At 40.7% G+C, this 125374-nt stretch overlaps 4 protein-coding genes and 1 long non-coding RNA gene across 18 annotated transcripts; 3 read left to right on the top strand and 2 right to left on the bottom strand.

Annotated features, from left to right (window-relative positions):
* The first annotated feature begins 16651 nt into the window (after positions 1-16651).
* On the top strand, positions 16652-42190 carry LOC130533938 (kinesin light chain 1-like). 8 transcript variants are annotated; one of them, XM_057047743.1, is made up of 18 exons: positions 16652-16800; positions 20814-21084; positions 21338-21403; positions 21464-21568; positions 23955-24036; positions 25984-26212; positions 26293-26380; positions 27114-27215; positions 29472-29645; positions 30398-30497; positions 33166-33218; positions 33372-33439; positions 33507-33615; positions 33733-33741; positions 33925-34068; positions 40645-40769; positions 40863-40920; positions 41015-42190. In XM_057047743.1, exons 2-18 carry the CDS (start codon positions 20836-20838, stop codon positions 41081-41083), a joined length of 1830 nt encoding a protein of 609 aa, XP_056903723.1. In that variant the 5' UTR covers positions 16652-16800; positions 20814-20835; the 3' UTR covers positions 41084-42190. The 8 variants fall into 8 exon arrangements, with proteins under 8 accessions (XP_056903723.1, XP_056903721.1, XP_056903722.1 ...); XM_057047741.1 differs by having other exon boundaries at positions 21338-21568; XM_057047742.1 differs by lacking the exon at positions 33733-33741 and having other exon boundaries at positions 21338-21568.
* Positions 19600-20444, bottom strand: LOC130533986 (uncharacterized). Its single transcript, XR_008952759.1, has 2 exons — positions 19902-20444; positions 19600-19717 (listed from the first exon to the last, which is right to left on the bottom strand). It is a non-coding gene; the product is annotated as an uncharacterized LOC130533986 (long non-coding RNA).
* A 511-nt stretch (positions 42191-42701) lies between the features above and the next one.
* On the top strand, positions 42702-90098 carry LOC130533919 (inactive tyrosine-protein kinase 7-like). Of its 2 annotated transcripts, XM_057047660.1 has the most exons (21): positions 42702-43010; positions 43094-43267; positions 72010-72306; positions 76739-76841; positions 77188-77372; positions 79034-79181; positions 80693-80823; positions 83204-83470; positions 83626-83762; positions 83897-84032; positions 84352-84471; positions 84615-84764; positions 84959-85106; positions 85449-85576; positions 86074-86271; positions 86484-86633; positions 86779-87011; positions 87096-87176; positions 87563-87714; positions 87798-87976; positions 88430-90098. In XM_057047660.1, the coding sequence occupies exons 2-21, from the start codon at positions 43117-43119 to the stop codon at positions 88588-88590; spliced, it is 3255 nt and encodes a 1084-aa protein (XP_056903640.1). In that variant the 5' UTR covers positions 42702-43010; positions 43094-43116; the 3' UTR covers positions 88591-90098. The 2 variants fall into 2 exon arrangements, with proteins under 2 accessions (XP_056903640.1, XP_056903639.1); XM_057047659.1 differs by having other exon boundaries at positions 42703-43267.
* Positions 90099-91285: 1187 nt separating this feature from the next.
* Positions 91286-112155, top strand: LOC130533949 (serum response factor-like). Of its 4 annotated transcripts, none has more exons than XM_057047785.1 (7): positions 91286-92122; positions 94912-95178; positions 105920-106163; positions 108936-109037; positions 109198-109392; positions 109483-109559; positions 110486-112155. In XM_057047785.1, exons 1-7 carry the CDS (start codon positions 91727-91729, stop codon positions 110588-110590), a joined length of 1386 nt encoding a protein of 461 aa, XP_056903765.1. In that variant the 5' UTR covers positions 91286-91726; the 3' UTR covers positions 110591-112155. The 4 variants fall into 4 exon arrangements, with proteins under 4 accessions (XP_056903765.1, XP_056903763.1, XP_056903762.1 ...); XM_057047783.1 differs by having other exon boundaries at positions 91291-92362; positions 105923-106163; XM_057047782.1 differs by having other exon boundaries at positions 91291-92362.
* A 3-nt stretch (positions 112156-112158) lies between these two features.
* On the bottom strand, positions 112159-122443 carry fhip2a (FHF complex subunit HOOK interacting protein 2). Of its 3 annotated transcripts, XM_057047720.1 has the most exons (18): positions 122112-122433; positions 121230-121308; positions 120934-121055; positions 120183-120352; positions 119897-120001; positions 119689-119811; positions 119354-119575; positions 119078-119274; positions 118811-118925; positions 118611-118687; positions 118335-118527; positions 117614-117777; positions 117010-117156; positions 116848-116938; positions 116604-116747; positions 116309-116449; positions 114237-114340; positions 112159-114155 (listed from the first exon to the last, which is right to left on the bottom strand). In XM_057047720.1, exons 4-18 carry the CDS (start codon positions 120300-120302, stop codon positions 114044-114046), a joined length of 2055 nt encoding a protein of 684 aa, XP_056903700.1. In that variant the 5' UTR covers positions 120303-120352; positions 120934-121055; positions 121230-121308; positions 122112-122433; the 3' UTR covers positions 112159-114043. The 3 variants fall into 3 exon arrangements, with proteins under 3 accessions (XP_056903700.1, XP_056903698.1, XP_056903699.1); XM_057047718.1 differs by lacking the exon at positions 120934-121055 and having other exon boundaries at positions 122112-122442; XM_057047719.1 differs by lacking the exons at positions 117010-117156; positions 120934-121055 and having other exon boundaries at positions 122112-122443.
* Between the last annotated feature and the right edge of the window lie 2931 nt (positions 122444-125374).

Here is a 125374-nt window from a genome sequence, read left to right as displayed (position 1 = left end):
TTTCTCGTGGGGAAACCATCATTTTTGTCAGGAGATACATTTATTTCAAACAGAGGAGAATGCAACATGATCATCTGAAAACTCATGCTGCGGTCACATTATGACGTTTCTGACGTTTCTCCAGTGGAAACCATCACTTTGGTCAGGACATACATTATTTCAAAACAGAGGTGAATGCAACATGATCATCTGAAAACTCATGCTGCGTCACATTATGACGTTTTTTGACGGTTTCTCCAGTGGGGAAACCATCACTTTTGGTCAGGAATACTTTATTTCAAACAGAGGTGAATGCAACATGATCATCTGAAAACTCATGCTGCGGTCACATTATGACGTTTTTGACGTTTTCTCGTGGGAAACCATCACTTTTGGTCAGGACATACATTTATTTCAAAACAGAGGTGAATGCAACATGATCATCTGAAAACTCATGCTGCGGTCACATTATGACGTTTCTGACGTTTTTCTCCAGGGAAACCATCACTTTTGGTCAGGAGATACATTATTTCAAACAGAGGTGAATGCAACATGATCATCTGAAAACTCATGCTGCGGTCACATTATGACGTTTTTGACGTTTTCTCGTGGGAAAACCATCACTTTTGGTCAGGAGATACATTATTTCAAAACAAGGTGAATGCAACATGATCACCTGAAAACTCATGCTGCGGTCACATTATGACGTTTTTGACGTTTTCTCGTGGGGAACCATCACTTTGGTCAGGAATACATTTATTTCAAAACAGAGGTGAATGCAACATGATCTCTGAAAACTCATGCTGCGCTCACATTATGACGTTTTTGACGTGTTCTCGTGGGAAACCATCACTTTTGGTCAGGACATACATTTATTTCAAAACAGAGGTGAATGCAACATGATCACATGAAAACTCATGCTGCGGTCACATTATGACGTTTTTGACATGTTCTCCATGGGGAACCATCACTTTTGGTCAGGACATACATTTATTTCAAAACAAAGGTGAATGCAACATGATCATCTGAAAACTCATGCTGCGGTCACATTATGACGTTTTTGACGTTTTCTCGTGGGGAAACCACCACTTTTGGTCAGGAGATACATTTATTTCAAAACAGAGGTGAATGCAACATGATCATCTGAAAACTCATGCTGCGGTCACATTATGACGTTTTTGACGTTTTCTCGTGGGGAAACCATCACTTTTGGTCAGGAGATACATTTATTTCAAAACAGAGGTGAATGCAATATGATCACCTGAAAACTCATGCTGCGCTCACATTATGACGTTTTGGATGACGTTTTTACTTTTTCTCGTGGGGAAACCATCACTTTTGGTCAGGACATACATTTATTTCAAAACAGAGGTGAATGCAACATGATCATCTGAAAACTCATGCTGCGCTCACATTATGACGTTTCTGACGTTTTCTCGAGGGGAAACCATCACTTTTGGTCAGGAGATACATTTATTTCAAAACAGAGGTGAATGCAACATGATCATCTGAAAACTCATGCTGCGGTCACATTATGACGTTTTTGACGTTTCTCGTGGGAAACCATCACTTTTGGTCAGGAGATACATTTATTTCAAAACAAAGGTGAATGCAACATGATCACCTGAAAACTCATGCTGCGCTCACATTATGACGTTTTTGACGTTTTCTCGTGGGGAAACCATCACTTTTTTGGTCAGGACATACATTTATTTCAAAACAGAGGTGAATGCAACATGATCATCTGAAAACTCATGCTGCGCTCACATTATGACGTTTTTGACGTGTTCTCGTGGGGAAACCATCACTTTTGGTCAGGACATACATTTATTTCAAAACAGAGGTGAATGCAACATGATCACATGAAAACTCATGCTGCGGTCACATTATGACGTTTTGACGTGTGCTCCAGGGGAAACCATCACTTTTGGTCAGGAGACACATTTATTTCAAAACAAGGTGAATGCAACATGATCACTGAAAACTCATGCTGCGGTCACATTATGACGTTTTTGAAGTTTCTCGTGGGAAACCATCACTTTTGGTCAGGAGATACATTTATTTCAAAACAGAGGTGAATGCAACATGATCATCTGAAAACTCATGCTGCGCTCACATTATGACGTTTTTGACGTGTTCTCGTGGGGAAACCATCCACTTTGGTCAGGAGATACATTTATTTCAAAACAAAGGGTGAATGCAACATGATCATCTGAAAACTCATGCTGCGGTCACATTATGACGTTTTTGACATTTTCTCGTGGGGAAACCATCACTTTGGTCAGGACATACATTTATTTCAAATCAGAGGTGAATGCAACATGATCATCTGAAAACTCATGCTGCGGTCACATTATGACGTTTTTGACGTGTTCTCCAGGGGAAACCATCACTTTTGGTCAGGACATACATTATTTCAAAACAGAGGTGAATGCAACATGATCATCTGAAAACTCATGCTGCGGTCACATTATGACGTTTTTGACGTTTTCTCCAGGGGAAACCATCACTTTTGGTCAGGAGATACATTTATTTCAAAACAGAGGTGAATGCAACATGATCATCTGAAAACTCATGCTGCGGTCACATTATGACTTTTTTGACGTTTTCTCCTTGGGGAAACCATCACTTTTGGTCAGGAGATACGTTTATTTCAAAACAGAGGTGAATGCAACATGATCACCTGAAAACTCATGCTACGCGTCACATTATGACGTTTTTGACGTTTTCTCGTGTGGAAACCATCATTTTTGGTCAGGAGACACATTTATTTCAAAACAGAGGTGAATGCAACATGATCATCTGAAAACTCATGCTGCGGTCACATTATGACGTTTCTGACGTTTTCTCGTGGGGAAACCATCACTTTTGGTCAGGAGATACAAGTTTATTTCAAAACAGAGGTAGGCATGCAACATGATCACCTGAAAACTCATGCTGCGGTCACATTATGACGTTTTTGACGTTTTCTCGTGGGGAAACCATCACTTTTGGTCAGGAGATACATTTATTTCAAAACAGAGGTGAATGCAACATGATCATCTGAAAACTCATGCTGCGGTCACATTATGACGTTTTTGACGTTTTCTCGTGGGGAAACCATCACTTTTGGTCAGGAGATACATTTTTTCAAAACAAAGGTGAATGCAACATGATCACCTGAAAACTCATGCTGCGCTCACATTATGACGTTTTTGACGTTTTCTCGTGTGGAAACCATCACTTTTGGTCAGGACATACATTTATTTCAAAACAGAGGTGAATGCAACATGATCACCTGAAAACTCATGCTGCGCTCACATTATGACGTTTTTGACGTTTTCTCGTGGGGAAACCATCATTTTTGGTCAGGAGACACATGTTTCTCAAAACAGAGGTGAATGCAACATGATCATCTGAAAACCCATGCTGCGGTCACATTATGACGTTTTTGACGTCTTCTCGTGGGGAAACCATCACTTTTGGTCAGGAGACACAAGTTTCTCAAAACAGAGGTGAATGCAACATGATCATCTGAAAACCCATGCTGCGGTCACATTATGACGTTTTTGACGTCTTCTCGTGGGGAAACCATCACTTTTGGTCAGGAGACACAAGTTTCTTAAAACAGAGGTGAATGCAACATGATCATCTGAAAACCCATGCTGCGGTCACATTATGACGTTTTTGACGTCTTCTCGTGGGGAAACCATCACTTTTGGTCAGGAGACACAAGTTTCTCAAAACAGAGGTGAACGCAACATGATCATCTGAAAACCCATGCTGCGGTCACATTATGACGTTTTTGACGTCTTCTCGTGGGGAAACCATCACTTTTGGTCAGGAGACACAAGTTTCTCAAAACAGAGGTGAATGCAACATGATCATCTGAAAACCCATGCTGCGCTCACATTATGACGTTTTTGACGTCTTCTCGTGGGGAAACCATCACTTTTGGTCAGGAGACACAAGTTTTTCAAAACAGAGGTGAATGCAACATGATCATCTGAAAACCCATGCTGCGGTCACATTATGACGTTTTTGACGTCTTCTCGTGGGGAAACCATCACTTTTGGTCAGGATATACAAGTTTCTCAAAACAGAGGTGAATGCAACATGATCATCTGAAAACCCATGCTGCGGTCACATTATGACGTTTTTGACGTCTGCTCATCAAGACAACGTCACTTTGGGTCAGGAGACACATTTTCCTCAAAACAGAGGTGAATGCAACATGATCATCTGAAAACATATGCTCCAATCACATTATGACTTAATTGACGTTTGCTCGTGGAGAAAACATCACGTTGGCTCAGGAGACACATTTTCCTCAAAACAGAGGTGAATGCTACATGATCATATGAAAACTTATGCTCCAATCACATTATGACTTTTTTAACGCTTGCTCGTAGAAAAAAACGTCACTTTGGCTCAGGAGACACTCTTTCCTCAAAACAAAAGTGAATGCAACATGATCATATGAAAAATGCTGCTGCAATTACATGACTTTTTTGACGTTTACTCTTGGAGAAAACATCACTTTGGGTTATATTATCATTTGAAAAACAATGTCGCAATCACATTTTGACTTCATTGACGTCTGGTCATCGAGAAAACGTCAGGAGACACATTTTTCTCAAAACAAAGGTACACTATTCAAAGGTTGCATTAACAGAGAATATTCTGTAATTTCCAGATTTTGTTTATTGCATACCAAAACCACATCAAGAATAGTTATAAACATCCAACAAACCCTATTATGCTTCTTGTAATACAGAACAAAACTCTGGGTATCAAAATTTAATCCATTCGCAAACATTAACATATGCACATACAAAATAGAAATGCTGATGAATAGGTAAAGAACAGCTTTATTTAAATGCATACATTTATAGAACCTTTCAACAACAATAAATGCAACCAACACATGCAGGCTTGCGGCCAATTTAAAATAATAATGAACCAATAATAAGTTCTACCTTAAACAACGTAAGTGTCTTCTGCTTGTTTAGAGAGCTGCTGTGACCAGCAGATTTCTCCACTAAGATTAATTTTAAACAAATATGAAATTGCCTCAAAAGGCTAAACAAACAACAAAATTTCTATTTCCAAAATATATCCGTAATTTCAAATAATTTTGTACGCTAACTGTGTGCTTTCCAACGACGTCCAACCCAGGGCTTCGGCTTAATGTTTCCCTTAGATAGATTGATGGATGGAATCGATCTGCAATGTCTTTACTCTGTTAAACGTCCCAAGCATTGACATGTCATCCTCAAGGGTCATTTTGATAATAGACTGAAACATTTCAGTTGGTAGGACAGGCTGAACAAGGGGTGTAGTCAGAACAGGATCCTCAGGCTCATCAGTCTGGATAGGTGGGTCAGACTCATCTGGCGAGGCAGGCTGGATAGGTGGGTCAGACTCATCTGGTGAGGCAGGCTGCAGTGGTGAAAGTGTGTTGTTGTCATATAACTGTCCTGCTTGAGCCTCCAAAACATGCTCTATAAATGGTGTGACTGGTCCCTCCAAACTCAGATAATGTTCTCCATGCCCCTCTGCCACATTTCCAGAGAGGAAATTACAAGAACCTGGACCTGAAAATTTCAGATGCTCTTTGCAATGTAATGTGGTCACCATAGGTGGTTTGGGCCATTCTTTCCAAGTATCCATGCCAGTCATTGCCCTCGACAAAGTTGAACAAGAATGTTCCATTTCCATTGTATGGATAATTCCTGAGGTCTTGGACAATTTCATCTCTTAAGCTTTCTGGTGATCTAAATATTCCAAGGGTGGATAGCTGGTCAGCCATGGCTGCAAACTGACAATTTCCATCTGGGTCAGGGTTATAGGGAATGCTTAACTCCATGGACATAAATTCCTCTAGTCTGTCTGTGTGAGTGTACTGAAACAAAAGTGGGCTTAGGCCTCTCTTTGATGGTGCTGTCTTGGGTTTTTTAGAGTGTGTCTTTTTTCGCAGCCGGGTCGCACTAGTTCTATCCGACATGAAGAACCATTTTGTGTTTGTCGGAGGGCCTTTGTGTCCCTAAAACTCACTTTGTATTTTGAGAGCTTTCGAATTTTTTTCACAATTGTACCACGCCTTACGTGATACTTTTTGGAGACTCGATTCTGACCAAAACAGCATCCTTAACATTGTAGTGTTGTGATAGGTTTTGTTTGAATGCACACTTGATTATTAGTTTAGCACAGGGCTCAGAGGCCTTCTGTGCCATTCTTCTCACCCTTTTTCGTTTAGTATCAAAATTTTCTCGATGTCTCAAGGATGGTAAAGTTGAATGTTGATTCCTCACAGACTCCTTATGAACAGAAGATGGAGAACCACATAAAGGATGCTTTATGCTGTTTTTCTTCCATAGTATACTTCAAATGAAGACCTCCAGCCTAAAACTTCTTTAAGATCCTCATTTAGCACTCTTGAATATACAGGTAGGTGCTTGACCCAGTTAACTCCGTTCCCTTGAAATTTCACCAGATCATACATGATCTTCTTTCTTAGCCACCTATGTGTCTTCTCAACCTTTCCTTGGCTTTTTGGATGATATGCTGAATTTTTAATTATTTTCACTTGCAGAGATGTCATTAGAATTTTCACCGCCCCTTTAAACTCAGTCCCTTTGTCATGTTGTAACACTTTGGGTGGTCCATGTTCACGATAAATCTTGGTAAGGTGTTTGGCAATTTCAACACTACTTTTTCTTTTCAATGGTTTCAGCCACATGTAATGACTGAACACATCCATCACTGTGAGAATGTAACGGTATAAAGCCTGACCATAACTAATTTTCATTTTTCCCATGTCCAATAGGTCAATTTGGTGTCGATCTTGCACTTCTTTGGCTTGAATGGTCATCATAGGGGGCTTATTCAGAAACCTTGCATTTTGAAGTTGGTACCACTCAGTTTTGTTCAAGATTTCCTGCACCTTTCTTTCACTTATGCCACTATGATGCATTTTCAGTCGTTTGCTCAACTTTCTTGCTCCAGAACCCTTGGTATCATCTAGAGCAGGGGTGTCAAACATCCGGATCCGGCCCGCCTGGGGGTTCGGTAGGGCCCGGGGAATAAATCTGCATTATTAAAAAAAAAGTTTCTTGAAAATGTGTGATTCATATATTCTCCGCTAGGTGGCGCAGCATTTTAGACAACATAAAAGCAACACTGCGGCGGAACTAGGAGATGGTAGCATTGAACGTCTGTTCAGCGTCTGTCGGCGGCAATTGCATTATCCACTTTTCTGTTGGCCTCGCACCCTCATCAGCAAAATGTCTTTGTCAAAAATGAGAAAAGTGGACACAGAGTCTCGGATTTTTCGAGACAAATGGGCATATTCTTATATGTTCACGGAGGTGAATGGGAAACCCGTATGCCTAGTGTGCCAGCAGCAAGTTTCAGTGCTTAAAGAATACAATATTTGGCGCCATTGTGAAACTCAGCATGGTGAAAAATACAGCAGCTTGCATATAGAACTGAGAAAACATAAGGTAAATGAAATGATGGTGCATCTTAGGAAACAGCAATCTGTTTTCACCCGGAGTCGAGAAGCCTAGCTACCTAATTGCGAGCCAAATAGCATTAGCCATATAGCGATGGAGAATTCGTCAAAAACTGCATGCAGACGGCTGCCGAAATTGTGTGTCCTGAGAAGCGACATGCTTTTGCCAATATTAGCTTGACAAGAAATACCGTGGCAGACAGGATTTCGGAACTATCGGCAGATTTGGACCATCAAATGAAATGCAAAGTGGAGTCATTTCTGGCATTTTCTGTTGCGATTGAGAGTACTGATATTACGGACATCGCTCAACTGGCCATATTCATTCGTGGAGTTGACAAGATTTTGACTGTCAGCGAGGAGTTTCTCGAGCTGGTGCCTATGACCGACACCACGACAGCTGAGGACATTTTCCGCTCCGTAGTTGGAGCGCTGGACAGAATCGGGGCGGACTGGTCACGCGCCGTAAGCCTGGTGGTGCGCCGTCAATGATCGGTAAAAAGGCAGGTGTGACAAAGTTCAGAGATAAAGTACAAGCCACAAATGGAGGGGGTAATTTTTGGACATTTCATTGTATTTTGCATCAGGAGGCATTATGCAGCAAATTGCTAAAAAATGGATCACGTCATGGTGGTGGTTGTCCGAACTGTTAATTTCATCTGAGCCAGAGGTCTCAATCTTCGTCAGTTTGACAGCCTTCTCAGTGACTGCTTACCCATGGTGTGCCTTACCACACGGAAGTACGATGGTTAAGCAGAGGTGCTGTGCTGAAGCGCTTCTTTGATTTACGTGGCGAAATTGGTCAATTCATGGAGAAAAAAAGTAAACCTGTTAAGGAATTACAGCGCCATCTGTGGCTGCAGGACCTTGCGTTTATGGTTGACATCACTGAGCACTTAATAATCTCAACAAAATGTTGCAAGGACGCAAAAAAATCAGAACACAGTATTATGACAGCATACGTGCATTCAAGTTAAAGCTCAGTTTATGGGAGACGCAGATAGCAAGCGGTGAACCTGCTCATTTTCCCTGTTTAAAAGATATGTGTGCAGCAAGCGTTAATTTTGATGCAAAACGGTACAAAGACAAGATTTCACAGTTGTTGAGGGAGTTTGAGAAACGATTTCAGGTTTTTAGCGAACTTGAGACAGAATTTGTAGTTTTTCGCTCACCATTCACAGTCAGAGCTTCTGATTTGCCCGTTGACATGCCACTTGAAATCATTACATAAAACTTATAGTGAAGGGTGAAGCACAACTATCAAAGCTGTTTTTCACAATGAAGATCTACCCACGGAATAACACATGAGGGGGGTGAACAGAGAGGCAAGCTTTGAAACAGCTTGGAACTGTAAAGTTTAGCATTCATCTTAAACCATTTTAGAGCAAAACAGCAAGTTATTTGTTATCCAAATTGATTAAGATCTGCAAAGTACAGTTTATGTTCTTACAATGACAAAAAAAGTTCAACCCCAAATTTTATTGGCATTTAAAATATAGATGGTTCATAACTTTTCATTCCTTCTGTTAAAAAACCCTATAATGTACAATAGTCTACTCAAAATAATAAAAAAATGAAGGGTTCCACCCAGTGTGAGACCATATGCTGGTGCAGTGGGCCCTTCCTTCTGATGCACATAGTATTTTGTTTCCAACTCATTCCACTATGTAAATAATATACATTATTAACCAGAAGGCCTCATTCATTGTGATCTGGGATGTGTTGTTTAAATGTTCACTTTATTTTTTGAGCAGTGTACTATTGTGTGTGTGTGTGTGGTGTGTGTGTGTGTGGGGGGGGGGTGTAGTTTTTTTGCACATGCATAGTTTTCCTTCAAATGTGTCCTGCTTTAAGTTATTAACTTTTAATATGTACTTAGAGGCATAGATTTCAGTTTTACTTTACAAACTGTTTTTAATGCAGTGAGCATAACTTGGACAATGCAGGTTTAAATTCAGTCATATAATTTCTTATCAAGGGCAAAACATCTACATAACTTTAGATCAATTGCAAAATGTCTTTATACTTCCATATATTCAATTACACAGATAATATTTGGCACACTTTTTTCATACCTGGCATCATGTTGAACTCTGTTGGCTGTCTCAATTAAGCATGCAAGCAGCACATGATCTTTGTAGAACCGATTGAGCAGCCAATCAGATTACAGCCCGACCTCCCCATGGCTGAGTGACAGACCATGTAGCGCTTTGAATTTGGCCACAAGTGGCCAATTGGCCTGTATAATTTCACTCAACAAGGCAGAACAGGCACTGGTACGAGACAGCAAGATTCATCCTATAGATAAAAACATTCAAGGCAACGGCCCCACGCTAGATCCTCCACTGGAGGTCCCCGGTCCTTTTCCTCAGGGGCAGCTTGTACAGCACCCTCCAGCAGGGATGGGCTCCATCTCCTCCCAACCGGTCCACACAGTGGCCCTTCTGTTGGATAGTCCTCTCCTGTTCAGTACCTTCACGCAGTTCTGGTATAGGGTCTTCTTGTCCACTGCGTGCACCGTCTGGTTCGGTTCCCCAGCCATAGTACGCAATAAGCCGCCTTTCCCTTGCACTGAGCCTGTTCCTCTAATGTTGCAGCACATCCTCGGCTGCCTGGACAGAGCCGATGCCCAACAGAGACATGGCCTCTGAGCCCTTTAGGTCCAGCCCTGCCGCGGCCACTATGTGCTCCAGAACCACAGTCTGGGCCCGACACAGTGCTGCCATCAGTCTGGGTGTGGCGTCACTGGAGACATCAAGCCTGACTCTGTGAACCATGGGTCAGAGATGGCGCACATTTAAACAGGGCCCATGCCTTAACAACACTTTGACAGAGGTAGCCCATTTAATTTGACAAATAAGTCAGTAAAAAAATAGCATCATCCAGTACCAAGTTATTCAGTCGTCTGAAGACACACCTGGCCACATCTCTCCACATTAGATCCGCTGGACCTGTTATAAACTTTTGAACAAACTGATTTCTAAAAGTGGCGGCCCTGCTGGCCAGGTGGATGAGACCATGCCCTCCCTCCTCTCTAGGCAGGTTACCTTTGAGTGTGATTGTTACCATTACAATCACACCATCTGCGTAGGCACATAAAACTTTTTTTTTTGCTTAGGGTTAGGGTAAAAAGGTAAAGTAAGTCCATCAATGTTTGCACGAATCCTAGAGAGGAGGGGTTCGAAAGAGAGGGCAGAACATTCCAGACTGGGTTCCTGGTCTAGCAAAATGATACCAGTATTGATTCCTAATGAACCAGACACCTCCAGAATGTCCCGAATTAGGTGGACGTTGTCCACCATGGACCTGTCGGGTGCATATTAGGCTCCATAGTTTCCTTCAACCTGGTGGCCACAGTTTTGGGCAGAATCTTGTAATCCAAACACAGGAGAGACACAGGGTACCGATTTTTATGTCCTGCAAATTATCCTTTTTGGGCAGAAGAGTGACAACTGCTCTCCGACGGGACAATGGCAGGGAACCTGAGGCCAGGCTTTAGTTAAACACCTCCAGCATGTCGTGGGCCACAATGTCCCAGAAGGCTCTGTAAAACTCCACAGTGAGCTCTTCGACACCTGGAGCTCTCCAACATTGCATGCTGTGCAGGGCAGCGTGGAGCTCGTCCAGCTGCAGCGGCCTATCCAGCCATGAGTTCATTTCCTCAGAGACCTGAGGCAGCTCCCTTCAGAACTCGTCAAACAGAGCCTCATTCTCATGGTACCCGCTGGCATAGAGGGAGGAAAAGAACTCGAATGCACCCACTTATTTTCTAGCCCCCAAAAAAAGCTAGAGGGAGCATCCCTCTCATTGATGTTCTGAATCCGGGACCTGACCAGTTCACCCTGTACTTGACCATCCAGCAGGCTTGCTAAGGCCATTTTCTTGGACTTGAGGACTTCAATGTGTCCTCGCTCTCCTGTGGAGCTGCCAATCACCTCTAGATCCACTATCTCAGTCCCCAGGTCTTTAATTGATCTGCGTGTGTCTTGCGTGGCGTCGAGAGTATATTGCTGGCATAGGAGCTGTATATCCGTTTTGCTACTGTCCCACCACTGTCTGAGGCATGTAAAATCAGATTTACTACATTAAAAACAGACCATAAATAACGTAAAACCTTTGTCCAGTGCTAAACTGGAATTAAAATGCCAGTATGCACTCTAAGGTAGAATATTCTTAAGAGCAACTTCACTTAAAACCAAATAATGATCCGTTAAACCAACTGACATAATTTTACAGCCCCTAAAAACACTGAAGTGTTGTTTGAAGCAATAAAATCGGACGAGTCTGGCCGAGGAGATCTTCAATCGGGCGGCATCATGTGTACTGTCTGCTCTCTATGTGCATCCTCCTCCACACATCCACCAGGCCATGAGAATAGACCAGCTGCCTCAGACTGCGTTGAGAGGCTGGATAAGGCTCTGCATGATTGCGGTCTAAAAAGACTATGTGCAATTAAAATCTCCAGCCAGGAATAAAAACTCTTCCGACCTGCAACTATTGAATTTGGTGCTGACTTTTTCAAAAAAGCTCTTCCTCTCTGTGCCATGGGGGCATAAATATTACTAAAAACCAAGGAGGCATGCCTTCCCCCACAGACACATTCCCCTCACCACATGCTCCACCTCCAGGGACCATGGAGTGAAGCCCCTATAAAAGAGGAAGCCCACTCCACTCCAGGGTGGTGTTGTGGTTCACCGTCGCCTGTCTTTCCCACTCAGTTGCGTCCATCACTGTGGACTTCTTGCAAAAATAAAACATCAATATGTGCTGTGTCAAATGCTAGTGCCCATTTCCCTGCTTCTCTGGCTCTGTTCACATTTAATGTTCCCACTATAAAAACGTCCATGATGAGGGAAAAGTTAAAACCATAGACAGCAAAACAAGCAAATGGAAACAAAATGAGCAGTCTTATCATTTATATGTTGAGCTCTTTCCTCACTTTACCCATGTGTTTCTTTAGTCTAAAAATCTCTGGGTCAGTCAGATCTGATGCCGTTCGGTGTTTAATTAAGTGGCACGCTGATTGAATAAAAAGGAGCTTATCAGGGAAATATTTCTCCAAATCAAGGCCCTTCATGTCCTTGGTCTGTTGGAGAAAATATTTATACATTTTTGCAGGGTAAAGCTCTTTTTCTTGACTGTCAGAAATATGTGTGTGTGTGACACCTCACTACAGTCAAAGATGTTTTCACAGTCACTGGTATCCACAGTAGCAGCTGCATCCTCCAGCCGTCCAGCTTTACTCTTCCCCATGTCCCTAACATTTTTGCACTTGTTCCACCGCTTCATGGGAGCAAGCCACCACTCAGACATCCCAACACCACCCTCACTTGTACTCACCCCACCCTCACCCAGCTCACCAGTCACCATCCCCGGCACACCAAACTCACCTATCACTACACCTGTCTCACCCAGCTCAAGTACTGCTGCATCAAGTTCACCTGTCTGACCCATCGTGTCCCTTCACCTCTCCCGTCATCTCACTTGCCTTACCCAGTTCACTTATTTCACCCATCACCTTACCAGTCTTCCCCAGTTCACCCGCATCACCCAACACCTCACTCACCTCACCTGTTAACCCCATTGCCTTCGCCACTCTCACACACCCACTCACTCCATTTCCCCTCCGTCTGTGACTCCATCTCTACTGAAGCCGAGACAGCGGGGCCTCCCTCCGCACTGAACCACCGACTCGAGGGGCCCCGGGTGGCTTGGACAAACCCTGGCTAAATGTCCCTCGTCTCCACGGCTGAAACACTTCAAGGCAGAGGAGGTGGTGAACAAAGTGTAATTGAAATTGTCCATACGGACAATGAAACGATAATTGAACTCATCTGCCTTGTTGCTTAGGACCCTGTGGACCTGCCTGCGGTGAGACATACAGCAGCGACTTACAGCCCGACAAGATTTTCGTAATGGGGGACACCATCCTCCCATGTCGGACAGCTCTCTCACCAGGAACTCGTCACTGATGAACGTTTGACAGGTTGCTCCTCACCGCCTGTTGCATCAGTGGAGTTATCTGAACAAAATGCCTGTTTACGGTGATCCCCGTCTCCACCAACATGTTAACCTGTTCCACCTTCCCTAGGAACAGTACCACCGCCCTATTCATACGGGCAGCAGATTTTATAGAGCTGTGCCCGATTTTTTGGCCATCAGCCAGCGCCACCTCCTCCACACTGAGCACAGAGCCCGCCCCCACTTTCACCCTGTGTTTTCTGCTTAATCCAGCTAAGCTGTGTTGGCCGCCATGACAGCCGCATGTGGTTGGCCACCACACACACCCGCACATGCAATCACTAAACTAATACAAAAACCGCAAAACACCACACTAAATCAAACTATATTCACCAACAGTCACAAACACAAAGGATAGAATAAGGAAAAAAGTGCTTTTGCATGATCTCTCGCTTTCCGTCTTCCACTCACACACCTCCCATCTGAAGAAAAAGAAACCTGAGGGAGTTTTCCTGAGTGAAACAAAGTGTTGGCAAGAGTCGTCGGCAGGTTTTGGTCAAATGATCAAGGTGCATCAAAGCTTTTTTGAGTTTTTCAACGGAAAAAGACGGCCCCGGTTATCTGAGATTTTTGAGAAGGTTTTTGGCGAAGACTGTGGACTATATTCTTGACAAACCGGTCTCCTTGTGTGGCGCTAGTTTGTGGTTCTTAGTGCTCGTCTGACCCCGAGACAGACAAGGATTTTTCTGCGTGGAGTTCTGACGGGGTCAAGTGTCGAACAGAATGAAAGGAGGAGAGGCGGATGGGGAAAGTGTAGATTTGTGCGAGGAGGACGGACCACGAGAGAGCAAATGGGAGAATACTCAGAGAAGGAAGAAAGGGATAAAGGACTGCTCCTTTTAGTATGGGTGAGCTAGGATGGCCCTGGACCTGGATAAGACTGGACAAGCGGTGCCAGGGATAAGCTATGAGCTTGAGATAACCTATGTTATGATTAAACATTTGAGCGAGAGAGGTCTTTGTAAGTTGTTAAAACTGTGGAAAGAAGGGAAAATGCCAAAGAGATGTAAAGAAGTGGTTATTATACCTATAAGAAAACAAGGTAAAGATGCAAGCAAACCAGGTAGCTATCAACCAATTGCATTAACCTCACATTTGTAAACTGGTGGAAAGAATGATAAATGAAAGTTCACTTTATTTAGTAGAGAGTAAAAGCAAGCTGGCGGTGTATCAGAGTGACTTTAGGAAAGGAAGGCAAACCTTAAACCAAGTAGTGTGCTTAGAAGATGAAATAAGGAAGGCTCAAGCTAATAAAGAGGTTAGGTGCAGTTTTCTTTTTATGTGGAGAAAGCATATGACATGATGTGGAGGGAAGGGCTGCCATTAAATTTAAGTTAATGGGGATAGCAGGGAATGTATTTAACTGGGTAAGTAAAAAACAGGAGTGTCCGCAAGATATGATAACAGAGGATAGAAAATGTTTAGGGAAGGGGCTTAGTGTTGGGTTTTTGTGGACCGCAGCTAGCATGAGTATCTGGGGGAATGAGAGCGCAGACAAGGTGGCAAAAGAAGTGGTGAAGTGTCACACCTGTAGGTTAAGTTGGCTCTTTTTTGTCCTGTCTCCATTTTGGTTTTGTGACTTCCTGTTTTATTTTGAAACTAACTCTCCTCTCGTTTCAGGCCACTTGCTCTTCCTCATGTGTCACCAGTCCGATTGTCTTCCCTGATTCCTGATTGTTTCCAGCTGTTCCCCCCCCCCCCCCCCCCCATGCTTATAGTCTATGTCTCCCTTTGTCCTGTGCCAGTGTGTCAAGTCTTTCGTCCTGATCACCAGCCTGCACTTCATAGTCAGAGGATCTAGTCCTTGAAAAAATGCATTTACCGTGCAATTGTTTAGAAACTTTCATAGCCTTAGTTTTTCTAGTTCCTCGTAAGAGAGTGGTTTTTGTTGGCTTTGTTTGCCCCTTTTCTAGATTTCTTTTAGTTTAGTCGGTTTTTTGTTTCATCCCTCCTTGGAGGCGTCTTGAGTTTCAATAAAGACTGTTACTTTTTGAAACTCTGCGCTTGAGTCCTCTGATTGAGTTTTGTCATAGAGGAGCAGTGTTGAAAGGGAGGTCAGTTTGCCAAAGTCAGAAGGGAAGAGTATTGTATGGAGGAAAGCAATTGAGAGGTGGCAACAGAATTGGGAGGCAGAAGGCAAGGGGAGCCATCTTTTTTTCAATACAAAGGATGGTCAACTCATCAAAAAGAAGGGGAAATGACAGAAAGAAACTGATTACAAATAGGGCAAGGCAACTTAAATAGTATCTTATACATGGTGGGAAAATATTCAAATGGTTGTGTGAGAATTGTCATGAGCCTGAGACAACAGAACATGTGCTTTTGGTATGTGGGCGGTATGGTGAGGAGAGGAGGCTGATGAGGGAAGGACTGAGGAGGATGGGAATGGATGGTGGGGACAAGAGGGTGTAGTGTATTTTTTCCTTGGAAAGCTTAGAAAGTTTCTTATTTTTTAATTAGCTTTTAAGAATTTGAACAATGTAATGTGTTATATTAAGAGAAGACCTTGAGACATGAAGTCTGTGGGATAAGGAGAGTCTCTTCTCAAATAATGATCTGGTAAATGTCACAATGACTGATTGATGAAGCTCCTTATCTGTACACAACTGTCACAATGATGTATGAGATGTGATAATGAACATAAAACACTGTATGAAGTCATTAATGCCAGGGGGTGAGTGTTACGGAATCGCAAACGAATTCTGCTCTGTTGTTTTAAAAAAAAAAAAAAACAGAAGCATTCCTGACACCAATAAAATGAATGATGGGAAAGAGTAAATGCAAAGGGGGAAGACCACCATTTTTGACACCAATAGAAAAGGTTTATGATCAAGTCGCATCAAAGTAATCCACCAGTAGAAACAAAGAAAATCAAAGTATATAGACAAACTAGGGCTGGTCCCCTACACCCAGATTTTAGGGTATAAAAGATGTACACAAGACACTGGGTAGAGAGTTCTTCTGTGGAACTCCCTTCGGAACGCTCACATTTTTCTCTGTTGTATCATCTCTGTTTTGAGAATAAACTTTTTGGACTTGACTCTTCTAAGCTCCTGTGCTCATTTGGACTCAGTGCATTTTTTTCAGGAAGGACGTTTTTAGATTTCTAGCCAACACCGGAATATTGAAAAGGCCGTCGGGAAGAGTAAAGGATATAAACGTCGATAGGTGGCAGTAATGTAACAGCTTGGATGCAAACTGCCGTTAAAAGCAAGAAGAAGAAGAAGGAAAACGAATATGATTTTCTTGGAGCGGAGACATTTTGGATTTAAAAGCGCTGAGATATCCATAAATGGTAGCTGTCGGTAAGTAATTTAAAGTGTATTCTATGCCTACTTGATTCAAAGAGTTCGAATATTTTTGTGAATGTTTGCAGTACGAACACAAACTAGCGTATATTGAAGTGGGTTAATTGGGTCGTTTAAACTCGGTTAAACTGGTTACGAATAGGGAGTGGTGATGCTATCAAGATGGCTAATGCTAGCTATTGGCTGGTCGACAGTGTTAAATACAGCTAGCAACGCCACTGTGGGTTTAACTTATAAATGTTTAAGCAGATACCGTTCGGTGAACAGTTATGAGGATGCGAATTCTGAAATATAATCTTTGATTCGATTGCACCGTTTGAATTTACACCAAGGTGAACAACAAAAGTCCTAAAATGAAATGCGGAATCTAATTACGACCAATGAGGGAAAACTATTGACTGCAAGGTTTGTATTAGTTATTTATTAATATACTAAGGATAAAGGTATTCAAGACGGACTTTTTTTTTGCATAATAATTAACACGAGTCTGCAAGAATTTCTCACAAATATTTTAGTAGGTTCATTATGCTTTGCACTTTGAGGATCACAGACCACATTTTTCAAACAATCTGTCAGTGGTTTAATGGATGACTAATGTCAGTGCTGGTAATATTGCTTCCTCTTTCCTGCCACACCCTCCTTCTCCCTGTATTTTGTTGCTATATATGTGGATAGTATTTTGGATTTAATGAGATGAAAGATGAGTTTGATTTTTTTTTTGTTTGTAAACATATCAGTACAATGGAAAGTACATGCAAAAGGACAAAGATTGATGGCCCTCTGCTTTTTCCATTTTCCTTAATAATGCTGACACTAAATAATCACACCTTTGCTAATGATCTTTGTCCAACCTTCTAATTATTGTAATGTTAAATTGTAACTTTACAATTAGTATGCTGGATTGTCAAAACAAGTTATATTGTCACATGGGCAGTGCTAGCAAAGCATAAGATTTGATTTGTTCAGGAAAAAAACAATCCAAATCACATTATTTCAGAATCTTTAACCTTGTTTTTCATGTAGCACTCTCTCCCATAACACTTTACTCTTTAATTAGTACTGATTTCATGTTCAGAAAAGCATATCGTTAACCTGTGTTACTTGGAGTCTTGTTTAACATTTTGATGATATGACCCACAGGAGAGAAGGAGATTTTCTCATTTAAAGTACCACAGTTGTAGTACTGTATTAGTTTTATTTGCTCACACTCTGTAGCATGTGTAGTCAGTAAGTAATGTGCAGTTTTGCTTCCGTTGTGGCTTATTAGATCTACTGTTTGTGAGCAGAGTCTCATCAGGATGATTTCCTCCCTGTTCCTCCTGTGGGTGGGGCAGTCTCTGGATCTGCTTCCTGAAATGATGCTGTAATATTCAGCAAGAAGGTCATTTCAATGCTGTGAGCAGCAACATTCAATGCACTCATAGTTTTGTATTTGTTTCATTCCCATTTCCCCCAGTTCACTGTTTGCTGTTTTAGGTTAGGTCAGTGGTGTGGGTCAAGCAACTTTTTTGGGTTGCAAAACAGTGATTGATTCATGTCAGTATTTGGATTACAGTTGGGCCTTAAAGTATTTTAATGTGTTGGCTGTATTTTAACCCTATCTTGTGGTGCTTTGGGTTCTGTGCTTCTGATTTCTGTTAAATATTAATGAGGAAGCCTTCGAAAACTTATCTGCTAAACTTCATTTTGCATTTTGGGAAAATATTAACATTAGATAGAGAGTGGTGGTAGCTCAGTCTGTTAGGAACTGGGCTGAGAAGTGGAGGGTTCTTGGTTTGAGCCCCAGTGTAGACAAAACATGGAAGGTATTCTGTTAGTAGGGGAAGGTGCCAGAACACCTTCAGACCATTGCTAAGGTACCCGTGAGCAAGGTACTGAACTCAGAAATGTTCATATAGGGCCCTGCAATGAACTGGTGACCTATCCAGGGGTGGACCCATTGTGTACCCTCCCTGTGACCCTGAAAGGGCTAAAGCAGTTAATATTAGAGGAGAAGAGATTAACATTAGATATCTGGAGAAAACAAAAGGTGGTTGAACATTGTTGGAGCCTGAATAATATGACCTGAAAGTAGCCCTGTTGTTCATCACTTAGTGCTCTAACTGTCTAAGCTCATTCATCATCATTAGCACAAAGCTGAGGTTCTGTGCATCATATTTGTCACAAAAGATTAGAGAGACTTCATGGCACTGAGATAACTATACTTTGCAGTTTGTGTTGTCGAAAAATGCACTTTTCAAAAAGGGGACCATCAAAAAAATGAGTACGTCCACAGTGGTGTATTGTCACATGTCTTCTTGCCAGATAGCACTCAGCTTGTGGTGCTGCAAGCACTTTCATCCCTTATTTTTTTTTTTTTTGTTTTTTAAAAAAGATTTTCCAAACTGCAGTTCGTAAGCCTCAGAATTGTTCGCAGCTGTGTTCTTAGATTGATGAATGCCATCTACTCGTAAGTTGAGAGCCTGTGCCAGGTGAGTCTAATTAACATACGATTAGCATAAGTCACCGCCCACTAATGCCCATAAAAGGAACTGCAGCAGGACCCTGTAGACAAAGCAAAAAGCAGCAAAATGCCCAAAGCTTGCCTCTCCACGCCTGATTTCTGACGCCGTGTTGAACAATCAAGAAAGGATGGCTAACATGCTTGATAAAATTGCCTCAACCCTGATGACTATAGCCAACACGCTTAAAGAAATCAACGAGAATGTAAAAAAAAAAACGTGTAAAAGCTGTGCGCTGAAACCGGTCTCTCTTATTTTTTTCTTTTTGAAGTGAATCAAGACTGTGAGACTGAAATTGTGACAATAATGCATTTTATTCACAAACGGGCAATTAATTGCGCTCGAACGTGAACCGCGTGCCTGCAGTCTGGCCCCATCATTGCGTCAGGACGCACATCCTCACGGGGTTGTGGCTGAGGGGGAAGAGGGACACCACGCTTCATAGCGATGTTGTGCAGGACACAGCAGGCCATGATTATCCTACAGACCTATAATGGTGAGGGAGAGTCATAAGTTAGATGAATAAATGTAATCTAAGCAGATTTTATAACAAAAATAAATAATTATCTTCTCCGGTTTGTACAGCAATTTGCCAACTGCTGTGTCCAAACACATCCAGCGCCCCTTTAAAATGCCGATGGTGCGTTCAATGGTGGAGCGACTGCGCGCATGCATCTGATTGAATAAAGTTTCCTGTGGAGTCTGAGGGTTGGTCAGTGGTGTCAACAACCAGGGAGCCAGGGCATATCCTCGATCCCCTAATAAAATAAATCAAGATAAAATCAAATAAAAAGACAGTTTTGGCATGGTTTCCAATTTGGTTGATTAATGTTAAGTCATTGGCACATTTACGTAATTTTAAAATTCTCTGTAAATCACCAAAAATAGGAAATAAATAAATATGACAGAATTATCATTGTAATATTGAATTTTATTGAACTGCACAAGAGAAGAAAACAACCATGCCAACATGTCGGCACTGAAATGTGCGTAAGAGTACTCCTGAGTGTTCGTAGGATTTGTTCTTACCTATGCATAAATCCAGGATGAGAAGAAAATCGTGAATGCCACAATCTTCGTAAAATGTTTGTAAATGGGACTTAAGAACAAATTTGTTCGTAAGAACGGTTCGTGAATGAGGCCCACTGTCTGGACTCCATTGAGAAGGACAGGACAGACTTTGCTTTCACTGACATTTACATGATGTATTCAGTGTGTTACAACTGTCTTTGTATTTATGTCTTGTGGGAGTGTGCTGTCCAATCTGTTTTTTCTATCTGTGTATATACATTGGGGTGTGCTGTGCCCAATGCAAGATTGGCTTTTGTCTATAAGCAGTATGGGCAGGGCAGCAGTAGTAATTTTAAGTTTGCATTATGTCTGCTGGGTAAAAGGTTTAGCTATATAAAAAGCAAAACTATATATTTTCTGTGCTTGTGACTGTGATGTTCGATATTCGCTAGTTGTTAACAGTGTGCTGATATTAAGATTACTCCTCTTTACTCAAAGGTTGACCTGAGCTACAAAGAAGATGTCCACTATGGTATATCCAAGAGAAGAGAAGCTCGAAAAGCTCTCGCAAGAGGAGATCATCTCCAATACAAAGCTGGTGATACAGGGTCTGGAGGCACTAAAGAGTGAACATAATTCCATCCTCCACAGCCTCTTGGAGACCATTAAGTGCCTAAAGAAGGATGAAGAGGCCAACCTGGTTCACGAGAAGTCCAATTTGCTCCGCAAGTCAGTAGAGATGATTGAACTTGGCCTGGGTGAAGCCCAGGTAAGACTATTTCATAAGAGAATTAACAGATCATTTTATAGTATTACAGTTATCTATATCAGAAGAGGAGGAATGGTTCATAATTTTTTTTAAAAAGTGTATTTGGCCCATCTGTGCTGTGTGCTTCCTTTATTATATACTAAATTCTACACTAAGTTTTTTTTAGTGAACTTAATTCATTCAGTCAGACCTAGTTTAAAACAGTGTTGTCCTTGTTTAAAGCCATTATTCACCAATGCTGTCTCTGTTCCAGGTGATGATGGCCCTGTCTAACCATCTGAACGCAGTGGAGTCTGAGAAACAAAAGCTGCGAGCACAGGTGAGAAGACTTTGCCAGGAAAATCAGTGGTTAAGGGATGAACTAGCCAACACCCAACAGAAGCTGCAGAAGAGTGAGCAGAGTGTAGCCCAGCTGGAGGAGGAGAAGAAGCACCTCGAATTCATGAATCAGCTGAAAAAATATGACGAAGATGTATCTCCCACAGTAAGTACCTTGCACTGACAGCCCGACTGACTATACTAGCTTAATCTGTAACATTCAGCATAGTACCACAAGATTATTTTTTTATTTGTTTTAATTGTGGGGCATACTCTGTAGCAACAATGGGTAGTTTACAAAATAAGTTCCTTATTTGTCTCATATTGACCTAAATCAAATGTAAATCCTGTATCAACCATAAACAGAATAAACAGAATAATTTCCTAATGACACTCAATACAGCTGTTTGTAGCAGGAAGAGGGCTTTGGGTTGCCTTCCAGGAATAAGGAAAATCATCTCCTCATTGAGCTGATTGACTTACAGCATATTGTGACCACATTCTTAGCCAGAATTAGGTTGATTCAGTCGATACAGAGGCCTCTATTGACTGAACTGAATGCAGTCTGAAGGATCATTGGGCCAGATTCACCAATATGTTCTTAAGAATCTTCTTAGATTCTTTCTTAAGTTGTTCTTAAGAAGTTTCTTAAGAAAACCCTACGTCGGATTCATCAACGCGTTCGTAAGCCCCAGAATTGTTCGCAGCTGTGTTCTTAGATTGATGAATGCCATCTGTTCGTAAGTTGAAAGCGCGTGCCAGGTGAGTCTAATTAACATACGATTAGCATAAGTCACCGCCCACTAATGCCCATAAAAGGAACTACAGCAGGACCCTGTAGACAAAGCAAAAAGCAGCAAAATGCCCAAAGCTTGCCTCTCCACGCCTGATTTCTGACGCCGTGTTGAACAATCAAGAAAGGATGGCTAACATGCTTGATAAAATTGCCTCAACCCTGATGACTATAGCCAACACGCTTAAAGAAATCAACGAGAATGTAAAAAAAATAAAATAAGAATGTAAAAAAAAATAAACGTGTAAAAGCTGTGCTCGGATTGTGTCAATAATGCATTTTATTCACAAACGGGCAATTAATCGCGCTCGAACGTGAACCACGTGCCTGCAGTCAGGCCCCATCATTGCGTCAGGACGCACATCCTCACGGGGTTGTGGCTCTGTGTCCAAACACATCCAGCGCCCCTTTAAAATGCCGATGGTGCGTTCAATGGTTGAGCGACTGCGCGCATGCATCTGATTGAATAAAATTTCCTGTGGAGTCTGAGGGTTGGTCAGTGGTGTCAACAACCAGAGCATATCCTCGATCCCCTAATAAAATAAATCAAGATAAAATCAAATAAAAAGACAGTTTTGGCATGGTTTCCAATTTGGTTGATTAATGTTAAGTCATTGGCACATTTACGTAATTTTAAAATTCTCCGTAAATCACCAAAAATAGGAAATAAATAAATAAATATGACAGAATTATCATTGTAATATTGAATTTTACTGAACTGCACAAGAGAAGAAAACACAACCATGCCAACATGTCGGCACTGAAATGTGCGTAAGAGTACTCCTGAGTGTTCGTAGGATTTGTTCTTACCTACGCATAAATCCAGGATAAGAAGAAATTGGTGAATGCCACAATCTTCGTAAAATGTTCGTAAGTGGGACTTAAGAACAAATTTGTTCGTAAGAACGTTTCGTGAATCTGGCCCATTATTCTTTCTTCCATTTTCTTGAAGCAGACGGTTCAAGCTTCACTGAAATCACAACAAATATTTCTAAAATGGGTGTGTTATTAAACCCTTTTACATTGACAGGAGTATCAATAAGCCTTTTTGCTTTAAAATGCAACCAAATAATATAAATGGCATGATTTACATTTACAAAATATTCAACATGTATGTAATATCTAACATGTCCCAGTTTGCTTTTTTCCTTCCAAAGATAGTTTTGCATATATTCAATAAAAAGTGCTTGCATTAAAAAATATCATAACCTGACTTTGGGTGCTTTGTAGATTCTTTTTTTTTCACAACACTTTCTATATGAGAAGACACATCATGATGTTGTAAATATGCCATTTCTTCATGTAAAAGTGCAGAATAAGCTCTGGATGGGTATGGTATGTCTTAAAGGATTAACTTGTCAATACATGAATATTATGATGTGAAAAATATTAATGGTGGATGTTTATGCAAGTATAACTCTAGTTTTTCTATTAAATATTTGGCAGCTAATACCAATTTTGTATATCTTTCTGTATCTAGTTAAAAGTACAAGAGCTCATTATCTTTTTAGAGCTTTAAAAAAATGAGCTCTGTTTATTGTTTTTAAAATATGATTGTTATAATTTTGAACTGTAATTACTATAAATCTATTATGTTAATAGCTTTTTTCCCATGATATTAGTAAATGGCTATTAGATTGTGTTAAAAAGATAGAAGATAAAACGATAATGCTTCAGATTCCCACTGTAGGTGTTTTTATGTCTGCTTGTTTTATTACCTGTCATTGTAAACAAAATAGACCTGTGTTTGTAATCTTAGCAGGAGGAGAAGGATTGTGAAACACCAAAAGATTCCTTGGATGACCTCTTCCCCAATGATGAAGAGGATCATGGTCAAGGAAGTAAGACACATCAATTTTTGGAATTACAGAAGCTTTTTGTTTAAATTCAAGTCCATTCAACAATATATTTTATAAGTCTATTTAATTGGATGTGCCTCCCTAGAGGAGGCCACCCTTTGTTATCCTCTTTTTTTATTTTTTTTTGTGTCAAAAAGTTTGGCGGGTTTCTCCTCCTAGGTGCTTTGGTGTAGAGACACCAAACTTTCCCAGAACCTGGCTAAATTATGGGACTCAGTGGCTATGACTTTTCTTGGGGTGCAAAGATACTTGTTTTCAAGGCCTTGAAATCCTTGAAATTCCATTGTAACTAATAGGAGAGGCCTGGAAAAGTCCTGGAATTTAACCCCATGTTTGAGGGGCCGTAGCTCCAGCATACATTTGCTTAGAAAGGCTGTTCCAACTTTAAAACGTAGCCACAAAGGGCCTTAGTCACTATGTAAAAGATGAAAGTTGGAGAGGGCATTTCTTTGGCACCTGGAAATGCCCTCGCAACCATTTTCAGCTCAAGTTAGAGTGGGAGACCATGTAACCTAGAACAGAGCATCAGAAAAATTCAGATTGAAATCCTTCCAAACAAATCGCCTTAACTCTGTCTCGGGAAGTTCCTACAAGCATAAAAATTACATCATTTTGTAGCTACGAGCCTTGACTAACTCACAATCATAACTTGGAGGACATTAACTTAACCAGCGCCCCGTTAAACGAGCTAGAGTGCTGACTGGTCTGCTCAAATCTCCTATTAACTCAATGCAAAACAGAGCGGGCGAAAACGGCTCAGAACTGACAAAAGCTTCATGTTTAACTCGTTTCTCCGTTATCGGGTAAGCTAAAATTATGAAACTCTTGCAGTTCTAAAGAACCTGGCCTCGATAGAATTGGACGGTGTTAAGTGGTCCTAATTGGTGTTTGTTCTGATCACGAATCTGCGTGTGGGGGGGAAGTGGTGGAGCAGCTCACAGGCAGTGGGGACGGCATGGGCTGGAACGCTTCAAATTAAACAATGGAGTCAGGACGTCGATGGTTAGCGTTGGTATTTCATACTTTGCAATTTTTCCCCTTTTGCATTGTTTACAAACTCAGCGCAGACTCAACAATTGTAGTTAAGCTGGAATGATTGTATCAGACAACAATTTGTTGTATTTATTAATCCACTGATTAAGCTACTAAGTGAAGGAGTAACTCTCAGAAAATTCATCTAAAGTTTTTTTTAAAACATAAATTTATCTTAGCAAATAACGTGTCTATGTGAGATTTGAATTACTGACATTTGTGGAGGACACAGAGGACACTGGTGGCGCAGCTACCGAGCTTGAGATCCTCAAACGGTTTAGCCAGTGCCTAGTGGCTGTATATTAATTTGTAAAGTTCACACTGAGGCCACTGAGTGCATCTTAGGCTGACAATATTGCCATAAATAACTGTTACATCTCTTCTTCTGAGCAGTTTGTGGCTCTTGTTATTGTGTCTGCATGCTGCCAGGATTGATAAAATAGCTGTTTCATCAAGCAGTATATAAACATTGCATGATATAGTTAAAATGTTTACTAAATTTTAAGATCGTGCAGCGACACATCTCATTAGTTTGATTGGGGGGGGAACCTTCAGGGATCAGTCTCTGTTGAGAAAATGTCCAGTGAAGACAAAAAAAAAAAAAACAGACCGAAACAGGCAGGTACATCAAAGTCATTGGGTAATTTAGTGGGATGGATTGTTGCATGTTGCAGGTGACCCTCGTTGTTCCGCTGATTTCCCAGGTTGATTGCAGGGTCATTCAACCCGGAACGAAATGCTGCGACAACCCTTATACAGTGCCAAAACGGCCCACTTTGACTGGGGATGGCACGCTACTTTCATTCAGTGTGAAAGGGGCTTATCTCACCAACTTGGTATCATGTAACTCGCCAACTCGGTGCCCTCAATATCTGACATGTACATGTTACTCCACAGTCCAGCACCAACACAACAGTGCAGCTGTTGCTGCAGCTCAGCAAGGAGGCTATGAGATTCCAGCTCGCCTGAGAACCCTGCACAACCTTGTGATCCAGTATGCCTCCCAGGGCAGGTATGAGGTGGCTGTTCCCCTCTGCAAGCAGGCTTTAGAGGACCTGGAGAAGACCTCTGGACACGATCACCCGGATGTGGCCACAATGCTCAACATATTGGCATTAGTCTATAGGTCAGAAATTTATCTTGTTTCAGTCACTTCTGCATGCTCGAGTTTCATGTCATTATCTTGTCTGTCTTTGACTCATGTAGGGACCAGAACAAATACAAAGAGGCTGCCCATCTGCTTAATGATGCTCTGTCTATCCGAGAGAAAACGCTGGGAAAAGATCATCCAGCTGTAAGTGTGTGCTGTAATCTTGTGTTTTTTAGGAATTGGGAGTGTAAAGAGCAGTAGTGGTTTTTCTTGCATTGTGTCGATCATCATAATGTGACTTTTCCTTGCTTTTTTTAAAATTTAATTTAATTTTTTGCTTTATTAGCATATGTTTGCAGGCTGGCAAGTAATGGATTACAACTGCTGTGTCTGCTCCTTGATAAAGCATGAACTACATGAGGCCAAAGGCCACTGGAAAAACATTCAGATTTGTGGTTTGCACAGTCTTTTAAAGGGAAGGGTGAAAATGTACGTAGACCCTGGCACTCAAATATGCTGTAAAGGCTTTAAGAAGCTCTGCTAGGGTAAACCTTTGGAGTTGGCAGTTGCTGTTGGCTGAAATTGCTTTTATTTGTATATAGGACTATGTAAAATATAACTGTTGCCTTTCGATGCACCGTTCCAGAGTTAGTTATTAGTTCAGGGGTTTGCCTAATTTTTCCACGAGCACTGAAATTTTTACGGTTGTACTGAGAGATCAAATATTTTTGTTACTATTTTAGCCACATTGAATTTGTCGGTACCTTTTGGCTTAGAAGGTGATCAGAGCAAATTTTATGACAAATGAATGCAGAAAGCCATGAAATTCAAAAAGGTTTCTTTTTTTTTCCTTCTTATCACTATACACAATTTGTACATTTGCATATTGTGCCGTTTGGTGGCCTGAATCAGGATTTCTGTTTTTTTCCCTCTACAGGTTGCTGCAACTCTGAATAACTTGGCTGTGCTCTATGGCAAGAGGGGGAAGTACAAAGAAGCTGAGCCGCTGTGTAAGAGGGCTCTGGAGATTAGAGAAAAGGTAGGTGGTATCACAGAATTGTCACAGGAAGAGTTTTTACTGTCATGCAATTGAAGCCTCATCTCAAGCTGATTCTGTTAGTGATTAACAGTGATTATATTTAACAAAAAGGTCAGAATCAGATTTATTTATTGCCATTGTTCATGTATTACACAAGCTAGGAATTTGTGTTGGTGTGACGCTGCAACATTCAACATAGAGAAGACAACACTAGAATAATATAAATAAAATAACACATATATATATACACACACACACATATACATATACATATACATATATATATATATAGATATATATATATATAGATATATATATATATAGATATATATATATAGATATATATATATATATATCTATATATATATATATTATATATATATATATATATATAATATATATATATATATATAATATATATATATATATATATAATATATATATATATATATATATGCACGCCCATCCATCCATCCATAGTCTGTCCCTGACGGTGGCGCCAGCATACCACACGGTGATGGAGGAGGTGATGATGGACTCGATGATGGCCGTATAAAACTGCGCCAACATCCTGGGAGGCAGTTTGAGCTTCCTCAGCTGCCGTAGGAAGAACATCCTTTGCTGGGCCTTCTTGATGAGGGAGCTGATGGTTGGCTCCCACTTAAGGTCCCGGGTGATGGTGGTGCCCAGGAAGCGGAAGGAGTCCACAATGGTGATGGGGGAGTCCATGAGGGCAAGGGGGGGCAAAGGGGCTGTGACTTTCCTGAAGTCCACAATCTGACTTTTCTGAGCGTTCAGCTGCAGGTTGTTGTGTCCGCACCAGGACACCAGTTGAGCCACCTCCCTTCTGTAGGCAGTCTCGTCGCCATTGGAGATGAGCCCGATGAGGGTGGTGTCATCCGCAAACCTGATCAGCTTGACAGACTGGTGGCTTGAGGTGCAGCAGTTTGTGTACAGGGAGAAGAGCAGGGGGGAAAGTACACAGCCCTGGGGTGATCCAGTGCTGATGGAGATAGAGTCCGAGACAGTCTTCCCCAGCCGCACATACTGCCTCCGATCCGTCAGGAAGTGAGTGATCCACCTGCAGAGGGAGGCAGGCACACTAAGCTGGGACAGCTTGTCCTGTAGCAGAGCGGGGCGGATGGTGTTGAACGCGGAGCTGAAGTCCACGAACAGGATCCTCGCGTAGGTTCCCAGGGAGTCCAGATGCTGCAAGATGGAGTGAAGGGCCAGGTTGACCGCGTCGTCCACAGATCTGTTAGCTCTGTAGGAACTCTGTGGTTCTCAAACAAGACTCCTTTCAGCCCTTGGCTACGCCTAGAAATTCTGTCCATAAAGATTATGAACAGAACCCATGACAAAAGACAGCCCTGCCGGAGTCCAACATGCACAGGAGACAGGTATGACTTGCTGCCAGCAATGCGAACAAAGCTCTTGCTCCGGTGGTACAGAGACCGCAGTGGATCCAGGAGGGGGGTGGTGATGGACTTGAGGTGTGGCAGGATCAGGCGCTCTAAGGACTTCATGACTACAGAGGTGAGCGCAACAGGTCTGTAGTCGTTAAGCCCAGTGATCCATGGCTTCTTGGGGACAGGGACGATGATTGAAGTTTTGAGGCAGGCTGGCACCTGGCAGGGAGGAGTTGAAGATGTCTGTAAAGACAGGAGTCAGCTCCTCTGCGCAGTGCCTCAGGGTGGAAGTCCCCCGGGGGGGGGGGGGGGGGGGACGACTGCCTTTGATGGAGTGAGGTCCATGGGGGCAGTGACACGGGGGGGGAGGGGAGGTGTTGGGCATGGTTGACGAGGTGTCAAAGTGGGCATAGTGGAGGGACAGACTCTTACAAAGGGCTTTGTCGTCCTGACCCTTTGAAGCCTGAGGCCTGTAGTCGGTAATCTGCCTCAGGCCTCTCCACACAGAAGCAGAGTCGTTAGCAGTAAACTGCTGCTGAAGTCAGTTGGAGTTATGAAGACAGCAGTGATTATAAATAGCCATAAAAAGAAATTACATTCTTAAAATGACAGAACTTTCCATTGGGGACATTCCCATATCCACAGGGAATACTGTTTTTTTGAGAGCATTTACCAGAGGTACACATTTAAACCTGTGTTAATTTAGGTCAAAATTTTTTAGCAGTATGGTACTGCAGCACTAATGGGGAAGGATGTTGGGGGGGAAAAATGTACCACTATAAAAGTGGGGGCAGATAATGTGTAAATGTACTTACACCTAGAATCATTTGTTTCCCATTTCCACCAGGTTCTTGGGAAAGATCATCCAGATGTAGCCAAACAACTGAACAACTTGGCCCTGCTCTGCCAGAATCAGGGCAAATACGAGGAGGTGGAATACTACTACTGTCGGGCTCTGGAGATCTACGAGTCTAGGCTCGGCCCAGATGATCCTAATGTGGCCAAAACCAAGAACAACTTGGTGAGAAACAAGATCTCACTACATAGTTGTAGCAACCTCAGTGCGGGAATATTCAGCATATAGTTTTCCAAAGGCCATTCAGCTGATTGTATTATCATATTCACGCTACCTCAATAATAGACTTATATTAAGTCTAGTCTTTATAGTCTCACCTTTTAAAAATAAAATAAATTTTAGTCTTTTTGCTCAAGATGATAAAAATCCAAGGTAGTTTTCTATGTCAACTGGACTGTGTTTCTTCTCTTTGAAGACGTTTCGCCTTCTATCCAGAAGGCTTCTTCAGTTCTGAACTCGCTGAGAACAGAGCTTGAAAATATAGCCCCTGTGGACCATTGGCATGTTAATGATCTGAGTGGTCACCTGAAAGTCGTTGGCAGGGTCGTTGGTAGGGTCGTACACCTAATTTCACCTAGTTTCAACCGAAACTAAAAAATATAGCCCCTGTGGACCATTGGCATGTTAATGATCTGAGTGGTCACCTGAGAGTCGTTGGCAGGGCCTTTGGTAGGGTCGTTCACCTAGTCATTAACATGCCAATGGTTCACAGGGCATTTTCAAGCTCTGTTCCCAGCGAGTTCAGAACTGAAGAAGCCTTCTGCATAGAAAGCGAAACAACTTCAAAGAGAAGAAACACAGTCCAGTTGACAGAAAACTACCTTGGATACAATGACCTGGATGATTGAGAATCTACACAGATGATGAAAATGTTTTTTTTTTTGTTAAATTTAAAAATCTCAATTTTTCTTCTTCAGGCATCGTGCTTTTTGAAACAAGGGAAGTACAAGGAGGCTGAGATTTTGTACAAAGAGATTCTGACTCGTGCGCACGAGAAAGAGTTTGGATCTGTTGATGGTGAGGCTTTCATGCTGATTTCTGTGTTCTCTTTTCTCTACTGGACCTACTTCTTTCAATCAACCTTAAAGAATAACCTCTGCACAGGAAGATAATGGGTGAAGAATGCAGTTATTTACAGAGTGGGATTAGGTTTCTGACCAGGTTCATCTATCTTTTCACCAGTGAGTAGGGTTAAAGAGGTTAGAAATTGGAGTGTGATCTGAGCAGCCTTTGCCGGTTGGAGGACTCAAAGAGGTGAAATAAAGATTTTGCTGGTCAGAAATCTGAATGTCACTTTTTGGTTTAAGTACCTTTTCAGTTGCTTTTCCTCCAGAGATTAGATTGTGGCTTTGAAAGGAGAATAAATGGGCACATGGCACTCTAAGCTGATGTAATGCTCTTGCTCTATTGTGGTTTTCATCGGATACTTAATTTGACAAGACCGTTAGTGCATTCAATTGTAAATTTAATTGGAAATAGATTTCATGACATTGTCACTCAGTGTGTGGATTTCAGGGGCACTAAGCTTTGTTGTACAAAGTGCATAAAATACACTTCCTGGAGTTTTTTTGTTACAAGTATATAATTCAGTTGCAAGTGTATATGAATAAAATGAATATGAACAGCAAATATTACATTAGTCTGAGCCATTTAATCATTACTAAGCAGTATATTCCAAATATATTTTAAAGCAATCAAAAGCTAATAAATTGACATGCAGGACCATCTCATCTCAACCCACTTTATCCGGAACTGTGTCACAAGGGCAGTAGCCTAAGCCAAGATGTCCAGACTTCCATCTCCGCAGACATTTCCTCCAGCTCTTCGGGGAGAATTCTGAAGTGCTCCCAGACAAGACGAGAGGCATAGTCTATCAGCGTGTCCTGGATCTGTGCCTGGAACACCTCCCTAGGGAGGTGTGCAGGGAGCATCCGAAACAGATGCTCGAGCCACCGCACCTAACAGCTTTTGACATGAAGAAGCAGCAGCTCTACTCCGAGCTCTTCCCGAGTGACTGAGCTTCTCACCCTATCTCTAAGGGAGCGCCTAACCACCCTGCGGAAGAAACTAATTTCAGCCGCTTGTATCCGCTTGTTCTTTCGGTCACTACCCAAAATTCGTGACCATAGGTGAGAGTAGGAACGTAGACTGACCGGTAAATTGAGACCGTCATGGTGAAGAGAGCTTCACCCCTGTGACGGTCCGGTACACCGACTGCAGAAGCTGCACCAATCTGCCTGTCAATCTCATGTTCCATCCTTGACTCGCTCATGAACAAGATTACAGAGCTACCTGAACTGCTCCAGCTGAGGCAGAACTTCTCCACCAACCTGGAGTGGGCAAACCTCCCTTTTCCGGTCGAGAACCATGACCCTGGATTTGGAGGTGCTAATTTTCATCCCAACAGCTTTGCACTCAGCAGCAAAGCGCCCCAGTACATACTGGAGGCCCTTGTTTAAGGAGGCCAATGGGACAGCTTCCTCTGCAAAAAGCAAGGATGAAATCCTGTGGTTCTCAAACAAGACTCCTTTCAGCCCTTGGCTACGCCTAGAAATTCTGCCCATAAAGATTATGAACAGAACCCATGACAAAAGACAGCCCTGCCGGAGTCCAACATGCACAGGAGACAGGTATGACTTGCTGCCAGCAATGCGAACAAAGCTCTTGCTCCGGTGGTACAGAGACCGGACTGCCATTAACAGAGGGCCTTGGACCCCATACTCATGGAGCACCCCCCACAGAATAGCCCGAATACCAGAATACCCCTTTTCATATTCAACAAAACGTACGTTGACCAGTTGGGCAAACTCCCATGAACCCTCAAGCACTCTGGAAAGCATAGAGTTGGTCCAGTGTTCCACAGCCAGGACGAATACCACATCGTTCCTCCTGAATCCAGGGATTGATTATCAGCCAAATTCTCCTCTCCAGTACCCTGGCGTAGACCTTGCCAGGGATGCTGAGAAGTGTGATCTCCCTATAGTTTAACACACTCTCTGGTCCCCCTTTTTAAAAAGAGGTACCATCACCCCGGTCTGCCACTCCAGCGGCACTATCCAGCTGCAACGTAATGTTGCAAAGGCATGTCAGCCAGGGCAGCCCTACAACATCCAGAGACTTCAGGTACTCATCCAACCCTGACTCACTGCCGCTGAGGAGCTTGCTAACTACCTTTGGCTAAGGTGATGGCAAAGTCCTCTTTAGAGTCCCCAGCCTCTACTTCCTCAGTGGAAGCCGTGACAACAGGATTGAGGAGCTCCACGAAATATTCCTTCCACCATCTGTCAATATCCCCAGTTGAGGTCAGAAGGTCCCTGCCGGCACTATAGAGTGTTGGCGGAGCACTGCTTCCCCCTCCTAAGGCACCAGACGGTTTGCTAGAATCTTTTAGAGGCTGACCGATTGTCTTTCTCCATGGCTTCCCCAAACTCCTCCCATCCCCAAGTTTTTGCCTCCCGAACAGCCCGGGCTGCAACCTGCTTGGCCTTCCGGTACCTGTGTTTTCCTCTTTCTGGTGCGACATGGCTGGAACACCTCTGTAGGGTGGCGTCCAGGGGGCCATATGAAACAGATGCCACCGCAGCTGACTCCTTTTGACACGAAGGACCCAAAGATTATATTTCTTCTGTTAGAAGTCTGTTTTTCAAGTTATAGTACAATGACCTCCTCTTCTGTCTGTCTGCAGCTGAAAACAAGCCCATCTGGATGCATGCAGAAGAAAGGGAGGAGATGAGTAAGGTCAGGAGTCCTTGCGTCATTTACACCCCAAAACTGTCAGGAAAATCTGCAATTGTTAACTAGAAATATAAAAAGTGGATTTGCTTCCGTTTAGTCAGTTCAGACCACCATGGTCAATTCTAATGCATTTTCACCCTGGTCATTTACTTCCAGGCCAAGAATAGAGAGAATACACCATATGGAGAGTACGGAGGCTGGTACAAGGCCTGCAAAGTCAACAGGTGAGGCAATGTTATTTGGATGAATTTATTATTTTGATTTTCTATTTTACGTTTCATGCCTGTCCAGTCCTACAGTGAACACCACCCTCAGGAACCTGGGAGCTCTGTACCGCCGACAGGGCAAGTTAGAGGCTGCAGAAACCTTGGAAGAATGTGCTGTGAGGTCTCGCAAGCAGGTTTGCAGCACTTTCTCTGAATTAAATTTGGTTAATTTATGCATTTAACTTTCTTGTCAGGCCTACAAATTCTCATGATCTTTCTTTCCCCCTTTTTCTACATTTCACTGGATTCAGAACAACACAGTAAGTGGTTTATTTTTAAATGAGCTCCCACAGTGTTACCACATCTCACTCTTTACAATCACCCCATTTCATTTCTCTCTGACAGATTTTTATTCTTTCAATGGTACTTTGCACCCTCCAATAATTGTGAGATAATATCTGCGTCAGATTGTGAAGTGGTTAATTTTGTCTTGTTTTTGTCAGGGCATTGATCCTATCCACCAGACACGTGTGGTGGAAATCCTGAAGGACACAGAGGGCGACAAGCGAAGAAGCATGACCAGTGTCAAGTATGAGAACGGCTCTGAGACTGGCGAGGAAGTGAGTATGGCCGTGGAGTGGAATGGGGTGAGTACAAATCCACAATAGTTGAGTAAATACATATGATTACCTCAGTGGAGCAACATTGTAATATGGACTGGACTGGTATGGAATAGCATACAGATTTTTTTTTTTTAAAGAAATTTAAAAATTATTTTAAACTCGCACTTTACACCAATCTTTAGCTCTTTTTGGCTGCATCGTCATGTTTCATTGTACCTGTTCAACTTAACTTGGGTGTGTCTTGTTACTCCCCTGAGGTCAACCACAATAGTCCCATTTGTTGTTTTTTTTAATGAAAAAGCTGATTGTGTGTCTTGGCATGCTGACATGTGTTTGACAGCAATTTAGTCTGGTTTGAGCCAGAGGTTTGTGTTTTTGCTGTTCTTTGCCTGACTGTGAAGTGCGTGCGCCATGTTTAATAAATGGTTACATTTGCTTCTGCATAAGTAAAACTCTAACAAGGAGGCATATGCTCAATCTGTAGCACCCTGATAATACATGAAATACATATTCTTCTGTGGAGAATTTTAATTGTGCACTAAATTATAATGGAAAGGATTGGCAATATTATTGGTGTACTGTTGATTGGGCAAGAGAAAGTTTTCTTCTTTTTCCTCATTTTTACTATGAATTGAAGAAAATATTAAACTAAAATTATGTCTGTTAATGTAATAATTACCTTGAAAAAAGTTGCAAAAAAAGGGGTAGGGGTGTGAGTAGCGAAGACACATGATTTCTTGATGATCTTTCTGGTTTTATCATGCCTCCACTCTGCTCATAAAAAAACAGTTGCCAGAAACATTAAAACATAATATTGTTGTATATTCATTTAGTAGAAACTTTATCTGACAGTAACACAAGCAAAGATGCCTCTCTTGAGCCTGTGCCTCTCCATTTACCACAGTGACCCAGCCAGAAAACATTCATGTCGCTTTGCCTGCCAGCTGAGCTCACACCTAATGTGCACACTAATAAACGAGTGCTTACATATTGATATGAAATGTCTGCTCACTAAATGGTGCTCTCACTGAAAGAAGCACAAAGTAGAGAGACGTGGTTTCTTTCTTGACTGTACATATGTAACATGCTCATGCCTGAGGGGCTTACCAGTCTTATAACTTAACCCCACAAAAAGCATGCACTTTGTTTGCTTGAGAAACATGTGGCTGCATGTGAAGGATTGCTGGGTGTTTTTGTTGAAGAATCTCATTTGTTCCATGACATTACATGACAAAATCTCACAAAATTAATACAGTAAAATGCAGATTTACATGCTCTCACTCATTTTGTTTTAAGGATATTACAAATTTAATCAATTCATTTAAATTAATTCAAATTTCATCAATTTTTAACCAACAAATGAATACTGTTATTAGCAGTAGGGTATTGGTGTATGAGAAAATTTTGTTTGTAAAATAGTGTCATTTGCTACCTAGGATAAGAATTTCACTCTGTACAATAACAGACATCTTATCAACTCACTAAAGATGCTTTCGATTACAGGGTCATTCGCTGAATTTAGCTGGAAGATGCAGGTTGTCTGTAATATGAAATTTTTCTCGCTAAATTACCCGATGAGGTTAATGTCCCTGTCAGTCGTGTTCTGCTTTTGTCACTTGACATCCTGTCCACAGAGAATGATCTCTGAAGAGCGGAGACATACTCCATTTATTCAGTCAAACAAATCAAATATGTAGCTCCAAGACCTTTAATGATAGGATATACATACACAGGAAATATCACAGATCATGGATTGTATATATACAGCTTGTGTAGCGATATGATGTACCGTATTTTCACAACCATAAGGCGCGCCGTATTATAGGGCGCACCTTCAATTAACAGCCTATTTTAGAAATATTTTCATACACAGGGCGCACCGTGTTATAAGGCGCATAGCATAGAAACTGCGTAGTGCCTGTGGTTTCATGACGCGTTCACTAGATCGAGCTGCGCTAAAAGGAATGTCAATAAAACGGCCAGATAAGTCAGTCAAACTTTATTACCGGTAATAGAATACAAACCGTCGTTCTCACAACTCTATTCACTCCCAAAACGAATAAACAGCTGTTTTATTATTTTTCCCGAGTGACGTAGTGTTTTCGCGTAACACAGTTCGTTTAATAACAGCGAGTTATAACAGGCAGTGCAACATTTTTATCACAAGTGGATAGTGGAGTTTAATAAATCTTCGATTTAGTGCAACATTTTTATCACGTAGTACCGTTGTGGTAAATCAAACGTTAGTGCAAACACAATATACGGTAACTCGAACTCTCGAAGTAGTGCAAAGCGATAGCAATAGCAATATAACAATAGCAATATAACAACGTTGTTCAAACGGTAATTTCCATATTCACAGTATGACCAGCCTTGTTAAGTTGTAAACACACAAAAGAAACACGTAAAGATCACTTTATCAGTTCATTCCTCATCCAGGAATCCCTCGAATTCTTCTTCTTCGGTGTCCGAATTGAACAGTTGTGCGAATACGGCGTCCAACATGGCCGGCTCCGTGTCGTCATCAGGGTCGGTGTCGCTGGTGTTGTCTGGCATTTCAGTGACAATCCCTGCCTTCCCGAAAGCTCGGACCACGGTCGATGCCCAGGCATTTACGATCCACTGGCAGATAGTGACGTATGACGCTCGGCGCCGTCTCCGTCTTGGTGAACGTGTGTTCGCCGTTCGTCATCCACCGCTCCCACGCAGTTCGCAGTCTAGTTTTGAATGCCCCGTTGACACCAATATCTAGCGGCTGGAGTTCCTTTGTTAATCCACTTCTTGCTTTGTTTCCTCGGAAGCTCCGTTGAGTCTTCTTTACCTGGCGCAGGTCGTCTTGTTGCTTCCTCCACTTCCGCACCATTGATTCGTTCACGTTAAATTCTCTTGCTGCTGCTCTATTTCCGTGTTCAACTGCGTGACTGATAGCCTTCAGTTTGAACTCTGCGTCAAAAGCGCGTCTCTTGCAAGGAGCCATTTTGGGGTCTTTACAGACAGAAATGGTTTGGGACTGAATTTACTGCTGTTACCTCGGCCACGCCTACTGACTACGGTAGCCGCGATTAACCAATATTACCGTAATCCATACAAAAGGCGCTCCGGGTTAAAAGGCGCACCGTAGATTTTTTAGAAAATTCTAGGCTTTTAGGTGCGCCTTATAGTCGTGAAAATACGGTAGCTTTTTATCTAGCATAGCAGTGGCTTGGCATGATCACAATCAAGATCTGCAAACTGCATCTGCTGAATAGAAGTGATTTGGTGGCAGAATTCAGGGCCTGCTCGTGACACATTTATTTATGGCTATATTACGAGCCTGGAACGCACAGCATGGCCTTATTATAAACTTTCACACAGTCTTTCCAGGCATGACCGAAATTCCATTCGCCTTTGCTATTGTATTGCCTGGAAATTGTTAAATCTGCGCTGAGCTTGAAAACTTTGCAAAAGGGACAGAATGGCAAAGTATGAAAGAACAACGCTGGTGTCTGTGCTGTCCATTGCTCACCATGCAGTGTTCTGGCACATGTAAAGGTGTGATGACATATGAAAGGAAGAAAAAAAGCACATGGTTAGACCTGCTACTTCTGGCAATGTGAAAGTGCCCAAATGCCAAGTCAAGCCAGGTCAACCCATGTTAGAATATCCCGTGTTGACTTGCTAATTTCAGTGTGAAAGCAGAATAAGATTAGACTAATTTAAGTGGCATTACACACATTTACCTGATACAGTAATACAGCAGGATAATGGCCATGTGAGAGTATTCATGTTGGGGTGCATCTGCTTCATGCTGTTGGCTAGATGCTTTCATTGCTTATCCTGTTTGCATGTGTCCTACATTCCATGCTTTGCTTCATCCTTTTTCCATGTGTCACTAAATTGCTTCCGTGTTGATTATTCTTGCCAGGACAACCAATCAGCCTGTCAATGAAATTTCCTAATTATTCACTCAGTGGATTGTACTCTTCCTCTTCATTTTTCATTCCACACAGTTGGGTGGGTTCAGAAGAAGAGAGGTTAGATAATTAGTCTTTAAATTTTTAATTTTCATATATTGAATGATGTGTTTTTTGTTCCGATTTTTGCAACTATTAAATATACTACAGTCACTATTGTGTGCTGAATTCAGGCTCAGGGACCCAGAGAACAAAAAAAGGGCTGTGATGGTGACTGCACCTAGCCTCATCAACTACATCAATGGAGAATGTAAAAATGCTGCTAAAATACATGTTAAATTGGTTGTATTGATGCGATGATTTGCAGAAATTCAGTCATTCAGTGTTATGTTTTTTGTTGTTGTCTAAATTATTTTATATTAATATAGATTTGATCATAGACTTAATGTATACATTTTAAAATACTGTATAATCAGCATGACCTTGCCTATATGTTGTTACACCCAGGGTAGCTTGTGTTGGAACCCACCCAATCCAGAGCTCTTAATCTCACAATGTCTGCCAATTTTGTCTGTTTCTCTCTTATCAGGCCTAAGCCATCAAGACTATTCCTCCATCCCTCTCTCCTTCCTCAACACAATAGCAAAATGGATATGTCTTGTCCTTCCCCTGGCCTCCCATGTCCCAACAAAAGAGATCATCTGACAAAACTGGTGCTGCTCCAGCAGAGGCCCAGTGTGCCTCCCTCCTTCCCTCTCTTGATTGTCACCTCTGTCCTCCGTTCATCTGAAAGCTGCTGGGAAATTTGATTCTTATCTCTCGCTTCTATCTTGCTCTCACTAACATTATCACTTCAGAAATCGCTTCTTCAATTCTCTTAATATTTGATAGGAATTGTGATTGTGATTGATTTTTAATTTCCTGTTAGGAAGTCATTTTCTATTCCTCTCTCCAGCAGGCGCTTGTAGGATTTTGTTGGTACACAGTAGATTAAGTTCTTTTCATAGAGGAGCAGGAAAATAAGTGACAGAAAAAAAAAGGGAATGTTTATAGGTGAGGAATTGTTTCAGCTTCACTCCAGGCCAGTTGCAGAATTCCTTTGCACGCATTTGACTGAATTCACTTTCGGCCCACTTAGCCTATTATACAAATGACATTTGACCTCAAACCGAGCTGCCAACCAGATATCTGTATCTTGTAACCATGCATTCTTTTTATTTTTATTTTTTTTAAATGATGTTAACGTAATGACATCATACCTGGACAATTTAGATGCTAATGGTACCATGTCGTTTCATATGCTAATCGGAATCATTTTGCCAAATTAGGTAGGTCTGAAATTGGCATGCGGCTCATTTTGTTTTTAAATATATTTAATGTTTTTTTTTAATAGTTTTGGTTACATTTTTAAGAGGTAATTATTTTGTGGCTGAACGTTGAGGTAGTTATGTCAAAGCCTGGTCTGAAAGACTATTGTGTTGACTCCAGTGTCTGGGTGGCTAGACTAACAGTATGTACACAGCAACTTTGCATTTACAAAGGGAAAAAGCTGATCCTGTAATAGTGGCTTAGACCAACTCGAGGAACTTAACAAACATTGACCACTCGAGATTGCAGAAATGGTCCAAGATTTCTAAATTGCCTTTGTATGTAGTAGAAGCTTGCATGACAATTCAGTGATGATTTCATGTGTTTTCTAGTGCGTAATTGTGTTTGTTGGTAGTACAGTCACAGTGCCCACTTTTAATATGGACGCTATTTATTTGCTGTTACACACATTTTCAAAGTGTCTGCCTTTTTCTTTCATGGTAGCTTGCCAGTAATACATTGTCACTTAGTCATTTCTGTTCTCGGAAATCCAAAAGTGGGTGTTTGAAGTGAACATGTTGTGTTTGAAGTTCAACCTGTTAAGGTGTTTATTGTTCGACTGTAAATTGACTTAAACATCTTGGAATAGTAACTTTGAGTGTTTTTCTGGTTTTGACAAGTGCATTCAGCACACAGTTGTTTGTTTGCTATTTGTTTTGATTCTTCATTCCTAATAATAATGCAACTCTGAACAAAAGAAACCAACTGTGCACCACATTATGAAAATATTTTCATGTTATTGGATTGCTTATTTATTGAAGTGTCTCTTCTTGACATTTATCATGACTTCATTTTCCTCAAGGATGAACAAAAATGTTTCGGTCTATTAAACACTATCTTAGTAAGTAGGACTGTAATGACATTCTGCATTGTGATGAATATTCTATCAGCTCTTGTTGGTATTATGAAATAAAGTTTTCATTTGCAAAGTTGTTTTTTTTTTTTTTTTTCCTGCAATCAATATGAATACTTATTTCTGTGTTGACAGTCATATATTCATCTGCAGAGCAAGTAACTAATCTGGAACGTTTACACCTGCTTATTCAATCTTTCTGTCAACACCACAACTTGTTTTTAATCTCATGGAAAGCCTTATTCACATGTTTCCATAAATCTGTAATAGTACTTGAATAAAAGTTGTGGCATAGGTGTTATCCATACAGTTGAGCTTTATTAGCTGCATAAAATAATGGCCCTGGGAAAACAAAATGGTTGATCTGGTCTGAATGGTCTGTAGTCTTTGCAGAACAAACTATTTACAATTCATTGAATCATTGTAAATATTCACCCCTTATCAGTTTTAAGCTGGATGTGTACAAAATTTTGAATATGTCTTCAGGATGGCACTGGTACCCTTCAGCGCAGTGGCTCGCTGGGAAAACTCAGGGATGTTTTACGGCGCAGCAGTGAACTTCTAGTGAAAAAGCTGCAGGGCAATGGACCACCAGAACCCCCCAACACCAAGTAAGAACACACAAGATGTTGCATTATCTTTTTTTAAATTCAGTTCTTCAAACTGATAGGCTAATTGTTGTGTTCTTCCTGTTGTCCAAACAGTATGAAAAGAGCAGCGTCTTTGAATTATCTCAATAAAACCAGTGATGACCCATTCCAGGTGAGGAACATAATAAACCCAAAATAAAAACAATGTGTAATTAATCTTCAATCTTTCCAATTTTCTGAATCTGCACTCTGTTTCCTGTTGTTAGACTCGAAGTAATTTCAGACAGAGTCGGGGTTTGAGCTCTAGTACTGCGGATCTCTATACTGGAAACTGAGGCTCAGGTGGAAGAGTTCACTCACCCCAGTATGGACTCATGTCTCTGAGACATACTGCTGGATCCACTTTATCTCACTATTTCTATCACTAAGTTTTGACCCAAAGATTTTCCTCTAGTCAATAAAATGGTTACCTGGCTCATCCTCGTTGAAGACCAATGACATCTGCTGCCATATTGTTGTCTGCTTTGGTTTATTTCTCCTTGTTGATCAGATGTTAGTTTTTCTGTGCCATTTGTTCCCTCTAAAAATATAGATAAGTAATTCTTGAGTAGAAAATATCATGTAAAGTTGACAGAATCAGCATTTTGGAAACAAAATCCTTCTTTTCAGTGGAATGTCACTACTTTGGCCAGTTGAGATTTTCCTGCCCTGCGAGTTTTCGGAAAAAGCTTTGCGATAAATGGTGAAATTTTTACCTGATGTGAAGATGTCTGTGTAGATTCTCAGTCATCCAGGTCATTGTATCCAAGGTTGTTTTCTATGTCAACTGGACTGAAGAAGCCTTCTGGATAGAAGGCGAAACGTCTTCAAGAGAAGAAACCCAGTCCAGTTGACATAGAAAACTACCTTGGATACCTGATGTGAATGATGTGACTTGTTAGCAGTTCATTTCAATGATAGAACAGTTTGAAAAGGCTGCTGCTGTGAATGCTGTTTGAATTTTTCCTTTGCTTTTTCTTACAGAGGAAATGGTACCTAACTGTTTTGAGTCTCATACAGCACACAGCCATGAAAATGTATAAAATTAAGTTGAACCAGGTTATCTAATTCATGCTGTTTCACAATGGTGCAATGTTAAACCTGTGCCTCCTTGTTGTTTACATTGATCAGTATCTATGTTGATAATCTTGATTTGTTTTTCTCACTTTCTTCTGTGATAATAGATTTTGCACAATTTAATGTTTCTTCTGTTTTATTTTTGGTGAAGAACTAAAATGTCTTATAATAATGTTTAAATTTTTGCATGTTATCCTTTTATAGTAGAGAGACTTGTAGGTTACTAGTATCTGATTTAAAAAAGAAAAAAAGACATGATTACACAGTGCAAAGCTTAACCACTGCTTGAATTACAAAATAAATCCATCAGCTTTTGTACTCACAAATGTGTATGTGTTTTTTTGTGTAGAGAACTAATAGAGCCCTGACAGATTAGTTGGTCAAAGCTAACATTTCGTTTCCAAATGAGCGTTATTTTAGAAGTCAAACTGTTGCTGGGAACCCCTTTCTCGTGGGACGGAATGCAGATTTTATTTCATCATGTAAAGTAAACAACAATGTGCCGGTTACTCCATTGGGTCGCAGTGTTGCACTTTCTGAATGTAAAATAATGAACATGGACACCGGAAGTTGGCTACCAAAGAAAAGCCTCTTCATGGAGGATATACGCTGCTTTCTTTTCAAAGTAAAAAGATACATAAGCTCGTCGAAAGAGAAACCGACATCGTAAATATACAAACGTTTCAGAGTTCATATATTTACAGAAGTATATAATCAAACAAAAAACAGAGCCGTTGAAATGTGTTGGCGCTAAAAATTGAGGATTCGCAAAACACATTAATTTTGAAAATCTGAAAAGGAAGTCGTGGATTATACAGGTTTAATTGACGCTCCCGTAGAACAAACAGGCTGATGGGAGGCAGCCAACTTGGGAACACCGCAGAGCGAAACTCGTCTTGCGAAACGTTGAGGTGACCCAGTGGACGGCGCTTTTACTGACTGGCTGGGAATGCTTTATCCGTGATCTAAATTCACACCGAATGCGCTTCTACTTACACTTGGAAGTACCCCTTTAAACTTTGCTCCGAACTTTCGGCGGGGGACTCTTCGGTCTGAACTCGATAATTCGCCGTTTGGCTTACCCGTAAACCAAACGCCTGACCCACATGCTTCTTTTTTGCTCACGCTAGATTCCAAACCAGCCAGGTGAGTGGGTCGCGTGGCCTCCCCGGTGACTTTAACTTGTACGGATGCGAAGAACCCCGGCTGATATTAACGCTTTTTTTAAGACCACGGTGCTTCTGCAGCTGCTATGATGTCGCCGTCAAGCCCCTGGATGGTCGTAAATGTAACAGGAGAATGCCAGACACGGCGGAGCAAAGGCAGGAGAATCCCCACAGTGATAAGCGGGAGACTAACACCGGTTCACGCCATGTATGGCTTCGGTGTAATTTGCTTCCAAGGTTAGTACAAAAAAAACACCATACATATTGTTCTCATTGTAAATACTCTAATTTCCTAAATTCGTAAAGTAGAAGTTCGGAAAATGGGTGGTTTCACGGAGACAGGAGAATCTCGGGTAATGACCCTCAATATTTCGTAAACTGAGGCACCGTTAAAAGTTACTGACGTGTTTGTTTTTTTCATTCATTGCGTTGAGCAGCTACTTATCTTGATTTGAAAGGTTAAGTTTTACGAATTTTAAATGCATTTGTTTTGGTTTTAACGCCATGAGACACCCTTCCCCCAACTGTTGACACTCATTTAAGGGAGGGAAAAACAACACCCTTTTTAATGTAAAACGAGGATTCTGCATTCAAAATATCCACATATGTGAAGACACAGATGCAACTAAAACAGCCTCAAAAGCGAACACATTTCCATGTTAGTCTGCATTTTACAATGTAAGTACACCTTGTTTGGACCTAGGGAACAGGAACACGATACAAAGGTTTTTTTTTCTCACATTGATATGCCGTTTCTGACTATCATATTCATTGGTCTCTGTGCATCTTTGAAATGCTTCTCCCAGTCCTTGCTTGCTTTTATGGATTTCTATTCACACACAAAAATAGATTGTTGATCAATATGTTCAACTGTAATCTAGAAGAGAAGAAGGGTGAAAATAAAAACATGCAAAAAACTGACAGTCATAACCTTGGCTGCAGTCTGAGAATTAGGCTGAGGAAGAGTTCCTTCCCAGTTTGAAAGAATGTTCCCTTTCTGCCAATGCTTGGGTCCATCAGATAACTTTATCATGTCAAAACTGAATCAGCCTTATCTGATCTACCATAGTCAACACAAAGATGGTGTTTTCCTCAGACTTCAACACAGCCATGATAGTTGAGAAAAAATCCTAGATGAAGCGTGTGTCCGCCTCCCCACCAGTCCTCTTCATAATGCCCACTTTGGAGATCAATGTGTCCTCTGTGTCTTTGCAGCAGGGGAGGCTGCTGTGGGTTTGTGTTTATAAGATCCAGGAATAGAATCAAGCCAGGTACTGTCATGACAGAGTTGGTTTGTATTTTTTCTCCGCAAATCATTTTTGAATTTCAGAGCTCTGCAAAGATAAAAAAAATGGCAGTATCTGAGAGGTATTTCAAGTGGCTTTATTTCCACCCAAAACCATTCACACAAAAACACAGCATGATTTTGTGGACTCTCTAATCTATAATATCTGACCAAAGTTCTCAAATATTTACCCATCTCGTTTTTCCAGTTTACAGTAATCACCCTGTGTTGTAGTTCCACTCATTATAACTGTATAGGGGTCAGATTTCACCCAGCTTATTGTTCTTGACACATCCCTCAGTGCAGATGAGAGTCTGTCATTTGAAGTTAATGTCCTCCTGCACCCTCCTGATTTAACATTCTTTCTTTTTGGAGAAAAAGTGAGTGAGGGTTTTGCAGAGAAGCTGAGGTAGATGTTTCTGTTGGGTCGTCTTTTACCTCTTTTAAGGTGCTGTAAGATGATGATCCTAAACTTCTGGCATATTTATGTGAATGCCTCTGCAAAAGAAAATCACATTTACCCTCTAGTGATTGGAAGTGTGTGTTGTTTCTGTGTTCCATCATTTAATACAAGACAGTGAAAATAAACTGGAAACCACAGTTGGTTGACTCACTTATTGGATTACTTTTATTAGCTTATCTTCAACATTTGTAAGATCCCGGCTTTTTCTCCCCTCTATGTTGTGTCTGCACACCCACCTGCCAGTGCCCTATTTTAAAACTGACACGCTTGTATTTTTGATTTAAAAAAAAAAAAAAAAAAACAATTCCCGGAGTCACTGTTGCTATATTTGAGTGATAGTGCAAGAAACACAAGACAGGCATAGTGCAATACTCTTAAATATACCCTACCGTGGTTTTCCAGTTCTGCGTAAGTTCCCAAGTTTTAAGAGATAGGGAGGATCTCTCATGTGGGGTCTTATTACTGGTCATTTATTGAATGGTGTTTTTTCAGGTTTTGAACTCCAGACCTCCTCTTCAGTGTGCAGAGTTTGTACTCCATTATAAAGGAAGGACCTCCTTGCACTCTCTCAAAGGTCACAATCATGGCTACCCAGCATCATTTATTTGGGGCTGTCGTCAGTTCTACACCAATTTGCTCATTTATGCTTGGCTTTTTTTTTTTACTAGGGCTTTATTCAGATACAAATATAAAGACATTGAAGCAGCAGAGGTGCTCTTGAGTGGATTGTGTTGTGAGTATTGAGTAATGGATACTTACAATGCAAGTAATAAGTAATGGAACTTACACTCAGAGATTTCAGTTGTTTACTGAATTTGCAGTTGACCCCATTTTTTTAGACGTTTAAGACAGATGCCTTGATTTTCTTTATTTTAATTCCATTAAGATAGCTTGGATTCATCATTTTTTTGCTCTTACTGTCACTGTTCTTGTCTAAAATATGTTTTAGGGACAAAAAAACAGCCGTACACGACAGCGACTTTATTCATCGCATTATAACACAGATAAAAGAAAATCTATTTTAGTTCTTAAACTGTTGCCCAGAGTTGTCTAATATTTTCCAAACTGTGGCACTGAAAGTATGGAACGCAGATGTAGGAAGTAAACCTGCTGAGACTCTTCCTGGCGTTCTTTGATCAGACCAGGAAACCAATTACAGATCATAATGAGCTGTGCTCGCTTTTGCCTCTGTTGGCTCTGTGTCATCAATAGGCACAGACACTTACACAAAAACCCTAAAAAATGTAAGTCATATGTATTCATGACGATTACTGCATCTAATGAGTCATGACTGCTCCAGGTGTGTGTGAATGTGTGCATGAGTGTGTGTGGTTTTGCGAGCCCCACTGTTCGTCTGGAAGATCTTTTGTTCCTTTGGGTTTTGCCAGTCCTATCTCCTGGGCTGTGTTGTTTATGGACTTGTTGCCTGCATGTTCGAGCTCTGTCTTCTGTCTGGTTTGAAGGACTGTTGCCTTTTTATTTTTACAGTCAGGAAAAACACATTATTTTTCTGTTATTTTTCCATTTCTATCTTGCGGCTCAACAAGCATCTTCTGATCAAAATCAGTTATCTTTTGAGTCCATCAGTTGGCAATTAGTGGCATTTCCATTTGCATATCAAGTGACTATCTCAAATCCCTGCCCTGCCTGTGAAGAAGATGGGAAAAGTTTGGTTTATTAGACAAACATTTTTGATAAAAGTTTTAGCTAACAAGAAAATAAAATAAATGAAAAAAGCCTCAACAGCGGGTCAAAAGGTATCATTCCCCTTTTTACATTTTTAAATGCAGTTGCTGACATTCTTTCTAATCTTCTTATGGAGGATCACTTACTTGGTATTAGTGATAACTCTGGTTTCAGATTAGTTGTTAAAAAAGTCAAGTACAGATGTTTTTGCTGGTTTTACACTGCGGAAATATTGCCCACTGCAGTTGTAAATCCTTATAACAACTACCTCCCTGCAGGGCAGATGGGAGGCCCTGGTGAAGGGGAAGCTCCCCCTCAGTTTGAAACAAGATCCTTGTATTATTCTTCTGCCAGTGTCAAAGTCTACACATGCATCTCAATCCAAACGTGCAGGAATGCCTAGTTTGGCATCAGCAGATTGGATGGGGAGGGGATAACAGGGAGGAGAAAGGCGTCTGGCATACCATTGTATAATCCTAGCAGCCATTAACTCTTTGTGTGCTGTGGGAGAATGAACTCATTAAAGCAATGGGCCACAGGCAGAGTGACAAAACCTCAATCACTGTAGCTCCCAATCAGCACTCGGGTCCTCCCCACTGCACAAGCAGGTTTAAACACACTGACTACACCTGTGATTTTCTGGCAATAACCTCTTCAGCTATGTTTGTTCTTAAGCGATTAAGATGGATACAGGTGACCATGTAGACGGATGGACTACCTCACCATGATTAGTTTGCAGATACTTGTGTCTTTGTTGCTGTTTGATTGATACCTATGAATGTGACACCTGCCTTTACGATTGGATTAGCCCAATTTAAAACCAATACAAGGGTTTGTTGCAAAATACAAATTGTTTTAATGTTTATTCAGTCTTTTGACCATTTGTCTTTCTGATGATTAGTGTGATTGGCCTCTACCTGCAAGGGTCACTATTCATTTAATTTTTTAATTGGATACATCATTCTGTGAAGCCTTTTATCTCTTCATCTGCGACCTGCACATACAGCATCTTCAGACCAGCTCAGTTCAGTATAAAAGGACTAATGAAGAAAGCTCATTACATGGTAGTACCTTCCTGTGCTGCTTTTCACGTTGTTCCCTCCAGTTTTACAAACTATGCCAACTACTGGCTCATGCTAAACTTCCCATCCTCCTCCTCTTCTGCCCTCTATTTGAACTCCTTGTGAGCCTACATTAAAGGCATATTTCAATGTTTTTTAAATCAGTTTTGACAGAGGGAAGCAGGCAGGCAGGCTTGCTGCATGCTGAGTTTTTAGTCAAACTGTACCACTGTCCTGGTCTTTGTTGAACAAACACTGTCAGAAGATAAAAAGTCGTATTTAATGGTGGTTTGAGATTTTGTATCCAAGCAAATTATTTACCTGTCTGTAGCGTAAAGCTTCCTACATTCCTTCCACATAAATTTTTATTAGCAGGATGTTCAGATTAAAGTTATTTTGAATTAGAAGTTCTTTTCCTGTCCTTGCTAATTGGTTCAATGAAAGAAAACTGACCGAAGCAGCTGACTTTTAGCCTATGGTTTAGCTTGGTCAAGTGTTCATCTTCACTCTATCCTCCTTAGCATCAACTTTATGAGTATTACAACTAAAGTGGGCCCTGTTTTTAATTTCACTACAGCCTCTTCAAATGCAAAACAATTTGTTAAAATCAAATGGTTGTTCTGTTCACCTTTGAATTTGACAGCTGCAGGCTCTCAAGGATTTTCAACCTGGTCAAGTGGACTTGATGGTTATAAACTTTTTCTACAGCATGTACATAGATAGAAACTAAATGTACAAATGCCAAAAGAATAAAGTTACTACTGTTAAAGAAGCATAGCTTTTACATTCTGTTAATCAAATTACATTTGTTTTATATTTCTACTCTGTGCATGGGTTGCCATAGTTACTGCCAATGAGTTCCAGTATTTTACTTTGAAAGGTAATTAAAAATTGAATTCAAGTGAATTTTATTGTTGGCTATTGCTGGCCTCAGTCAACAGTATCTCATTTTAACATCAGATCCCTCCACACTGCTCAGTCCCCAGAGGGGTCTGACACACCAAATAAACACCACAACAATGAACTGCTATGTGCAGGTGCAGCCTTGTTGATTAGGGAGCAAAAGATAGTGTTTCCTGTCCTTATCTCCTGAGGTGAGGACAGATAAATATGCGCTTGTGTGTGACAATCAACATTGGTCCCCTGCTCCCATTACTGAACAGAGGAAATAGATATTTTGTTGTGCCTGTTTCCTCCCCTCTTACAGCAGTGCGGATGAGGATCCCAACCATGTTCCCCTTCCCTTCTGTCCCACAGCTGTCAATGTAGCATTGCTTTCGTGTTCCAGTTTAAGGCCCAGTCTGCACGGCCACTGTGCCAGGGCCTTTTGAGTGGAAAATGTGACGCCGATTTTGTGTGGATGTTGACCTTATGCGGTGCAGAGGGGGGAGGTTGGTGTGTACTGCCAAACACATGGGGCATTCACTGAAGATAGATTAAATAAAATATGTAAACCCAGACTGATGCCACAGGCAGGAGACATTTTTGTGTATTGGTGTCTTGCCTACATGCGATGACATATTTATGCTGGCAACAGCACATGTCTCATGTGCATAATGCATAAATACATTCAAACTGTAACATTTTATAGTATAGTTTCTTTTTCACAAATCCAGAAACAATGTTTAGACATGCTTTGACTTGGTAAAAGGCTGTAGGCTGTTACTCAGAGATGTAGCTGTGTTTTGCTTTTCTGTTGAGTTTTTTTCATCGGCAGTCTTTTATCCTGGTATGGATGGTTTCCAGGCAGACATCTGACTTTGCCTTTGCCCCCCTCATCTCATCAGTTGTCATCTGGTATGAAGCTAAGAAAGGGCTGCAGTGAAAGCCACACCTGTGCCTTCCCTGCAACCTCTCAGGCCCATTTTCAAAATGAGGTCAGTTGACACATGAGCCCCAGGTACACTTTTCTCCCACTCACATTGCATCTATGTTGTTTGAAGGAAGGAAAAATGTTCTTTCTGTTGTGTAGAAAGGGATTCAAAGGCTCTTTTTGCTTTTATGCTGTCGCTCCATTTTAAAAATGTTATTCACACACAGCTGATGCATATCTTACTGTCCTTGTAAGAGAAATATTTGACTGTCCTACAGCTTTCTGATGCCTGCCCCTCTTTATTCGATCTCTTTCTTTTTTTAATCTGGCACTGAAACTCTGCGAAAGTCTGCGACTCTTCAAAGGGCATTAAACATGATTGAGTTCCACAGTGCCACTGAAATGAAAAGACACTCCCAGACTCTGCTGAGTGATTTCAAGCAATACAACAGGGCCAAAAACTTCCAAAGCTGTTGGCCCCTGCATTTCCCTCAGTAAACACTCATAGTCACAACCTCAGAATCATGTAGCACTCTTTTAGATTTTAGTTTTGATGTTATGCACAAGAATTCTTTTACACCCACATGCCATCATTTGGTATATTTCCTGCAAATAGTTGGCTTACTTTAGAAATACAGCTATGTTACTGAAAATTCTGTGCCCTTGAGTTTTGTTTGTTTTAATACACTTCTTGCTTCCCATTACGAACTACCAAACGCCATGACTGATGATAATGCTACCATTCATTTTTATTTTTTTTGTTGTTGACGCAATGTCCCAAAGGCTTCAGTGTGAACCTGAACACGAGAAGTGGTGCTTCTGTGATGAAGGGTTCAATCCAGGAATTGACAGCTTCAATGTAAGGCTTTTTATTTAACAGCTTGATATGAGACACTAAATATTAAGCTGTAAGCTGCACACCAAAGCAAATTTCTCTCTCCGTGTACCGTTATGAGGTTACTGGAAAGCATTTGGATGGCACATTTTCAGGCGTGACAAAGACAAATGTATCTATGGAGGGAAGAAGATTCTCTCAACCATATTATACCAGTGCAAAATGAGGAAGAGATGTATCAATTGCACATGGAAGTGTGTCCTCTGAGGGGGATGCCTGTCAGCTTCGACAGATAAACAATAAAAAGTCAGAGCTATACTGTGCGTAGATTTGCCTCTGATATATTAAAAGTTTAAAAGGTTACATTTTGGCTAATACAGACTAAAAGAGTGTGTGCAAAGGAAATGCTAAGCGGCAATGTAGTCCAGCTGTTACCTGATGACTGGAGGGCCGTTTAGTCAGCATATGCACGCTGAACACTTCAGGTCTGGTTTTACAATACCATTCAGAGGCCAGCTCGTTTTACTTCGATCACCAATCAAAATTTAAGATTTTAATGCAATGAACTATATGCTAATCAGTCAATTTTCCTGGCTAATTACAAAAACGAGAAAAAGGCAATGAGATTAAAAACTATCCCTGTCAGTTGGTGTTTTTAAACAGTGAATGTTCCTTGCCTAAGTCTCAACAGTTTGTTCACCATTTTACTGTGCTGCCTCATTTTGTCTACAACCATGATTTTACATAGACGAGTAACACCACGCTACTTGTTTTTCTCTTTCAGCTTGACCTATTCAGAACATTACCATAAGGCGCACTGTATTAAAAGACGCAGTCTCAGTTATGGGTGCTATTTCTGTATTTAAAACATACATAAGGTGCACTGTATTATTAGGCGCATGCTGAAACATACAGTAAAAAATGACAATGGAAGTAAAACAATGAGTTTCGACACATTTATTGAACAAAATATTCATTCTTCAGCGTTGATTTTGTGAAAGCTCTTACAGTACATGAAAACGGTATCATAGCCCATGCATCTACAATCCACCCGCATATGGTGGCATAACTTGCCCGACGCTGCCTCATAGATGTGGCTGGGCGTGGTTATCTTGTCGCGGCTGTAGGTGCGGAAGATGGCCACCCTCTCCTGGTAATCCGCGGGCAGCCGCTGCGCAACAGTTGTCCTTGCGTGTATGGGCAGATGATAAAGCGAAAACACTAAGATTGCTCGATTGCCAATTTCAGCTGCATATTCGATGGCCTGTAGTTTAAAGTAAGCCTCATACGCGTCTTGCTTGACCGGCGCCATTTTAGGGGATCCTTACGCGTAGGTGTGCCGTTAATCGATGGGCGGAGCATTTACCGTAGTGCGCTTACCAAAGGCACACAGCAGATTTTGGAACTCAGTCCACACACAAGGCGCACCATATTATAAGGCGCACCGTTGATTTTTGAGAAAATCTCAGTGTTTTAGGTGCGCCTTATAGTCGTGAAAATACGGTACTAAATTCCTGTTCCGATTCAAAAGTTGGCGCATAAGGTATTCATCTGTGACCCTAATCTATTTTTTCTCTGCATGCCAGATGATGAAAAGGAGAGGCAGTTCTTCTGTGACCCTTCTTAAACAAGTTGGAAGCTTTGATGCAATGACCTTTGATGGCATTTTTCAAACTGACTTTTTAACTATGAAAGCATCTGATCCCTCCATTTGTAATCTCAAAATCATCTTTTAGGGCTACAGTTTCAAGATTCTTTTTACTAATTAACTGAATTTACACTTGATTCAGTGTTTAGCTTTGGTTGTTGAAGGAAATGATCACTGGAGTGCAACTCTGTACATCGAGTCAGAGCTTGCCAAAACCTACATATGAGCATCTATGCAAAAATGGTGTAGGGCTCTGGTTATTGTTGAGTTTTCAGTCTCAGCCCGAGGGCTGTGTATTTAAAGTCTTTGAAGAACATGGATTTATGATTGACAAAGACCCAGAAAATGACTCAATGTTAAGCATAACTCTTCTTGAAATGTAGAAAACTGTGCAGGATCCTGTGGTGTATCTGATCTCCCTTTTTAAGATCATTTCCGAGAATGAGGGCTCCCTTTTGGTGGTTTGTTCCTGAAGTACATTCTTATTAAATGGGACATTGATCAAATATAGTTTAATTTGCTCTGATATAATCTATTTCTTATTTGGTACAAAATGCAATTTTACAGGTTTTTTCCCCAAACAATATATTCGTGTATGGCCTATTTTAGATGTCATGATAGAATGATAAATTGAGAATTGAGAAATTGTAAATTGTCAAGACCAGATCCCGAGGATGCCTAAGGCACTTAAGGCACTTAAGGCACTTAAGTGAGGTTTTTTTGTCTTTTTAATTTTTGTTGGGTATTTTTGACAAGCTGTTTTTGGACAGAGCTCAGTGAGATTATTTCAAAATAGGCATACTATAGGCATGATGAATTGGTGAATTCAAGAGCAGTATTGTATTGATCAGGTTCTAAGCTGTTTACACATTCACAAAGAATGGTTGTGGATGGATTTTTAATTTTCTTTTTCATTTTTGGCTCTCTGTAAGGCACTGAAGCCTCTGAGTGAAACTTCACTATCAAAAGACATTACACGGACTAAAGAGCGAGGGGGAAAAATCCCCTTTGTTCTTTCAAGCCGTTGCTGTGTGTCATGGGAAACTGGAAATTGTAGAAGACACCATCTGCCTAATATTTCATCTTTAAAGAAAAGGTGTTTTTTGACTGGTGTTTGTACTAAATGGGGGGATATATTGATGCATTTCTAATGAGAGCCCTAAGCTGGGGCTGAAAGTTAATTATTTTAAAATGAATTATTCTTTGAGGAAAATGCTGACCTTGTGAGTTCTGTGGTCTGGGTTTTGTCTGGTGTTATTTTAGCTCATCTATTTGTGCAGCCTGTTTCTGGTAACCTGTAACCCAAAATCTGTTGATTCAGATTTGTTTGCAGCTGGAGCTTATGTACCTAGCCCCACTTTTCGTGGTCACAGATTTCACCTTACTGCATCGGTCTGGGATGCTGATGCACTTCCTGCATGTCTATATCTGAAGTGAAATGGCATCTTCAGGTTCTTGCCAGCTCAGATAAAAGCCCCCAGTTGCAAGCCAGAGTCACTGCTGGATGTTTTGGAGCTTGTCAAGGCCTATTGCCATCACTCTGTGTCCATTGGTGTCTTTACCTCTGCTTTGATCAGTGATTCCTGATCATACATGCTTGCATTGACAGTGTAATGTGATCCTGAATGGGTTAAAGGCATGAGAACCTGCTTTTGATACAGCTGATCACAGCATCCTGTTACATAGACTGGAACATGTGATTGGGATTAAAGGGACAGCACTAGACTGGTTTAGATCATACTTATCTGATAGATACCAGTTTGCTTATGTCCATGGTGTTCCCTCCTCATACAGTAGGGTTAGCCATGGAGTTCCTCAAGGTTCTGTACTCGGACCAATCCTCTTCACATTGTACATGCTTCCCTTAGGGAACATTATTCGGCAGCATGGGATACATTTTCATTGTTATGCTGATGACACTCAGCTCTATTTATCCATGAAACCCGAGGAGACAGAGAAGTTAGTGAAGCTCCAGACCTGTCTTAAAGACATAAAGTCCTGGATGTCTTCAAATTTCCTCCTCCTTAACCCAGGAAAACTGAGGTCATGGTGTTTGGTCCTGAACCTCTCAGGGATAGATTAGATCACATGATCACTCTAGATGGTATCTCATTAACATCTAGTCTCTCTGTGAGGAATCTAGGAGTAACTTTTGATCAAAATCTCTCCTTCAACTCACACATTAAATTAGTCTCTAGATGTGCCTTTTTTCACTTGAGGAACATCACAAAGATCAGGAAGCTGCTGACGCAGCATGATGCTGAAAAGTTAGTCCATGCATTTGTTACTTCCAGGCTGGACTACTGTAACTCTCTATTATCAGGGTGTCCAAACAACTCTTTAAGAAGCATCCAGTTGATCCAAAATGCTGCAGCCAGAGTTCTGACAGGTATTGACAAAAGAGATCACATAACTCCTGTACTGGCGTCGCTTCATTGGCTGCCCGTTAAATTTAGAATAATTTTTAAAACCCTTCTTTTGACCTACAAGGTCCTCAGAGGCCTAACGCCATCGTACCTGGAGGAGCTAGTGATACCTTATCAGCCCAATAGACCGCTCCGCTCTCAGAATGCTGGTCTACTTGTGGTTCCCAGAGTTTCTAGGAGTAGAATGGGGGGCCGAGCGTTTAGCTACCAGGCCCCCCTGCTATGGAACCAGCTCCCTGTCCAGGTACGGGAGGCTGACTCCATCGCTACTTTTAAGATCAGACTCAAAACCTACCTCTTTGAAAAAGCTTATTGTTACTATTTCAGTAGTTCCAGTTACTATCATAGACAGACAAATTATCATACTTAGGGGGTCGTCTAATCGTTAGGTCACATCTTAGTTATGCTGTTATAGGCCAAGGCTGCCGGGGTCCGGAAACATGATCACCTGACAGGCCTCTGTCACTCCACTGGGTCATGGTTTCCTCTCCTCTCCTCTCCTTTCCTCTCCTCATCAAGCAGACTAGTTCTTGTGTAGTTTTTCTGCTTCTCTCCCCCCCCCCCTCTATTTATTTACAGGTATCGCCGCCCTCGGAGCTGCATAATGACCTCCGGCCCCGCTGAAGTGATTGTATATCATATTTTCTGTGTGTTTTTCTGTGCTCTGTGCCTCTCCTCTCCTCTCCTCTCCTCTCCTCCTCTCCTCTCCTCTCCTCTCCTCTCCTCTCTCCCTCCTTCTCCTTCTCCTTTCCTCTCCTCTCCTCTCCCTTCCTCTCCTCTTTCCCCTCCTTCTCCTTCTCATCTCCTCTACCTCCCCTTCACTCTACTTCTCCTCTCCTCTACCCCTCCCCTCTCCTCTCCTCTCCTACCTATCCTATCTTCTACCTGTCCTCCCCCTTCTCCTCTCTCTTTACCCAGCCGGCCATCAGCAGGAGGGTCCCCCTACATGAGCCTGGTCCTGCTCAAGGTTTCTTCCTGTTAAAGGGAGTTTTTCCTTGCCACTGTTGCTTGTCTGGGGTCAGGCCCTGGGATTCTGGAAAGCGCCTTGAAACAATTTTGATTGTATAAGACGCTATATAAATAAAGATTGATTTGATTTGAGAAGGCAGACAGAGAAGTCTTGTCAGTCCACAATTTGGAAATGTGTAGTCAATTGAGAAACAATATTATGACCACAAATCCAGTGTCTTGCATTCTGTCTCTTGCAAACACATTTCTTTCAGTCATGTGTTTAATCTGGCTAAATATTCCACTATTCAATTTTATCACCTTATAGAATGAAACACTTTGGTTCGAAGGAGCTGGAAGGTCTGTGGGAAAATTGGACAATATGTGTCAAATTGCCTTGCCAGCAGACTTAAGACTTCCTGGGGTTATTAATATTAAGGTCAGCAGAAAAGCCCAATCTGAGCTGTCTTTCTGTAGAAGCTTTGATCGGTAAGACACCAACAGGAAAGGAGGCAGCAAGAGATGTTTAGCTCTGCAGTAGACCTTAACTCGCCCATACTTTGACTTAATGATTCTAAAGGGCAGCAGATGAAGGGTTTTTCAATGTTAAAATAAATGTCCAAAACTTTTTAACCAACAAAACCTTACTTTTGTAGGACTGGAGAAAAAACTAATTATGGCCTCCTCACAGAAAAGGTCAGTTTTCCCTGGAAAATAAGATTGTAGATAGATAATAGCACTGATTTATTTATTTGTAACATGCTATGCTACAATCATTAAAGATTGTAAAGCATTGCAAGCTTTAGTTTGAACTTTTTCTGTGTCTTCAGACAGAAAACAAGAGCTTTCAGTGCTGCGCCTGGTTGTCCCAATCAGTTGACTGTATTTGTAGCCAGATGTCTTTTCAATCGAGCTATTAAATGACAAATCAAAATGTTGGCTGACAGTTTTAGTCTTTTTGATGTAAAAATGCACACAGCAGACAGTGGGTTTCGGGTTATGTTCTTGAAGTTGCCATTGTTAAATTGTTCTTCAGAGAGCATCAGTCTTTTTAATCTATACAATGATTTTAGATATCACCATCAACCTAATTCAATTTAAACTGTTTAATCTCTAGTTTAGTACATGTTGGCAGTTGCTTGAGTGAAGCTGCTTTTAACTGAACCATTTCATTAGCGTCTGGCAAGTACTTCTCTTCTCGGTGTCCCATCCTTGCCTTATGTATTGCATGTCCTGCCCAAAGTGAGGGATTACCCATACCAAGGCATTTAAAAAGGGTTTCAGGAATCCTCATTCACTGAGGACTGGATTTAGCAGGATTCTCATTGAGGAGCAGAACAGATCACCTCAACGCATTTTACCTCAACACAAAGGAAGGCTGTAATGTACGTCCAGATACACCCCAATAGGTGGGTTTATCACTCAATTCCTTCTTAGATTAATCTGACAAACATTCTGTGTTCCCATCATTGTTCTTGCTTTCAATTGTGTATGGGTATGGATTTTTGGGGTATGCCAGTTGAGAGGAAAGCACTCATGAGAGTCATAACCACTACTGACAAAATCATTTGCTGCCCTGTTCCTTTGCTTGATGCGTGCATTCTACTGGCATGACATGACCTTATTAAATGATTCACCAGGAACCTTGTGCTTCAGATATCATTCCTTCACGGCTACACTACACCACTGACCCTAAATCCTGATTTATTGGATTTTATTTTGGGTGGTCAAATAAGATTTGTATCCCACAATTATTGTTGGTTGGTGTGTATCGTTTCTCCAACAGAAAGCAGCATACATTACGTTAACTGAAAATTCTTAAGAAATAAAGTATTTTTCGGCTGGTATTTTTTTTATATCAGCCCTGTTTGTGTCATTGATAAATTTAAAATTTTTTAACCAAATTTGAAAAAGGCAACTTTTACTGACTGCATATTGTTAGTGTAAATCCAAAACCGAATGGCTGTTTACTGTGGAAATCAGTGGCGCCAATCTTCAGATGGCAACTGCTAATGGATTCAATCCAGAGAGAACATTTTTTTCCAAAGACAACCAGACATGGCTGGGCAACAACAACTCAGAGCAGATTTTTACTTTGGCTGGATGGTGATTAATGTGTTGCCACCATTAATTGAAATTTAACAATAATTCTAACTTGTGTGAATGTCTTATTAAACTATTTCAAGGTGAATGATTACATTGATTGTAAAGTAATGTTGAATGAGAGGAGTAGACTGTTTTTGTGTATTTAGTAATCACTCTTCCTTCCTGTTATAGCTATATAATAATGACACCTATAAACCATTTATAGTGAAGATGAACATGACAGGTACATACCAGTCTGTAAGTCAAAGCCTAGCCAAGTGTGAAGACCCCCATGTCTTATTCACAAGTACTTGATAGGAAGAATCTGACATTGCTGGGGAAAATGGGAAGGTCTAACAGGAGGCTATTGTAGCCAAAGCAATTATTATGGTTTCATTGATTTGAGATTCTCCCCCTTTTACAAGAGGCATTGTGTGTTGCTGCTCAGTGAGCAACACGATGGGTCAGCTATTGATGGTTGCTGTCTATGGTGGTGACAGAAATTAGGGTCTTGTGAATTGTTGGCACACCAACGATCAGCTGTGTCTGACTGTGTCCCCAAGTAACAGTGAACAAAAACTCTTAATTTTTTAAATGCTGTCAGAAATTACAAGCTTCAAGAAGCTGTGCAAAAACACTGTATAAATATTATTTACTCATTTTAGTACTAGTCCATTCATTTTCTAGTCCACTCAAATTGAGTTTCATATAAAATAAGTCAGTGTTGTGACAGTTTTGGCTACTCAAGGGTAGTAACCAACACAACATGTTCACTTTATTAGCAGATTATCTGCTACGAAACATTAAAAATGAACTTATTGTGGCATTCTTATAAAATTGTATGCCAAGTATTTGCTATTAGTCATAAAATATATCACTACATTTTCTTAGCCACCTCTTTTTAATTGTTGAATATCTCTCAGAGTTCGAAATCTCACTGAGAGAAACTTCATGACACCTTGGCAATATTCTTTGTCATAAAAAATTCAGAGACCATGCCCTACCATTGAAGACATTGTAGTCTGTCTAGTCACTACTACCACTACTACTGGAGTCAGGTTAACAGGACAATGGGTGCCCATAGGAGGTTGCGAGGAGACGCTGTCCCGTGAAGTTCTGCAGCCAAGCATTTACGGTAGCCTTACATATGTCTGCTTACCAGTTGAGTGGAAAGGAGACCATAAAGCCTGAAAGTCAGCCAAGTTGCTCTGAGCCACGGCATGTGAAGGAAGACATAGGATCAAGGGAATGGGGTGGGCAAACAGGCCTCACTATAAATGTCATAGTGAACCAGAAAGCAACCGGTGCAAATAAGTTTGACATATCGGTGAAACATCTTTATTTTTTAATTTAAAAAAACCATTAGTGTTTATATTAATTATTAACATCAAATCTATATTATTTGCTTTTAATAATATGTGAAACAGCTTGTGTTTCAAAAAATATCTCAATCCTTTATATTTCATTTTTCAAACCATTAGGCTTTCATGTCTGAAAAATTTATAGCACAGGTCAAAATGCCTCGAAATAAAATTATATGTACAGTTAAAATGTATTTCTCGTCTCCTCATTTATTCACACTTAAGTAAAAAATCAGTATTAACACACTGCAGGATTTTTGTGGTGACCCATTTTTAGATTAATTACTGCACCCCTCAGGAATTTTGCATTTGGAAGCATACTGCAGGCACAAGACTGCAGTGTGGCTGTTTGACGTGTTTGTTTTTTTTTTTTTTTTCATTTTCTCAGTTCCTGCGAGACCCCTGAGGGGATCGTAAAAAACACCATAGACATATGATGTTTTTTGGGTGCAAGACTTTTTAAAATAAAAACATTGCATGAAGTATTTTGTAGTATATATTTCTTGTCAAAGAAATATATTTTGTGTTGTGAAAACCTCTGCAGTTAATTGTCTGTTAGCTTTCTTGTGACATGAACATATATTTTTGCAGTCTGCTGTTTGTCTCTGAAGTCTTGATGGCTTTGGAATATCCGTCATTCCATAGTCCCAGCGCGCTCCTACTCATATTCTCTAAATGCTACAGGCATAAAAATCCCTTTCAGCACTAGGTACGGTGTCCCTAATCCCTTTAAAACAAGGAAATTGAACCACCGATAGCATCGAAATGACTGTTCTGTAAACGTCATTGGCTTGAACTTACAGTATTCCCCACTGATAAAGGTTTGCAGTATGGGTCATACAGGAATATATGTAACTATTTTGAGTGCTCTCAAGGATTGCTGTGTAATAAGTCACTTTCTAATCTGAACTACCACTCTATTACATTTGAGTTTTAAGTCAAATAAATGTTGTGGCTCTGTCAGAATTGTAAATTTTCATATGGTAAGAAACTGCCCTTTTTGCTTAGTTTCAACTAGGGTAAAAAAAAGTGAGCAACTGGACTTAAGGCTTCTACTTTCTTATTAACTTTAGATTAATGAGAACCTACATGGACAACCAGTGTAGAACAGTGTTTGAAAGGAACTTCACTTACTAATGGTACACTTAACGCTCATTCAGCTGTAATGGCCTTTAATTTCCTTTATGTTACATAGCCATAAGGCACCGTTTGTAAAAATAAAAATAAAAAAAATAAAAAAGTCATATTAAGGTCAACAAATGTAAGACCAGCCATGATGCTGTGCAGTTATCACTGAAAATTGGACATCTAACATGTTCGGCAGTTGCGAATAACATGTCACATTTTAAGGAAGATAGCATGAGGGAAACTGGCTGTTTGACAATGGGAGGATCAGTCCATATCCCAACATAAATTATTACTCTTAAGTGACCTTTGACAACTCTGTCTTCTCGAAGGATCATTCTTTCTGTAGTTGCTGTGGAAACACCTGTCAGCGGATGCTGTATTGCCAGAGATGTGCGATGATAAAAGGAATACACCAAGACTGCCCTAGCCATTGATTTACTCACCAATTCTACCTATGTGAAACTCATGGCACTTTCATTTGGCCAGTGATTGGCCGTAGGCATCTTCAATGAATAAAGAACCATTCTCTCCTTTGTAATGCACCTCACATCCTTAGCTTGTGTAAGCCCATCAACCTATTAGGAGGGCATGTCTGGCACTGTGTTTAAATGAGACCTTGAGCAACACAGGGCTGAAGATCAATACATCATGCTGAAAATTAGAATGGAAAACAAACAGCCATGCGTTGGAGATAAAAGGTATGAACAGCCTGTTGTCTGGTGCATGTCTTTGTACTGCTGTTCCACTGGTCCTGGTTTTGAAAGAGTGGCTTTTCCCATGAGTTCTGTCCCTCCCATCTTAAATTCAATAGCACTGACACCTGAGACCTTAAACAAGACTGTCGGTTTTATACTGTGGCTTCTGGGCCTAGGTCAGATAAAAAGATCCAAATCCTTACTAAACACCCACCGAAGATGGACAAGGGGGTATAACTTAAGCATGCAGATAATTGTAACCACAAAACCTGATCTGTTATTATTGACCTAGGTGTGTTTTGTTGAGGAACACATCTTTTTGTTAAGAGACAATTTCGAAGCTGGGCTAAAGCCTGAGAAAACCCATTAAACCACAAAGTCTGGAGACAGCAGCCACCATTGATGTGAACGAAGGCCGAGCTCCTCTTTGTGTTACTGATACTCTGTTTATGACTATAGATGATGCTTAACAGTGAGGGTTTCCTTTGCACACTTTAAAAGTCTTCTGAGATTTATTGGGTGCCCACTTTTGAGAATGGGCTTAATACAGTGCATTTCTCATGTTTATGTCCCTGCAAGTTAATGCAGGTGGGTTAACTAGAGTTTTATGTGCATTTTGTCTAACATGATGCAATGGCTTGCGAGGATTTAAACAATTTTAAAAGAATGGCAGATGTTCAGACGAGTGACCATGCAAAATGCATAAGTGTAAAAAAATAATAATTTTACAATTTTTATAACTTCTTCCTGCAAAAAGATTCTCATCCCGAGTTTCCAAAATCATAAAATAACAGTAAATTGGAAATATACTTAAATTGTGGTGCTGTAGTCAAACCATAACTGACTTTTTTCAGTGAAAGCTTTTAAGCAGTTAAAAAACACTTGCTTAAGTGTATCTGTTGTAGTGTGAGACATGCCGAAGTCATCACTAAGGTGGTTCATGGAGAAAACAGTCTTCATAATGGAAGTGCTTCCAGGAATAATTCACCTTGAACGAGCTCTGCTTTCAACAGCAGATCACGTCAGCCTACATGTATGTGGTGTATTGTCCTTGTAATGAGTCCTCCCCCTCAGGCTGGGAGAGCTGGCACAGCGAAACACCCTCCTGCTGTCTTTTCTTTACCTAATCCTCTCATAAATAGGCCACTGTGTCTTTTTTTTTTTTTTCTTACAGGCCTAGGCAATGCATTCAGGGCTTGTCAGTAAGGTTGAGAGGTTGAAAATTCTGATCCCACATGAGCCAAAAAACAGCGTGAAGTTCGATGTGAACAGGGGGCCAGTAAAATGATAGAATAGAAAAAAATTTGTTGCATTGCTGGGTGTATCTTTTCAAAAGCCATCCCTTTGATAGAGACAGTGGAAGAATACCATATTTTGATCTTAAGTGCTCATTCCTGGATGAAACCATTACCTCAAGCATTAGACCCTTTGTTTTGGCCCATGAGAGTGGACCTAAAACCATTTTGACTCCATAATGTTAAGAAAATATATGAAGCCCTATTCACACGTAGGAGGCAGTTGGTGGAAGAACATTAATGAAACTGCTTATCTGTGGCCTCGGATGCAGACCTCAAACAAAACTTTAGACGAGAAGTGGTGATGCAGAAATTGTTGTTTGCCTTTAGCTCATTTTTTTCTTTTCTTTTCTTCTCATATTTCCTCCTGATGACATTGTGATTGTTACTTTAAAAGGTAATCTTAAAACATTTTTATTTTCAGGAAAACAAACTGATTTAATTTAAGGCAATGGAAATAGTCTTATGGTTTAACAGTTAAACCTGCTGCTTCAGGATCACTAGACTGAGAATGCTTTTAAGGGGACCACTGATCAAAAACCTCTCTGTGCTTTGGAAGATAAGTGCTGACATAGTTGGAATGTTAACAATACAAGAAATTAGAGCATTTAGAATTTTGAAACTAATTAAACAAAAATGAAACATTAGGAAAGGAAATAGCTTCATGGAATTTTAAATCAATGAAACCAAAACCTTTCCCTTTCAATGATGTGAATTCTATGCAATTACTTCCATTGATGACGATTATTGAATATTGGAAAAAACTTAGACCTTTTAGGAAGCTGGCAGAGATCTCAGACAGAAAATGCTATGGTCCACTTGGACCTAAGGACACGAAAACCCGCTGAGCAAAAGACACAGGAATTTAGCTTTAGTGACGGGTAATTCATTTTCAGTATGGCAGCAGCTCATTGTGAGATTTTATTCCAAACACGCACATTCTCCCTTTCGATCTGTCTTTCCCTGTCTTGCTGTCTTTTTGCTGCCGCCCCACATCTAGCTATATTCACACTCTGCCAAACAAGCCAATTAGTGGCCTTTGAACATATAATTGTATGCGTGACTGTGAGCGTGTGTAGGTAGGTGTCATTTTGTTAAGTCTCGGGGTCACGCTCCTGCAGTGCAATGCAAGTGACAGCTCACGTGAAGGGACTCCATTGTGCCAGTCAAGCCTCACTGGTCACCAAAGCTGTTTACATTTTAGGATAGAGGGTAGCAGAGGGTGTGTGTGGGGTGGGGGTGGGGATTGAGGAAGTGTGCTGCAAAGAGAAGTGCTTCCCGTACTTAAGGAGAGCATCCAGTCCATTATGAGAGTAGTGCATTAAGTGCTTTCCAAAGTCTTTTTTCCAAAGCTCAATTGGACCATTTTTCCAATAACATTTCCAGGAACTTTTATTACCAGAAATTTAGCTACATAAAAAATTGTGATAACCTGTTTGCTTGGTATAGACATACTGCAAGTGGTCATTTGTGTGTTTCGACTTCTTTACTTGGAGTCCCACTAAATTTCTCCCATGAAGAGCCTGGACCTTGTTGTAGCTTCTCCAGTCTCCAAATAATAAAAAGAATTTCAAATGTACAGTGGTGTGTATGGTGTATTATTAGGAAAAAAGATGATTTCAAGAATTAAGGCACATCACATCATCGGCACATTTTTCATGCATTTTTTTGAATTGAATGAATTTAATTGAATCAATGTCTCAACTTTATTGCAATTTGCGATTGTATTCTCAAACACTGTAAAGTTAAACAGTGCAAGTTCATTTCACAAATCAGGTGGAATACACACTAACACGTGGAATCATCTGAAAAGTCTTTTACCCCATTTGCTCCTTTTTAGTGGAATGCTTGGGGTCAAGGTAATTTTTTTTTCATACTATATTACAAATTCAGACACAATTTTTAAAAAAAATACTATTTTGAATTAATTTAAATGTCTAATATGAAAAGCATTAATTTGTTTTGTGTGACCTCTTTAATTATTTCATGTAAGATAGGATAGGAAAAAACATCATGCAACACATCATTTGTAGTGCTGCAATGTGAAAATGCCATTAAGAAGGTGTTGAAAGCTCACCTCTGTTCTCTGTTTTGCGGTGAAAATGGGCCACCTGCTGGCTTAAAGCATGATGCCACATGCTTTAATTTAAAGAAAATAGAGCCTAATTGGTATTATTTGGGTTCCATATGGCAGGAAAATCATAAAGAATGGTGCTGGGATGAAACACTTACAAGCCTTTTAACTCATAATGGAATGCCTTTGATGCAATATTTTATGAAGATGACAGATTGACATTCACATTTAGACTAGTTCACAGTTAGAATTTTCAGTGGTGTCTGTGTAGATTCTCAATCATCCAGGTCATAGTTGTCCAAAGTAGTTTTCTGTGTCAACTGGACTGTTGACAGTTGACGTCTTCTCATTTGAAGACGTTTTGCCTTCTATCCAGAAGGCTTCTTCAGTTCTGAACTCACTGTGGACAGAGCTTGAAAATATAGCCCTTGTGGACCATTAGCATGCTAATGATCTAGGTGGTCACCTGAGAGTCGTTGGTAAGGTCGTTCACCTAGTTTCGGTTGGTGTGTCTCCCCTTTGTCTGCTGGCTCATATGATGGTGAGTCACCTGAAATGGTGTGAATGTTTGGTTTGTTGTTGGAAGGAGTGAAGTTGAGAACTGTTGTTTACTTATTTGATGTGGAAAAATGGCACACTGAAAGAGCTCGTCCCATGGTTGTATAATATGCTTTAGTTTGTGCAGCACTGGCTTATTTTCATGCTTCTTTGTGTTAATTTAAAAAATGTGTACACCCTGGCAGATCTCACTTCAAAATGTGAAATTCTTGGAAAAGGGAACTCATTTCTTCCCTCAGTTTTCTTCTTTGATATTATTATGTTGAAGCAGCGTCTGCAACCCAGTATCTTCAAACCAGCAACGAAAGATAAAACCCTGCCGATGGCCCCAACTGGTTGGCTGTACTTTCCCAATATCCACTGTGAGTCAAACTTCTATCTTTGGCTCATAATGCTGGAGAAAATATTGTAAGTGTGACCCCAGATGTTTGACTTCACTGTTCCCTAATATGTAGTTTGATACAAAATCCTCTTTTACTCACACACTTTCCAGGATATTTATAGCACTTATGCATGTAAACCATTTTCATTAGGCTTTCAAATCTGCATTGTGCAGAGTCTTTATGGTATGTTCAAAAGAAAACTGAACATATATTACAGTTTGCAGCTGTATTTTGTCGTGTTGCGGATTTTGGTGTGATTCCTGGATTTGTTCCCAGTTCCAGGACTAAAGAAACCAGTATGACTCAATCTATGTAACTGCCATTGCCTGCTCTTCTCCTCTGGTGCTGAGATGGAAAATTCCACTCACCTTGCCAAGCCCCTCCTCCGCACCCATCTGATCAGCCTTCATCATTTTCACCTGTTGCTCCCTCTTGGGCCTGTTTAAGCCACTGCTGTGCATTCATGCCTTGCCATATTGTTATTGCTCCATGCCTGACTCTCCAGCACTTTGGTCGAATTTACTGGTTTTTACCCTACCTGCCTTGGACTTCCATCAGCTCCTCCGTGGGGACCCCCAGCCACTCCCAAAAGCAGACGAGAGATGTAATCACTCCACCTAGTCCTGGGCTGTCCACAAGGCCTCCTCCACGTGGCACATGTCCGGAACACCTCTAAAGGGAGGCATCTGGAAGGCATCCTGGCCAGATGCCCGAGCCACCCCAGCTGGCTCCTCTCGATGTGGAGAAGCAGCGGTTCCTCCTTGAGGCAGGACCTCCTCCCCAACCCGGAGAAGGCACTCTACCTTTTTCTGAGCATGGACCATGGCCTCTGACTTGGAGGTGCTGATCCGCATCCCTACCGCTTCACACTCGGTCGCGAACCGCCCCAGCATGTGTTAGAGGTCCTTGCTCGATGGTGCCAGAAGAACCACGTTATCCGCAAAAAGCAGCGACGAGATCTTCCGCCCACCGCACTCGACACCCTCCACTCCCCGGCTGCGCCTAGAAATTCTGTCCATAAAAGTTATGAACAGAACCGGTGACAAAGTGCAGCCCTGGCGGAATCCAACCCTCACTTGGAACGAGTCCGACTTACAACCGGCTATCCGGACCAAGCTCCTACTCCTTCGGTACAGACGCTGGACAGCCCTTATCAAGGGACCATCCACCCCATACTCTCGGAGCTCCCCCCCACAGGATGCTCCTGTTGACCCGGTCATAGGCCTTTTCCAAGTCCACAAAGCACATGTGGACTGGTTGGGCACACTCCCAACTCCCCTCAAGCACCCCAGCAAGGGTAAAGAGCTGATCTGTGGTTCCAATACCGGGGCGAAACCCACATTGAACACACCCTCTGGTCCCCACTCTTAAAAGGGACCACCACCCCGGTCTGCCAATCTAGGGGCACTGCCCCCGATGTCCACGTAATGTTGTCAACCAGGACAGCCAAACAACATCCAGAGCCTTAAGATAACTTGGGGGGATCTTATCCGCTCCCGGAGCTCCGCCGCCAGGCAGCTGTTTCACTACCTCGGCAACTTCCGCTCCGGAAATTGGACGGTCCACCTCCTGGTCTCCCGACTCTGTTCCTCCTTGTGGATATGTGTTGGTAGGATTGAGGAGCTCCCGGAAGTATTCCTTCCACCGCTGGATAATTGTCTTGCTGTTGTTGTGCTGTAAATTTCCCCGTGTGGAAATAAAGGACCTGAACCTGAACCAGAAGACGTCAGCAGCTCCCCACGCACACCTAGCACGGTGTAAGCAAGTTGCCACCCCGAAGGTGCCAGACAGTTTGCCAGAATCTTCTCGGTGCCAACCGAAAGTCTTCCTCCATAGCCTCACCGAACTCCTCCCACGCCCGAGTTTTTGCCTCCGTGACTGTCTCGGCCGCAGCCCGCTTAGCCAACCTGTACCGGTCAGCTGCTTCCGGAGACCCACAGACCAGCCATGACCTGTAGGCCTCTTTCTTCAGCCTAATGGCTCCCCTTACCTCTGGTGTCCACCATCGGGTACGGGGATTACCGCCACGACCAACACCAGCGGCCTTGCAGCCGCAACTCGTGACAGCCACCTCAACAATGGCGGAGCGGAACATGGCCCATTCAATGTCCCCTACCACCACCGGAATGTGATCAAAGCTCTGTCACAGGTGGGAGTTGAAGACCAGCCTGACAGATCCCTACCTGATCCAACTTGTTGACAGCTCTGCTCCTATCTTCACCCGGGTGTCCAAAACATATGGCCGCAGATCAGCTGACACGACTATGAAGTCAATCCTTGACCTATGGCCCAGGCCGTCATGGTGCCAAGAGCACCGATGAACAATCTTATGCCCAAACACGGTGTTAGTTATGGCCAAACTGCGACTAGCACAGATGTCCAACAACTGCACACCACCCTGGTTCTGATCGAGCAGACCATTCCTCCCAATCACGCCTTTCCAGGTCACACTTTTGTTACCCACGTGAGCGTTGAAGTCTCCCAGCAGAACGATGGAATCCCCAGTCAGGACACTATCCAGCGTCCATCCTAGGTCCTCCAAAAAGGGCGGGTACTCTGAACTAATGGCAGCCACATAACTTAATTAAAATTTTGGGGTTTTTCAAATATATTATCTTCTTTCTTCAGCTTGTTTGTTCTTTTGGTTTTTGTATAATACTCTATCTTTGTGCCTGATTTCACAGATACATTAGGCTGCTGGTGTTTCAGCAGCCTACTCTTTATGAGTGGGTGATAACTCTGCTCAGATATTTTTATTTTCAGCTTTAAAGGGGTAGACGGCCAGAGTGGTGGGAGTAATGTACCCCAGTACATCTTTAAAATGCATATTCTGAAAAAAGCAAGCAGTCGTAATGTTTCATGTTTGGGTTAAAATGTACTTATCATCAGAAAGATGATTTTTGACATAGATTTTTTGAAAGAGCTATCTGTGGGCTTGTGTTATCCTTAGAGACAGACCTCTGCTCGACATGTGCTACAATTTCAGTTATGGCAACTATGCTTTTTATGACAGTGATGCCCATGTATGGTTTTTCAAAAAGGCATCTACAGTTGAAGAATAGCCAAGATATCAGGAAAGCTTCAAACTCTGACTCTTAGACTTTTTATTTCTGTGCAACCCATACTAGGTTTCCCTGCTTTAGTGCTCCTGAAAGTGAAACATTGTAGCCATTCATAAATCATTTTTTATTCTTAGTGTTTTTTAAAGGTTACACATTCACTAATTAAAAGCCTTTAGTATCTTTGACGCAAAAGTCAATGATTGGGAACATTTTTGTTGGAACCAAAATGATAAATTCCGGAAGAAGTTGAATGAGGTCGAATTCTGTGTAGCAAGCTGTCACTCCTGTTACAATGGAGACATTGTACCTGACTCTCCTGTTTAAATCTCAGCTGTCAAGTTAAATACAGCCGCCTGACCTATTTATTTGGCCTGCATCTTTGGCTGCATGAACTACCAGTTTCTTTGTGCAGGTCATGTCAAACTATTGCTGTCACACATTGTGTGTGTGCGTGTGCGTGTGTGGAGGAAGGAGGAAGACTCAGATCTGCATCTGTGTTCATTTTCAGTTCATCTTTTACATAATGAATAATGCCATGTTTTTCCAGTATGCCATCGTGTAAACTCCTCTCCGACATCCTGATTGTCAGCTAAGAACAATGAAGTTCTTCCTCTAATGCCAGCTATTAATAATTGATTAAATCATAGCAACTCTTTTATCGTTGTGTCATTTCCTTTTGGTACTCTTTTCAGGTTGCAGTTCACACTTAATGTATTTGTGACAAATTGGCTTTTTTCTGAAGAATTTATTTTATAATCAATTAGTTTAGGGAGTTGAGAGAAAAGGCAGGATTGAAAACATGGTGTTTGGTAAATTTTGTCTTCTAATGATGACAAGGTTGATAGTTCTCTGCCTGGGTTTAATGCTAAATTCATGGAACTGCATGCACGTCTAATAGCAGCCATTTTGAGATCTCAGACTGATGCCTCACCCCATGTCAGCCATGTGCACACCTGTCACCACCGAGTCAGCTCGTGCCACTTACCACTCACTCTGAAATATTTCAGAACACCTGTCTCCTTTTGACACGGTCCACTGAGCCGACAGCAAGCCCCACACGTAGTTTACAGGCCATTTGAGCTCACGCAGCAGGACGTCAGGTGCTAAGTGGAGTTGTGGATGACGCTGTCTGTGCGTCTCAGCTTTGGCCTGTGCTTGGTCCCATGTCACCCTCAGTGCCATCAGTCTGCACAGATAACATTTTCGTGTGTAATGTCTTTGAGACAGCTAATCCCAGCACCAATATAAGGACTTTATTGACACTGATTGTCTAATAATATTTGAAGGTCTTAAGTATTTTTGTAAAAAAAAAAAAAAATCTATACATTGCTCCCTCTTTATCTGCATATTGAAACCTTGCATTTGGTTTTTATTATCTCAGTGTTTTTAACTAAATATTAATTCAATTGGGATTGGTCTGCACACAGACTCTATGTTAAGTGACCCACACCGGAGTCCTCTGCATTTTAAGCTCTTCCAGTCCTCATTACAGTGATATATTTTAGTCAGACTTGAACTAACTCTGCTATCTAATCAGCAGACACAGAATAGAATGCAGAAAGGAAGGTGTGGACTCCTGATGAGCCCATTATTGCTGCTTCTGGCTGTCAGACTGATTTTAAGACAAGTTCCACCTGACAGCCTTGACAGTCTAGCAGCCATTAATTGGGTGTGCTGAAGGAAAGACTCTCTGTGTACGGATTTAACCCCCTCAGCAGTTTCTCCCCTTTGTCTTTAACCTCCATTCTGCCTCATCTGTCTTTCTCACATAACTTGCTTTCAGCACAGAAATCCTATTTTGAAGGAGCAAAACTATTATTATTTTATAGCAGCTGCAGTATTTTATTTTAATTTTTCTTACTGTGGCAGGGTTAATTTATTGTAATGATTATTGTAAATAAATTGAATATTAATAGCCCAAACTGACAACCAAATTCTTATCTGTAATATCATAAAAAAGCGCATTGTTTTTTTTGTCACTGAAACCAAATATCTATCAACTACAAAACTAGTCTGACCAGTCTCATTAAACAAACCTAAAAAGGTGAACCAGTCACTACTTAAGCCACAGGAATTAGTTCTACAGTCAGTTTATATGCAGTCATGACTGTGGTGGGAAATGAGGTGAAGGGACCGTTTCAGTGACATGAAGACATTCAATCTCGGTAATACTATAGAAAAAAAAATGTCACAGTGCCTTTTTCTGAGGCCTTCAGAACGTCTCTGAGGCTGAGACCTGCAGAACACCTTTGTTCTTGCCATTTGTTTCTCCCTTATCTCTAAATCTCCATTATAACCACTCTCACTTTGAAGAGCCTTTGGTGGGAGATTGGATATTTACCCATCTTATCTCTCTGACATGTCACTCATTACATACCCAAACATTTCCTCTCCTTTAGCCTTTGTTGGATGCTGTCAAAACAGAACTTAATCTGCACATTTAGCACATTTTAGAAGTAAATTGCAGTCATTGTGATAGAGGTGGTCTGGAGGGCATTAGTGGTTTTAGATATATGATTTTGTGCAGGATGTGTCTCAGAGGCTGTGTTGCGGCATGTTTTAAAGATGTAGGTCAAGTGTTGTTCCTTGTTTGAACAGTACAGTTTACTTGGTGGAGTTCCTAAGATGTAACAAGTTGTGCCTTTCTTTACCCAGCTCCTCTCATCTGTCATCTTGCAGCAAGCATAAAAACAACTGTTTCTGTTTTCTCTGCTCAGGCTTTTCCAATAAACCATTCATTATATAAACTCACCCAAATCCATACAGGATGTAAACAACTAGTACAGGTTGTACGCTCAGTGGGATGGTTGTCATGAAAACTTGCACCCCAGCTGAAAGCTTATGTGGAGGCAGTGCACTTATGTGTGAGCATTTTTGATTTTGCTAGTGTAATGATTCCAGCCCATCTGCTGCATTACATCTAGGGTTTACAGACATGGAACACATTACATAAACTTTGAGCATAAATCCGACAAGTCTTTTGTAGTCAAGCTCATGTCAGAGGAAATGAATTACTTTTGTATCAACAGCACCGCTTCAATAAATCTTTGTCTACAAGTTGATTTCTTTGTATTTGTGAAATGTACCGGTACTTCCATCTTAGTGTTGGATAATGTAACTTATTAGTTTTCTAAACAAATATTGATTAAAAAAATATTGATGTAATATTGTTATATTTATCGTAATTCTCCACTTTGCATTAGTGGAGATATCTGCAATCCCACTGTAGAAAAACTTAATTTTGTTTTGCTCTGTCCTTGAACAGACAAATATCCACATATTTTATTGAAGTGAATTATCTATGTTTCTTTAATTAGTTATTAGTTAAGCAAAATTGTAACCAAAAAGATGCAATTGTGCAACTATTTTAGGGCAGCCACAATCTTCATCTTCAAATTCCACTTTACATTTGGCTCCAGTATCGTGCAACCACACACACACACACCACACACACACACACACACACACACACACACCTACATCATTTTGTGTAATGTACTCATACTCAGTCAAATCTTGAGGTGAACTGGTCCTTAAGAAAACAAAAGCTGACATCTAGCATGATAACATTGTGGTGTGCAGAATATTTTTGATTCTTGTGAAGACACATTCATCTAAATGATAATTTTGAAATGTAATTTGTTACCTTTTACATTTTTGTAAAATATAATTTTTTTTTGAAAACCATTAATTTTATTACAAAAAGTCATTGTTTTGATTTAATTTATGTCCAATTATTTGACTTGTAACATATCAGTGTTAGTAAAGTTTTCCTTCAAGTTAGTTTCTTGCCATTTCTCCCAGATGTCATATGGTAAGTACAGCATAAAGAATTATCTGACACGAATTCAGCTTGTAGCATCATGAGGGATAAATTAAAGCTTTGTATATGAGTGAGCTCAAGGATGTGTGTGCAATACATACAGTAGTTATAGAGATATGTCTCCCACTAGGTGGGAGGCACATCACCCCTCTGTCTTTGTAGGTTCGCTAACAGAAAATAAGTGTTTTCTCTGCCTGTGGTGGAATAAAGTTACAACAGAATAATTCAAAGCTACCCAGTTTAGTCTAAATATCACATTCCTTTGAAAAGAGAAGTGGTCACTTTGGAATACATTTAATGAATGGAAAAAGCAGTAAAATGTTTACAGCATTTGCTCTTTCTTTCTCCAGTTTTGTTTGGTCAGACTCTCGCCATCCAGTTTACCAAGGAGCCGAAATCTCAGGATGCTTTGCACGGCCGCAGTGCCATGTTACGGTGTGAGGTCAGCAATCCAACCAACATCAGTTACAGGTGGCTACACAATGGCCAGCGCCTGGAAAACAGCGACAGGCGCTTTCAGGAGGGCAGCAACCTCAAGTTTATGGCTGTGGATCGGCAGCTGGATGCAGGCAGCTTTGAGTGCGTCGCACAAAACCCAGTAACGGGAGAAATACGCCAGTCCACTAATGCCTCCTTCAATATCAAGTGTGAGTATTTGAGTTCAAGCCATGATTTCAATTTACATTCAAGCCACCCCATTGTTAAAAAGAACCCTGCCGAGGGAAAATTGCCGGTTTATAGGATTTCCTAATGGCAACAACAGTGTAAATCCGGTTTCTTCATCAAAAAAGAAAAACAAAGTGTCCGTATAAAATGACAGGTAGCCAAAGGAATGTTTCCACCTTGTTGCTCCACCTCCTCACTGTTTCTAAAGGAAACTGGATTTATGCCTCACCAAACATGTATTTTCTTAGTTTATTTCCATTGTTCAGATTCTTCCCCACCCACTCATGGTATCAAAAGACTTTTTGGGCTACATAATTATTTATAGATAGATTTGTGTGGTTCCTGTTGTTACAGTATTTTTGGTTTTTCTGTTTTATGCTGGGGACATTTGTTAAAAAAATGCTTAGGGAAACTAAACATTTTTTTTGATCAGAGACAAGGCCACAGAGGCTCTACTAATGTGGGTAAACACAAGAGCAGATTGAAAAATGGCTCCATTTGGGGTACATGGTGCTTTGAACATCTCTAAAGAGATATAAATTTATCTGAAGCTGATTGCAAGAACGGATAAGCAGCCAAAACCTCCATGTAGCAATCTGGGCAACATAGGAGAGAATGAAAGGAAGATTTATCCCCTGCTGTATGACATGTCACTAACAGTGAATATTTGTGGCCTATTATGTTAAAAGCATCAATATGCATCACTTTTACAAACTGTAATCTGAGGAGGAACAATTTTTATGTGTTGCACTTAAATGTGATGTAGTATGTTGGTAATTTAATGCAGACAGTCCCACACCAGGAAAAGAGAGGAAAAGATTAGTTAGAAATAATTTGTTTAAAGAATTCCTAATAAACTTTGTCATCTGCTAGGTTTTTCTATCAATGTGAAATGGAGTAATCTTGCTGTTGGAGAAAATATAATTTAATTCATTACAAGGGTTGTCATGGATAATCCCAATCACTATCACAGTTAATCACTGTTATCCAAGCAAAGGCTCCTGCTGATTCAGTAAAGTACCAACATGTTCAGATTCATTAAAACTTCAAAATGCCTGTTATTTCCTTAGCTGCAGCTTGTAATTAGCATGTACTTTTTAAATGAACACGAGGAAAAAGCCATTACAGTGTTTGGTTTTCTATCACCACAGCTGTACACTCCATCTGTTTGTGTATATGAGCACATTTGTCTGTCGGTTATTTCATCCATTATGGCCATCCAATTCTTGATCATTTTGAGGATCTGACCATGTTTTGACAGATGTGTTTCTTCGACATGCATATAATAGGTGATGAAGCTACATGCAGCTTTAAAGTAAAGACATCCCTCTGGCATTAACCCCACGCACTCATGTGTATGCCAGTTTGCGTGCATCGTAGTAAATATGGGTTATGTGGGAGGTGGTTTAGACATTGGGTACTTCCATATGTGATGTATTGTACATGGACTCATGGACATGTCTTGAATGCACCTCCCTCCCCTTTCCTTTTCTACAAAGATAGGCGATTTATCTTTGTTGTATTTGTGGGTTGGCTAATGCAGCCAGTTGAGTTATTCAGAGTAATTATTCCCCCTGTGTTTTCTCTAATAATGGTTTCAGCCCACTTCATTCTTTTGTCCTGCATGTTCACTGGGCCTGCGTTGCGACAACATGTCCAATAGCAGCTTCAGGCTCAAGCATTGTAGTGGGATGGTCACTCTTGGTGACAAGAGTAACAAGGTATAGTGTGACAGTCTTTTACAGAACCATTTAAGAATAATATATTTTCTCTACACTAGTAGAGCTCCAGCCTTTTGCAACCTATTTTTGTACTCCTCCTTTTTAATACTTATTTTACTGATTTTTTTTCTCCATGTTGTTTTTTCTTTTTAGCAGTGTTAAAAAAATGAATTTATTTTACTTATGATTTCTGTTTTTATAATCAACACAATTAATCAAACAGGATGCAATGAAGTCATGACTATTTGCTAAGTGGAATTTCTACAGTTTGAGTAAAATAATGCAATTTTAAAAGTACTTAGTAAAATCATCATGTACTTTTCTTGCACTTTCTCTGCCTTTAGAACACAGTGTCATTGGTATCTCCTTAGTGGCATATATTGTGACAAATGTGTGTAAAGAATTTTTCACTTTCCATTGCAGAAAGCTCTATATTTACTTGGTGGGAACACACAATGTGGCCAGGAAAGACTGTGTGTAAACCTCACATGCAAGCACATGCACAAACTACCCCCCCCCCACACACACACACACACACACACACACAGTGTATTGGTATTTTTTGTGTCTTTTGTCAGAATTCAGCTTCTGGGCTTTATAAGACCGTTTCTGCCTTTTAGTCCCCCCCCCCTCTCTATTGACCTTTCTGTATTTTCAGACAACTCTCACCACCCCCATTTTATTATCCTACTTCTTCAGGAGCAACGTCTTGCTGCTGTTTGCATTCTGGCCCGTTAACCTCTGTCAGTTGCAACTGATAAAATCTTACATGCAGTCTTTTCCCAAATCTTTTCCCATCCTGTGTTGATGGAGCTTCCTGGTCTGCCATCAACATAATAATTATATGCCTCTAATTATGCTGTAAGCTGCAAGGCCTGCCCCGACACTTAGTTATGCATTCTGAAAGGGCTTGCATGGAGGTATTTTCCACTCATAGTTTATAAAAGAGTGCCTTCTGTTTGGGCGAGTGGACAGCTTGAGAAGCTCTAAGAGAAAATTCCAGGCTGATTTGGAAATGACATGACTCCACAAATTGGCATCAACATGCTTCAGGATCAAATAGATTAAGACTACTGGACGGTTTAAACAGTCACATGGCTGTGTGAGTGTGCTCATTGTTTGCAGAGGGCAAATAGCATGTCTGATCCATTTTACTGTTATATAGTATACAGTTGTATAGTATACATTTGTCCTTGTATTTTGCCACTCACATGTCGGGTTGTTTCTTCCTTTTTCAACAGATCCATACCACGGGAATGTAAAATATTTCATAAAGGCATAATGGCTTGTGAAAGGGCTTTTTCTAGGACAAGGCAATAAGATTTTATTTTAATATGAAATAGGCAGGTATACAAATGTGTCTGGTCTGGTGTGGATGGCAGGTTGAAACATATCTGTTTCTCCATACATATTAAAACATAAACATTATCATCATGGAGATTTTACAAACATTTTATTACTCTCTAGTAATAATAGTAATAATAATTTCCTCTTCGGGATTTTTCTGCACTGTTAGGTATGGATGAACTAATAACAGGTTTTTGTGGCATCACACTCTTACTGTTGGTGTCTGCTTCATCTTCGCCATTCCCGTCTTCCGTCTCAGTAAGATGGTTACTGAAATGTGTTTGAAATCGACACGGACAATTAGCGTCATGGCAGTCAGGGATACACATGCATCCTTAGCAGTGCAGTATCATTAATATTTTCATGTGTCAATGCTACATGCATACACAAACGACGAACGCACATATGGAAAGAATGCTCACTGCTGTAAGAGCATCTGTGCTAGGAGGAAGCCAACACAATGGAAATTATGTTACTGTGGGGACAGGTCTCCCATCAACCCCTGATTGGATGCTAGCTTCCTGTGTTGATTCACTGTGACTGGTTCTACTCTATTGCCCCCACAGCTGCATCTAAACTTAGGTGAAACAGAAGCAAAGATGATCTATTCTGCCATGGCCTGTATGGATGGTTCTCTGCATGAATTCACATCATACCTTACAGGAAGCGATCAAAGACACACATATTCACACATGGATCTGTATAAACTAAACGTCAACAAAAATATAGCCAGTATCAATGTCAGCTTTGTCTGCAGTGCATTATAATTTGTATCTCTTATTTGATTCAGTATGTCTGCATGCTATACTGTAATGGCATTATACGGCAAATGTAGATGGAAACATCCCTGAAAAATTTAGGTCACAAATTCATTAAAAGAAATAGGTAGGCAACTCTGAAGTGGTGCTGCACCAGTTTTGCTCCTTTCTCTCCAGTTTATCTGACACATTACCACCATGAGTGTGTTACATATGGGAGTCACCTCTCACCAGTTTTTTGTGATAGTATTTCCTTTGGAGGTCCAGTGGTATCTACATGGAAATCTATTAAGTTATTGTCTGTTGTTTTCCATTAAAAATCCATGAAATGATCCAGCCTCCTTCCTTAAGTGCAGCAGTTCTTTTGCACTGTACTATATTCAACAGATGTGCTCCTAGGTCAGCATGAGTCACAGCACTGTCACTGTACTATTTGTGATTCTTTCGTCATTTGCTGCACCTATTAGGATTACTTAGCATCACACAGCATATAACAGGACAGAAACTTATCATGATTTTTCCCTCCTGTCATCTCAATTATTCCCTCTGTTATTACTTTTGTCTTGTTTCCTTTTTCCTTTCCACAGGGTTAGAAAGTGGCAGTGTGACTTTAAAGGAACCTAACTCAGAAGAGGGCATCGAGAGTTCAGCACCAGTCACATTACACTGTCAGATTGATGGACACCCACGGTGAGTCTCCTACCTCCTTCACTTTAGTCCACAGGGTAAAGGTTTAAATTCTGGACTGTACACACAGCCTGTTTAGTGGCCACTTTCATGCCCAAGAATTCTTCTGTTCTTATATTCTATTACATACTCAAAATTTATTTTTTCTACAAAAACAAAATGAGAAAAAAATTGGCTCTTGTATTTCTAGTAAAGTCTGACATGATGTTTTGTTCCACATAAACTTCTTCGCAAACTCAAGGAGAAAAAAAAATCTGTCTTGTGTACCATGTAACAGCCTCAAGTCTTCATCAATCACATGGTGATGTTTTCATTTCTTACATAAATATATTCTTTATAATCCTCACAGACCAACATGCCAGTGGTTCAAGGATGGGGTGAAGCTGACTGAGAAGAGCCATCAGATTAACAGCAAAGAGAGGACACTAACTGTCAAGAATGCCAGTCCAGATGACAATGGACTGTACTACTGTTGTGCCAAGAATGCAGCAGGTCATGTCTGCAGCAGCAGCAACTTCAGCCTCAACATTATAGGTGTGTTTTATAACACTGCCTTCATCCAGTGTTTGGAGCTGTTTTTGAACAATAAGAATAAAAATGAATTATTTTACAAATGTAGTGTAACAGTGGCATTATAAATCACATGTTTTAGATTTCCAACCTTCAACAGGAAACAGTCAGGAGAGGGGAAGGTGGATATATAGCTCATTAATTTTAAGGGAGGGCAAGAAGAGACAATAGTGGCTTTCCTAATAAGATTACCTGCTGGTGGGTTAATGCCTTTCCCCTCTACCAAGAAGTGCCTCGTAAACACTAGGCCAAGGGTAACATCTGCTCCCTCATCAGCAGTACAGCTCTATCGATCTCCATAAATGACTGCAGCTTTTACACTTATACAAAAGGGAGGTTTGTTGTATTTCTACTGACTCTTCTTTATTTTGAGCTCCTTGCTTTTATCTTTTCAGTACACAAGAGAGCTCTTACTGTACTTAAAATAGCACACCTGTGCAAGAAATTTGAAGCCATGTTCTGCTCTAATTCGCCACCTGCAATATACAGTGATGTCAGGTTAGCACCTGGCTGAATGAAGAATGGGTCATTCTTTAGTTTTAAGTTACCAGACTTGTCCATAGAGCTTCACCTCGAGTAAAGGCTGACAGTTTTCAGGTTTTGTCATGGCTCTTTAAGTTGAGACCTTTCTGCCAACTTCCAGGGTGTGCCAGATGTGTGCACAGTTTTCTCTTTTAGCACATTACTTCTTAGCTATAACCTAATGCTGCAGCTGGCACCTTAATACCGGTAAGTGTATATAAAATATTCACACACCTAAATCTAGATTCAGGGTTTTCCTGTGTGGTTATTTTCCCTCCTCGATTGTATACATCACCATCTGGTTTTGTTAGATCACTAAATATCCAATATATGATAGAATGAGTAAAATAAGACAATGGGAAGAAAGTAGTAATTTCATGCCATTTCTTTTATCCACAGAATTTTTTCCATTCTTGTCAAAGACAAAAAACTCTTATTTTGCTTTTAAATTTGATTGTTATTTTTTTATTGAATTTCATAATGATATACAGTAATTAAAATGCATTATATTACTTCAAATTCTCATTTTAAATCCATGAACCTATGATGAATCACAATTGTGGCTCAGATGGTACTGTCTGCTTATTCAAGTATTTTTGGCCTAAAAACCTTGACCTATAAATCCTCCAATGCTGAGCCTTGAGGTGGGCATTGATGAGCAGGTGGTCCCAGCTAGTCCCTGTCATCTGAATATGCATGTATAAATATGTGAATTGACTTCTACTGTGTGAAGTGCTTTGAGCCGTTAGATGGACCACAAAAAGGCTACAACGGTTAAGTCATTTCCATTATAGTGAATATGCATCATTTCAGTAAAACATTTTTATTTTACTAGGGGTGTTGGCATGTGTGTGCTTCTAAAGTGCATTTAGTTTAAAAAAAATTAAAAAAGGATGATATGATGGACTGGACCTGCACCTATCTGCGCTATTGACACTGCTGCCTGAAGGTGACTTTTTAACAAATTCACTCTGCTGTTGGCAGATATTAATCAAGCTAACAGTCATTCTTTTTGTAAAGGTTGAGCTTCGACGCATATGAAACTTGATGGTCCGATGGTTTGCATGAGTAATTAAAAAGATGTTTGTCCACTTTACTTGCAGATAAGAGTTTCCCACGACCGGTGGTCTCTCCTGAGGATGTGCTGGTGCTGAGGAATGAGGAGGCCATGTTCCACTGCCAGTTCACTGCTGTGCCAGCCCCCACATTTGAGTGGTACCACGAGAATGAGCTTTTGACAAACAAGTCTCGGTTTGTAGAAATCCTCCCTTTTACTCTTTGCTTTGTCATCATACATCTTACTTATTAGATTAGATGTTCAGCTATTGTTTCATTCAGCTATTGTTTTTAACTTAGCACGGTAAAAGTCCTCCCTTTGTCTTCTAGCTCTTTTGGTTGTTACAGTTTTTAGATGGATTTCATTAGCAGAATACTATTCTTATAATATTGCCTGGTAGTTGACTTCTGTACATCATCCAGAAGCATTGAAAAGGCCCATTTGTCCAGCCCATCTTAAACAATCTGTAGTGTTTTAAACACCGATGAGGATAGGTTTCTTCAGGCTGCAATTAGCTTACTCTATGAACACATAAGGACTAGATAATAACTACTTTGAATAACAATGTACAGGTTATCCCCCACAGTGGTTTATGGCATATCATACATTGTTAGAGCGTGAAGAGAAGATAGAGCTTTTTCACTGTGTGCACTGAAATGAACAAATGCAGCACCTAGTCATTTGTTTATTGTGTGTCAACGGTGCATAAGATCACCTAACTAGTGAGTATGCACCAGGAATGCAGAGGAAAGGATAATGCATGTCAGAATGAAAGCACTGTTAGAGACCTGCTGATGTGACCTGGGTTGATATCACCCCAGAGGAATGCAGCTGTGTTTACAGGATAATCATCTCTTTTGTACGTCGACCGTGTCCTCCGATTGTTTTTCATATCCGTGAAAGAAGTACATGATCTCAAGATTTTTTGCAAACGGTCTCTATATAATCTCTGAAAATGATTGTCTTTAACATATTTACAGGACATTTTTGTTCATTTCTGGTAATGGTGTCATTTTTATCCCTCAACACACCTTGCCTGAAGTAACACAAAAATATCAACCCTCTTTAAATCCAGTGCAAAACCAGACCAACATGAAACATTCATGCTTGTTCTTTGGAGGAAATTTCCAATATCCAATATTCATCCAAGTATGGCTTTTTGCTTTTTTGTTCACTGGAGTGAGTTAAGGTATGACTTTCTTTGTACTGAGCAGTTGAGCTCTCTGGAGGTGTGTGGGATGTGCAGTTCCTTATCTGTCACCCATGAAGCTGACAGGTCAGCTGAGGTCAGCATCTAATTACATCTTATCAAATTCATCATTGGCTCTGATACTCTCAGCCTGTCAGAGGATGGGCCAGTGGTCAAGGAAAACTCTGGGTTCTACACACTATTTCATTCCATATTAAGTTTAATCTGTAGCAGCAGATGGCTCAGGTTGTAGAGAAACAGGCCAAGGCACACAGACTTAAGCATAAAGGATTAAAAAGTAGCATGCATGCTCACATTTATAAGTAACTTTTATGTAATGTCTACTGTTTGAAGTGATTTTGTGTCACTACAGAGTGTAACAAACTACAGCATGTAGTTAACAAATGTGAGATTTTTGAAATGACTGGGCAAATGAAATATTTATTCTGTTTGAATATGTGGTATAACCTGAGAACTAAGATGGAAGTATAAACTGTCTGATTTATGTTTCCGTAGTGTGTTCCTACTCTCCAATGGCACACTGTTGATCACCCAGGTCAAGCCCCGGAACACTGGGACCTACAAGTGCGTCAGCCGTGGAATTAGAGGGCCCCCGGTTATATTGGAGGCATCCCTCCTCATAGCAGGTGTTGTAAAAAAAAAAAAAAGCTCATTTAAAATAGATGCATTTACAAATATTGGCACAGGTGATTCAAATTAGATTGTGTATTTACCCTTTGTGACATTATTCTTTTGCTGCTTTCTAGTGGAATCAGATCTCTGTGATGATAACCAACTTCTTTTTCTTTGTCACATCTGCCGGAAGTGTTTTCCTGCTTCCCCTTGTTATCATTTCCTCGAACAGCCTATTTTGTTTTGGTCATCATACTTTTCCTCAGCATAGCAGTATCTGCCGGATGAGAATTTATTGTGTAAAACAAGATAATTCTGCATAGGAATGCACCTATGCAGAATTGTTTTTCAGTGCTTTAAACTGAAAAACACCACTTTAACGTGCAAGATTTTTGTTTGGTTTCCCGTTATAAATAATATATTCAGTGTACTTTGTGATTGCAAATCAAATTAACATTTCAATTTGTCTAATTAACATTTAGAGTTTGTGTAATTAATAAAATCGTACACTAAAGCTTTGACTCTATTTTTCACAATCTTAACATTTGAAACAGAACTGTATTTTACTTAAATCTTTTCAACATTTTTCACACAAGGTTAAAGGTGTAACAATGTAAAAAATCTCAAAATATTTCAATACCTCAAAAACAAACTTGCGGTACAATATTTATTGCAGCATATTAACGTATGTTGTTGATAATAATGTAGAAAGCTTCACAGAATAATTCTTATTCCATTATTCAAAAAAAAAAAAAAAATATATAATATATATATAAGACATGGAAAAAAATACAGTACTAAATAAAGAAGAACTCAAACGGAAGCTTGCAGTGTCTTATGCTTTTAAATAAATGGAAAAAGACCCTGCTGTAATGCACCACATCAGATCAAAATTAGATTTTAATTGCACAAATTTGAAAACAAAACAAGTTTGAGGTCAGTCTGCAACAGGAAAGTCCACAGTTATGTTTAATGTCTCAAGTAAGTAAATAAAAACATAGCTAAATTTGTCAGGGTTGCCTAGCAGTGATTGCAGATTATTCTGTTTATCTGCTTCTCTCCTTTGTCATTCTTTGATGCAGAGAAACTCAATTGTTCCCAGATGTCTGATTTCAACTTTTCGGGAACATCGTGATTGAAATTTTCTCGCCTGTTTCCATTTTGGCTTATGCTGTCTCACTGCTCTGTTCGGTCTCTGTGATTTTTATGGCATCAGGTGTGCAAGGAGGAGAGCAAAAGATTGTGATCTTTTTAGTTTTTGCTATATTTTCGCTTTTCTGCAGCTGGGATATTGATTGTTTTTGTGTCAAACCATATCCCTTTCTATTCCATGGTAATACAAAGGAATTTTATTATTATGTTATGAGAATATGAATGACATAAGTTTGTTATTTTACAAGTCTTTGATATTAAAAATCAATAATTCTTTTTATAACCAAGTAAAATATTTTATGACCAAATAAAGTGTTATTCAAATATCTGTGCACAAAGAGCACAGGTAAGTCAAGAGATCATCTTCCCATTTCCCATTTGGGAAACTATGTTATTTGCTAGATCTTGAAAATACATATGCTCAACACACCAACATGCTGCAGCATTTCCTCACTTTACTAATCACCCATTGTTTTAAAATGCAAGTGCAAGCAAGTCAAATATTTTGAATAGGCTTAGGACTGGAATTTTTTGAATATCTGGATCCCAAGTAAATAGTTCCCCTTATCCTTCAGGGTTTTGGATTAACAAGGTTCAAATGTATCTACAGTTTTAACCCAGTGAACCACAGCAACATTTAAATACTTTAATTCAAGTTATCTGATGGTAATCCCCTTGAGCATTATAGAGGATTGTGTTACAGTAGAATTCAGTACTTGGGGCAAGCTTAAGCAGTTACTCAAACTCCACCTTCTTGATTCTTTCCCCAGCCAGATAAAATTATCTTTTATCTCCTGATAAATGTGATTTTTTTTTTATTAGCTGATTTGAAGATTAGAATCATTGAAGGTCAGAACCACTGACCAGCTTTCAGATTGTTGGCCAATAATGTATTAATCACTTCCATTTGTGACTCACACTCTTAAACCTCACAGTAACAAGATGTCTTTGTAGTACAGCTCACATTCCATTTTATGTACAGGGGCTCATAAGTTTTGATGTCACCCCCCTCACACAGCCTTTAGCTAATTACTGTACAACATGCAGTATATGCTCAGTTGCTAAACTATACACTGTTGTTTAATTATTTGGCCCTGCACTCCAGAACAGAGAACAAGATAGGAAAATCCAGTAATAGAATTCTGACTTTAGCCTTCTCAAGGTTATTCTTATAAAACTTATATTTTAGTTTTCAAATTTCCGTGCTAGCTCTCTAAATCTGGTTCTCTACCTGTATTACAGAGATAGATGACATGGTGCCAAAGCTGTGGAGGGTCTTCACAGCAGACTCTCTACAGCGGGTCGCATGTGAACCCCCACTTGGAAGACCTGAGCCTGAGGTGTGGTGGGAGAGAGGAGGGCAGCGGGTACCTACAGAGGGCAGAGTCTTCCAAGATGGCCTGTATCTGGTGTTTAGCCCCACCAAGGAAGAAGACTCCGGCACCTACACCTGTGTGGCTCAGAATAAGGCGGGTCGCAGGACACAGGAGGTCATCTTTACTGTGGCCAGTGAGTCATTGCATCAGTTTTCATAAATGTACATGAAAGGCACACAAATGAAGCAAAATTCTTAACATGGAATTGGAAAAATGGTTTCATAAAGAAAAATGCACAGTGTAAATACAGTGTGGAATGTTCTCACAAGAGTGAATGCATAATTGCAGCCCCTCCAGTGTGGGTGATGAAACCTCAGGACACCAGCTTAGAGGAGGGTAAACCGGGCTACCTTCACTGTCACGCAACGGCCAGCCCTGAACCAGAGGTCACATGGCTCCGCAACAACCTCATGATCACACCAGAGGTAACATACAGTACATGGCTTATTTTTCCAAGCATCTCTTCCATCTGCCAAACTTGATCTTATCTCTGCTTTAGTTTTGTGAGCAAGATTTTAAAATATTGACTTACCGACAACATATCCATATTTTCCCCCAGGACACTCGCTTTAAATTATTCCGTAATGGTACCCTGAGAATCAACAATGTGGAAGTTTACGATGGGCAGATGTATGGCTGTGAAACCAAGACTCTAGGTGGCCGACTGTCTGGACATGCTCGAGTTACTGTCCTCGGTGAGCTAAAAGGTCACTTAGATAATCAGTGAAAATGCTGGATTCTTATTAAGTGTGCAAATTCATATTTAGGACAATGAAAGAAACATAAATCAGATGTGGTTTTGACTGCAAGGTTAAACCTGGAAATCCGAGTTTCCTTTCATGCATGCTCATGTTTTCTTCTGCTATATACCTATATTTACAATGGACACTTTATTCCTGCTTTGCATTATTTCCAAAAATATCATCAAGTGCAAGTTGAACCAAAGGATTTTTAGCTGTAGCCAGTTTTTTTACTTGTCTTAACTTGTGTGTAATGTTTTAAATAACATTTCAGAAAAGCTAAAGTTTACCCCGACACCCCAACCTGCTCAGTGCCTGGAGCTAGATAAGGAGATCACCATCCAGTGCTCAGCTAAAGGCAGGGAGACCCCAATCATCCGATGGGCTAAAGCAGGTCTGCTCAAGTTTGAACTGAAACATCTTAAATCTTAAAAATGTAATTAGCTTAATTGAAATGGACCATTTAAATCTTCATCTGAGTGTGGTGGTTTAGTTTAGTTTGAAATTCTAGACTTATTCATCTGTCTGCCTATGCAGATGGGGGACAGCTGCCGCCTCACTTGGGGCAGAGGAACGGCCTTCTTCACTTCAGCAAAGTGACCCGCGGTGATGCCGGAAACTATACATGTATTGCTTCAAACAGCCTTCAGGGGGAGATTCGAGCTGTGGTGTCCCTCACTGCGGCTGGTAAACCACTTTGTATCACCTTTTAACTGATCTGTCCCAGGACCAAACTATTCATTGTGCTTGATCGTCTGAGGTTGATCAGGGTGCAATTTTCTTTGAGGGGTTTTTAATAGCCCAGCAATGAATTGCATCTGGTTTTACTTGTGGCGTGATGTGTTGTGCTAATAAATCTGTGTATGACTGTGCACATTTAGTGTACATTCGTTTTAAGGTGGAGCCAGAAAATACAACTGTGTACCAAGGCCACACAGCCATCCTCCACTGTCAGGCTACCGGCGACCCCGAGCCTCACATTCACTGGATGGTCAAAGACAAGACACTGGACAGCAGTAAGAACAGAAGGTAAAGGTTGCTGAGCTATCTTAGAAAAGGATTGGTGTTTTACATGCTTTTTTTGTTGTCATTTTGATATCCAACACTTTTTCCAACATATTAATTTTTTTGTATATAATTAAAGTTTCTCTCAAACATGTTGTAATGGGAAACAATTGTACCAGCTTGGAATGTTGTTCTTTACTAAAGTAACAAGCTCATTATTTACAGGTTTGTGAGAGTACTACTACGGTTTTCAGACTTCACAGATGAATATTTGTACAAACACACATCCTACAAGTTTCTGCCATCTGTGTGGCACCTCCTTCTAGTTGCTTAATAGCTTCTTTCTATCCCATTTTTTAATTCCAGGGTCCAGAAAATGCCCAACGGCTCCTTGCTCATCACAGATGTCACCTCGGATGATACTGGCAGATATACATGTGTAACAGGCAACAGCTGCAGCATCAAAGACCGTGTGGCTCAGCTGTATGTAGTGGGTGAGTGAAACTCACATATAAACACACACCAACACATACAGACTTCCCTTGTTAAATACAGAGGTGCCCACAGGGTCTGTGCAGGTAATGGATGTCGGTGTTCATTAAGCCATCACTGTCTCTGTCATCCATCTCAACAAGTTATTAATTGCTGCCATGTCCGTGATGCCACGGCTTGCGATAAGGTTGGGTACATAGCTGAACTATTTTAGTCTAACGCTTAGAACGCTTAAAACCGCATAGGTGCACAATGATCTCTTGTCAAATAATGTTCTCCAAAAGCAGGATACTTTTTCAGATTAGTTCAGATGAGAAAATGGTTTAGTTTTGATTATTTTCTATCACCAAATATCTGTTCTAAAATTTACACCTGTTAAAGTATGACACAATACACACATGTATTTCTGTTTGAATCTTGTGACGGTAACTGTGTTTTCTAAATATTTTCTAAAAATCCCACAAAAATCTTAGTACCTTATCGTCTTTGTGCTTTACAGACAAACCTGTGCATTTCTTTGAAGATGGGGACAGGGCTCCTTACAAGATGATCCAAACCATTGGTCTTTCCGTGGGGGCCGCTGTGGCTTATATCATCATAGTACTAGGACTCATGTTCTACTGTAAAAAGAGGCGCAATGCTAAAAGACTGCAGAAGGGCCAGGATAGAGAGGAGCCAGAGATGGAATGTCTCAATGGTATGTCTGGTGGAAATTGGTGATTGTTGGCTTAACTTTAACATCCTCAAAAGTCGTTGAACATTCGCTTCCATCTTGTGGTGATCGTGGGTATAGCAACAAAAGTAATACTGTCACGATCATGTCACATTTGAATTAATTATACTATATTTGAATGCACATGTCACATTCACCCCTTGACCTCTGATTCAGTGGAATTTCTTTTATTTCAGGAGGGGCACTGCAACAGAATGGCCACACCACGGCAGAGATCCAGGAAGAGGTTGCACTCACCAACATGGGTACAACAGCAACAACAGAGAAACGCAATAGCGATAAGATCCAGTTTGCTCGGGCAAACCTCCAAACCATCACAGTCTTAGGTAAACTTATACGGCATATCAAATACAGTTTTCATAGTTCTGACCGTTTGTAATTGAATAATGAGTTCATCCAGCAAAACAAGATTCCAGACATTGCTAATGTGTCTGTTGCTGACATTTTACTATGATGTGACTCTTGGTTCAGGTAAAGGAGAGTTTGGTGAGGTGCTGCTCTGCAAAGCTAAGGGTATTGAGCAGAGCAAGGAGGAGATGGTGGTCTTGGTGAAAAGTCTACAGACCAGAGACGAACAGCTTCAACTCGACTTCCGCCGTGAAGCTGAAATGTTTGCTAAGCTTAGCCAGCCCAATATCGTCCGCCTGTTGGGTCTGTGTCGGGAGGCGGAGCCTCACTACATTATCCTGGAGTACTATGACTTGGTAACGACATCAAAACAGTAGACGATAGTTGCGTTTATTCAGCTTTCTCACAAGATATTGATCTTATTTGGTTTTTTGGTGCAGGGAGACCTAAAGCAGTTTCTAAGAATTTCCAAAAGCAAAGATGACAAGGTCAAATCCCAGCCAATCAGCACCAAAACCAAAGTAAGTGTTAAACATCCCCAACAAACAGCACACCGAGACTTGCACATAGGACTTGTTGAGTACTATCAAAATGAGGACAAGATGAGCTTTTCTTCCTGAATATATTAGGTTTATTAATATAGATGTTTAGCAACTGACAAAACCACATAATTTCTTGATAAATGTGAAGTTAAAATCAGTACATGAATACCAAAGCTTAAACTTATGAATGAAAAGTTTAGTCATTAGTCTGCCTAGCAACTGTAACATTGCTTGGCAAGTAGCGCAGGTTGTTCTTCATCATGGCACGCTGAAGCATATAAATATATTATAATATATGCTGTCCTTGAAGTAACAAGTTGTCATTATCTCCACTCTTCCTTTCTGTATTTTCCTTTTCCCTTCAGGTTTCGATTTGTGCCCAAGTGGCTCATGGGATGGAGCATCTCTCAAATCACAGATTTGTTCATAAAGACCTAGCTGCTCGAAACTGCCTGATCAACAGTCAGAGGCGTGTAAAGATCTCGTCACTGAGCCTCAGCAAGGACGTCTACAACAGGTAGTTCCCACACACCGATGCAACCCTTAGGTGTAGTTACATTTCTAGTGATTAAAATTCTTGCCATCACTGTTTGTTTGCAGTGAGTATTACTACTACAGGCAGGCTTGGATCCCACTGCGCTGGCTCCCATCTGAGTCAGTGTTTGAGGATGACTTCTCCACCAAGTCGGACGTGTGGGCCTTTGGAGTCTTAATGTGGGAGGTGTTTAGTTATGGGGAACTTCCACATTCTAAACTGAACGATGATGAGATCCTGGCGGGTCAGTGTGGTCATTGATTGCTTTGTTTCTAATCATTCCAATTGTTCTGAATTATTTTATTTTTTTAAATACTAACTGCAACCATCTTGTGACAGATACAAGATAATCTGTTACATTTAATAATGAACACTGTATAAATGGTCATGTTCTCATAGTCATACATTATTGAAATTACAAGAATGCTAAATTACTTCAGGTGTATTATTTATTGTTGTTGTTGAACAAATCACAGTATTAATTACAATAATAATAATTATAATAAACAACACAGATATTTCCTTGTATGGATAAAATATTAATGAAAATATATTTAAATGCAAAAAATGTTGCGTTAAAATTATATGTTAAGAAATATTATGAATATACTTCATGACCTCATCAGAGGCAGTCTAACTAAATTTCCAACTTGTGTGAATTGGTTTAACTCTTCCTCTGTGTCTGCTGCATCTTCAGCCCTGAAGGCTGGAAAACTGAAACTGCCTGTTCCAGATGGATGTCCATCCAGAATCTACAAGCTAATGGTGCGCTGCTGGGCACTCAGCCTCAAAGAACGGCCCTCTTTCACTGAAATCGTGCAGGCATTGGGAGAGCTGCCTTCAAACAGCAAAGTCTGAGCGGACCAGGACCAATCTCACCCCTCTCTCCCCAAAATAAAGACAACAGTGCTAGAGTATGAGTCCCAAACATTTCTGGGATGAGGACAGAGTAGGAAAGAACAATTTAAAATATGCATTTCAAGTGGTGGCTATGTGGATAAAGCTTTGTAGCTATATCAGCAGAAATACTTTTGTTGGTGTGTTTGACCTCTTGTGAGCAGTGCCAGGACTTGCCTTAATTCTCTGACCGACTCCAAAAATTTAGTCCAATTCTTTGATTCAGTTGCCTGCATGTCTAGAGCCACTCTGGAACTAAACGACCTCAGTGCCTTGACTCCACAGACACAGCCAGACCTACACCTGCTATGTAGGGGTGACCAATCCAAGTTTCCTCACTAATCATTAGAGGTTTTATTGAATTAAAAAAAAAAAAAAAATCTCAAAATTCTAGATTCACTGCTGGAGAGCATCCTCTATGTTTCACATGAAAGTTTAAACTTACATTAAAGAGAAATGGAGGGGGATTTTTAGAAAAGCTGTTCATCACTAATCCTGGATGAGACTCATAAGCGCTATCCTCAGCAGAACCACCATTGTCCATAGTGTCACTGAACTCCCATTTCCAGCAAAAAAAAACCCACCTTGATGCATGAGGATTCTCCAACTATTCTGTAATGAGGAAAAATGGTAATGTGTTTTACAATAACACTTAAGGAACATATAAAAAAAAAGTTAAAAACCTTATCACCAAGGAACATTTTGATTTGATGAGTTTGATCTCTTTTTTTGTATTTACTTTAAGGTGCTTGTCTGGATGAGAATACCCAAGATACACTACAATAATACCATATTCCTCTGAGTTGCAGGGATGCAGCCTATCACTGTTTTGCACTCTGCAACCTTGCTTTCTCTGGGAGGTACAATCACAGTTTTCCCTCCAGATCTGTTTACAATCATAGTTTTCCCTCCAGGTTCTGGTTCCTTTGTGCAGTGCTGCAAAGTGGACCGTGACACCAATCGATGTGTACATACTGTAGAAGCCATGCACTAACTTCACTTAAAGGAATATTCCTCTGTATCATGTTGTGCAGGTGCCTGTTTGTTTACGATAAAGGTCCTGTCTTGTTTTTTTAATTATGTTTTTAATAGGAAGGTACGTAGAACATTTTTTGTGCATGTGGTCCATCTCAATGTTTGGTCAGTCTACCTACCTAAATATGCTAACAAAAAAATGAAAGGGTCAAAATGAGACTGTGGAGACCTGTACTCATGTAAGTGCCTGCAAAATGAAGGATTATCTTAACTGCATCCCTCTTTTTTGTATTATCTAATTAGATGCAAATGCCTTTGTTTATGAACTTTTTATACGTTGTATTTTTAGTGTAATGTGTTTTTATGAATGCAAGGACTCACTTCTAGAGATTTTTTTTTTTTATCTGCTTTAGCAAATGCTCCATATAATCTCATATATATGAAAACATTTACAGAACATGCTGCTGTCAATAAAGGATCACAGTGTTACTTTCCTCTTGTTTTTCCACCAAGTTTTTTGGTATTGTTATTCATATCAAAACATTGAAATATTGTATTTTTAAACATGCTTCAGGAAATGCCAATTGTTTCCCTGGGCTTATATGTGTGTATATGTGGTTGCTTTCACAAACTAACAAACTATGGTACAAGAATAATATATATGGAGTATTTGGAGTGTGTAGGCACAATTTCTTTATTTCAAATTGCGATTGAGGTGGTCAACTCTAACAGTGGCCTGTGACCTATAAAATGGTTTATGAGCATTGGCTAGTAATTGTATTTGGATATATAATTGGTTTTAATGTATATTACCAGGTAAATTTCAGGGTACACTTATTTTTTTCAACACTAGATGGAGGCTTGTATCTTCGGATTATTTATAAACTTGATCATAAAACGTGCCTAATAATTATGTTTAAAGCTGAACATGCTTGCATGTCCTTTTATAGCATGGTGGACCATAAGAGTATAAGGATAATCCCTCTCATTGTTTATCATATATGAAACTATGAAACATTTAGCCTTTTTTTTTGGGGGGGGGGGGGGGGGGGTCCGGAGCTGATACCTCATGTTAAAACTTTGTCGGAGTCGAGATTAAATTTGTTAACGCTAAAATAGGTTTTAAATTAATCATGTGTTTTGTTTTTTTATGGCAGTTCTCTGCATTCTCTTTTGCATAAATGACTCATCACATTTTCATAAATTTTCATCATACTTAATGAAAAAGCTGTGTAAGAAAACTACCGTTATCAATAATAACGTATATTCTCTTCATTTATTACATTTAGCATTCAACCGTTTATGTTGGTATGGCATTTACAATATTCTGACATTCGTCTGACATTTACGCTATTATTATTAACAGAACGTTTTGGAATCAGAAACTGTGGGAAAACTTGGTTTGTTGATGCGGGTCGGCCTTTTGGGGATTTGCGGGGGGGAAAGTTTATGTTTTGTTATTTTTGTGTTTTAGCATGTCTGCTGTGACGTTGCCACTAGCGCAACCATTTTGGTATTTATTCCAATCAGCCGTTCTTGTTGACCAATGGCTGCGCGGCTCAGATAACCGGTAGCCAATCAATAAGCGATACTGTGACTCGCCAAATAAGGAGAGACATCACCAAATAAGGAAGCCTTGTATCTCTTTATAAGGAGGAAAGGAGTTCCCGCTCTGTAGTATCGTTCCGCTATCGCATCATCACTTTAAATGTAGATTTATGTAAATCATAATTAGATGTTTGTGAGATACGTGTTTAACCGATGATGTGATAAAGAAGATCATGTAGATGCTAACACGTAGAAAAGTGTGTTGTTTTGGGGTTACATTGCGGACTTGGTGACGCAGCGGAGGGATATCTACAGCGCTCTTCCTCTTTTCCTTTTGAGAAAGTGCTCAGACTTTTGGAAATAGTGGAGGGTGAACCGAGCTGGTCAAGGGTGGAAGGGTCTTGGGAGGAGCAGCATCTTTCAAAGTTTACTGGACTTTACAACCACCGACTCGCCTCAATTGTTTATATCCGCTAATCCAGACGTGTATGAAATTTATTACTCCTTTCCAAGACAACGTGAAACTACTCCAGCGTATCTAGCTGGTGTTCAGGGGCTCGGGTCTCTCAATAGAATGTTACCGAGCCGGATTGGATCGGCACCATCTGGAAACGGATCAGTGTCACACAGAAGCATCGCAGCGCAGAATTCAGGAGTGGTTGACAGCGGGATCCGTCCTGTTTTGATCAGAACGGGGCAAAGTTTACCGGGGGTTAGCGAGAGCATCGGGTCTGCCGTACGACTGGGAGAAAGAGACGCTGCTGGGATGTTGGGAGCCAATGGTCCAGGGGGTCCGAGAGGTGGAAGACCAGGAGTGACATCGCTCCAGAGTGCGATCCAGGGTAATACGATGGGGTTGAACACCGGAGTTGTGTTGGGTCACGGAGCGAGGTTCGACACAGACCGGGAAAGTGCTCCTCTGTGCAGCGGCTCTGACAATGACTCGGATTCTGGAGACGATGACGACCCGGTAGGTTCACTCGGGTACAACAGGAGAGGGGTGAAGCGGGAGCGAGAGATGGAAGCTTCGGTGACCGGACAGGAGGTGGGTGTGCCTCCCGGAGGTTACAGTATGGTGCCCGGAGGCGTCGTAGGGGCGAAGCCAGGGAAGAAAACACGTGGGCGCGTAAAGATAAAGATGGAATTTATTGACAACAAGTTGAGACGTTACACCACATTCAGCAAGAGGAAAACAGGTATCATGAAAAAGGTGAGTGAATATACACCGCGATTAAATTTAGAATTAAAACGTGTATTCGTGAAATTATTAGAAGTTATACTTGTAGTCAAGTTTGGTTGTTTTAAATGAAACTACACCTGCGTTGTGCTTGGATGAAATTCATTCTTGTTAAAGACCAACAACTGCAGTCTAGAGTCTAGACTACACTGACTGGCGGCCTGTGTGACTTTAAAAAAAAAAATAGACCTGAACAATGATAGGCCTACTTCTGACCATTTCGGACACAATCACGCACACTACTTGAACACGCAGATTTCTGATTCAGCTGACGCGCGCGCGCTCAAGTTAAAAACCAAAGTGTTCTCTGTCAGTGTGAGAGTCCTTTGCCGCTAGTGAGTGCCAACAGCTGATGAAACCTCGGGGAAACGGATCAGAGGACAGCCAAAGAGCACTCAAACGCATGTGTGGAAGCCAGGGGACGAGGGTACACGTGTGTTAGGCCATGTTTTTGACATTAGTGTCCAGGTTTTAGAAGTGTCATTTTAATGTCAAAATAAGATGACAAAAAAGTGTTGGTATCTGCCCATATTGGTGTCATTTTCAAAAAGAACCGTCCACCTCAAGCAGTCAATTGCTGCCATGGGTTGCCAAGTGACACTGAGGTGTGTGAAGTTGCCTCAAGTGCACCTGAAAAACCTTTAATACATTAAACATTTGTCTTCGGTGCAGCATTTTAAGCACCCACTCTGGCATTTTTTTTTATATGCCAGTCTGTTGTCATGGAAACAGAAGTGTCTCTCTCTATGTAAACCATTGGAAACATTATGTATTTATTAATTTACATTCGTGCCAGTTTGAAATTTCTTGCTTTTTTTTATTTTTTATTTTATTTAATAAAATTTTGCCTACGCCATGTCAGCCATCACAGAAATTGACAAGTGGGTGGAGTGTTTTCATAGTAGACTGTCTCAAATGGGTTCCAATAATGGTTTCTGAAAGATGTAACGAGTGAAAAGCAGGCCCATTTATTCTCTTCTTATACTTGCTTAAGAATTCATTTGAGCACTTTATACATTCAATTCAGATTTCATTTCAGCTCTGCCAGCCATGGCTCCTTCCATGATTAAGAATCTACACAGACATCTTACATGCACAGATGTTATTAATACAAGTATGGCTCATTCCTCTGAGGCCAGAGTGAACTAAAGTGCATTTATAGACATTATGACTGAAATATTTTTCTATTAAATGGTCCACTGACAAAGGCAATTGATTGGCACAGGACTCTAGTCGTTCATTTGAAGATTCAGGTATTTATTTTGCTTTAAACTACCTTTAAGCTCCCTGCTGTATTGTTTTCACTGCTCCTATGGACATAAACCTCCAAAAAGCAAAAGTGTAAGGAAAAATATTGGGCAAAATATTGGCATGCCCATGTTTCCACCCTTCTGTGCATCTTCCTCTATTTAATTTGATCAACAGACTTGATTGGGATATATTTTATGGACCAGAGAGAGAGAGAAAAATTTGGCCTACACTTGATATTTCTTAACCATGACGAATTCAGCAGAGCATGAAAATTCTTGTATAGGTCTCATTTACTCTGCAACCTTGTAAATTAATGGATGAGTTGTTCTGGTTGCTTAATCTATGGTTGGAGATCGCTTTGTCTGCATGAAACCTAATCAAGGTCAATGATGGTGAAAAAAGATGTCTGTTGTTTAATTGCTTCCTTCATGGTTGATTGGACTGGTGGATTGTACAGGCGCTTCTTTTTCAAATCTTTTAGCACAGATTCATCCAGAGCTGTGAGAGAATTAAAGCTCTCAGGTGTAATAGGTGATGTCTAGTGCCCTATTCCACCGCTGCCCAGAAGGAGACACTGATGTGAACCGTAGTGCAATGTTTTAGTGAAACCTCCACGTCTGCTGGGTTTCCTCTTGCTTGCCCAGTGTGATAAGTGTAGTGCCCCAGCTTCCAGTGGGTATAGCTTCACCATGGTGGTGCTCATGGCAGTGTACCATTCTCCACAAATATGACTCGTTTAGACAAAAAGGCTTTGTGAGGGGTTCATTCCTGGTGCAGCCTTGTGCATTGGATAATGTTGAATCTTATAGTACCTTTTCTTCACGCTGTGTCGATGCACACTCTATTATTAATTAAGGCACCAGCCTGAGATCTGGCCTTGTGTTTCACCTGTGTTTATTGAAATCTTTCGCTCTAGCTGCTGTTATGAGGGAGGCACTGTCTCTCTCTCTCACTCACACACACACACACACACACACACACGGCTCTCCCAGCCACACTGGTTTTCTGAGCTCTATCACTTGCTCTATTCCTGGACTCATCTCATGGTATTTTAACTTCATTTGCACTATACATCAGCATCCACCAGAGGATTATTTTTGGGTTTCTTTTTTTTTTTTAAATCAGAGGTTCACCTCTAGAATCCTATTAACTGTACAGTTGTTTTGTCTTTGATGTGAAGATAATCCAAGTCCTGCTTTGGAGAACAATATCTGTTCATATTAATAAAGTCTTTCCTGACTGTCGAATTTTCTCCTCTCTTCCTCTGTCAGGCATATGAACTTTCCACCTTGACTGGAACCCAGGTCCTGCTGTTGGTGGCCAGTGAAACAGGCCACGTGTACACTTTTGCAACCCGCAAACTCCAGCCCATGATCACAAGTGAAACGGGCAAAGCCTTGATCCAGACATGCCTGAACTCACCAGACTCGCCACCACGCACCGACCCCTCCATGGACCAGCGTATGAGTGCCACAGGATTCGAGGAGACGGATCTCACTTACCAGGTGTCTGAGTCAGAGAGCATGGGTGACACAAAGGTGAGGATGAGGCACTGTCTGGTGGAAGGAGGGTCTGCTTTTATAGATGGGCACTCCCATGTGTTAAAAAAGAGGAATTGCACTCCCTTTGTTAAGATTGTAAGTCTGAATCACTAAAACTAAAAACATTTATTTCTGTAACTGTTCTCAGAGCTTATTTCCCAGGCTTTATATTGGGTTCCATTTAAAGTCTGGGTGACTCACTTACTGTAAGACTGACTGGATTGCATCACAAACTCACCAAAAATGTTTAGAAGCACCATGAATACATGAATAAATGTGTTGGAAATATTTTCCTGGTACAGTCTAGATTAGCAAAGCCATGCAGTTACTTCAAAACCACAAACAGTAAAGATTCAAGATGTACTTTATTCATCCCCGTAGGGAAATTGAATAAAACAGTGTTTGCCATTTGTGAGGTCTGTGGTTTTGGTCTCAGATTGACTCAAAGGTAGTCCATTAACTGGATCAACAGTGCAGTAGAGGCAGATCAATTGTGGAATATCATCCCATCTAGTAAACGGGGGCGACTGAACTTTACCCTCCTGACCTCTTACGCCGGGTTCACACTGGATGCGGAAGCGCCGCAAAGCACAGCGCAACAAAAAATCCTGTTTGCGTCTCGTTCACACCAGATGCGAATTTTTCCATGCTGGTCAACAAGCAATCTGCTTCTCAGCTCCTCACTCATAACAGTGTTGTGGAGTTGTAGTTATGGTCTCTAGATATAGAGCTGAAAGTCTGGAATCTTAAATATATTTTTTTTTAATCTTTATTAGTCTAATTTAACTTCTAGTTTTCCAGTGCATTGTGTGTGTGTGTGTCTGTCTGTCTGTCTGTTTGTGTGTGTTGCAGGAACAAATATATAAATGCACACAAAAAAATGAAATCATGGTGTCGATTGTGGTGTTTTATTTTTAAAATTGCTTTATTATGAAAATTGCTCTGATTACATCATTTTTCCTTTGTTTGGCTTCCTGCCAGATAGACGTGATCGCTGCACAGTGCGCACCGATTGCAGCCAATTTGTGGTGCGTTGCATCTGGTGTGAACAACACAATTTGTTAACATGGGGTCCAAAAAAAATTGCGGTACGTCACAGCTATTCACGGCACTTCTGTGTCCAGTGTGAACCAGCATTATCCAGGAAAGCCTGGACAGAGGGGAGGATAAATCACAGTGGGTCTGGGTTGTGTTAGAAGAATGTCTACTGCTTTGAGAGCTTGACTGTTTATCTTTAGTCCTGGAATGGCTGTGACTGAATTTTTACTCACCAAAACCCAGAGAATCTTAAGGATGTGAACATCTTCTCTGTTTTACTGCAGCTGTTCATAATCCTTGGGGCTTTGAGAATTTGAAGTGAAACGCTAATCAGCATCACATTATTCGGCACGGCATTGTGCAGTCGTGCTGGGAGGCTGTAGTCGTCGTCACTGTTGTCGTCACATGACTTCCGTATGCCCTCTTCCAGAACGAACACTTTCAGGCCTGTGTGACTTTTTTTCTTGGGTGCTAACTAATGTGTAATACATCGTTAGGGATAGGAGCTCAACCTTTGCAGGTTAAGCCACTGTCACGCTCACTCCGCTCATTGATAAAAACTAGATTCAGTCTCTGTTGCCATATATGGTATGGTTTCCCTGCCTGCTCACTTGGCTGAGGCCCCTTCACATTCCTTATAAGCTGCAGCTGTCTTTGGAGTCCTGTGATCCCCCCACCCCACTCATTTAGTGATACGGATGAGAGGTATGGATGTAGATATGAGCAGGTGGAATGGAAACATTTGAGCAAGACTTTTCGTTTCATGTGAAGTCTATTTAGGTGCTGGCAGCAATGCCATGACCTTTGACCCTCTGGCAATGGCTGTTGTGAGTGCAGGGGAACATTAGTGGCCCGTGCGATCCATGTCAAGCGGTGCTGTTATGGTTAGGATGTGGCAGAATGACGAGATGTTGAGTCTCAGCAGGATCAGTGGTGCGCATCTCTGCAGTATCATTCATCAGGAGAGTTGTCTGTTATACATATGGACCAAACTAGTCTAAACAGTTCAGGTTTTGCAGTGCCGAGAGGGCTAACATTTTGGAGAAGCTGATGATTGAAACAGATATGATTCATTGCAGTAAATCTTTATTCATGTGACAGATTCTGGTGCTTGTCTCCGCTTGTAGTCTGCTGGTTTTTTGCTATAAACAGCTCACGATTATGCTAAATATTTTTATTACTGCATAAATATGATCCATGAAAATAATAGGTGAATACAGGTGATACAATGCCATCATTGACCCAGTCCATGCTCCCTCTAATCCAATACTGTAATTACAACACCCTGAGTCAATGTACATTCACTTGTTAATTTATAATTACTGACACTATAAAACCCAAAAAACTAATGGTATACGTTATAACCAGGTCTCCCTTCTTCCACAAAGATTTGCTGGTTGTACCCTGAATTATTCAATGAAAGTAATAGGTAGGAGTCACAGTCATGCTTTGCATCAAACAATAATTTGTTTTGCACCTGGCGCATGTTCATGGTGGCTCAACGCATTAAAATAAGACTGAGTCACTCTGGACTCTGATCACATTGCGCACATCTGGGCACATTTTCCGTCTTGGAGGAGCATCACCATCAGACCTCAGGCCGCTCTCCCGATATGCTGATACATCTATTTTATTTTATTTTTTTACATAATGCAGCCATGCTGTCCACAATTGCAGAGGGAAGTTTGATTTCCATTGAACTTGTACTCGTTGCCACTGAATTCAGGTTTTTAAGTCCAGCTAGAACTGTCATTAAAAACTCACTCTAAAGATCTTCAGTCTCAATCAGTATTAACACAGGCCTACAGTACAGATATTTTCATGTGTTTGGACTATTTTTAGAAGGGAATGCCTAATGTCCCAACTAGTGTTTGTTTAGAAGATTGATTCTAAGATAGAAACTTTATCATTTTGGCTCATCCCCCCCCCTTCCTGCTTCTTACTTTACTGTCTGTGCTGCCATAGTCAAAATTGTTTCTCTCCTCATTTACACAGATAACACTATCTTTGTTACCAAGAGTAGACACTCGCCTCGTAACACTGTTAATGTAACTGTTAGTGTCATACAAGACAAATTGTATTGAAACCGACTGAAAAGATTGTTGGTGATACCAGTCATGGTACTGATAAAATATCACTCCTGTTTCTCTTCTTATGAGCTCATGTGCTAAAACCAAACAGCCAGTTGAAGCATAAACAACTGATAACATTCAAGAACTACAAGGTAAGATTGGAACATTTGAAAAGCACATCAAGCCAGCTCAGTTGTGGACAGATGAAACAAAAAAAAAAAAAAAATTTGGTTACGGCATGTTGCTGCCAGGACTATAGGACAGCATGCTACATGTGAAGGACACTCTTTAATATCCAGCTAACTCAGAATAATTTGACAGTCATCTTGTTATAGTGGAGTTATCTTCATGCAAAGTAAGTAAGTAGTTATATATTTGTCATCAAATGCTTTGATTATGGCAGATACATGTGTAATTCATGTTTTGTTTCTCACCACAAATATGGTAACTTTGGACTTCTTTAAATAGAGAATAATATGTGCTGCCATATCTGCTACTTTTTTAGTTTGGCTAAAACTATTGTGATAACAGGAGCATTGTGGCTATTCTGACCCTGCAAATCAGGAACTGTTTTTAGAATGAACTGAAGTAAAGACAGCCACCTGTGAAAAAGACCTGTAAAAGGGTCATGACTCACAGAATCAAGCTCGGAGAGTGCGTTACAGGTTTGCTGAGAGAAAAGTAATGTTTTGTCACCTGCCACCAGCAGCACCACCCCCTCCCCTCACCTCCCCTGATTTTACCACGAGCAACTCAGGTCAGGTCAGCCGTCATTGGCTGCACCTCCTCCACTTGGGCTGCCTTGCCTTTTTTAGCAGTCCCAAATGGAGCTGCAAATTCCATGTTGCTGGCAGGGTGACAAACTGGGAGATGGGAGCCAGCAAATGGGAGATTAGATAAGACCCAGGCACCAGTAAACTGCACAGTGGGCTCCTTTCAACCATTACTGTTCTGGCCTGCCAGTTGTCACCTTAGATTTGGAGTGAATAATCCTTTGAGAGAAGAAAATCATTCACGTCCTTCTCTTTTTAATTACTCCTTCATTCCCTCTAATTTATAACACCCTTACAGGCAAGCAAGGGAGGTTTTAACGCTTTTACCCTATAAAGAATTCCCCCAAACCTCTAAATAGTAGATACCTCATAAATATTTTAAAAGAACCCTTGAAACATTGTAATATTTAAAAAGAAAAAACATTATTTGTTTGCTACAAACTCTAAATTGTCATGTAAGATGGCTGTTATAGGATTCTCTGTAGAGTGATTTAGTTTATGATGGAATTGCTCCTAAGTTTATCTGAAATTAGATGAGAAGAATATGTAATGCTTGAGATCTCTCTAAAGCTGGAGGAAAATGGATTTTTAGATGGTGCAGCCTCTGAGAGCTGCTTCCATAACACACAAATTATGACTTTATTTGTTACATCCTGATACCTCAATACACAAAGTGGTACATTTCCTCTACAACAGCCCTTGGACTGTTTAGATACAAGTGGATGAAACCACATGGGACATATTTGGAAAAAGACCATATTGGTTTCTTTATAGTTCAAATGAATATTTCAGATAAATATACTGTAAATCCTAAGTTTATAAACATCTCTATTTTCTGTTACCCTTTTACTGCTCATCTTTTTCCTTAATTTTAGAAGAATAGCTATTACCGGTAGTTGCAAGTCCAGTACAATAAATTGTATTTTAGATTTTTTTTATCATCTGCACCATTAAATGGTTTGTCGTTTGTTTGCATTGATACCACATTCAGGATATTGTCAATGTGGAGCAAATTGTGGCCACACTAGAGTGTCATTCCTCCGTCTCGGTCCATGTGTATCCATGTGGCCAACTTAAGCCAAAATAGAGTAAATTTGGGACAAATAAATGGTGTTTTGGTGAAGCTTTTGTAGGGAAGAAGCCAAGCAGAGAAATCTGTAAAATCCAGGACACAATGACCTTGTCCTTGCGCGCCATTTTGGGTTCTTTTTTCCACCTTAGTTGTTAGCATGCGGCCATTTTTGCACAGCTTCATTGGCTAAAGACACAGAGAGTAAGTTGACATTTGTATTTGTACCTCCTGACGCCTCCACTGGCCTACAAAGGGTTAATTCCCCCTTTAGAGATGATCAGGTTTCCCACCAGCTGTCTGTACCCTCAGCTGTTTGTACTCACCATTACTCCCCCATCCTGTCCCCCGTAGCAAACCTAACACAGATCACGCACGCACGCACAATGCTGCTCTCAGTGGTGACGTGTGGCCTCACTGCATGTGCTTCGATATCACAATTGCATCGTCAACGTAAGGAATTCAGTTTTCACCCATTTCAGCATGATCTGTTAGCCACATGTGAACGAACAGAACTTGGTGTGAGATCTGGGTCTTTAGGAAGACAGTGACGGCCGCATTCACAGTCTGTTGGTAATGACTTGATAATTAAACTGTTAGGTGTCCTGGATTTGTGGATTTGTTTGGATTTAAAAGGCAGAACAAGTAGAAGTTGCCAGAGTGTGCCTCCCATTCTCCCCGTACCCCAGCTGCTGTTTAACTAAAGTGCTAAAGGACCTTGGACTGTCAGAGCCCTTCAGCTGGGCCTGTTTCTCAGCTACTAGCCTGTTAGCCGCTCAGAGCTCTGTCACTCGGTACATTTACACTGACACTCGAAGAAAAAAATTATTTAATGGCTTAATCCCAATATAATGTGTGCATGCGCCACAACCTCATGCTGGCGCATTACCCTGGAACAAAAATATCCTGACCACAAGGGATGACATGGATCTTGTCTGCACAATAAATGATGCATATTTTGCATATGAGATGAACAAAACTGTACGATTATTCATCTTCCTGTTGCCGGGCTGCCACCTGAATAGTTTTTTAATGCAATGGAATAGGTCATCCGGAAATGGGGCTTATGTACCCACTGAAAAGACACACTGTGCATCTTAGTGTTGAAGAGGACTTGTTCCCCTTATGTGTAAATTGGGTCAAAGACTGAATTTCAATGAGACGCCAAAGTGAAATTTTAAGCATAGTTCAGTTAAACTGCATGTCACGTACCGACAGTGGGCTTAGCACAGCTTGAGTAAGACACCACCTGCTGAACCATGTGTAAGCCATACATTAACTCTAAACCTGGTTGCTGCATCACTATTTTCACATGGTTCAGTCATTTGTTAGATAAATTTTGATGTTGCTCCTGTAGTGACCCATTCTGCTAAACAATCTTCTAACTGCAGTGGTTAAAGAGGAGAAGCGAGGCCTTTTGCAGGAGCTCATTTTGTGTGTGCATGCTTGTGTGTTTCGGAGTCCTTATCAGCAGCATGAATGCTGAATCCTCCACCTCTCACCCATGTAATCAGTCACATATAAAAACCAACAGGGCCCTGTTAGTGACGTTCTTTTTTTATCAATGCTTACTTTGCAATAGTGTGTTTTTCATTTCATCTTGTTTCGACTCACTTCACTTCTAAATAGTGTTTTATGTTTTAACGTCAACTGTTTCCTAGTCTGTGTGTTACTCTAAGAATCTGTCCCCCATTTCTAAATTAAACATGTCAGTGAACTAATAGCATGAGCTAATACAGATACTTTATTACACAGTAGTTAAGATGATGAACTGTATTTTTTCCTCCAGGTGTGGATAAGACTGTAAACAGAAAAAACATTTGTGCTGGCATAGAGGCTAGAGAAGCAGCTTTTTGAACAAAGGTTTTCTGGTTCTAATCCCAAGACTGGGAGGAGTTATTTTGCTGAACAGAGCCTATTGTCCACCCTCATCATCACCCCCTTTAACCTCCTACATACTCCTTTGCCCAGTGCTCTAAAGGAATGAAATATTCAGAGAAGTAATCAATGTATACGGGGTGCTCATATGCTCTGCAGCGGTGTCTCCATGTTGCATCTGCAGACGTTGCATCCACAGGGCCTCTACAGTGGAGGCTTGTTCCCATTTATCCACCTAAGATTATTAGTATCATGTGGCAAATTTCCAATGTGAGCGTGTGGAAATGGGCACAGTGGGTACAAATGTGCCCAACACATACTCCATTCTCTTCAGGCAGCCCACTCACCAGCACATCCTGCTTCTTTCCTCACTGGCTGATCATTTTAGGGTATTGATCACATTGATTTATTTTGTCTAACTGAGACCTATCTTCAGGAGGAGGAGTATGTTAGCTTAAACAAATCTACTCCTCCTACCCATCTTAATTATCATATTCCTCATGTTACTGGTCGAAGAGGGGGAGTGGCAGCAATCTATCACTCCAAGTTATTAATTAATCCTAGACCATCGCCACCGCGATGAAAATAGAAGATTTTAGAGGTGGGCCATCGGGGAGTTTTAGATTAGATTGTTCATTGTTTGAGTAAAAAAGCATAAACAACGTAATTTGTGTGTAGCTAATACAAACGTATATTTCAAGGTAGCTGCATTGCAGACACCGTTAGAAAAAAAAAAAGCATTTACCGGTACAATATATTTATGTTGCCAAGTGGATTAAATTAAAAGAAAAGTTAAAAAATCCTGACGTGATAAAAATTGGATTTAAGGTCTATGTATAAACATACAAGTGAAAAGGGTGGCTGTTGTTTCTTACCTGTCTGTTTGTCACTCGTCAGTGACTCTTCTCTTACGGTAATAAAAACATATACCGGTACTGAATGTTTTCGATCTAATTTTTCATATTACTACGTGGGATACCTGTGGCTTAAAATCCGGTGCGGCTTGTATAAGTACAAAATTGATTTTCTTTCTAAAATTAGATTAAGCGTCTTATAATCAGTCACTATAATCAATTATAGTCCGGAAATTACGGTACTCCAACGAGCCCTTAAACTTCCTTCACCCCTATATATTTTTCTGAGGCGTCTTCGCTAATTCAGAAATCCAAGTCCACCATGTGTCTTTTAGATCCCATCCCAACACACCTGTTGAAGGATGTTTTACCATTGATAGGCAGTTCTATCCTGGACCAGATCAATGGTTCTTTAGTGACAGGTTATGTACCCCAGTCCTACAAGGTGGCAGTGATTAAGCCGTTACTTAAAAAACCATCACTGGATCCTGATGTATTAGCAAATTACATCAGGATAGTCAAGGCTGATATCCAACCTTCCTTTCATCTTTAAAATTCTTGAGAAGGTGGTGGTGACTCAGTTACTGGAGCACCTGCAGAGAAACAGCCTGTTTGAGATGTTTCAGTCAGGCTTTAGAGCTCACCACAGCACAGAAACAGCACTTATTAAAGTTACTAATGATCTTCTTATAGCTTCACATCATGGACTGGTTTCTATGCTGGTTCTGCTGGAACTCATTGCAACTTTTGATACAGTTGATCACAGCATCATGTTACAGAGACTAGAACATGTGATTGGGATTAAAGGGACAGCACTAAACTGGTTTAGATCATATTTATCTGATAGATACCAGTTTGCTCATGTCCATGGCATTCCCATGGAGTTCCACAAGGTTCTGTACTTGGACCAATCCTTTTCACCTTGTACATGCTTCTCTTAGGAAACATTATTTGGCAGCATGGAATACATTTTCATTGTTATGCTGATGACACTCAGCTTTATTTATCCATGAAACCAGAGGTGACAGAGCAGTTAGCGAAGATTCAGACCTGTCTTAAAGACATAAAGTCTTGGATGTCTTCGAATTTCCTTCTCCTCAACTCAGGAAAAACTGAGGTCATGGTGTTTGGTCCTGAACCTCTCAGGGATAGATTAGATCACATGATCACTCTATATGGTATCTCCCTAGCATCCAGTCTCTCTGTGAGGAATCTTGGAGTAACCTTTGATCAAAATCTGTCCTTCAACTCATACATTAAAATAGTCTCTAGACGTGCCTTTTTTCACCCGAGAAACATTGCAAATATCAGGAAACTACTGACGCGACATGATGCTGAAAAGTTAGCATTTGTTTGCATTTGTTATTTCCAGGCTGGACTATTGTAATTCTTTATTATCAGGGTGTCCAAACGACTTTTTAAGAAGCCTCCAGGTGATCCAAAATGCCACAGCTAGAGTTCAGGTAGAGAGACAGGTAGAGACAGGTATTGTCTCCAGAGTCTCTAGGGGTAGAACGGGGGGCCGAGCATTTAGCTACCAGGCCCCCCTGCTGTGAAACCAGCTCCCTCTCCAGGTACGGGAGGCTGACTCCATCTCTACTTTTAAGATTAGACTTAAACCCTACCTCTTTGAAAAAGCTTATTATCACTAATTCTGTAGTTCCAGTTACTATCCTAGACAGACAAATTATCATACTTAGGAAGTCGTCTAATTATTAGGTTAACATCTTAGTTATGCTGCTATAGGCCAAGGCTGCCGGGGTCCAGAAACATGATCACCTGACAGGTCTCTGTCACCCCACTGGGAAATGGTCTCCTCTCCTCACTTCTCCTCTCCTCTCCTCCTCACCAAGTAGACTAGTGATGTTATTTGTTGTGTAGTTTTTCTGCCGCCCCCCCTTCTGCATTCATCTACAGGTATCACCGCCTTCATAAGCTGTATACTGACCTACTGACCTCCGACCCCGCTAAACCACTCAACCCGACTCTACCAGCAGCTTATTTTAATTAATATGTTCTACCTATTCTCTCCTCTACCTGTCCGGCCATCAGCAGGAGGGTCCCCCAATATGAGCCTGGCCCTGCTCAAGGTGTCTTCCTGTTAAAGGGGACTTTTCCTTGCCACTGTTTCTTGTTGGGGGTCAGGCCCTGGGATTCTGTAAAGCGCCTAGAAACAATTCTGATTGTGACAGATGCTATATAAATAAAGATTCATTGATTGTATGGAGAGACAATGGCTCCACTCACTTCCTACCTATCCTGGATTTCTGTGAAATATTTCATTTCGTTCTCAGAGGAAAATCCCTCTTAATCTTGTTTTTGGTGTAGTAAGGAATTATCTGCATGTATTAGCTGTGTTGTTTTAATTCATTTATGTCAACATACTTCTTTCTCTTAACTAGACTGCACATCATTTTAGTGTGATGTTAACAACCTGAACCCTGATATCTGTGGCAGATTAATGTTATTGTGTCATTACATCTTCTCATTTGGAATCGCTGAAGTGCATGAAATCCAACATCTCTGCAATTTTTTTTTTTACAGTTTTTGCACAAAAAAGTTCACTTTTTGTTTCATTGTCTTAAGTGAAATAAAAAATGCATCCAGTAAGAAAATGTGACCATGAGAGCCAAAAGTAATAGTGGCATGTAATCGTAAAGACAGGATTAAAGAGTCATAAGAGCCATTCAAATGACTTATGCAATAAAACAAACCAGTGGTCAATAAAATATAAGTGGTAGAATAAACACTGCCATAAAATGTGACATAGACAGTAAAAATAACACTAAACAGAAGAATCATACATTTGTAAGGAGAAAATGTTGGAAGGTAAATGTAATAGAATAAAGATATTTAAAATCTATCCAAACTTTAAATCTGATCATAAACTCTGGGAATATAAGACTTCCACTGTATGGAAGCAAAGCTTGAAACGTGATGTCATCTGTAAATGAAGTTAATAATGATACATTTTGTAGGCACTTTACAAATATATTGTTGTCATGGTCTAAAGGAGGATTTTACCAGCCCTCTGCTTCCTCTTCTTCTGTCCAGCAGGACTCGCTGAAGCCGACATTTACCGTAGCCAATCTACCAGGCACCACCAACAGCGCTCAGTCCACAGTATCCACCACCTCCACCGCCATGCAAGTGACCAGCGGACCATCATTTCCCATCACAAACTACCTGGCACCTGTCCTGACTGGCAGCAACGTCAGCGCCAACGGCACTGTCCTCAAGACTGCTGGGACGTCCACGGGGGTCATGCAGCTGCCTGGCGGCTTTACTTTCATGCCAGGTATGTGGGAGATCTAAAAATGGGGTAATGAGCACCAGATTCAGAGCTTTGTTACAGTCCTTTTCTCTTTAGTTTGGGTTCCTTGACCTCATTCTGTGGCAGTCTTTGTATTGTTATCTGGCTGATTAGAGTTCAAATCATTCTGTTAGAACAACACAAGTGCCAGTGTTGCTGCTCCCTACCAGCCAGTCAGCAACACTTGGACTGCATAAAGCCTCCAGTGTGCAGGGAAACCGTGTCTGTTGGCGACTATTCTTAACTTCTGTTGTCACTGGGAGATCAGAATAATTAGGTGAGCAGAACACAATACAGCCGGCTATGAGGGCTCATGAATGCTGTACATAACTAGTCATGAATATTCAAAGACTGGGTAACTCCCAGAGCTGTGTTAAAAAAAGAAAAAAAGTGGTCCTGAACTGGACATGACTCCTGTAATGAGAGGGGGGGTGTGTGTGTCTCAAAAGGTGTTCACAAACACACTCCATAACATGGTGAGGATAAGCATTGGTTGCGTTGGGAATACTCAAGCTTCAATGACTTAGGAGGAGGTGATGAATCACACTCAAAAAAAAACTGCAAATGTTATCAGCAATTATTGAGACTGGCCTTGGATGACACAATCGAAAGCCGCAGCACAGGCGTTTCCATGGCATTCTGCTTTCATTGCGTCAGTTCTACGGTACTGACGGGAATGTCGGGAGCTTTTTGCCTGTCTAACACTTGTTGCCCAATAAAGGGGGCAGGGTGTTGGTGATTGACAGCTGAAGGGCTACCAGGCAGTTCCACCTTATTTTCTACAACCTTCTCTGCCCCTCCCCTCCCCTCCCTGCCTGGTCCCTCCATCTTTGCTCCTCACCACCTGTCTGGCACATAGCAGCAGTGCCAGGTGGAGCAATGCCCCCTCGCTCAGCACAAACCTCCTTGGCTTACAGCTTGAAAAGTGTTGTCCACATTCACCCACCCCCCGCAGCAGCTGTCTACAGTACAGCAACTGTACCTCTGCAGTCTTGTGCTCCCAAATCAGATTTCTTCTTTCAACCTGCAACAACTTTAAAAGCGATTTCAAATAACCTATTTTTCTGAGTTGCTTTTACGTTTCTTTAAAACTGAGGAGAATTAAATATCAAATATTTGAAAATGTCATTCTCAAGGAAAGGATGGATAACATTTGTCCATAAAGGGCAACCACACAATGACATTGTAGTTTGTATTTGCACATTCATCTGAATGTGTCTTTAAAATATTTCACAACTGCTAAGAAAAATATAAGGATCACTTTAATCATGCATGTTATTTTTAAATTAATTATTTCAAGGAAAATGAAAATTTTAGATTGTATAATTTGATGAGAAAAAAGTACCTTAATTTCTGGACTACAGAGCGCACCTGATTAAAAGTATAATCTAATTTTAGAAAGAAAATTAATTTTGTACTTATACAAGCTGCACCGGCTTTTAAGCCGCAGGTATCCCACGTAGTGATATGAAAAATTAGATCTCTCTCTAACTCTTTTCATTTTTTTAACTTTTCTTTTAATTTAATCCACTTAGCAACATAAATATATTGTACCGGTAAATGCTTTTTTTTTCTAACGGTGTCTGTAATGAAATATACGTTTGTATCAGCTACACACAAATTACGTTGTTTATGCTTTTTTACTCAAACAATGAACAATCTAAAACTCCCCGATGGCCCACCTCTAAAATCTTCTATTTTCATCGTGGTGGCGATTGCTTTTGCCTTCTGTCTGATTTGTACAGCGGAAACACCGCGGCTGCGGAAACACCGCTCTCTGTGTGTTGACCCAGTCTTCCAGAAGGTTTTCAAGCTCCGGCCACCTGCGATGTTTACGTCTAAAAGCTTTTGTCGTCTTTTTGCGACAGTTCTTTTTTCGATCAGTTCTTTAGGCAGGCGTCTCCACCTTCTCACCATTGATTACCGTAATGTATGCCATGATTACGTGCGCCAGCTCGATTTCCTTCTTCAACCGCCAGAGTGATCGCTTTTAACTTAAAGCTGCATCATATGCTTTTCTTCTTGTATTTTCCATGTTGATGAGGTTTAGTAAAAATTACTGATTCACAATAGTTGTGATAGTGCGCCACGAAAAAAAACATAAATAAGCCGCACCGTAGAATAAGCCGCAGTGTTTAAAGTGTAGAAAAAAAGTAGCGGCTTATAGTCCGGAAATTACGGTAATGTAAGGATGGTGGAAATAATTTATCTGTTGAGGTTTGAATCATAATCTACACGAAATCAAAGAGGAAAAGGGTCATTAAGGTTAAACTGAATTTACTCACAGCAGCTCATGATGTGATTCAGCCATTTTTTGCCCTCCACATTCTCGCTTCAAGGTCTAAGATGATGGACTGTCTCTTGGGCATCTTCTCACAGACCTGTGGTTCAACATTGTGGCAGTTAATGCAACAACACATGATAAGCCAGAGATACTTGATTGAAATCATCTGGAAAACAGGCAACAAGGCCAGACAGAGTGCGCTGTTAGCATGCAAAGTTCTGTTAGCATGCAAAGATCCTCCGAGTCTATCTTCCCTAGACCATCACTGACCTACCAAATTGGTCATGCTGGAGGATGTTCCATGCAGCAGAAGGTTCTCTTCAACATGTTCAGACTCTCAACAGGGACAACATGTTGTCACTGTCCTGCTGCTGTCTCCCTCACAGGATGATATTCCTGTGTTCTAATATCAGCTCCTCCTGTGAATTGTTTGATGGCTAACTGCTCTTTTAATGCCTTTGATGTTTCTGCAGGAACAGGGGTTCCCCAGCAGATTCAGGCCATCCAGGTCCACCCCAACACCACAAATAGTGACAGCAGCCCTGAGACCTCTCACACCTCCACCAACTCCACTGGTAGGCTGACTATGGGCTGTCTCACATATAGTGGTTTGATGAAAATTTATATTTAAATGTCTGCAATTGTAAAAATCCAACTTAAATCGTAGTTGTTTTAAGTGGGCTTAAAGCGCCATCTACTGGTCATTAAATGTACTCGCTCCTTGCCTATTTTCAGCATCAGCTAGTCTCCCAACCATCGTCACCTCATCGGTGCCAACGTCTGTAGCAGGTCACATGATGTATCCCAGCCCTCACACAGTAATGTATGCCTCCACGCCAGCGCTGGCTGATGGGGGGCTGGCAGTGCTCAACGCCTTCTCCCAGGCCACCCCCACAATGCAAGTTTCACACACACAGGCCCAGGACACAGGTACTTTAATGATGTGGATGAAATTACTTTTCTGTGTAACTACACACTTTTGAATTTGTAGGAGAACCTTTTTTTTTTTTTTATTGACAGGTGCTGTCCCTCAGGTGTTCCTCACAGCACCTCCAGGCACGGTACAGATCCCAGTCTCAGCGGTGCAGCTACATCCAGTACGGCAAGATCTGCATTTTACAAGTGAAACTCTCATATTCTCTACACAATTAGCATGACATGTGACTACACCGATGCATCCTAACAGAGCACTGGCACACATGGGCTGAGGCAGTGGGCAGTTTGGGGAGCAGTAGTCTTCACCTGTCACTGAAGAGTTAACAGAACACAGTGCATGGAGGGTTGTAATTCACTTCAGTTATGGAAAAACTAGTTTGTGGTGAAGAGAGAGCTGAGCCAAAAGGCGAAGGTCTCAATTTACCGGTCGATCTTTGTTCCTAATCTCACCTGTGGTCATGAGCTTTGGGTAATGACCAAAAGAACAAGATCACGGGTACAAGCTTCCTCCATAGGGTGGCTGGGCTCTACCTTAGAGATAGGGTGAGAAGCTCTGCCATCCGGGAGGAGCTCGGATTAGAGCCGCTGCTCCTCCGCATTGAGAGGAACCAGATGAGGTGGCTTGGGCATCTAGTAAGGATGTCCCCTGGACGCCTCCCTGGTGAGGTGTTCAGGGCATATCCCTCTGGTAGGAGGCCCCCAGGAAGACCCAGGACACGTTGGAGAGACTATGTCTCTCAACTGGTCTGGGAAGGCCTGGGGATTCCCTCGACAAGCTGAAAGAAGTAGCTGCGGAGAGGGAAGTCTGGGACTCTGCTTAGGCTGCTGCCCCCGTGACCCGACCCCGGATCAGTGGCGGAAGGTGGATGGATAGTTTTTCAATTTAAAATCTCCTTTGACTTCAGGAAACCAATGTCAAAAGCCTTTTTTAGCACAACAAAGTGAATGACAAGTGATCTGGGTGATATCTTGGAATACGCTTACGTGAAGTTGTACACCATGATGACATATTTGGTGGGATTTTACCACATTATCAGTTGTCTGGCAACCTCTTAACAGCTTCTGATCAGCAATGTATTCATTCCAGATGGTGATTGGCCAGCAATCCAGCAGCAGCAGCAGCAGTAGTAACCTTACGGAGCTCCAGGTGGTCAACCTTGACACAGTGGCACAGAGTTTGAAGAGCGACTGACTTACAGCTGAAGGTGTTTCATTGCAACAGACCCAGGGACATGCACAGACTGACATCTCTATTTATTGATGCCTTTTTTTTTCAGATTCAAAGTTTGCTTTTGAATCAAATTTACACAATAAGGGGCATATGTGTGGTTGACTTTGAGTTATACACAAATACACACACAGATATCTATATACATGTGTGCATAGGATTTATCACTACATTGTCAGAACCTATTTTTATGCCATTAGTATTATTTTCAAGGTTTTGTTTTTGTTGTTTCAAGTGTAAATGTGCACACACAAAAGCTTCACACCAGCCAAAGAGACATTTATTTGTCTGAATGTTCCAGTGTGAGCAAACTTGTGCACAAGTCTGGGAATGGATAGGCAGAGCAAAAAGGAAACATTTGAAAATGTACATATTTTTTTTTTATTAAAATCTTTTTAGTCTGGTTTAGTTTGTGCTGCAGCATGTAGTTGTTATTTTTTACATAGTGTTTTTGTATGTACATGACAGTGATTTGAATTGAAAATAAGAGTTATTGACATTTGGATGTAAAATTAAGATACAATATGCGTGATATCATAGGACTTTTCAATACAAGATGGAGAAATTATGCTCGATGCTTTTCCTTGGGATGTAGGATTGTCCTTGGTGGTATCAGGTAGCCGGGTCACAATTATAATTCAGTTTATATATGAATTATTTCAAACTTTAGCAACAGCTCATTTTAGAATTGTCATTTTTTTAACAGAGATTTCCAATTACAGAAGCAAATTTTAGCCAAAAAATATGCAAAGAGTTTGTCATATTGACAATCTCGCTAAAAGGATCGTGTTGCTTAATATCGGAGTTGGACTTCAGTATCGGTTATGGCACTCTCATGAGTATAGACATAGGGTATTGACTGACAATCTGAAGGAAATCAGTTCCAGTTTTAGAAAATACTATATTTTCTTGTGTCTGAACATATTTCAGTTTATTCACCAAACTTCAGAGATGACAAAATTTGACTGGTCTTAAGTTTGGCAGCATCGATTACATTTTCACTTGTGCCCCTGATGTTGAAGCAGTATTAGTACAGTCATGTATACTTTAAAAAAAACAACTGACAATCTCTTCATTTATAAAGGTATCTTTAGGTACTTTTAATGAGCTTTTTCAGACTCCAGCTGATGGCAATCTATACATTACCTCAGCAATCATTTAGAATGAGGGAGCTGCATGCTTATGCTTTTTTCCTGCACCATTGTGCCTCTCTTCTGTGGCTGGTGTACAAAATGTACGCTTTTGTTATTTCCAGACCACTTTACACAGCCATGGTCCCTGTTCTTTGCAGTTCTTGTGCCTAGAGCAAGGGCTCAACTGCAGAATTAGATAGGCAGCTTGAAGCCAAAGATTTTGATGGAGGAAAAATCATCTGAGGTCATTTCAGCTCAATGGTCTGTGACGCCTCAAAACTACACATGAAAGGTTTTTGTTCCTGCATCGTGTATTTAAAAACATTTTGTGTATTTGCTTTTGTTGTACAGATGTTTTGTAATAAAACCATGAAGCACAAAGAACAGCACAAAGAATGATCACTTTCCCTGCTGGAGGACATTTGCTCTTTAATTTATTTGGGACGGAGAATATTTAACTTTCCTTAATGAAATTAATCTTTCAGGAATAAATGAAGCCAAGACCTCCAAGAGAACAGTCTGTGAGGAAATGAAAGAACATACGCCTCAACCTAAAGATTCAGTTATGCACAAATCAAACTGGCCATGAGCGCAAAATCTAAGTCCCATCCCATAATTGCATCAAGGCAAAGCAGTGAAGGAAGGAAAAACAACTAATGTCAGAGCTGACATGACTAATGCAGTTGGCATCAGCTTGAAAATGAGCCCCATACATCTAAGAACATAAAGAAGAAATATGGCAAAACACAATCACCAACACTGCAGTGCAGCCTTATAGGGCTCCAGGAGCCATCTCAGACACACAGTGTGAAGTAACAGATCTTACTGTCAGCTAATGAGGCTAACAGCTAAGAGATCAGAGCTGGACTGCTTTATTATCTGCTACACAAGAAAAAACGTGCATTGATGCAGGTATTAAACGTGTATTACTATTGTACAATATACAAATGTAAAGAACATGTTGGAAAGATAGATTTTAAAATGTGCATGATTGGTAATTAAAAATCGTTCCCAATAAAATAGAAATGTTACTCCCGGTATATATATTTTTGGTTCATGAAACATTTGTTGGTTTTTTTTTTGGGTGGGGGGGGGGTATTTACATTATGAACAAGGATGAACAAACACAATGTGCAAATCTGACTCCAGGTATTTAGGTTTAGGTATTTCAGCAATGAAGACAAACCTTTCAGTCTCCACTTAAATAATTACTGATGATGCTGGCAACACAGGACCAAATCCCCTCGATCTTCATTCAAGCAAGATCCCTGCTTCCAAAATCTCCAATCCATAAAGTCTGCTCACTACTAATACCATATCAACAAATGTGTGAACACAACACCCTTATCAAAGCAGTATAACCAACCTGAAGAGGATGCTGTTGGTCAATGACTTACTGAACTAAATAATTCAGATAGTGAAAAGAGGATTGAAAGAAGCACAATATTCCAAATAAATGAGGAATACGCAGGTGTCCGAGTTATGAAGAGTGTGAAAATAATAAGACATAAATAACAGATGTAGGCACAACAGTGGAATGTGCCGTGCATTGAGAGCTCTACAAAGTGATTATCTGCAAAAACCATTAAATGATGTGATCAGAATCTTTGGATGATTCCAGATGAGGGAAGGCTTTTAAGACAAAGTGACAATACAGGGTAACCATCTACTTAGTCCTTGGTTTGACTGCTTTACATTTTCTTCCTAATATGACATTTAAAAAGGCAACCAGAAATCAAATAAATAAGAGGACTCGGTATATAAAATATGAATGCAGTAAATACTGCAGGTTAAGGAGTTTCTAAGTAAACGTACATAAAGGGATCAAAAGTCTTGGGTGGGTGTTTTCTCCCTCCTTGTCTTCAAACAGATAATCCATGAGGAGTTTAAAATGTTTCAAAAGGAAACAAGCTGTAACTGAAAGGTGTGATTCCACACTAAGGCAATGACATTTACAGATGACAGATGGTGGCACAGGAAATAAATAGACAAGCATTGTTATTCCCTTGTTCTAATTACAGATCTGTCTCCATTTGACAGGTTAAAAAGAAAAATGGTGTGGGAGTGGGAGCATATCTTTCTATCTGTTTTGTTCCTCTTTCAGTGGAGCAGTGAATGCACTCTCAGACCTATCATGGTGGAGCAGAAAAGGATTGGATCTGTGGGTTCTTTCAACCGTCCTGTGGGGATGAGCTATTGGTGAAACTGCTTTGCCCACCCTGCGCCACAGCCCTAAAATGACCTAACTTCAACCCAATTCCTCCAAGACAAATGGAATCAAGCTTTACAGTGAGGATGAGGAAGCAGTGTGGTATTTGACAAAGGCAATGGCTGCCAGCTCTTTGCAGAACTCCTCCAGCACGATCACCCCCTCCAGAAGCGTCACGTGGTCGATGCTACAACGACAAACCCCAAGGTGAGAAATGACTTTAAAACACCAACTCAGAAGACTTCACTGAAACACTGGAAACACGTACGTGATGCCCTCTGGCTCCAAACCTAGGAGTCTTTTCCTTACGAGCAGCAGTTTGGGTGTGAAATCTGGTATACGCTGAATCCTCATCATGAGATCTCCAACCACCTGTCACACACGCAAAAACAAAATCACAAATATGTGACACATCAAACGGATAAATAACTTCCTACAAACTCATATGGTGCGATACGCAAGAACTATTGCCAGCTGAGTTTTCAGGTCGTAGTTGTACTCTATTTCAGGGCAAAAATCATCACAAAATCTACCAGCTAATCGTAAAATTCTATGGATTTCAATACAGCTGGGTGTGTGTTGGTGATGTTTCACAACCAAAGATGAATTCTTCCAAAGCGATAGAATGCTTTAGTCTATTGCCAGCACCAGCTTCACACACAGCCTCTACATCAGGGGAATGCCAAGTGCAGCCCTCAGTCCAGGTTTTTTGGCCCTTAGCACATTATGAACCTATAATGAATATGGCCTGTGCATGAAGCTCAACTAAGTTGCCCTTCCCCGTCTTAACACTAGATGGATCTAGGGCCAAGAACGATGCTTCTCCACCAAACAAAATTCAGTAAAGGATGTATAGTATAGTAATAGTCACCAAAAATGGTAGAAATCCAACGTAGCAAGTGATGCTGGGAAAATTAGTATTTCTTGTACGGTAAGTCAACAGAATGTGTGTGTTTGATTTGTAATTAAGCTGTTGCTGTGATGAAATAGTACAATGTTCATCAGTATTATGAAATCAAATTTCAGAGCTACACTTCATACATCAGTGCTGAACGTACACAGGAAGTCAAGCAAATGGTAGCTAGCCCGGAAGCTCAAAAAAACAAAATACAGGAAAACACAACAGTAAGTAGTGAATCTTATTGCCCAGCATTGCCTACAATTCTCTAGCGGTCAGTTCATAAAGCAGCGCCTCAAAGTCGCAGAAATAATGTGCAGTGAACTGAGGACATCAGTGGAGAAATAAAGCCTGTGCTTTGGGGTTTTTTTTCCTCTGTTGTGTGATGAGAGCAGAGACACCAGACAGATGTTAATTATTTCGCTGTACAGAGGTGCTGCTTGCTATAAGCCTGAAAAGTATGATGATGGGCTGTGATATTTTTGAATCTGTCAGTTGCAGGTAATAAGATGAGGCTTAAATGGGACAAGTGGAGTTACACCCGACGGAGCCTGTATATGACATCGATGGTGATTGTCAAGGTAAAAGAAAAGAGATGTGAGGCTGTTCAAATGCACTGTATAATCCATCAAAAAGCTGGTTATGGCTGGTAGATCTGGTGTTTTCAGTTGATCCTACTCATCAGTGATCAAGAGCCTACAAGGCAAAGAAAAGCCGTGCTCCACATGTAACGCTCCTCATTTGAGAAAACTATGAAACTTAACTTTAATAAAAATTGATTTCAGACACAACCCCATACTGTCTGCAGTCAAGTCTGCTTTTTAAAGGCTGACTTTTCTGCTAAAAAGGAGAAATACACATCTGTGATTGCACCTCACGTCACAGAATTTAAACCAGCATTTCCAAGATTTTTCTGTCATTAAGAAAGAAATCAATGTGTTCTTGACTCCCTACCTTGTGAACACAGAAGAAATGGAAGAGTCTGCAGTTAGAACGTATCAAAATGCAGTGAGATAATTCAACCAGAGTTAACATCTGCTCCTGTCCCTACCTGACTAATATTGGAGTTTGGAAAAGGCTAGGTTTCTTCTGAGGAGAAGCCACAGAAAAGGAACAAATACGTGAACAAATATTTTCCCTGTTAAATCAGGGAACCATCTCTGAAGTCTTTTGTGTGTCAAAGGCCAAACTTTCTGCTGAACTGCCAGCATTGCTACTCCCAGAATGGAATGTTCTTCACGTTATAGAGGAGTTATCAATACATGCAGTATTCAAGGGTCAATATGTCACCTCTGGTGTGGGGTCCCTGCCTGTTCATTTTTCCGTGTTGGGCCTTTATTGAAAAATGTTTTGACACCATTGCTCTATGGCATGACTAGAGGTCATTTCAGTATTCAGGATAGACGTGGATCAGAATAGCGGTGAACTCCAGCAACATTTACCCTGACAATGACGGAGAAGAGAGACCTGCAGCCAGGGGCCAAGTTGATGTAAGGATCCAGGAGGTACTCGTTCAAGTGGGGGTGAGGCAACAAAGATAGTTTGGACAGAACAGCTGTCACCTGCAGGTTAACGTCATAAGGCTACAGGACAGAGAAGGACATCTGTTATAAATCTACTGTAAAACAACTTGGGACTAAAAACACCCCGAGCATGCATGTTTTTGTGTGTAAGGCAACAACAAAGAATTGGTGGAATATAAATGTGCAGATTCTGCTCACGCCTCTTCAAACTGACCTGATCAAGAATACGGCCCATCCTATCGAAGAGAACTTTGAGGAAGTGGCCTTCAAAGAACGGAAGGTCCAAGTTACACTTCTCAAAAGGCTTTGGGTTCCCCCTCCAGTCCCAATGTAAGCAAACACCACAAAAGTCCTTAAACTGAAAATAATAATTCACGGTAGTCACATTGAGAAACTTCCTGGGGAAAAAAAAAACAAAACGACTTTCTGCTCTTTAAAATTAGGCAGCAGTGCCAGACCTGTCTGTGAGCATCTCGAAGGTAGGTGTCATAACCTGTTCCTTCAACCTGATATGATGACTTTGCTTCATCTGGCACCAAACACAGGAAACTGCAACATAAGGTCAGAGGTGAACATTGTTGATTTTAAGGCCTCTGCTGTACAACCAAGAATCTGCTCACCTGTTGACTATTTTGTGGACCTCCGTCTTAACATCATTCTTTGGGTGGTCTGGACTTTGCAAAGGAGATAAACTGAACCAATCAGAATTGGGTGGCCTACTATCTGTAGGACCCTCATCACCAAACAATGGGTCCTCTTCCAGGTCTCTACATGAAGGTCAAATTAGATTTTTGTGTCATTCTGATCAGTGATCAGTTTTATTCAATACTGTCAGTATGCTGTACCAGTGTCAATTCTTCTAATTTCCTATCCTCCATTGTTATAGTTCCACGAGTTTCCTAAATATACCCCAACAACTTTCAGAATAATCTAGTCAGTGCCAGTTCTCTTGCGTAATTGGGGAAATTAATGTGTTTCTGCATCAAAAATCAGTTATATCAGCTAGAATCTATTTACGGCTTTACAATGTCACAGCTATGAAAATTGATTTACCTTTTACAAAGAATGCTCAGAATGGGAGAAACCGGCCATGTATTGACAACACAAGAGCAAGAGTTTACCAGTTGTATATTTGAAAATAACTCAATGTATTCTTGATTTCCACTTTAACTGCACATAAAGATGATTTTGCAGGTTGATCAGAGGTCAGTTGCGGGTCCTTACATGGCGTCATGAAACTGCCCATTCTCCAGAGTCTCACGCTCCTCCTGTGGTTTGTTTTCCAAGTAATTCCTCTCTTCCAGACTGCATAAAATCAAGCTGTGGAGGATGTGCTGGTTGGGCTTCTGAATGAGCTGTTCAAACAGCCTTAATGTTGAGATGCTGATCTGCACACACAAACAGAAGAGAACAGTGGGGCAAGGCAACTGTAAACACAGCAAGAAGACAAGAACTCACTGACTGAGAAGACCTGAAGATGCAGAGTCTGATTTAAACATAAGAGATGACTTCCTCACGGGTGTGATGAAAAGGTATACAACTGCTTTCAGATAGAGATTAAAATTCTCTGTTTAATTGTATGACTCACTGGAACTTAAATTTGCACTCTAAAATGTTCTTGTCATTGTTTAAGGCACAATAATGTGATTAACAATGAACTTTAGAAAAATGATGTAAAATGTTGACAATATTTCAAACACAGGCATTGAACATCAAATATGCAGCATTCTCTTAAACACATGTCAGAGCACACAGCAGCCTGCAATAGCTGCCCATGAACAGCCAACAAGTTTCCACACATGCCACTTTTTCTAAATCTCAGTTCATTTAAAAGATCTGAACTTGCAAAGATCAGGTGCCATTTCTGCCACCGCCCTGAAATGTTGAGGTGAGCTGACCTTGCAAAACCATCAAAACCACCAGAGATAAAAACTAGGTGAAAAACCTCATCTGAAAGGTGGTCGCAGTGCTCGATAAGTCTGTGCCTGAGTGGATAGTGGACGCTCATAGGAGAGGTCTCCAGCTCTCCATCCTCCCCCAGCAGGAAATAAACCATCTCCCTCAGCAGAGCTTCAGATGTCACCTGCCTGATGATCCTGTTGAGCAGGGCTGTTGAGGTCAAGATGCCAACCTCAGACCTGTGCACAAAAACAAATGTGTTCAAAAAAATGTATTCGTAAGCCACAGTGATAGGGTGAGTGGCAGATGATTCCTGGCTTACGTCTGCATCAGCTGTGGCTCCATAACAGACACAAAGAACCTTTCCTTCACTGCTTTTGCCAGCACTGCTGCTGCCGCCTGAAAGGCAGTGAAGAACACAGTGCTTGTTGTTGTTCAGTGGTTGTTGCATCTGTTTGATGAGGAATTCCTCTATTGTGGCGGTATATTTGAAAACACAACCAGACAATATCAGTCAACGACCTTGTGAGCCTCTTTGATGAGCTGATCACAGTAATCCAGCCAGGAGAGGAAGGAGATGAGAGCCCTCTTCCCTGTGAAGACAGCAGCATCCTCCTTCAGGTTATAAACATCCAGACTGAAAAAGAGGAACAGAAAACAAAACGTAAAAATAGCACTGATCTAACCCGTATCAGATGTTGTTATTTAAAAATTTCATGATGTTAAAATAGACTCAGTGTCAGAGACTTTGAATCATGTTTTATAAAGAACACAGAGCAGAACACTTACCCCCAGTTGACTGACTCAACCATCTCAATGTCTAGAGGATCCATGGACTGAGGCAGGGCTTTATAGAAGGACACTAACCGCTCAGTCAGAAGTTCACAGAGCTCTGCGTTTTCAGTTAAATACTTGGTAGCTGCAGGCTCTGGTAAACTGACCAGCAGCATTAGGCCTTCACATGCCTTCACCACTATTCTGCCGTCCTGCACAGGGCAGAAAACAACTCCTTTAATCAAGGGAAATTTGGAAAAATCAAAATGTTATTTCACAAGTTTCACTTACTGGGCTCCTCGTGAGATTAAGCAGAGAGCTGACGAGATTATAATTGTTACTGTTGTTGTTTGTGGTTGGACTAAAGGTGGAAGCAGCAGCTGCAGCAGCTGGCTCCTCTTGGGGATCAATCGGCTCTTTTGTTAGTGACTGACCAGTGTCCAGAGTCAAAGTGTTGTCCTTCAACATCTGTGACCCTCCAGGATCCTTTGGCTTAGGCTTCTTTGTCTTGTTCTGCACAAACATCATGAACAAGAGATTGTTATAGTGTAAGTTGGGAACATACTACATTTATAATACCGTATGTGTCACCAATGTTTTTCTCCCCAACTATCAAAGAAACTCACCTCAAGAAAAAAATCAACCAGATATGGGTCCTGCTTTAGTTTCGCACAGACTATACACAGGAACTGAATCTCCTCATTTTCTGTCGGACCAGCCAGCACCTCCCCGCAAAGCCGTATTAGTTTCTGATCAAGGAAAGTCACATGAGAGAAAAGCCAAAATTAACGCTCCCTATTTGAGGGTTGCGAAAATAAAAACCTGCCTGCTCACCTGTACAGGTCTGTGGACGTTGATGTGTGGCAGGAGCGGCTGATGGATGTGTGCCAGCAGCTTTGTGTAGTAGGTTAGCACCTGCTGCTTCATTCCAGGGGGACACTGGACAATAAAATGTGGTAGGTGTTGAAATAACAGTAACTTTCATTTCTACTATTTTCACCTAAAAATATAGATTCAATGTCATGACATGTCTGCCAACTATGTATAAAAGAATAACTTTCTGATCTTTATTTCTTTACAGAAACAATTTTATATCAAAGCATACAAAAGAGGGCCCTACATCAGCCTTCCCCAATGTGTACAGGGTTTCTAGAATCTTATGGTGCAGAAGATATTCCATGCATGGTCCAGTCTCCCCAGAATCCCTTTCTCTTTCCTCCTGGGTCAGGATTTCCAGCATCTGTTCGAGGTGGGAGGGGATGTTTGTGTCTGTAACTGGGGCTTTGTCATCTAAACAGGAAACCATGTAAAATCAAAAGGCTTCTGTTAGAGCATGCTGGTTCAAGCACAATGCAACACACACAGCACAGAGTTTTAAATGAAAAGAGCAGCACAAACATAAAGACACCAAAGATCTACCTGATAATTCAATATATGACTGAAACAATGTCACTCCCTCTGTTAGGTTAGGTAGGTTTTGAAGGAAAGATTTCAGTTTTCTAAATCAAACAAATTCTGTGTATCCTAAATGGATGTAAAACTTCAAAGACATGCGTATAATGGCTTTTTTTCCCCCCAAATTTGACTGATGACGGTCTTGCTGCCTGATGCATCTTCAGAAAAATAAGTCACATTCTTAGTCGCAACACATTAAGTCAGACATTACACAGCCCCAAAGGTAAAATATTTGCATAATTCAGATTCTTGGTACAGCCTGTCACTCTTCAGAGTAAAGTTGGTAAAACCAGCCCAACCAGAGATACTGCAAAAAAAACAGTGGTTTCTTTTTTGGGGGCAAACATGTTCAGCTTGTTGTTTCTCAACAACATTAACAAAAGGTTAAAGTAGGACTTTGTTCAGAGTTGTATTACATTTGTTGAAACTAACGAGCGTGGATTCCCAGCATTCTCCCCAAGTTCAGCACATATCTCTGCAGATCTTCTCCTAATCCACTATATTGCTGTGCAGTAAGAACTTTTTCTAGTTGATGTAGCTGATGAAGTTGAAGGGAGGGAAATTAAAGACAATGTTTATATTAATCAGCAGTCAGCATGCAGACATACATAAATGAAAGACATAATAAAAACACTTGATCCCAGTTACCTTTCTTGAGCTGAAGTTCATAGTAAAAATAAGAAATAAACTCTACACAAATTAGTCTTATTACCTGACGTTTCAATGTAGTAATGTGTAATGGCCTTCCAGTGATAGACAAAGTCTTCCTGCAAGGGCAGTGATGGGGCAAGCTAAAACAGAAGAATGTATGCATTTATTCAGCTGAGTGAAGGCGAAACACCCCGCTGTTGATTTGTTATTTAAGGTTTATGCAACTGTCGCAGTTCACAGGTATTAGCCTTTAATAACAGTATATTTATTGTATATAGGTAATATCCAAGAGACCATATTAGTTGCCAATACTTTCTGAATTAGCAGTACTGTCCTAGGTGACGGGCAAAGGATAATTCAGATTTTGTCACAGTTTGTATAAAACGTGTTAAACTCAGGAGTGTCACGATTCCCAATTCTACACCTTACTGGCTCATGTGAACTATAGGACAGCTACTCACAAGCTAAGTAACGTTAGCTTTAAGATTAATGCTTTAAGATAAGCCATGACATAACATGGACTACCTCTTTAATGTAATTGTCTCACGATTGCACAACATTGGTTTATTATTTCTACACAGTGCGATAGTGGGCTGTTTTGAAATCAGATAGCCAAATACGTTCCTAGCTACCTGAGGCTATCGGCTATCATTCGTGGCCAACTAGCCCAGCTTTAAAACATCATGCCCAAATGCCTTGCTGTCACAAAGTAAGTGGCAATGCGAATGCGTCTTAGAATGTGGTTAAATGGCCACAGTCACATTCACATGGACTTCTTTCACAAATTACTTTTAACAAATGCACAATAGACACAAAAGACACAAGCTTCGGCTAATACGTTAGCATGCTAGTTGGCAACCAAATGCTGACCTTCGCCACTGAATCTAAAGAAAGGACAGTAGCATTTCTCTGAATAAATGTTTACGTAAGGTATTAAACTCACCGCTTCCACTGCATGCTGGAGAATGGACGTAATTTTGGAAAACATTTTGTTCTTGGACTGGACTAGTTTTTCCCGAGAAGACTTAGAGAATTCCTCTATCTTCTTCTTCCTGTTGTTGCCGCCTCGATCCAGATTGGAGGTTTCATATAATGACCGTTAGAAGGCAGAATGTAGTAAACGTATGTTAAAAAAATCCTGTAACACCTTGAATAGACGGATCTTGAGTGTCTGGCACAGCCACTGTAAACAAGACGTTTTAGAGCCCAGTAACGGCTGACACTGCTCACAACGGACACGGTGGCACTTCCATCGCCAGAGCGCTGCTCTTTCCTACCACCAAGGGGCGGAAAAGCCATAGTTCTGGATTTAAATGAGAGCGGATGACCGATTTATACAAATACGCTAATTATTTCAATACGTTCGCCAAAAGACGCTGATGCACATATTCAGGCTCGAATTGAATGTTGTTAGGTCAATCTGAAATGCAAACACAATTATGGGATTCCGATAAATCGTCCTTAAAGACTATATTAAGAAATGCCGCACAATCAATTGATCATGCCCTTCCACTGATGACATTGATGTGGTGTTTTTCTCCAGGTTTTATCCCAAACGGGCATGAAATCGCGCTTGCGTGCCGTGCCATGCCGTGCCCTTTGTCCATTGGAATGGACACATTTTTGTCTTTAAACTAATAAATACTCTGTAATTGAATGATGTCAACAATGCAGTTGACTGGTTGCCTCCTGATTATCCAATCACAGTCATGTCATGACTTTGAGCATCCTCTGAAAGAGTGACAGACATAGGACAAGAGAGGGAAGAGTCAGCGCCCATTTTAAATAAAAAATATACATTTATGTTCATGGTGGCCAAACAAATTGGAAGTCAGTATAATTATAATTATACTGACTTTTATTCTGTTACAAGTGATACTATTTGAAGTTATTGTGAACATATATTATATCATTAATTTATGGGATTTTTTTCAAAATTGTCCATTGCAGTGGACATCAGGAGTTGTGTGAGTCTAGCCAATACTCACATGTCTTGTGTCAGTATATAAAGAAACAAAATATTTGAAATTTTATAATATATATATTGTACATAATGTTCTTGTGGAGTATAAAGTTGAAGACTTCACTGAATGTCGAATGAGTAGAGAGTATGAAAATTGACGCCTTGAATTCAGGAAATGAGGAGGATGAAATCAGGAGTGAGATAGGTAGTAAGTTTAGAAATTAAGAGTCTTTTTAATTCTTAGTATGTCTTTTTAAAATTAATTTAATGTATTATATATAAGATATGAATGGAATATATAAGAGTTCAAGAGTGAGAATACATAAAATGAGACAGACAGAGGATGGGAGGACAGAGGAGGACAGGAGGAGATGACAGTAACCAGGAAGGAAGACATCGAGTGGCATCAAGGACCATTTATTACAATCGTGGACACTTCCATTGAGAGTCCTCCAATTCGTGAGGATCATCCCATGAGACCCTAACAGACTTCAAACAGTATATATAGACCTTCAGTTTGATGGCTGACAACACAAAGGTTTATGCCATGCACACTAAGTCTCAAACCGACAAATTCAGGAGAGATCAGAACCCTAATCGGTCTCCATCTTGCTATGGGAGTGATGAAAATGCCAAGAGACTCCATGTACTAGGAAGCTGGGATGGAAATTGGTATTTTTCAAAACACCATGCCCCGTGACAGATTCTTCCAGCTCCAGTCACATTTGCATTTGGTCAACAGTTTGGAGAAGCCAGCTGAGAACAATAATGTGTTTTTCAAGGTATGTACTCTCTATGATGCCATACGCAGTAGATGCTTGGAGCTTCCACTAGAGGAGAACCTTTGCATTTAAGAACAAATGGTGCCATTTCATGCAACTCTTTATGTCAAGCAACACATCATAGGCAAACCGCACCTATATGGGGGTGAAAATATGCTTCCTATGTGGGAAGAGTGGCATGGCCTACAACTTCCTGCTGCACCAAGGCACTACAAGGGAGCTATAACAACAGCACAAGGAGCATCTAGCACAGGGGTGTTCAATACGTTGATCACAATTTACCAGTCGCCAAGGTACAATTGGTAGATCGCATGGCAATAAAAATAATAGACGTCAGCCTATCATCCATCCCCTCACTTGATTGATGGGCAGCCAGTCAGATGACAACTGATTTTTTTTTACACTTATGTCACTGTGCATATGCAAACAACATCTCTAAGTGCAGCAAAGTTAACAAGCTAGTCAGTTTGTTACTGCTAATTTCTTGGTTTCGTTTTTTTTTTCTTAAACTTAAGAAAGGGTATAAAAAAAAGTAGGGGAGCTGGACCATGTAAGAAGAAAAAAACTTTCATGGGAGGAGGACTTTTTTAACAATAACATTTTTTTCACGATCACATTTTCAAAGTGTGTTTTCCTCATCTGCCAGTCTACCTTTGCAATGCCAAAGAAGGGAAATATGGAGCAGTATTTTCAGACTGTTCCTGGAAAATACGACACCGAGTTCCTGCCGAAAAGCGAGCTGAGAAAGAAAAACAAGAAGAAAATAAAGTCCCAGTTTTTGGAACAGGAGTCATTTATCACAATGGCAAATAATTTCCGTAGTTACCGTATTTTCCGGACTAAAGTCGCACTTTTTTTCATAGTTTGTCAGGGGGTGCGACTTGTACTCCGGAGTGACTTATATGTTAAATAAATACATTATTACAGAATTGTTCATTAAAATGTTCATTATTTTCACACTAACAACCACAAGAGGGCGCTCTATGCGTGTGTACCTGAGGAACGAGTTCCTTTAGCGACGCAGAAGAAGAAGCGGTGCTTCGTCTATGGAGTTAGACTTGATTGTTTGGTAAACTTGCTCAGATGTTCTTTATGCTATAGTTATCTGAATAACTGTTAATATGTTACCTTAACAAAGCAGACACGTACTCAGTTCGTTGTGGGTCATGTAGCTGAATTTGTTACGTTGGCATACCATAACCCTATTGCTAATCCATGCTAATGGATTGCTAATTGCCTTTCAAGATGAAATGTATGTTCTTGGTCTCAGATTTTAGCAAATAAATTTTCCCCCAAAATGCGATTTATAGTCATCTTCACTTCACTTCACTTCCATTCTAGAGCACTGAATTACATTAAATTCTATCAGCGACTAAATTATCGTGACCCCATCAATGCAATCCTCCATCCTAGAAGGAGGAAATTAATCAGTATTTGTTACAGAATGTAATTTTCTGTAGT

The sequence above is a fragment of the Takifugu flavidus genome, chromosome 11 (assembly GCF_003711565.1).
Source record: "Takifugu flavidus isolate HTHZ2018 chromosome 11, ASM371156v2, whole genome shotgun sequence".
Taxonomy (NCBI): Eukaryota; Metazoa; Chordata; class Actinopteri; order Tetraodontiformes; family Tetraodontidae; genus Takifugu; species Takifugu flavidus.
The sequence above is the reverse complement of the archived record's forward strand: the minus strand, read 5'-3'. Positions and strand labels throughout refer to the sequence as shown.

Excerpts from the sequence above, each read along its gene's own strand:
- LOC130533938 (XM_057047741.1), top strand. The coding sequence starts at position 20,836 with ATGTCCACTATGGTATATCCAAGAGAAGAGAAGCTCGAAAAGCTCTCG. Across the intron at positions 27,216-29,471 it reads CTCTGGAGATTAGAGAAAAG|GTTCTTGGGAAAGATCATCC; the intron begins GTAGGTGGTATC and ends CATTTCCACCAG. Across the intron at positions 30,498-33,165 it reads AGAGTTTGGATCTGTTGATG|CTGAAAACAAGCCCATCTGG; the intron begins GTGAGGCTTTCA and ends GTCTGTCTGCAG.
- LOC130533919 (XM_057047660.1), top strand. The coding sequence starts at position 43,117 with ATGATGTCGCCGTCAAGCCCCTGGATGGTCGTAAATGTAACAGGAGAA. Across the intron at positions 76,842-77,187 it reads CAGATTGATGGACACCCACG|ACCAACATGCCAGTGGTTCA; the intron begins GTGAGTCTCCTA and ends TAATCCTCACAG. Across the intron at positions 87,715-87,797 it reads AGCAAGGACGTCTACAACAG|TGAGTATTACTACTACAGGC; the intron begins GTAGTTCCCACA and ends GTTTGTTTGCAG.
- LOC130533949 (XM_057047782.1), top strand. The coding sequence starts at position 91,727 with ATGTTACCGAGCCGGATTGGATCGGCACCATCTGGAAACGGATCAGTG. Across the intron at positions 95,179-105,919 it reads AGAGCATGGGTGACACAAAG|CAGGACTCGCTGAAGCCGAC; the intron begins GTGAGGATGAGG and ends TCTTCTGTCCAG. Across the intron at positions 109,393-109,482 it reads CACACAGGCCCAGGACACAG|GTGCTGTCCCTCAGGTGTTC; the intron begins GTACTTTAATGA and ends TTTTATTGACAG.
- fhip2a (XM_057047718.1), bottom strand. The coding sequence starts at position 122,156 with ATGTTTTCCAAAATTACGTCCATTCTCCAGCATGCAGTGGAAGCG. Across the intron at positions 119,812-119,896 it reads ACGTCCACAGACCTGTACAG|AAACTAATACGGCTTTGCGG; the intron begins GTGAGCAGGCAG and ends TTCCTTGATCAG. Across the intron at positions 118,528-118,610 it reads GAGCCACAGCTGATGCAGAC|GTCTGAGGTTGGCATCTTGA; the intron begins GTAAGCCAGGAA and ends TTTTGTGCACAG.